Raw genomic sequence first — 143,335 nt, 5'->3', positions numbered from 1 at the left:
TGCTCTAGTCTGTGATATATAATCTCATATATCACAACTTTCCACCTCCTTTTTTTTTTAGGACACTCATGCCATTAGGCTGGGTCGTAAAAAGCCAGAAATAGAATCAAAAGCTATTTTAGCTTTTTGGCGAAATGAAGAGGTCTATGTAGGGAGAAGGTATGTAAAATGACAAGGAAGGAACAAGCTGTCGTATCTACTTCAGAGAGGGTCGTACATCATGGAATGGCGACATGAAAATGTCTTGATGTCACTCCACCGTAATCCGTGCTCCCTGCACTAAGCACGGAGAGAGAGAAGAGAGAGAGAGGTGTAACCGAGATACGCCCAGAGGAGCTGACAGACAGACAGACTCACAGACACACTCACAGACACACTGCTTCATGAGTCTAGCACTACCTGTGAGGGACATAACAAGATCGATGTTGTTTTTTAATTACAGGTAGACTTCACAGGTGTATTTAAAAAAAGTACGAACAGGATTGGTAGAAACATTTCTAGGTTTTTGTGGTTCTGCTAATAAGAAGATCGCTAAAAATTACGGGGAACTTAATAAATATCAATACTATTTTTTAAAAAAGAGGGATGTTGACAAATAAGCGTTGAACAGTTTTATTTTTCACTCGTGGATGTCACTCCATGTGCTGTTCTTCTTGTTGTGACTTGTTGCTGAAGTCGGGAGGAAATGTCAGAAAAGAGGTCGGATAGTAAAGTAACATTAAAGGTGTGATCTGTACAACTCTATATGACAGACACCTGAATAGTTGTGATATACTCAAGGTTCCAAGAGCCCTGTTATATAAACATAAGTCAATCTTTCCCAGTCCTTCATTTCCCTCGTCAGCTCTCACTCACTCAGTGTTTTCTGTCGCTCGCTCTCATTCTGTTTGTGTAAAAAATGAGTGCACAGACTGGGACGAAATGACTGAGGAGTGATGGAGGGAGAAAAAGAGTGAACAAGACATGACACTTCAGCATCCATAAAAAAAACAACCAGAGAGACAGAAAGTGGAGTGCATGGTTTTGAATATTGACCCCGACAAGATCAGGCCATGGGGAATTCTGATACATCCCCGGAATACGACTCCCCAGTTGACAAGCCATAACATCAAAATAACATCTACTGACCTTAATAATTGCCCAGGTCATCACCCGAATGGCAGACGATTGTCCAGATAATCATGTAAACAATAACAAGGTACCTAAGGATATACGGTAAGTTTCCTCAGCTCCCAAGAATCACGGGCGTCTTGTAATTAGTGTAATTAGTCTTATAGATAGTAGTGAGATAGTAGTAGATGTCTAGCTTTTTCTTTTACTGAAGGCAGCGGCTGTGAAACTCACTGAAAAACTCCAAGCGAACACGGTTTATGCTGTTATACTGTTTATATATTTTATACCTTTATACACCCTTCCTACTGGTACAGTTTAGTAGCAACCAGTGTCTACCATCTACTCTCCGCACCACTAGGTGTCGCTGTGACCACCTACAACCATCTGCACTATTTGCACTGAGATGTCGGCAAGCTCTGACGACCTCCGCTACTTTCTTCACATCTCACAGAACCACATTTTTCTGTCTACACGCACCGAGTGCACGCAGGTGCAACATACAAACGGAATGCGCTGCATGGCCGCCGTGTATTTTTGTTTGTCGGCGTTGTGCTGAGTGAATAGACAGGCCGTCCGACGCTCATTCTAGTGTTTGTCGATGGTCGGGTACCTTGTTAATGGCTTGCCGATAGTCGGGTAGCTTGCTGATGGTTTGAACTGTGACTGACTTCTGAACGGTTCCTGCAGCGGTGTGGCCTGACCCAGGGCAAGGTCTCAGAAGAAAGAAGACGATCATCAAACCTGTCATACACATTTGAGTACCCGTGCACTGGTTCTTCACACGATATTATCAAGTTCAGCCCCTAAGCATGACCTTTGATCCCGGTATTGTCAGGTACAAGTAATCAAACTCAGAAACTGTGCACAGGAGGGGAACGCTCTTCTTTATTTATTTTTGCCTGTGTGCATGTGCGTATGTGCTTGCGTTCGAACGTTTGATGGTGAGGTGCCTTTAAAAATAATGCGTGTGTGCGTGTGTGTGTGTGAGTGCATGGGTGCGTGACAGCAGCTTCCCACCTGAGCCCGTATCGTATCGCTTCACGCTTTTTGCGTGTGGAGATGAGTTATTTTTAACACAGTCAGTTCGCCAAGTAAGACTAGACATTGTTCCACACTTCTGTAATAATTATTTTTCATTCTGAACAAAAAATATACTTAAAATGCTGAGGTGAACTCAGAATCTCAGTGCGCGGCGACCTTGTTATTATTTGTTTTACTGCCAGACAGGAATCTGATCTCACAGCTGGTGTCACACATTAAACTCAAACAAATCATATCGCTATTTATAGCCACACACACACACGCACACACACACACACTGTGAGGTTATTTGAATGAATGACAGTGATACTGAGTGACGACGATATCCCCAAAACTGTAATTGCAACTGAGATCATCGTAAGATGAAGACTACAAACTGTATTTGAAACTGAAGACATTTATGTTTAGAATGTATTTACATTTGTTCCTAAGCTATTTTTTTACAATTTTTTCAGTGTCTAAAACATGTAACCAAGGCCTGCAGCACTAGCATCAATAGTAAGTTAGGGTTTGTCTCATTTCTTTTTACATTTCCAAAGTGCTTTGGTTCAGAAACGGTGGTGAAGAGAAAAAGCCCGAATGGCCTAGATAGATAAACATCGATACCCGGTTCTCAGATTTACGATGATGAAAGAGTATATACCAAGGTTTTCAACGGTCCAGAAGATGTGAAAGGTAAAATTTACAGCCCTGAAGATGCGCCTGGAGAAAGGTAAGTTCGCCATTACTTGTCACGCTTTCCAGTTCACGTTCGTTGCCTCTTGTGTCACGTGGAACAGTAGATGACAAGAACTCAGATACCTGAGTGTAAACACACACCTCTACATCTTTCCTGCCTACTCTTGGAGTCTATCCTCGGGCTGTTTCAGCAATACTTACCTGCTTCACACAAGAGATACCTGTACATCACTCTGGCCCGTGAAGAAGACCTCTGCTTAAAAAAACTATTTGCAGCTCCAAAAATCCCATTTTGTCAGCAAAATTAAACTAGTTTTGTTTATAAACACAACTTTTACTATTATTTTGTAACAGAATTTCTTGAGTTACAAAAACCAGCAAAGAACCCAATTCTATTTATGGAATAATTCTAGTTTAGTGCCTTCTGAGGGGACACCAGCATCAGTTCGTCTAGTTCGTTTCCCAACACGCGAGGATCTGTTTTTCTCATGGTGTTTGCCAGGCCGGGGGTCTGAGAAGCAGATGGTCTCTCTTTCTCTCATCTTTCTGCCTCTCTCTCCCTCTGACAAGATTGTTGCTGTGAGCTACAGTGCCGGAGGTCTTATCATCGGGCGAGTGCTCCTAGACGAGGTGCTAGACCTTAACAGCTTGTTTGTGGTGCGACAGGCGGCATGGCCTGCAGGACGATGATCGATATACACACACATGCTCATCGATAACGACCTTATCACGCCGCCTCCAGGCCACCACTGGCACCGGGGTCACGGGGTCATCGTGTGTGGCAGGCAGGACGAGCATCAGTCCTCTCACTGTCAGCTGCTGAGCCTCTTGCTGCGAGACATGCTCGTCACTTCAAGAAAGATCTTGACAGGAATAGAGAGAAACTCCTTCACTCTCTCTCTCTCACTCACTCTGACTATCCATATCCTGATCATGGAGGGAGTCCGACATATCATGTTTTTCTGTCTTTTTATAAAGTAAGCGAACGTAACACTTCTTTCGCATCCCTCATTCCCTCCACCCAACGCTCGCATATATATATATGTTCCTCTCTCACTATCTGCTGACATCATCGAAGTATACTCTATATTTATTATATATATACAACAGGCGTGTCCTCACTTTTTTCCAAGTCAGACGAGGCCTGGAGAACTAATCACACACGCACAAGTTCGTTTAATCGAAGAGTCGGGTACACACCCACTGTGAAGCGCTTCCTGCGACATTTGCATAACAGCTGCATCATGCTGGGCGGACCTACGTGCGCGCGTGTGCATGTTGCCGTCTACGGGAGCTAAAAATTGCTGCAGTTCGATGGCAGATACGGAGGCCGCTCATCGCCATTGATTGTTGTCGTAGGCGACCTCCTTCTCAGAGGTCATCGTCTCACTTTCTGTGTTTGCGTGCGTGCGTACGTGTGTGTGTGTGTTTGTGTGTTTGTGTGTGTGTGTGTGCGCGTCGTGCGTTCATGTAAGTCTGCATCATATCCTGGGGGCCATGTCTATGAACTGCTGTATCTACTTTACCGTATATAAAAATGTCTGTCTATTTGAGAAGACGATAGAGTCGCAGGGTGATTCGATGCCTGGTAGATAATATATATATAAGTTATTTTACAGACGGAAAGACATATAAATCTATAAATAGCACCAGCGGCCTGCCATGGACACTGGATGAAGGTGACGTCAGTTTAGTACTGTAGTCGTATTTCTCCCATCTCCACTGGTCTTCCTGTTACTATATGATATATGCAGTGTGTCTTGGTGCACTCAGTGTGAGTGTCAAGCAAGCGGGGATAATCTTGCCAACACGTCACCACATTTGAGATGATATGTCACATACGTACTTATGTTCGCTTTCACTGTAGTCATAGTTACCAGCAGTGGCACCAAGAATGAAGTCCTGAGAACACTCTGACAGCTGCCTCAACACCGAGATCACACAAGTCTTCGCCACCTGAGGGCAGGTAACTTGAATACAGGACCACACACCTCAACGCTTGTCAAACGGAGCTTTGATTTCTGTCATCTCCTTTCTTTCTTTCCTATATTTCCTTTCTTGTTCTTCATTGAGTCATTTTCTTTTGTTTCTTCTTTTGCCTCATAAGTTAGAATTATGAAAAGACACATTTATAGGCAATCTGAGAATAATTGAGTTAATAACTGTGGCGCAGCTGGTAGCAACACCAGGCTAAGACTAGGGATCAATGAATGACACACAAAAATAATTATTTTCCCAACGTCCGCCGGTTCCAGCAGAGCATCATGTAGACTGAGAGACATGCGTGTCCAGGTGCAATTTGTCAGCACCGCGAGATGTCCATCCTTGGAAAAAAAAATCTCGGCTAACGACGCATTTAGAGAAAACGAAGGATTAGGAAGAGATTGATTGTTTGCTGTTTTATTTAGGTATCCGGGTAGCCTTTCTCGCCCCAGTAGTTCTCAAATTACTTATCTTCCCTTTTATTGCTGGGCAAGGGTAGATAACCGCACACAGGTATCAAATCATCAAGCAGTCGACTTTAATTAGAACAGGTAAATGAACTGTCAGAAACTAGTCTGTGTAGGGGCGGCCTTGGGCACCTGCAAACTGCATCTCCATAGGGGCCGCCACATCTCAGGGGCCGCCACGCCAAGATATTAAATACAAAACAGAACAAGAAAATAACGACACAGCTGACGGCAATGTGTCCGACAAACATTTCTTGTCAATTAATTCACTGTATTTACTAATGTTGCTAGAGTCGGAGCAGTAAGGTGTATGTAATATTATAACATTCTGTCGTAATGAAACTATCACGGGCCGCCACTTGCTTTTATTGACATCGGCGGGCCACCGACCAGGGCCGCCACTGGTCCAAGGTATTTCGTCAAAGCTGTCCTACAACGACTACATCAACCTTCAGCGTCTGTCCAAAGTATGTGACCCCACCTCGACATTTTGTTGCTGACGGCTTGACTAGATTTGTACCCGGGTGTGTGTCCACCCGTTATATGGCGGTGTAGGTAACTGCGATGGTGGGCCACACGTCGACATGATAGTCTGCGTGATAGACAGTCGTCAGACAAGACATGCGATCGTCGGCTTGCCAGAACTTCTCTCAGGTGTCACCTGCACCATTGTAACGAAAGTTTTTTCGCATTCTTGCATGACGATGTATTTCGTTAGACATAAGTGAAAAGATAAGAAAAGAAAAAAGAGAATGTTTCTTCTTCAACGCACTTTTCACTCATGTCAGTCACAGGTCACCTGTACCTTAAAATTGTCATAAATGTTTTGATAGCGATAACATACACATTAGGGCAAAAAAAATATTTTTTTTTGATGTCTTCATAGCTACAGGGCTGTGAACCTGTTCAAGAGTCCAGGACAGAATTAGAAGGTGGAAATCTGTTCTGACCACCTCTTACCTGCCCTGACATAGGTAACCGACTCCAGGGACTTTCAACCTTTTTATTTACATTCAACTCAGTAGACACCTTCGTTAACAGCTGAGAATTTGGTCGGCAATACAAACCTTGTATAACCGTCAATATTCAAATGTTTAAAGTTTAAATCAGGGAGCTGATATGCTTGACGGAATTCAATGAGCAGTCTAGTCATACATGTGGGTTAGTGTTTACCATTTTCAATTCGGAAGCAGAACATTTTGTCTGTTTCACAATTTTTTTAAGAAACAGGCATCAGCACATATAAACCGCCAAAGTGAGAGCAAAAGAAAGTTGGAACTACAGGATCCAAGCCAGCTGCTTGTGTGTTTCCGATGTGCGAACATGTTTCTGTTTACAAATGATGCCAGCATCTCTAACATTCAGATGTAGACTTCCAGACTCTTTTGCGAACCAAAGTGGTTGTCATCTGCACAGCTATGTCTGTAACCTCTGTGACAGACCCCAACCCTCCCCCAGTCGGCACGTGACACGTGAGATAATGAAAGTGCATCGATCTCCACGTCGGGCGGACGCCGGCTCTCGGTGGGGTCACGGGATTGAGGTCATCGCGGAGTACATGTGTGGACGGACGGGCCAGCCAGGCTGGAAGGAAACGTACCAGTCTCAATTCCTCCGTCTCTCGTCGAACTCTTTCTTTTCTAACCACTTTCTCGACACACAGACTCCAACAGAAGCTCACTGGCCAGTATATATATACAGTATTGGGTAAAACTGAGTTAACTATATTAGTCCGGCCCTCTAAAACCTTTCCAATTTCTCATGCGGCCCCTTGGGAAAATTAATTGCCCACCCCTGATGCTTGTTTACACATTTTTGGACTTAAAAGATTTCCTACAAACCTTGTCGGATTGTGTGACATTAATAGAACTGTGTTTAAATTAACAAAGCTGTACTGTGGCCTGTGTCTGTCAGCCGCCATGTGTGTGGCACGTGTGCCTAGCCCCTTCCCTCCTTATTTTCACTTGGAAATTTTAAACTCAGAAACGCAGAAATTGTGGGAACACGATCGCCACGTCAACTGTGTGTGGAGGGAGACCTCCCGTCCGCCGTAACACGAGACTGAAGGAAACCTTGTAGGATCGGCGCGCAGTCATCTGAGCTCGGTAAGTAGGACAATGACACCGCCTCAAAAAAAAAAAAAAAAAGTCCCCCCCCCTCCACCCTGTAATGTGAGTAGGGTCGCTGTCGGCGGGTGGGACTACTTGAAGTACCCGACTACTGGCGCCGTTAGTGCGACCTTCAGCTTTCTGCCGACACAGGCATCGTGTCCTCGTGCGTCGCTGGGTTGCCTAGCAGCCACCCGACAGTCCGGCATGTGGATAGTCACTTCAGCGTTTTGGATGCAAATGCATAAAAAGTCGATTACATACCCCAACAGGACCTGACATGTCTGTATATATTTATAGGTTTTAAAGTTGAGGAGTATTTGGAAGGGTGTCAACTGTACCAACCTTTAGTCTCGCCTACTTTCTCTAAAACCAGGTTTTTCCAAACTTCTTGCTGTAAACAATTTCTGTCAATAAGGATCTGCCATTGATGACACTGTGAACAGAAATAAAACTGGTTTGCAGTTTGAATGTTATTCGTCCCTTGACTCGTACTTTGGGGTAGTGTGGAGGGGGAGAATAGTTCTCTAGGGTCCGGCACTGGGCTTCGATCCAGTTCTCCCCAGCTTCCGTCATCTCTTTCCTGATGGCACCATTCATTTCTTTGTGCTTTGAAGCTGTTTTGTCTTTGCTTTTCCTTCCTCTCTTCAAGGCCCTCCGTTAGTCACAGAGATGTGGGATGGTGGTAGTGACCCAGCAAGTCGTTCCCGATGGCACGAAGGAGAGTGGTAAGCAGTGCCAAAAACAGTTCTGCCTCCATTGACAGCATTTGAAATGTTTGGTGACAATCTTGCACTTGTACTCATCTACTCCACACATCGTACCGGCGTCGCTACTCATTGTCATCAACATTTCCAAGGTTACTACGGGGTGAATTTTAACACGTGAACTAAATTAATTGTAGTTATTTGACACCTCAGTAGACAAACAATCAGGTACATCACAATGACATTTCGTAGAATACAAATCTGTGAAATTTATCCGAGATGTTGTTGCCATCAAGGTACCCGGCATCGTTTAGACTACCGGTGCCCGTCGTCTGGCGAGGATGTTCACGTTTCCATTAGTCACTGTTTGTTTGTTTGTTTGTTTGTTTGTTTGTTTGTTTGTTTGTTTGTTTGTTTGTTTGTTTGTTTGTTTGCGATATTTACAAAATTCACGAGAAGCAAGGTTAGGCATTGAGGATGAATTGTTGCTAACGATGTTCTGACGACCATTTATTTGGTAATAATCACAGACATTGTTCAGGTATTGCACACGTACAGCGATGAACTGACATCATAACCGACAGAAGTCAAGCCGATAAATAAGGGTAAAGGTCACATGCATGCATAATTCTCCAAACTCGTCCACAGTGGAAATAGCAGAAGGAACCACTGACACTGAGTACAAACGGATAGAAACTCGAATGAGCTGTAGATGACTGAACACTGCTCACTCGAAAGAAAGAGTCAGTACTGAATCGTAGACCAGTTCACAAGGATGCAAGAATATAATTATAGATATATATAATACATATATACTATATATGAACACCAGCCACGTCCTGAAGCTCACTTCCTTGGCGGGAGTGTGTGAGAGAGCGACGAGAGGGTCGATAAGAGTTATGCTAAGTCAACAGAGGAAAGGTCAGGCGTGGAATGTCTGGCCCACTGGCTGAGAGTTTACTGTGACCTCGTCTCTTGTCCAACGGACTGATGCTATGACGTCACGTCTGACCTTCACCCCTACACTAGCTTGGGCATAGGCTGGCTGGACGGGTAGGTTCCGCCCTCTCTGCGCTTTCTCCTCTATCTCTCACTCCCCCTTTCTCTCTCGCTCCCTCTCTCTCCCCCCTCTCACACACAGTGTACCTACCTATCGCTATTACAAGTACCTGATAGCGCACTCAGTGACAAAATAATTTGGCTCTCGTCCCGGAGTTCTGTCAGGGTCTCGTACTCACACGAACTAAGACTTGCTGGTACTCGTACTAATTATTTCAACCTCGTGTTCACAGTATTGCACTGACTGTAAACATTATCTGAAATATTTAGTCTTGCAATCAGACACTCAGTTTTTGTTTTGTTCTTCTTGGACTTTCACACGAACATAACAAAATGACTCATTTTAAATTTTAAAAAACCTAACGGTGTGTGTCGGTAGCTCATATTAATGGGTCACTAGTCTCAGCTATGTTAATGTTACTAGTCTCCACCCTGTGAGTCACTAACTAGTCTCGACGATACTACAAACTGTCATTTGTCTCAGAGGTGGTTAGCCCTCAGGTCGCAGTCTGTCTCCTGTTAGTCGTGAGCCGACCATCCATCCATCACTTGGAGAGGCGAATAGTTGAGCGGTTAAAGCACTGGCGCCCGGATCCGAACGCAAAGGGTTCGATACCCGTTTGGCGCAGCGAATTTCCTCTATTCGACTTAGCAGGGTACCTGACTTCATAGAAACCCTGACTACATAAGCTTGGGTAAAAGATAAAGCACCGAGGGTCAACAGAAGTGACCAGAAAAACGTGATCTCGAGAAAAGTGTGGTCTCTAACACCTCCACTCTTCCCCCAAAACCTCAAAAAGGTCATTGACCACATAAAAGCGTGAAGGAGAGGAAATGCAATGGGCGTGGTGTGGACGTTGGCCACCTACCAGCTATGAAGACTGGAGGAGTGCATGAAGGTAACGAGGTGAGGGCCCGCTACGTCATCACCTTCTGACGGGCCGACCCTCGGGACGACGACCTGTGTGACCTGTGTGCGGTGTGAGTAAGGTGCGCCAAGTGCGGCACACACACGAGTCAACGGACGCCATCGTGAGGGACGCGACAACTTTAGACCAACAAGTGACGTACGTGTCACCTGGAACTCGTCACCTGGAGAACAGGTATTTACTAGGTTATGTTTACAGATTAACACAATATTTCAAAGAGTGGCTCACAAATACATCGAGTGATCTATCCAGCGCCAAAGCCGTTTGGTGGGCGTGCCAAGGTCGAGGAGGAAATTTGCATAAATCGTCTTCACCTCTCCACTTCCCCGGGTAGACGGAGTGTCGCCTGCTACAAGGAGACAATCGCTAACGGTCTAACTCTAACCCTTCAGACTTGGTGAACTCTGACCACACTGCCTTTCGATTTCTGTGTTGTCAGAGTTGTTACAGCTCACCTGTATTGTGAGACATGGGACATGGTCAAGTGTTGAAGGATGAGGAAAGAGCAGTATCATCCCTTAAGAGTATATGTGTGCGTCAGCAGGGGTGTAATCCAAAAAAAAAAAAAAAAAAAAGGAGAGAGGAAAAAAAAGAACCAAGCAAAATAAAATTAAGGACGGGACGAAGACAAGGCGCATAAAATCAAACTGTGCACTCACTCACTTATTCTAAAATTGAAACCATTATGATGGACCAGAAGACGAAAGCAATAATTTTTTTTATTCCTCCATTCACATATTCCTTCCTTTATTCATTTGACATAACCTGACCCAGCATTTAGTTTGACAAAGCGTGGTGTGTGGTGTGTGGCTGTGACTGAGATCCCGACAGCCGCAAGTTTAAAGCTTCTCACACCTGCTTAAGACCTCCACGGCGGCCCCACAAAGAGTCCAGTCGGTGCGTCTACCTGATCAAAGAGCACGGCCGCCTCCCTCCTCCCACCTCCCACCTCCCACCTCCCACCACCCACCACCCACACACAAAAGTGCACATACACAACTCATTACTGAAACCATCGCCACCCTGGCCGGGTGTGGGCTGAGACAGTCCGTTGGTTTATTGATGATAATAATAACGCCGATGATAACTGTCATATTATGAAAGAGGCGAGTTTGTTTTTTGTTTCGTTTTTTTTTTTTCATTTTATTTTACCTTCACACAGCTTGTGGAGGAGTTCCTAGCTCCTTGAGAATGAAAGACAGCACTTCAAGTTTGGTGGGCACATGCACACACACACCTTGTAGACCCGCTGGACACACCCTCCGTGTGGAGATTGTGCTGACTCCGAGTACCCCGCCTCCCACCCGTGCCTCCCTCCACCAAACTAGAAACAGTTGCGTCTGGCGCTGCCCCTTCCCATCCCCCCTGGATGCACCTCCTCTCCCCAAGATGCAGAGTGTTGCGCCCTGCACTGCTCCCCCCCGCAGCCCCCGCTTCCGCCCCACGTGGAGAGTTGCGTCTGGCGCTGTGTCGGCCCCCAGCACGGCCAGCCCCACCGGAGGGTGTGATGGTGCTGCCAGCCACCCGCCCGCACCCCCCGTTAAGCAGGTAGATGCAGGTAGACGTACACACGTGCTTTTTCTTGAGCCACCGTTTGTTCAGCTGTTGGCTGGCTGCCCAGGTTCAAACCGTTTCTTATCGGCTGCGAGTGCAGGCAGCAGCCTCATCACAGCACCTCGTGGGGCTGGCGGCGCGGGTGCTTTGTGTACCCGGCACCTGCTCTGGTCCTGATTGCTTGGCATCCTGCACGTGAGCTTCACGACCAACCTTGGCGACAGCGGTCTGCTGGGTCTAACAACATCATGTTGAACTGTTGAAGTCTTCTGTGAGCACTGGGACCAAAGACCTGACAGAAGAGACAATTGTTACCTGTGTGTGGAGGAAGGGAGGAAGGAAAAAGAAGCTAATTTCCTCTCTCAAGCAGAATTTTGAATTGTGAATTGTGGTACTCCAGAAAAATCTGGTCAGAAGCAGATCCCGAAGTGGTGAGCTCGTAACTGTAAATGAAGGCGGGTTCGGACACAAGGGATGACCTATGACCCTTGTAACTGTAAACGCACCTGTAGCCAGACGCTGGGCTCGACAGGTGGGTGGGTGTGGGGGAAGGTGGGTGGGTGTGGGGGAAGGTGGGTGGGTGTGGGGGAGTGTTCAGACCTCGGGACGATCACATGTGAGGTTTAGTAGGAGTCATGTGGAGAGGTCAGCGGTTCGGAAAATCAGATGAGAGGCAAAAGAGTGGGTCGTGATAATGGATTGTGGGACGCGGGGTAGGTACCCTCCTCACAGCTTCCACTCTGTCCTCACCACCATCCCCTCACCTACCCGAGTCTTAATAGCAGTAATGGCGGACAGGGACAAGGAGGTCGGGTCAAACATGCATGTACCGATGCCAACAAACAAGAAATATACAAGGTTGAGGGGTTGCAGGGAGGCTGCGTTTTGTTAGGAGCCCTGATCCGCCCCTCAATACCCAGGGTGGACACGAGATTACCTCGAGATTACAGCAGACATGCCACAGCCAACCCGGCCGACGTCAGCATAGCGTCAGCTGGACGGACAAAGGGCGTCAGTAGTAATGGCCGAGTAACACTGGGGTAGGTCTGTGTGTGTGGTGTTAGTATGTAGAACCTTTTCCAGTGATGTAGATGACAACGGTTTTCAATATTCCTCTCTCATCGATGTCATTCGATCTCTGCCAATGAAAGAGCGACAATGGCAGGGGAGCTAATCACATTAAAAGCTTGGACATTAAAAGCCTCCTGCCTTCGATTTCAGGCCCGCCCCCAGACAGAGGCAATGGGATGGAGAGAAGGATGTAAGGGGAGGCGGAGGACTCAACTTTTCCTTCACTCCACCATCGCTGTGTGATGAGGTCGTTGACGAGCATCCTGACCATGCAGCATCCCGGGACCGGTAACGGTTCGCAGCTGACGTGAGAGCTCTAGTCTACGCCAGTCATTCAGTAGTGTCTAGCTGTTGACAACAGGAATGTAGACAACAGTAAACAACAATTAATAACGCAGTCTCTACACCTGGTCTGGAAAGAGGAATTCTCAGGCCATAAACAACGTCTGCTTTGTGCGCATGCTCTGGAAATCTCAGGTTGTGTGCGACTTCCGATTGCCTGGAAGTAATGTTGCCAAGGTAAATAAAGATGTCCGCCTGCTCGAGACGCTGTAATGACGTCATTAACTTGGCGACAGGGACGTCATGGTAAAGAGACGTCGTACCGTTACGTCACGCATCATTACGTCAGAAACTCGCAGGGCGTCAGCAGTTCTCTTCAACATTCATGTCCTCCTTTTCTCCTCTGTTCTCTCGCTCTCTTCCGCTCTGTGATGAGTACGGCGACGACAGTTTCTTCATCTACTGGCTAATCACAAAGTTTCATCTCAAGAAACAGACTAACGAACAGACAAAACGCGCGCAAATCTTTGCAACAATCGATGCGATAATAAACTTTGAAAATATGTATCAAAGCATCCTGGTTGAGGCCCCCCCCCCTCTGCTTGGATACCCCCTCTCCCTGTCCTCCTTTTCTTCCTCCCTCTTCGACAGGAGAAGCTCCGACATCTGAACTGATTTTAATGTCGCTCGTCCGCTTACCTGCAGAAAGGTGTGAGTGTGAGCAAGTTGTGTGTAGAGACGAGCTACTCACCTGCAGCCACATCTGTGCCCCTCACCTGTCGCTCATTAATGACTGACGACGTTTGGTTTTTTTAAGCTGGCGATAAGCAGGAGTCAGTGAAACCCCATCTCCTTCAGTTTATTCTCAGACGTACGCTCTTCACACACACATACGCACACACGCACGTACACACACACACAGAAGCAGAGTGATGAGTGATGGCATGTGTTGACGTAGAGCAATGCAATAGTCATGAGGTGAGTTTTGTTCACCTTTCATAGATACGTGTGTTGTTATGCACAGTGTGTTTGTGAGTTTGTTGTGGGAGGCGGTAGTTGTCTTCAGGATCGGTTTTATTTCCCCCCTTTGTCATCCATGTGGCAGCGTCGTCAGCCACAACCGACGTCTTTCCCGTCATACCTTGCGTTGTTGATGTCGGATCATCAAAGTGCCTGTCATCGACCAGACGAGGCCGGCGATGTTTTTATTAGCGTAGTGACAATGCAACACACTGGATGACGCCTGCAGGTGTGTGCACGTGACAGTCTGACGCCAACAGAAGGCGTCAAATGAATGTCTAGTGTCTACCTGCACTGGGGGTCTATACTGTATCTTATGTCTATACTGCTGTAACCTGTTGTTTATATTGGTTGTCGTGTCTCTACCGTAGATAACCTTCATTACGACCTCAGACTATATCTCAACTTTGCTGACGCCCCAGTCGCTGGATCTACCCACATCACACCCCAGTCCGCCATTACGGATGACTGATGGGTTTTCATGTCAACAGCCACCCCACTGAGACATCTACCCCTCACTATCACTGCGCGTCACTGTCTCCTGTTGTTGATGTACTTATTAGTCGCCGTCAGTTCACATTCTTCTCTCATTCTTCGAGTGCCAGACATGTTATCAGTTCTCTACCATACCATCTGCCAGTATCTTTCTCCTATCTGGTAAATATCGTTGATAACAACAACAACAAATACCCGTCAATGCAGTTTCTGTGGACGGGTTTAGGTGTAAATACCAGTTGTCTCCATTTCATGCGATTTTTGTCTGACACTGGATGCCTTTGATTAAAATATTGCCAATTAAAGTTACTTTTCTTCATAATTTGATGGATTAAGCTATTTACACAGGCGACGAGTGTGTGGAGACACGCATGAGTGAGGACCTACACATAAAGACATTAGCAGGACCAACACTACTCACCAGCTCCATCAAACGAACCAAGAAGTAGGATGAGAACTGTCATTAGTCACCATGGGCAACGTCAGTGTATCTCCACCGGGAACACCAGCGTATGGCCACCCGGAATGTCTCATCATCATCCTACCTTTTGTTTCCCTCTCTTTTCTTCTTTCCTTTCTTTTCATAACTGAACAAACAGCTGCGTTTTGAAAGGGAGAAAGAAGTAAGAAGATGGTTTATTTTACAGATGAAGTATCTGTTCTCACCTGCCTCTAATGAGGGCTGGGAGAGAGGAGCCGCGGTGTCTGCTACCTGAGCGCCACCTGTCACATTAAAGCGAAAGGAACCGTTAGAGCGGCCATGACACGAAGACCGAGCAAACACCTCACTCCTCGTGTTGACCACACAATCTCTCAGCACGTCACCATGAGGATTAAATCATCACGAGCAGAAGTTGTACACAGGCCACCACAGTCCCCACCATTTACTGTACACAACATCAGTACAGCAGGTATACATCAATGCTATCAGAAGTCAACAAGTTTGCCGTAGAAAGTAAACAAACAAAAAGAGGTAGGCTGGTTATAAATTATAGATTTATTGTCTAATATTGAACTGAACAGGTTAATACAAGCTTCATACTCACCTTCTGTAAAAACCTCCAACAGTTTGAAGACGCGCACATTGTGTATGTAGACAGGGAGTAGACTGTGTGTAGACATCATGTATGTGGACAGTATGTATGTACACAGGGAGTAGACTGAGTAGACAGTGTGTATGCAGACAAGGAGTAGACAGTGTAGACTGTAGACAGTCAGTAGAAGACTCGCACCACACTGAGAAGACAAACGACATGATCAAAGGAGGCCGACTACAAATCAGGATGCATGCTGGGAGACAGCAGCGAGACAAGGTGGAGGCAGGACAGGAAGTGACTGAGACACAAACATCGGAGCAGCAGTGACTGACTGCGCAGGTCCGACAGTGGATGCTCTGCAGTCAGCATCTTATAATGATCATTACAGTATATAAGTGTGTGTGAGCGTGCGTTCGACAATGAATACACCTGTACAGGTAACATTATATAAGTGTGTGTGTGAGCGCGCGTTGAACAATGACTACATGGAATATCTACCTGTACAGGTAACAACTGTCTCGTATAGGGAGATATAGGGAGGGGGGAGGATAACCCGTGGCGTTTATCCAGCGACAGGAACGATAACCTCACCAACACCTGTCTGGGACTGGGGGGTAGGTGTAATACACTGCACGTTACTGATAACGCGACACGTCAGCGCCCCCTAGTAGTGACTAATGACGTCATCTGTTCCAGTTCTCACGCACATTACCGGCTAGTCGTGACCAGTTAGTGGTACGTCACCACAGTGTGTGACGACACGAGGGCAGTGGGGAAAAAGCGACAACCACAACAATGGCGGGGAGGGGGAGATCGTCAAGGTCTTGTTTCGCAATGCGTGCTGGCTGGCTGCCTGCATGGCTGGCCGCCACTCAACGGGGAGGCTGAACTTCACGTACGCTGCAGGAATGTCGGGAGGAGACGAGCCAAGGGTTGCGACACATCGCCGCACGCTAAAAACGCCGTCTGTAGTTTGGCTTTTTGGTGAATTTGCGTCAGCTTCTCGCGCAGCCAGCGAAAAATAAACAAACAAAGGGCAAAACAACTTTAGGGGTCGGGAAGGTAGCCAGCAACTTGTAATCCTCCAGTCTCCTCACAGTCCACTCTGTGTTTTATTTAAAGTGGCCAAGGGTCAGGAAATAAGCAGCTCACCATTCCCTCGTTCTCATTCTCATTCACACTTCCCTTCTGCTGCGCTTCCATCATCATTATCATCATCATAGTCGTCGTCGTCTACCAAGGTTTTTTTCCTAGTTATCAATCACACCCAACCAATTCCTACATGAAACAGGTGAGTCTGTGCGTTGACACCAGCATTGCGGGGACAGTGGCGACTGCACTTTCTGTACTGCTGAGGTTGAGGGCCCCGCTGCTCTCCACACAGCTGTGACTGTGAAGGGACCCTATTTTTTATTTTGTTTTTATGGATGTTGTGTTCGGTAGAGAGGTGACATGAAGAGGCCGCTAAGTGTGATTTGTGAGTGGTTTTGAGAGCTGTGTACAAAAGTCACACAGTCCACCCGTCAAAGAAAGCAACTCTACAGTCACATCCCAAGCAAAAGGAGCTAAGCACGTTCTTTCACTCACGTCGAATAGCGAGTAGGTGAAATCGAAGAAAGAAAGAAAAAGAACGGCTCCTTTGAAAGGAGAACAAGAAACGGTTGAGTAAGATCGAATTCTTCTTCAGAATTATAATATGATTGTTTGGTCGCTGAGCTGATGGATGATATTGTAGACGAATTGTCGGTATCCTCTGTTCTATCTAACATTCCATGCAGCTGCATGACTTCTAGAGCGACTCCATACACAGTCCTGTGGACACGTGCCTCGCCTTTTGTCGCCGCAGCCTCGCTGGTGGAGTCGGAGCTTGTGTCGACACTACACTGACGTCACCGCAGGCTCCACGCACGTCACGGCGTGCAGCAGCATACCTGTGGTCCAGGTTCGATAACTGTCATCCTTGTTGTTCGAGAAAGATAACGCACGACTTGGGACCTGAGCAAAACAAAAATAGAGCGAGCGGGAAAATGAAGTTAGTAACACACGTCAGCGGCCTGTCTCCTGACATCGACCCTCGTCATACCTGTGTACACACCAGGAACAGCCTTCATCACCGTGGACAACGTCGCGGATTTGTAAGGTAGACCTCATGACAACATGTGGTTCACGCGACAATAATAATAAAATTGAAGGTCACAAGAGTGTAGACTGCTGTTGAATCTTGTGGCGCAACACCGACAAGTCAAGTCTGACTCACAAGGTTCAACAGGTAGATGTCCCACAGGAGTGTGACTGTGCATTGTAAGTGGTTCACCTTGCCTAAGATACGGCAGATGGAAAGCTGAGCCTTGCTTTTTCCATCTGATGCCTGTTCGGGTAAATCAGGCCCCAGCATGAGGTACCCACTTGATTGGTGGCCAAGGAAAAGTTATATAGTCACAGGCTCGAGTGGATCTCGAACCGCCTACATCAGGTTTCGAAGTCGAGCATCTACTACTGCCTTCCTGTTTGAGACTGAAACTCGTGGAGGTGTCCACATGACATTTTCTGGTCAAGTATTGACTTTCTCCCCCAATTGCCCAACTCTCTCTTTCTCACTCACGCACTGTGTGTACGTGCGCGCGCGTGCTTTTATTGCTTCACTTTGTTCTCTATTTTCACACATCTCTTGTTTCTAAGTCTTACAACAAACTCAGACAGGACGCTCAAGCCGCTGGACAGGACGTGCAACGACATCATGAGTCGACACCCCGCCTCCCAGCGACCTACGACCTTTGACGTCGACAGGGGTGTTGAGGAGGGAGCGGGTGCCGTACGATACCCCCTGTCGCGCACCCGCCCACTAATTATTCTGTGGTTGAAGATTTCAAAGATCGTGATAGGCCATAGCTTTTGCCTCCAACTCCACCACCACCACCACCTTCACCACCTTCACCACGAACTCCACCACCACCACCTTTACCACCAACTCCACCAGCACCACCACCACGGCTTTATTGCCGCCAGCAGGGGTCAGTCTCCTTCGCTGTCTGAGCCTCTTGCCGGTCCCGTGATTGGGTCACAAATGTGTTGACACGTGCGTTCGCGCACTAAACACCAGCGCGTGGCTACCCCTTCACATCCTCTACACCCCCTACTCTGTCCTCGTCTACTGTTGTCACACAGACACCAAATTAATGGCGGGATTAAGCTGACGCCTGACGAGATTCTGTTCAGCAAACGGATTCGTTTTCAGCGCGGTCCCTCGCTTTAATCAAGTGGCAGGTAATGCGGCGGTAACACAAGAGGAAGAGACATTAGGGGAGCTGTGAAGGTGGGCGGTGCGTACTCACACAATTACACACGCATCAAAATTAAACTTTTCAGTTCCCCAGCTGTTGTTGAGCTTAAAAAAAATCGTCCTTTCAAGTCAACCTGCAGAAAGTTCCGTTTTGCACTAAATATTTCACTGAATCCGACACGCTTCAATCTGTTTGTCTACCCGTCGATCAATCCCTCTAATGAATCATAAATCCGTTCATTCAATTATTTCTTCGATGCAGTGATTTCGTTACGCCATGGACTTAAAACACAGGATGCATTCCATATTAAATTGTTTAGTCTGCGTTCTGGGTGTATGCGTGTGCCTGGGCGTGTGCGTGTGTGTGTGTGCGTGTGCGCGCGCGCGTGTGTGTGTGTGTGTGTATTTGCATATATGTGTGTGTCTTTTCGTTCATCTTTCTCTTGAACGTACGGCGTTGAGCGGAGGCAGAGGGGAGGCGAGCCACTGGAATCACCTGCTGTGGAGGAGACAATACGGAGATGAAGACGTAAAGAGATAGAGGGAGCAAGTGAACCGGGAGGTCGGAACCACCGTCGAAGTGGTCTTAGCCATCCGTCATCTTGGCGAGAGAATCAGTTCGACGATGATCCCATCGTTTTAGCAATAGATCTTACTAAACATTAATGGCCGCTTGACAATATACAATCAGAGAACAAATCACGCAAAGGCACATCACGATCTCTTAAATTATTCAGGCTGGAGACACACATTCAACAGATATAATATACCATCGTGCAGTCCACACGTGGATGAAATTACACAGGTTGGTAACAAAACAAATGCAAGAAATGTGTACACAATGTGCAAAATCTTACCAGGAGGTACAACATATTTAACAGGTTAGTGTCACAGAAATACTACTAATATCAATGTACACACTAAAAGATATATATGTATACAAGTATACAGGGTAATTATTCAAATCAGGGGCAGAATCATCCAAGTCCTACTTCTTAAAACTGCATGGAGAACAGGAAGAATAACTATATAATCTGGGATGATCTACTGTTTCCCCCTTTCACGTTGTTAAGAAAGCATGATTAGTGTGAGCACATTCCTGACTAAAAAAAATGATAGACACAAGCTCCATGGACATCATGTTACAAAGTGGTGTCCCACTATTTAGCAATCAAAGCACAAATCCATTATCAGTATAATATCTTTTCTTTTTCGTTAATCTAAAATGTGGGGGTCGTGGAAAGGATTACTGATCCAGTATGACGGACCATTTGATACAGAAATCAGTGCCCGCGTGAAAGTCCACAGGCAACGTGTTGAGGCAGGGGCACGACTCCATGTCGCAGGCCAGACTCGGGGTCAGCTCAGGCAAGTCTCCACCACCAGAGATTGCCTTTTCCTGAAAATTCCTCTCTCCCTGTCCGAGCCAGTCGCAGTGATGCCTCGATATCCAGTTGTATTGGTCGCAGACGACGAAAAAAGCGAAGGCAAAGGTGATAGAGTGACTGACGTTCAATGGGGAATAACTCTTTTTGTTCTCTTTGTTCGGGGGTTTTGGAGTTACTTCCCTTAGACCGAAGAGAAAAATTTGCAGCATGACGCGACCCAGACAGACGACGGATGGTCATGGTCGTACCTACTTACAGACAACATGGGCGGTGGACGATCGAGCAAACGTACAGACGTAACATGAAAGGGATCGACAGGTGGGAATGTGTTTAGTGCCGCGCGTGCAAGGGATTAGCAACATTAACGCATGTATAATAATTGTTAGGTTTAAGAGTGCAGTAATTGTATGTTGTGTGGCTGTGTGGGATAGATTGCATGTTGTTTAGTTCATTTCCTATGTGGGCTCCAAACAAAGAAAAATTTATATCTTTGTTGCGCAGAAATAGACAATAAAGATTTATTGTATTAGCCTACAGTCATAATGTACCAGAAATTAACAATGGGAGGTCATTCCTGCAAGACTAAACACTAAGAACAGCAAGACCTCACCAGCAGACTGACAAACAGTTCAAATATATATGGAATGGCGACCAGAACTGAAAAGAGCAAAGTTATGATCAATAGCAGTGGCAGAGCAGAGATGTATATGAACGGGTTAGAGCTCGAAGAGGTCAGCAACTTCAAACACTTGGGAGCCGCGCTCTCCAAGGACGGCAGGGCCACACAAGATATCTGCATCAGCATGACTGACTGACCTGTGAGACTGCTGGAAATAGTTTCTTCCTTCTCTCCACTTTCACTGCAGGCAGTTCTTGACAATCCAGTCTAAGGGAAGTAACTCCAAACCCCCCCCCCCCGAACAAAGCTTTACAAAAAGAGTTATTCCCCATTGAACGTCAGCCACTCTATCACATTTGCCTTCACTTTTTTCGTCTTCTGCGACCAGTACAACTAGATATCGTTCTTGATTGTTTTGACAATCAACAGTGTACTGTAGTCCACGATTTTATTTAATTGGAAGTACTAATTTTCTGTGTGATAATCTTGAAAACAGTTTACGGTATAGCGAAAAGAGTACAAGTCAGGGTTAGTTTTCATATGTTAGCATTTAACAGATCTCGCCACAAAAAGTAAAAAATATTTATATACGACTTTTGAAATTTTTTATTCGATTAATGATTTTTTAAATTATTAAAATGTTTGTAGAACATTTCCAGGGATTTTATGTTCTATATATACGTACAAACAAACAGGATGACAGACATGACAGATGGAATGACAGACAGACCGACAGGAACAGATCGCCACACAGACACGAAGAAAGTCAGTGGGACGGACACATGGCAGTCAGGTTTCTGTTTTGAGCAGACGGCCACCCCAAGGTCCTGTGGACTGTTACCGCGGATGAAGTTGTAGATTCCGTGTGAACACAAGTAAATGTTACTAATCATCTGAGGCTGTCATGGCCTCCATATCTCCACCATCTTGATTGATGAAAAGGAAGGAAACTGCATCCATCGTATCATCTGCTGCATTGGTTGCAGACTAACCTTCACCTTGTATGCTCGTCTCGTAGGATGTTCCGCCAGACCTGGACATTCGGATGAAGAACCTGTGCAACAGCCCAAAGACAAAACGATGAACAAGTGATATGGCTGACTAATGGAATTCCTCACACATCAGTTCACCGGCCTCCCTTTCCGACTCCCCTCCTCCTCTCTGCCGCTACAGACGACGCTGCGCTTGTGGGAGACTTACAGTGTGAAGACGATGTTAAGCCCCGTCAACCCCGCCATCAGCAGGAAGACAGCCCCGCGCATGCGCTCTACGGTGGCCTCGTACACTGTGGTGTAGATCGTGGATGAGGCAAGACTGACCAAAGACTCCGTCACCGCGATGCTTGCGAACAAGGCACCTAGAAGAGTTGATGACACAGACAATGAGTACCAGCCTCTGTGTGTGTGTGTCATCGACAGATTTAAAATAAATATCAAGATTTACTGTTGAAGTCTTACATATGCATTTGTCGATCTTTTCATCTTAGAGGAATGAACATCTAGAATCACAGTGAAATGCCATTCTGTATTACTTGGTTTTGGCTTGGTGTTAAGCTAATATTCGGTTTCAGCTTGAATCTTGTCAAGTGCGCCCTCTCAGAGCACCATTACCTTGTTTCTCACTGCCCGCCATTTTGGACATGATAGAGCGATTGATGCCAACCGATGCTTCGGAGAGAAAAGATGCCGCGATCGCTGCAACAAAATGCGATTTTAGTCTAATTTAGTCTGATTTTCTATTTGATTAGCACAGCATACTGTATCTAGAAACTGGTGGGAGACTTCCGTGCGAGAGAAATCCAATGCACGCATCCAGACACATGTGACAAAGAAAATGTCATGTGAACACAAGTGAAGGTGATACATATGAAAACACTTTTTTTTCTCTTGGATACACAGATGTAGCTGCAAAAATGACAAGGAAAATGAAAAAAATCAACCGAAAATAAATATTACATACATCAAAATTAAAACACAAATCAGTTGTGATTTTGACATGAAGAGATGTGACTGCCGGTATCATGACTACTCAGTAAGGCTATATCCAGGGTATGACAGGGTAAAAACCTCTGAGATGCCCCAAGCATGTTCTGTTTTCTTCTACTTCACCTAAGACTTTATAAGTCAAAGTGCCTGCTACAGCAGAAATGCTTACTATTTCAATAAATATATTTGTATACTTACAAGTGTATAGCATATAATCATTCTGTGCCAGCCCGATGATTACGAACTGGCCGACCTTGGAAAGCATGGAGGCGACAAGGATGGTGGTGTCCGAGCAGCACGTCTGCAGCAGCCGCATGAGCAGCACCGAGGAGGTTGCCGGGAGGATGGTGCTTATGGCACCAAACAGTCCCATCTGCTGCGGGTCCCAGCAGAAGGGGGCATTGCGCTGGTACAACACATACACACCCCCCGCGCCAGTCACACACAGAAAGTTGACAAGGAGCAGCAAGAAGGACATACGGAACAACGCACGCTCGTGTGCACTTCCGGAGGAAATGTAGAAGGCGAATGTAGTTCGTAGGTAGGTCACAGGATTAACCTCAGTTCTGTTACTTTGTCGTCTGCTCACGGTCTCTGGCAGATAGTAGAGGGACAGCAGGGCCAAGGCGAAGCCTCCGACAGGCACGAGAGACGCATAAAAGTAGTCCACGTTCTCAATTATGTAGCCAATGGCCAGCTTCCCCAGGGTGCTGGAAATTCTGATTACGAATTCGTTTAAGACAATGCCCAGAGTTCTGGCCTTTCCAGCCAAAGGCGTTAAATCTGCGGTGTACGCGAACTGAGCCAACAGGAAGACGCAGAAGTCTCCGCTGACTCCAGCAAGGGCGTTGGAAGCGAACAGGAAGTGGACGTCGAGGTGGAACCAGACGAGGGCAGCAAAGAAGGACTGGCTGAGGAGACCCGTGACGATAGGCAAGAAGAAGATGAAGCGCCTTCCCATGACATCAGAAGCTGCCCCGAGCAGAGGCGTGACGATGACCATGGGGACGGTCTTGGCCAGGGAGACGTACAGCGAGAACTGCGCCACGTACTCCTGCAGCTTGTCCTGTTGATGCACGCTGGGGTCGCTGCTGTTGGTGTCGCACGTCGTCGCCTGCGAAGACTTGTTGGTGGCGCCCAGCCAACTGTCGTTGGAGAACTGCGGTCTGAACACATCCTGGTAGTATGGCGTGGTCAGCGGGGGCAGGACTAGCACGCTGATCATGTAGAAAAATACCACAAAGAACAAACTCACACGAGCGCGAACAGACGATGGCGAGCCTAGTTTCTTATGTGCGTTAGGAAGAGGTTCTAAACCTTGCTCCCAAGAAGTCTCAGTAGCCCCATAAGCCACTGTCGAGTGCCAAGACTTGGAGTTTACTAAACCTTCTTGTGCCAACAACGAGTCCTTCTCTGCGCAGCCATTTCTGCCAGGCTCCAACAGCTCTGACAACATCTTCGCCATTTCCGCTCCTGCTGCGAGAACGCCTCGTATAATTTTTTTATTGGCAGAAGTGTCGACCCGAATCCTCGCTGCGACCACTCATCAAGAAATCTCTGAGTGTATGATTGACACAAAGGTCACGAGGTCTACTTTTTCCTGCCATTGTTTTTACTCTGGCCTCATTAGGACGAGACGTCTGTTAAAGTGTTCGACCAAACGTGGAAGTTTTTATCACGGGCTAGCAGTAGTGACCACGATAGGTCAGGCCTTATCAACAGGTCAGAGGGGGGTTGTGAGGGCCACACAATGTCACGTGACCCAATTGTTGCTCTCTTACGGAACTTCGTGTGGCCTTGTATCGCCAGTGAGACTACACGCGGTGCGGACTGCTAGCGGCCAGTCGTCTCCAATGACTACCTGGACAATCGCACATGCACAGCCCCAGCGTCCTCCTCACACACACATATACATACACACATAAACACCTATCCACCCCTCTACACACTCACATACACACACAATTTAACAAAACAATGCAAATCACTCAAATCAAATATTGTTGTTAATCAAGAAGTCAACAGTAAAGTTCATAGGATATTCGTTTAAATGAATTAAAAAACATGAAATAGTTTTGTCTTCATATCCAGTTTTATTTTAAACATAAGCAGAAGACCATTTCATTCATGATGTTTTAGGTTCTTATATCTAGTTGTAGTTGCAGCATATCAAACATGAGTCCAAAATATCCAGCTTATATTGTTCTGATGTGATTTTAATTTTTAAACAAATATATTAAATAAATAATAAAGTCAATAGACAACATTCAGTCAGCTGGACCCGATAGCGAGTCAGAAGTAAGAAAAATACAAAGTTATGTGCCAGTAATATATAGTAAAGAAAGCACAACCAGTTACTGAAGGGCATTGTTCAAGATATATCACAAATGTATCAAAAACTACTTATTTAAAAAGAACAAATCTTTTAATAAAGTAGCTTTTAGCAAAATTCAGGTCTTCTGTAGGTCATCTTCCTTATGTATGACTTCTTCATAGACCACAGATCCCACTCTGGACAAATGCATGAAGATGCTGAAGACAAAAAGAAAAGTTTTATTATTTTTTATTTATTTATTTATTTATTTTTGTAACCATCACGTCAGTCTCTGATGGCTACGTAGGGTGGGCTAGTCGTACAAGAACACAACAAAGATTGAAATTGTCGTAGATTTTATTCAGTTTCACGGCGGCTGGCCTGCCGTCTCTCCACTCTCACATCCAAATGAAAAAAAACCTCCCCCGTCAAGCTACACTACTTTAACTATCTCCCGTGGAACGTTCCAGAACCATCCACCCCCCTTTTCCCGCTGTTCATCTCGTCCTTTCTCAGTCCACTGGTCACACCCACCCGCCCTGTCTGCACTGCACTACTCAGGGTCCGGAGTGCACCATAGGGTGCGAGCACAAGGTATACTGGACGATACAGGTGGCTGGGACAAGTCAAAATGTAAACAGACTTAGAAAATATACTTTATGAAGAAAGTACTTACAGAATGAGGAGGACGTTGAAGACTAGCAGGCCGGCCATGCAGATGAAGACGAGGCCGTGCAGGATGTGGAGAGTGGAGCGGTAGATCATGATGTACATGGTGTTGGACGCCAGACTGCAGAACGTCTCCACCACGGCAACGGCAGTGAACAGTGCGCCTGGTGACCGAGGACATCACTGACAACTGGCTGCGTGCCTTCAGAAAGCCATTCTTACTTTTGGTAAAGTTAAACCGAGTCAGACCTCAAGCTCACAGCTGTCAGCAAGTTAGTAGAAAAGGTAACTGTTCTAAGTTTGTCAAATAAAGATTCATAAATATTTCTTTTAAAAAACATTAAGTTGATTGATCTAAATTCTCCCTTTCTGACGTCACTGAAAGACGCAGCCAATGAGAGAGCTTCAAACATAATGAAGCGGAGCCAATCAACGTTCGAGTCAGCAGTCGTAATGTCACAGGAAGTGACGAGATGATGATGATGATGATGATGATGATGATGATGATTGTTGTTGTTGTTGTTGTCTTTTGTTGTTGTTTTTGTTCTGTATTTTACCTTGTTTATCTGCACCAGCCTTGCTGGACAGAATAGACCGGATGACGGGGGAGTTGGTGGCTCCGATGACGCCGGCCGGAATCGCTGTGACATGGACAGAGATACTGCTGACTACATCGCCACATACACAGCACAGAAGCTGCTGACTATATTTGCTACATTTACAACATAGACCTTCACTAACATTGTCACCTACAAGTGCAGTCACTACCAGAAGTTTGCCGTGTTTAAAGAACAAACAACAATCTTTTTCTCCCACTCACGCTTGCACACAAACACACACACAATACACACACGTGCTGATACAAATGCATACACGAAATTTTTGCTAGGACACACGTTCCTCTCTCTCTATCTCACTTTTCCCTTACTGGACACACACTGTCGAATATGTATATGTTTAGCAGTTTGTTTAAAATAATAATCATGAATGTGTTTAATATGATCATCATAAATATTTCCTAAGCTTAGTCCTCTAGCTGACAATGTAAATCCGCTAAGAGATCCCTTTAGTGTTTACCGGTAGTTGCATGCCAAACATTCCTAGACGGATACACGACAATGCAAGCAAAAGTAGACAGGTAAGATAGTGTTGCGAGTAACCTCCCCTACTCACAGGTGAAGAGCATGGCGTTGCTCTGAGCAAGGCCCTGAATGACGTAGGCGCCGGCCGTTGACAGCATGCCCAGGATGAGGATGACGGGATCCGAACACACGTAGTGCAGAAGCTTCAGGGACACGATCTGGGAGGTGCTGCCCACAGCGGCGGAGATGCCGCCAAAGATGCCGACCATCTCCGGGTCCCAACAGAAGGGCACACCCAGTTCGTACATCAGGAAGACGTTGCCGTACCCGTAGACAGCAAGGAAGAAGATGGTGATGATCAGCAAAGCCGTGCACAGCTGTAAGCGCTCCCGCTTGGTGCCGTCCGACAGGAAGAGGCCGACGATGTTCTTGAGGTACTTGACAGGGTTCACGCACAGCGTGTGGCCACCCTTCCTCTTGGGCACGGTCTCTGGGATGTACAGATAAACGAGGAGAAAAGCCAGGAAGTAGATAAAGGTAGGAAAAACGGTGGCGATGAAGTACCCGAAAGTCTGGACCAGGACCCCGGCAAGTATCTGCGCGGCGACGGAGGGAATCCCTCCCGCGAACTCCACGATGGCGATCCCCATGGTGCGCGACTTGGAGGGCGGGGTCAGATCTGCAGTGAGGGCGTACACGCCCAGGCCGATGATGTTGGCGGCGCCGCTCAGGCCGTTGAGGACGGCCGGGATGTACAGCGTGCGCAGGTCCCAGTGGAAGAGGACGATGACGGAGTGAAGGATCTGGTCCAGCACCTGCGCGAAGCTCGGGATCAGCAGCAGCGGCCGGCGACCGATGATGTCAGAGGAGGAGCCGAGGAGGACTGTGACCAGCAGCATGGAGATGTAGTAGGTGTTGGTGAGGTACATCACCAGCTCGCTCATGTCCTCCTGCAGCGCGTTCTCCTTCTCGTCTACGGGGTTACTCGCGTTGTCGTCGCACTTGGCGCTGGCCGCCAGGGAGGTGTTGGTGTCGTCAGTGCCGTTGAAGTAGATCTCGTGGAACCGGAAGTGGATGTACTGGTTGTTAACGGGACCGGCCACGTTGGCGCCCAGTCCCCGCAAGATCTGGAAGAAGAACAGGACCAAGCGAGCCCTGAAGGCGGAGAAGGATGTTCCTCCCTCTACCCCCTCCCGGGCGCGCAGCTGGTACGGAGCACCGTCTCCCTTCTTCCCACTCGCTCCTCGCAAGGTCAAAGGTGAGGTCTGGAAGTCTGCAGAGCCATACACAGCGCTCACCACCCGGGATGGGACACACGCGGTCGTCCTGGGCGAGGACAACAGGTAGTCCACTTCGTCAATGTTTGTTTCCTGTTCGTTGATCAGCAACTCTGCCCGTTGGCTCGCCATGTTGAACTACAACCTCAAACTAGTTAAACGGAGAGCAAACTGTCTCCAAGGTCAGTGCATAGATATTTACTGTTAGTCTCCTCTACGTTTGTCTGAAGAACACAAGAGCTGCTACCGACACTGTTTCATTTCATCGATGAAGAAAAGTGCGAAATTTTTCTGTACAGTACCTGGACTGGGATTCCATATTCACCTTCCAGTACTTTCCACTCAGTGTCTTCGCTGCATTACCTGACCAGTGCAATATGTTCTTTGTAAGTTTAGTCTTTACTGATGTTTGGCAACACCTTGCTGTCGTCTGAGTAGTAATTTCCCCGGTACTTTGCTGCAGGTGCTCCAGTAGTGAACGTTGTGTTATCAACAAAGCGACAGAAAGCAGCACCTGCACCCATCTAATCAAGTTATCTAATAAGTACAAGCTGTGTGATGATTGAATCACAACAATGAGGACATCAGCCTCGTCTTGGCTTCCAAATTCCAAATAGTTTGTCCAAACTTCTTTCATGCTGTGTTCTTCAGATGGATAGTGGCGAGAGAGCGTGTGCACGTTCATGTCTGTGTATGTGTGTGTCTGTAGTGTCTATATTTGTGGATGTGCATGTTTATGTCCTTGTGAGTCTGTCTGTTTGTGTGTCTGTTTGTGTGTGTGTGTGTGTGTGCTGATATACGTTTGTGTGCTTGTCTGCATCCGTGCTCATTTTTTATGCTGTTTTTTGCGTGCATTCATTTATGTGCCACTCTTTATGTGCATTTATGTGGATGAAAGTTTGTTGATGTGTTTGTATGTGTGTTTGTTAAATTTAATGTCTCTACTTCTCCACCATCCCCACCAATATCTCATCGGTGTTTGCGTTGTGTCTTCCTTCCTCTGTCTTGGCCTGTACACACCCAATCGCTTGGACAACGAGGAGTCGGATAGATGAACACAATGAAAGACAAATAGACATTTATAGTGATGTAAGTATTGCACGGTTACAACGACGACAACAGCAGCAACGCACGAGACCAGGGGCGGTGATCACTGTGTCGATGGAGGAGGGACAAAGATCTACGAGACTTGTTTTATTTTTACTGCTGCTGCCGACGACTGCATCATGTGAGCATCAGTCACGTGCTGACTGTGATAGCTGAGTTATCTTCCTGAACTGCCCCCCTCCTGTGTCGCCGCCATGCGCCGGCCTCTGATTGTGAGACTGAGGTGACAGCATTTCAGGACAGAGTGACCCCCACGTGCTCGCCCTCCATCAGGAGGCAGCACCTATCTGAGTATATCTCAGACTCTGTCTTCTATAGCGGACAGTGAGTGGCTCACCTGGTTGTAGAGGTTTGTGTGCATGCGTACATGTGTGCGTGCGTGTATGCGTTCGTGTCTGTGTTTGTGTGTGCGTGTGAGTGTGAAATGGCAACGGTGGAAAGAAGTCAAGCAGAAGGCAGGCATGGACAGAGCTGAATGTAACAACTGTTATTATTTTTCTAACGTACATTTAAGCATGGGTAGTTCTCCCTCGCCTTTATCCTAATTTTCTTTAGTTCAGTGAACAGGTTTACCTGTGTAAAGATTTCTCTCTTTTCCATTTCGACGGCTCACCTCGTTTAGTGAGCTTATCGAGTGCTATAAAGGTATAAATCATGCATTTGTATCGCCTCAGAATCACAACACATTTCCTCAAAAGGCACTTACTACTGAAATGTAAGAATTTTAATCTTTCTTGATTAGTGTCTATCTTATTCTCTATTTTCTTGGCCGCACCAGCCTCCAGCAGAGGATCTGACAGCAGCAGCAGCTGATATGAACGTGTGCGATAGTCCATCCAAGGTGAGATAAGACGAAGTGGATATCTGTGATATCATAAGTTTTTTGAAAGCACTGAATACCACAACCCTTGTGAGGTCAGAGGGTCAAGAGGAGGCGTGTGTGTGTGTCACAAGATGCTGGCGAGCCTGATGTTTGAAGTCGCCTGTTCTGTTCACTGGTGGCTAGCTTGATAAACATCTGCATTCCAGAACTTTCAGAATGATGACAACTAACAACTAACCCAGCAGTCAGCACGAGCCTCGTCACACCGCTAACCGGAAGATGATTCACCCACGTGACCGTGTGATGCACTGTTGGAAGATGTTGCACCGACAGCAAATAAAAAATAACCGATGGGAAAAGTTCGAAGTTGGTAGATAACGAGGTGATATAACTTTCTTCACATGATCTTCTGAGTTACTTGTTTAGTCTCGTGGGTTTTTTTAATAAAAAAAATTTGCTCCTTCTGTTTGTTCAAATTGCTCGCTGTTGTCTCCTTCTGGATAAACACTTTACCTGCGGTGAACACCATACAAAACCTGTGGAAACGATCTTACACACTGATAAACTGGAAAGAGAAAAATAAGTCATCACTTAAGAGACACCTAAGAAACTATTTTAGTTGTATAAACCTTGTTAGTTCTTTAGTCAGCCTCACGACATAAACACACTTGTAAACAAGTTTCCTATTTCCTATTTCCTATTCCTATTTCCTATGGTTTCCTATTGACTGTTTTACAACATTATCTGTTAAATAACATTTATGTTGGTCGTTACTGTGCAAATAACCTTTTCCTTTTCATTCTTGCGAACTTTGTGGCCATTGACCTGAAGAAGTGTGGTCAAAAATAAAAGTCGACCCCAACTTCGGACACATCTTTGTTGGTACAGATATTGTTCTGGTGAGTGGCTTTATCACGAAAATTCCCTGTATAAAAGATCACGTTCGAGTGAATCATACTCATGTTTATCTCCCGGCATGCCTTTGTTTATCATCCGATGCAACGCCTGTGGCTGGCAGTGTGATAACATTGGTTACAAAATGGTGGCCACTCGGACTAACTGAACAAAAGCTCATCGCAATTTGTTGTACTAATTAGTTTTTGCTAGTATTAAATGTGCGCAACTTTTTAAAGACAAATCTTTCACACCTCATTCTAGGATGTCTGATCATGAATGAGATCCTGACATATAACTATAACAAATAATTAAAACAATATTATTACTATTGATTAGTATTAATTACATTAGTATTATTCCAGAATTGCATGAAGAAATCAATTAGTTGGTGAGGATTGCGATTTTCAAGTTTCATTCTCCATCTTCAAAACATCTGAACATCTTTGCACAGTCCAAGCTTCTCGGCATAAACATGTCTCGTTATTTTGTTTGCGATTTTTTTCCTGTAAACTCATTAAGATCCACAAACTGCATGAGTTTACCTATAATAAAATTTAAGTTTACTCTTTAACTTTTAGCACTTTTATGAAAAATAATAATGTTTCCCAAATGAGCACATGGTATCTTAACAGATTTTGCAATTGCTACAAAAAAAAAAGTTATTTTCTTCCGCGCCACTGGTTTGTTTCTCCTGTTCCGATCTGAGAGGAAAGATGCTTCAGTGAGCCTGGGACAGGTAGACAAGGCAAAGGTTAGATGATGGCAGAATGTTTACAAGTGTGTGAAATACAATCAACAGTCACATTTGCACGGCTGGCGACACAACACGCAAAGTAAGCTGTATCATAAAGATAGGTGCACTTGTCATTCCATTCTGAAATGACTGGACGGCTGACCTTATCCGCTACACTGTTCACCAAGTGAATGTTCACTACTTGGCATTGACCCGCCAGTTGGTCTAGCATCATGCTGCCATTCCCTTCATTTACGCTGGAGGGTCGTAGAGAGTCATTAGAAACAAATACGGAAAAAGAATGACATGAAAAAACAAACAACACGTTGTCAACAAAAGGATGTTGTAGATATAAATGACTATTAGAGAAGCATAGTCACTTTCAACAAGTGACGAACACACTGACAAAAGCACGAGTCGTGACTAGGAGGAGCCTGGCTTTTGAGTATCTGAATAGTAAAGTTAAGCGTTGGTCCCACGTGGTCTACTTTTTTTTATTACATGTTCTTGCCTATCATCAAACAGATAACTAAAAATAAACATTGCCCAGTGCGATTACACTGTAGCGGGCCGCTAGACAGAGCAGATCTGAGTTATTTAACGATGGGTGAGGTTTAGCATCGAGGGCTGAATGTTGAGGTTCTGATGATCTTCCAGACGGTAATGGCCATCTCGCATGACTGTGCGCGTGCAGCTCTCATGGGCAGGGAGTGAAAGACTTGCAGTCCGGTGCTAGTCTGGGCGTGTAGTCACCTTGGACTAATCAGATGCCGATTCTCTAACCCTAACTCTCTTTGACACTACTCTAAGGTCAAGGTTTGCTCAAAGAAAGTGTCCTGAAAGTGTTCTGTAGCTGAAAAGGTTAAAGGAAAACCACCATGGCCGACATAAAAAGACTGCTGTCAGATGAGCAAGAAACTCACTTCGGAGAAGACAACCACTTGCTAACTCCACCCGTAGAAGCCTGCAGAGGTCCTCCTCTCCTTGCGCATTCTGCATACGGGCGAGCGGAGATCGCGTCTTTACCTCTGACCCTAAGAGGCGTGGGCAGGCGCTGGGGTCACAACCTGCCGTCCTACCGCCTGCGATCTCGTGAGAGTCTGGAGGGACACACCAGCTCCTACTCCCCGCACCGCGCGCGCCTGGCGCTGCTGATCTTCCTCTTCCTGAGGGACGTGGCCACCAACACCAGCGGCTCCATCGGCTCGCAGTACATGAACTACCGCTTCCAGCGCATGTACGTGGGTGATGGCGACGTCAACTCCACCGTTACCACCACCAACAACGCCTCAGTCTGCAGCTCTACCGTTAGCAATGCCACGAACCAGGAGGAGGACGAGGCCCAGAAGCAGTTGACGGCCTTCAATTTGTACGTCTTCTACACTGGCACGTGCACCATGATCGTGGCCGCCTTCTTCATGGGCGCCCTGTCCGACGTCAAGGGGCGGAGCCTGCTGCTGGTGCTGCCCAGCTTGGCCAGCCTGCTGGACCATGTGTACCACTTGTTGATGATGTGGTTCGACCTGGACGTACGCTTCCTGTACCTGGTTGCGGCGCTGCACGGCATCACGGGGTCCTACTGCGCCCTGTCGATGGGGATCTTCGCCGTCACCGCCGACCTGACACCGCCCAGCAAATCCCGCACCATGGCCATCGCCGTGATGGAGTTCGTCACTGCCATTGCCGCCGTAGTGGGCAAGCTAGTGTCCGGCTACCTTCTGCAAAACTTTGGCTACTTCAACGCCAGCCTCCTGCCCGCCCTCTTCTACCTCGCCTCGTTCCTCGTCTGCGTCGTCGCTGTGCCCGAGACTGTGCCGCTGCAGGACCGTGAGAAGCAGCCGCGCTGCCCCAACCCACTCAAGTCCGTCAAGAACATTTTCATTTTCTACATAGCAGGCCCCAAGTGGAAGCGATTCCAGTTCACTCTTTCCTTGCTTCTCCTTTCTGTTATCACCGTGTGTACCGCCGGCCATGGCGGTGTCTTCACCCTCTACCTGTTGGCGCCGCCCTTCTGCTGGGACCCTGAGCAGTTCGGGGTGTACGGGGCTGCTGGAACGGCCACCCAATCCTTCTCCAGGCTGATCGGCCTCAAGACTATGCACGTGTTTTTCTCCGATTCCGTCATCCTACTCCTCGCAATCATGTCTTTGGCCGGCTCACTGGTTATCGAGGGCTTGTCCTCCACTACCGCCATGATGTACGGCAGTAAGTACACGCGTCCTAGTGCTCACGGCGGGAGTAGTGATTATAACACACAGTATCATGTTATAAAGCTGTGCTTGTGTAAGGGATGGAGATGTGTGTGTGTGTCCAGGAGGCAGAAAAGAACGCAAACAAGCAAGCAGACCGGAAGAACGAAAAAAATCATTTAGTAGGAAAGTGCTTCCACCGTGGGGGTATTTTGCACTATGGGGAAGAGGGATGATGGAATTAGTGGGGTCATGTAGGGTTTGTGGGGATAGATAGATGGTGTTCATTATGATAATGTTCATGATCATGCTTGACAGAGCATGAAGGTGTGAAGTGTTTTACTAATCTTGTGTCTGATACAGCTATACCAGCCGGTCTCATCTCACCCCTCATCTCCCCCATCGTCCGCTCTCTGATGTCCAGTATGGCAGGTCCTCAAAAACAAGGTATTCATCGTCGTCGTCGTTGTAATCGTTTTGTTATCCGCCTTGAATTACTTACAGAGATTGGTCAATGGGGTTCAAAAGATCAGTCAGGTTTCGTAAAGTAGAAGACAGTGAATAAAGAGTACGTGGCATGGACTGAGGTGTTAATGATGTTTGCCTGCCCTTGCTTGCCACCCAGGGGCGCTGTTTACCAGCATCGCGGTGGTGGAGACGGTGTGCAGCATAGCATCGACTACAGCCTACAACACGCTGTACAGCGCCACCCTCTCCTACATGCGCGGAGCTGTCTTCCTGTACATGGCGGCCGGCCTGGCCTTCTGCATCCTCATCATTCTGTAAGTGCAATTCACTCAAGTTTTATGAGACCGGGTAAACTAACCACGTTGAAACGTTTTAATGTCCTTATCTAAACGAACTTTTGTTTACAAAAATAATTAACCTGCATGCAGGTCACGTGTGCAACTACTGTCCCGAATGATGAACTGCGTGCTCATGTGTTGCAGGGGCCTCATGCGGATTGCACAGCTCGGCCCTTCGGTATATGAGGAGGTCCTGCAGGAAGAAGAGGATCAGCTTCAGACCACGTGACTGCCACGTGGCTTATCACCTCGGTTCGACGTAAATGTGGACGTTTAGCGTGTTCTCAGTGTGCAGAGACGACTGATAGTCCGTGTTGTCTCAACAGTGTAACCTTCACTCTACCTCGGTCTCGTGCATTCCACTGAATGCTCCGCGTTCTGTTGATGGACGATAAGAGAAAAGTTTCTAGATCTGATACTTTTCAGGTAATTACAGAAAATTACAGAGAACATCTCAGAAAATGAGGGTATGTCATCAATTATTCAGCGCATGCGCAGTACACGCTCGTTGGTGGTTAAAGCGGAAGTGGGGGTTCAGGTTGTTAGCCACTTCGTTATCTCTTCGTGTCGCGTACAACATAACCACAATATTTGTTCTTCTAGTTTTTAGGTATTTACTGTCTGAAAAGAAGATACTATTAACTTTTCTCCCACCTTTCTTCGTTGACTGTTGCGGCAATGCAGTATACAGGCTTATTCACTCTTTCTCTTCACGCTCATGTCTCAGCAAAAGTAACTGATGGCTGACCCCGGCATCCGTGTAACCACCGATCAGCGAGTAGTGCACAATAAATATGTTTTTTATTACTGGCCACATCCTTACAGAAATAAAAGAATATGAAGTGATGTTTTGCCTTTAAATTTCGCCTTGACATGTTTGCTAAATCATTAATATATATATATCAACAAACACAAAAATAATAGATTAATTTCACTAGTTGCGACCAGACCACACACACGCGAAAGAAAACAAAATAAAGGAAAGGTGGAAGAGTCATACAAAGACAGACCGTGCCGGACTCTTTCAAGCATTAAGCTTTAATCGTTTTCCTTTGTTTCTGCCACCCACTTAATAAAATTATTAATTCGGCAGAAGCAGGCAACTGAGAACAACTTTGTCAGACTCAGAACTTCTCTTTGATTCAAATCGCTCTTTATCCACGTCAATGAAGCTGAAATCGTGAACCTTGTAGGAGTGACAGAATGCTATAGAATAAGCCCCGCACATACGTCCATCCTCTTTTCCGCTAAATGCTGATTGATGTTGCCATGGCCACTGAACTAATAAAAAAAATCCTCATCACAATAGGCGGTGATCGTGTGTGGGACTTCTTTCTCAGCTTTTTTTTTTTAAATTATTAATCTCCATGCAACTTCCTCTGTTACAACCCTCTCACGTGTTCTGTCAGCAGCTTTCCTTAGGAAGAACTTCCGAAGAAGTCTCGATCATAGTCTTTTGTTGGAAGGGATCTTCTTGAATTGCATGGACCAGACGTGTTTCAGTGAGATTGTTTTCTTAAAAGATCACCTTCTATTAGCACTTCACTGTATACAGCAACCCAAGTCATACACTATACCTTATTGCTGGCCAGTGTAATAAATGCTACTACATGTATATATATATTTGCTGTTTTCGAATCTACAGGCTGAGACTAAGAAGGGTTTCACATTGTGCAATGCATCCGTTCCCATGGTCAAACAACCCAAAACGGTCAACCCAACAATATCTCAGGATTAGGATACAATGGAAGCAAAACCGCAAGCAGTATGACGTACAGTGTTATCATACATTGACTAATTGCTCAGTTGAATTTATGTTACTTGAAATATATTACAGCCTATAAATCTACGTGCATGCACACGCACATTGTGCCAGCTGAGAATGGCTATAACCATGTTTATGTGAAGCCTTCACCCACACAATTTTTACAAACAGCAATAGAGAAGCCGAAGGGAACATTACTCAGGAAGTTTATAGTCTCAGCTTATAGTATTCATATAAGAAAGTCCCCACACTACTGCAAGGAAAGTTACAACTGGTGTTTATGACTGAAACTATAAATCCTGCAGAAAATGAATGTACTGTTTTTCTCTTTCTTTTATCCTCTGTCTAGCTTTGTATATATTTGCATGTATCTGTGATAAAAACGCAGTTAAAAAAAAAAAAAATTATTTGCAACCACAGGAAAAGCGCTGTCACGCGTTACAAGGGAAGCAACTCTTGCGCAAACGTACAACTTGGTTTACGACGTTGCCTCCCGTAGCAGCTATGGTCCAAAGTTCATTTCTGGCAATACCCTCCATCTCCTTCAGTATCCTTCCCCCACACCTATCGTATTTGTGCAAACAAATTCTAAACCAACATACACGCCCAAGTCACGGACGTATCCGAGTCATATATATATAAGCAGGATTAAAAGTAGCCAATCTTTACTGCAAAAGAAAATAGCGCGTTTCCAAACCAAACATATTATATCCTCCCCAATCCTGAAATTAAAGGCAAGATTTTCATTTTATAATTAAATCCACGAAATAAGTAAGAAATGTCCCTTCTCTTTGCACGATTCGCTTGAAGCCATGGAGTGTCGGTGTGGTAATGACACCAAGATGGCAGCCTCCTTGAGTAAGACATGACTTTCATGGCGATGACTTTTCTGTCAGTAGTCGTATGCGTCAGTAAGTTTATGCTGCCGAAGGGAAACGTCGTTTATGCGTTACGAAAAGGATGATTTGTTCTTTGTATATTCTATGTATGTTAATACTGCTTATCTTTTGATATGTTTGTAAATATGCTGACCATCGCTGCTAACAAAATTGTTACTCTTGTGAATAATCAGGAGTAACATTAAAAAGAACCCACTCAGTTTGGTTTCTTCGTTCAGCCGAGCAAGCGATCCTCTGATCGATCCATTTTCTTTACTAGTGCGGACAATTTTTTGCTTTCTTTAAAGTGTTGTGCGTTTTTGTGCAATATCATTTTACAACTCTTGTTCTTGTTATTTGGTTCCTCGTTGTTTTCTGTGTCTGATTTTATTCATCTTTTAGTACGGTTGTATATTCTTTTATAATTCTTATGTTATTTGTTTGTTTTCCTGTCCCTCGTATGATATCCATGTTTCGTTCTTGTTCCTAAGCGTTCAGAGCATACTCCTTAGGAGTGTGAGTATTCTCTTTACAAATTTTGCATTTATTATGTGTGAAGGGTGTTTGTGGTAACTATCGAATGATTGGAAGCGATGAGGAAGGGTGTGAGAATCAATCACATCCATATATCACATTATCCATGTACATAAGATTTCTTAAATTGATGCATAAGTAAACATTACTGATCTCAAATCATTTACTACACAGATTACCATGTGCAGTAGACTCTTCCTTCAAGCATGGAGTTTGATGAACAAGCATCAGCTCATTTCCTACCCTAGAATACAATGTGGTTTCCCTCCGTGTTCTCTGAAAAAGCAATGGCCAGCAGTATTGCTTTTAACAGTTCAAGAGCAGAATTTCACATGGTGTCAGAGGCGGCGGCTCCATATATCAAACACATTATTTGTAGCCAAAGCAAGAAATTCCAAGAAAAAGCTGGTAAGAGACAATGTCAACAACAGTTTTAGCAGTCTGGCATCATCTAGCTAAACCCAGATACGGAGGCATCTCTTCTAATCTTACCTTTTCTATTTACACATAATTGTTGTGATTCATTGACGATTGCTTCTGATAGTATTAAATGTTTAAGTGCAGTTTTACTTGTACCCACAAACAAAATGCTTTCTTATGGTAGTGGTACTTGTCTTTTTCTCCTGCACACCATTTGAATACTTTCTCTAGCAAGTACTGTATTACAGTTTATATTAAGGTCATTTTGTAAAACATGATTGGTCTGTAAGTGAGTAAGAGAGTGTATGCATATGTTTACCAGATGCATGATTGCATACACAATCTCTAATATGCCAGAATATCTATGTTTTAATAATATTGCTACTGTCTTGTAATTATTTTAAACATGATCTTCGCAGGTGAAAGCTGTGAATGTGAACAAAAAAGCAATTGAGCTGCCATTGATAAAGGTCCACAACAATATGACAGTAGCAGAGTTAGGAGAAGCATTAGGCAAAGGCACTGGTAAGCGTTACATGGTCTCTGCATTTAGTAGGCTAGAGTATTCATTCACGTTTCGTGTGTTGTACTAGATTGCTCATACATTAAGTGGGCTGCATTAGAGTATTTACATATTGTGTACACTGTACTAGAGTTCTCATATTTAGTGGACTGTACTAGAGTACTCACACACAAAATACATGCGTATTATTGTTTTCTTATTCATTCTTTTTTGCATCAGAGTTTTAAGATAACTTATAACTTAAAAAGTGTCATATATGAACTTACAGGAAAAGGGAACAGAAAATGGCAAGTTGTGTTGAAATTATAGATGATGACCTAAATCATCTCCACTCACTGTTTCATTTCTCAAACCAACTGTTAAGTTATAGTCATATCTAAAATATTAAAATGCAGCTGCATGCCAGTTCTTAGAGGCTGCCAAGATTTATATTCTTTCACAAAGAAAAGCATACTGACTCTGATTTGTGGCATCAGAAGCATTACCATCATGCCAGTCTTCTTGACTGTGCTCAGCTCTTTCTCGCTTGGAATTGTACATCACAATCTCCCGATCCACAGTGCCAGCATTTCAGTGATCACACTTAGTAAATGCTCATGCTAAATGAATTAGTTTTAGTTTATTCCTTGTTACTCCTCGAGGAGCATAGGGCCGCAACAACACCTCACCAGCAGAACCAGTTTTGGGCAGTCCCCCTCAGTTGGACCCATGTGGTACCGACATCCTTTGGCTTGCTCTCTTCTGTTCTTTACCAGAAGGAATCAGATGCTCATTTAACAACTTAACATTCCTTGTACTATCCACTTGTATTTGGATTCCACTCTGGCATGCTTTACTTGCTTTCTTGAGCTGCAGTGTATAAACTGAAATTATGATCATCTGTTTAGTATGCTAACATTTCTTAAGACTTTTCAATATATTTGCAATATTTCTCTGTTGTCTCTAACCTGTGTTTTTTGGAGTGTCACTGTTAAATCTGCAGTGTGATTACCTGTTCTCCTGGAATGCAGTGAGTCTTCACATTGTTCTTTCTACATCTTTGTGACTTTTTCTTGGATCCTGTTCAGCACAATGAGCTAGCCTTTTAGTTGAGATGTTGTGCTCTACAAATTAACTTGTTATTATTACTATCCCAGTTCTATATTTTAGAAGTAATTGTAAGTAAACTATTGTTTTGTGACTAGAGTGGAAATGATACAGGACATCAGTATCTGTCATGTCAGTCCGTCTTTCCCCTGTTGATGTGGTTTTAAAATAAAATTCATTTACCTTTTACAATTATTTTCAGATCATGTGTTTGAGGTGTTGACTTTTGTCAAGGAAGGAGGCAAATATAATCATAAGAAATCAGGCATGTATGAAACTTAATTCAGTTTATTTATTGTCAGTAACAGTGTAAAATGCAGCAATAGATTGTCTATCACATTTGAAAGACTGTTTATTTTATTACTCTTATTCTTTTATAGATATTAAACTGTTTGATAACAGCCATTTGTTTAACTACATTTAAGTCAGGTTGACGAGAGTGTACGGTTAGCTGATTAATGTCAATAAGATACTTTTTAATCATTTGATGCCCAGTTTATTTGGGTCCTGAAATACTAAATGTAAATCCACATATCTAAAGCTACGTTGGAATGCAAAATATGGAGCATAGAACTTGCTAAATGAATTGTCTCCAAGAAAAAAGAAATGGCACGTTTTTATTTTCAGTAATTGATGACATAAAAATAATCCAAGAAATAGTGAAGAAGTCTGGCATGCGCAGCATAACAGTGGCACGTCATAAAACAACTAAAGAGAAAGAACAAGGTGATGTTGAAAGACAGTAAGTGGTTCACACTGAAGTGTTTTTTGCTTACCACTCAGTATATTTTTTGTAGGTAAGATTCTGATGATTTCTGTCCATGCAAAGCATGAGACTAAAACCTAAGAAAAAGATATTTTGCAATGATAAAGAAGATCACAGATGAGCTTTCCCTCATACCTTAATATTCTCAAATTCAAGTTCCATAATATATATATATGTTCACAGTTCATTTTATCCTAGGTCCATGTGTATATTGTCACCAAAATATTTTTTCCTCATTCGTTTACAGGCCTCCACCTGACCCTGCAGTTTTAGTTCGAAGACCTCCCATTGTCACAATCATGGGGCATGTAGACCATGGAAAAACCTCACTACTTGATCAACTGCGCCATTCCAACATTGTGGATCAAGAATTTGGTGGTATCACACAACATATTGGAGCCTTTTCTGGTAAACTTTGTAAACTTCTCTTTAATATTTAACCATCATTTCTTTTTTTTACTATATTTATTTTAAAGTTTCCTAATTTGCATTTTACTTATTCATATTAACAAGTCATACCACAGATGGTGTATATATGCACATCAGCTTATTCATCTGCATATGCGCATTTGGTGAGGATTGTAGTGCAGTTAATAAAAACCAGGGTTGCATGGGTTTAAATGAGGGTTATCTTGCAGTGAGGCTCCCTACAGGAGAGTCCATCTGCTTTCTGGACACACCAGGCCATGCAGCCTTTACAGCCATGCGAGCACGGGGAGCGCAGCTGACAGACATCATTATTCTGGTTGTGGCAGCAGATGATGGCGTCTTGCAACAGACAATAGAATCTATTCACCATGCCCGGGATGCTGGGGGTGAGTGGCTCTGTGTAAACCATTTAGACCAATCACTTTTGTAATGTTGAAGATATTTATACTTGATATGCTAACTCAACACAAAAAATTATCATTTTGATTTATTAAGCATTGATATATTATGTTTTTATTATTATTGAGTAGTAAAGTGATCAGGTATCAGCACATTGACGTTTGTAGAATAGAGATCTCTGAAAGTGAAATACAATGTTGATGCTAATGAAACATCACACGTTGCTGAAATTAGAGGTGCCTATTGTCTGCTGTAAATTTTCATGTTCAAAGTAGTCACAGCATTTGTATTTGCTCTATTTAAAAAAAAATTCATGAGAAACAGGGTTTGGATATTTGAAACTGAGGTTGAATGTAGCTTGCTAACATTGCTTTGAAGACTATTTTGTAGTAAGCTCGTATTTATCAGATACTGCACACACAGGGATGAGATGATAACAAAATTGGAAGAGGTCAAGCCCATAATTGGGGTAGAAGTATATAGTTTTTCTAAAAACCCATTTCACATGATTTATTCTGTTGCAGTTCCAATCATTGTTGCCATAAATAAAATTGACAAACCAGAAGCAGACATTGTGAGTATAAAATGTAATATTGTGAGTATATAATTTGATATTGTCACTGTTACCTGTACTTTGTTAATAAGAGCAACCACAGACCACAAGTGTTTCAGAATATTGAATCTCACATGTCAGTAAGAATTTCTTAAACCCTTCATATATGATTCTATTTATACCTTTTATGCCATATCATGATAAAGTTGATCTCCAGGATTTTGAACTATTATTTTCTATAGGAGCGCACTAAGCACATGCTCCTTGAACAACAGTTAGTGCTAGAAGAGTTTGGTGGAGACGTACAAGCAGTTCCTATCTCAGCCTTGACAGTGAGTTAAAAAGTGTTTTTGTTGGTAATGCTTCCTTGACAATTTTTATATTATTTTTACAAGAATTTTTGTTGTACTTTAAGTAGCACGTTAAATATTTTGTTTGGGGATGAGCAGGGGTGAAGGCTAGTGAGCAATGTGTCAAAGATTTAAGCGACTAATGTGGGATTATTGTACAAAATGTTCCTCCTTCAAAATTATCATCCACATGTCTAGTTCACGGGAGATAATGTTTGTGTTTGATGCAAAATGTGGGAATATTGTATCAGGCCAGATTTTGAAAATGGCATCATACACTTAGCTTGAACTAGTCATTTAAGACCCTCTCCCCTAAAAAAAAGCACCCCACTAGACCTTTAAAGAAATCACAGTAAATTACCGTAACTGTTTATGGCAATAGCAATCACTGCAGTCCAATTCTTGATCTATTTCAATCATTAACCTCAGGGTGCTAATATAGACCTGCTCCAAGAGGCAATCGTTACACAAGCAGAAATAATGCAGCTCAAGGGAGACCCTGTAGGTCTGATTGAAGGCCGCATTGTTGAGGCCAAAGTTGACAGTCGCAGAGGGTGAGTTAAACTAATATTATCAGACATCCTTTTTATTCATCCTTCATTTGTGATGAAATTGTATCTCTAGAAATGCAGATCTTCTGTTCGTTAAAGATTTATGAGAGAAGAAATTCAAAGTAAAGTGATTAAAGTCATCAGTGTTAGTCTTTCCATTACAATTTTAGAAATGTGCATAACTGTGATCACCAGTTCCAGAAGGAAAGTCATTTGTGTTGCTACAAATCCGCTTCATAAAGTAATATTTGCTTTATTAATTTTTAATGGTGATGTTAACCAGCAAGCTGGCCACTGCAGTAATACAGAGAGGAACACTGAAACGTGGAACTTACTTAGTTGCTGGAACTGCTTGGGCCAAGGTATTGAATATTTTATCATTCCTTTTTACCTTGATCAGCAATGTCATCTTACAGTTGATTTGAGATTGGTTTAGAGATAGAGGTTTTATAATGACAACATTTTCAGTTTGACATATTGTCTGATTAGTGTTGTGTGTGTGTTATGGGCAAGGGACATACATATAAAAGTAAACAAACTTACATCAAGGATATTCATGTGCACTTAAACAACATCACACGCCACTGACAATTCATCTGATGTTGACCAGCTGGACTGCAGATGGCACCAACAATTTCTGATGCCTATTTCTTTTAAATGTAGAAATGGGATGCGTGCTACCAACACTTTTTTTTGTGCGTTTGTTCTTTCTCAACTTGATAACTGCAATTCCTTGTTTGTAGGCTGCCCTGTATACCTTCTTCATAAACTGCAGATAGTACACTGCACTCCACTGCACGTCTGGTGCTTAGAGCTAGGAAACAGGATCATATCACTCCTTTATTTTTGTTTTGGCATCCAGTACAAACTGTCCCTTCTATGTTTTAATTTCTTTTCTGACTTTGCCCTATTTCTCTGAACTTCCCTATCCTTATGTCCCAGCCAGATGACTGCAATCTCCTAGCTATTCCTCTCACCAGAACGAAAGTGTATGGTCACAGGCTTTTTAGCTATTGTGCAGCAAAACAGTGGAACTCTCTCCCTTTCCATATCCACCACCTACCCACTATTGAATCCTTTAAATGTGCGCTGAAAATCCACCTCTTCCTTAAGCATTACTCCTAACAACAGTCCACACAATGCCAGTCCTTTTTCACACCCTTTCCCCCTTTTCCACTTATTACTACTTCCTTACTTGTCTTCCATTGCAGAATCACAGTAATCACAGTCCTGTTTACTTGGTTCCTCTTTGGGTTTTCTGTATTTGGCTTGTATTCATAATCAGTACTGCTCTTTATCCTTCTTATCCTTCATGTGTTGCTTCTGTCTCTCACATGTTTTCCGGGCGGTCTGATGGCGCAGTGGTTAGTGCCTGTCACCAACACAGTAAGGGTTGGCTGTCCTAGGTTCAGCTCTTGTCTCGAGCATGCTGTTTTTTCTGTGCATGTGGCATCTGCTTACAGGACTGGCTGCCTTTCCGTGATATAGCTGGCTTGGCATAAAAACACTAATTTCCCCCCTCATATTTTGTTCTTGTCTTGTTTTTAAACGCTACAAGCATGCTTCTTATGAGTGTAAGTATGCACTATAGAAATCTTACTTTTATTATGATTAACGGAAGGTTTATAAAGAAATCAGAATTAGAAATGGGATTTGTCAGCTTCATTTGAACCTTAAAATTACTACTGTAGGTGCGCGGAATGTTTGATGACACTGGAAGACCCTTGCAAGAAGCTCCGCCATCAACCCCAGTAGAAATCCTTGGCTGGAAAGAGTTGCCTTCTGCTGGAGATGAGGTTCTTGAAGTTACTTCAGAGGTAATCCTTTACAAGAAGCTTCACAGTGTCACTTGTTACCTGTGATCATGTATATTCCCATTCATGCAGTCACACACAAATATGCATACACGTAGATGCACTTTCTGATTCAGTATCGTGTTGTCCTTTCATAGTTTTCCTTAGTTTATTCCTTGCTGCTCCTTTGAGGAGCATAAGGCCGCAACAACACCTCGCCAGCGGACCTGGTTTTGGGCAGCCCTCTTCATTTGGGCCCATGTGGTTCCGATGTCCTTTGCCTCGCTCTCTACTGTTCTTTTCCAAGTCTGCTTTGGTATAGTTTTCCTTAGTAAACGCCGACTTCAAGTAAAAAATGGTGATATTTTTCATGTCTACTGTTTTATATTTTTTCTGGTTAGTTAAATCAGTTGCTCAGTTATAAGCTACTTTACAAATTTCATGATCCTGGCATTAATCCATATAGGATGCTTTTACTGTCATGCACAATCCTAACGTTGGTACCAAGATCATATTTATGCTTCTTCAAAATATCATTGTATCTGTACCACTTTATGGTGTTAAACTGTATGCATGTCTATTTCCACTGCTAGACCACCCTAAAACGTGTAATAGACTGGCGGCAGCAACAGACTGAACTAAGAAAATTAGAGCAGGACCAGGTTGTCATCAATGAGCATCGAGAAGAACAGAAGCAGCAGCACCGTGAGGCTATGAGGCAACGACGTGAAGCTGGTTTCAATTGGGCTAGAAAAAATCCTGGCCCCAGGCCAAAAGAGGCTATTATTGCTCATGAAGGACCTCAGTTCTCCCTTGTTCTAAAAGGTATCTTTTACACTGTTCATGATTATTTGGGTTCCCCCCCCCCCCACATCCCTTTTATCTCTTGGGTGTAAAAAAATATGTCAAATGTATATGTGACACGGTTATTATTTTTCCTGTCTTTTCTATTATGTGGCATAGAATGCTTCCAGGACTGTCTAACTCACCAGAATCTAAGAGCAGAGATATGGCCTACTAATTCACCAGTGAAAAAAAGATCTTCAGATCTCTGCGGTGTCTCTGTGCACAGTAGACTTAGTCTTCTGGAGTTCTCTGAACATTTAAAGATGGAAGTTTTTTTTCTCTATAAAGGACTATTTTACTTAAAACTTTTCTTTAAACAGATGGATAAACTTTGTATTTAAACAACATAAAAAGATTTGCTCTTTACAACAGGTGATGTAGATGGATCACTTGAGGCAATTTTAGACACACTTGACACATACAACTCTAAAAAGTGTCGACTAGATCTTATCCATTATGGTGTCGGCAGCATAACGGAATCAGATGTTGAACTAGCAGAAGCCTTTAAAGGTAAGGAATTATTGGTCATTTACAGAATCTTTTGGTTGTATTTTTTTTTTAAGTTGCAATTGCTTTTACCCGATTTTTTTGTGTATGGAAAGCTTTAACTCCATTAGCTTTGAGCACTTTATGAATAAGTTTGCTTACATTTATTATGCATTTTACCATGTATTTTATCTTTTAAATTAATTTTAGAAACTGTTCATGTTAATCTATTGGTTTAACTGCAGGTGAAATATTTGGCTTCAATGTGGAGGTGCCAGCAGCAGTTAGCAAACTTGCATTATCAAAGCAGGTGCCTATAAGAATTCACAAAGTCATCTATCATCTGTTTGATGATCTACGAAAAAGAATTAGTTCACATTTGCCTATTTTGGAAGAGGAAGATGTGATTGGTGAGTCCTCATATATCTGTGGATGTGTCAGTGACTCTTGCTCGCTTGTAAGGTTAAATGTTATATAGGAACATACATATGAATCCATGCAACTGAAACTTTTTGTTATTTGTTATAAATTTCTAGTATGTGTGCTTATTTCACCACCTTTGTGTGCAAACTTTTCTTGAACTCTTTAAGTATTTGTTAATAAGTGCTCTTTAATCCTGGTATTTGTTAATAACTGGACAGGTGAAGCAAAGGTTCTGCAGGTTTTCCATGTAACAGAAGGTCGGAACAAGATAAGTGTGGCTGGGTGCAGATGTACAAAGGGAATATTGAATAAAAAGAAGAACTTTAAAGTGTTGCGTATGGATGAGGTCATTTACCAAGGTGAATCACTGTTTCTAAAATTCTGCTAAAATTTATTTATAGTCTGTTCTCCATTTGACTGTTCATTTAGTATTCAATTTTTGTTTAACTATTTGACTTCGAAGCTGACTTGTCCTGCCCCATAGCAAAAAGCCCCAGCTTTGGAGAATGATTCATTAAACTAGACAAAAGGACATGCATATTTAAAGATAAATAAATGTGGAAAAAATTTACTAAGAATTAAGTAGTAATGTGTTTCAGAAGCAGAACATAAACAGGCAAATATTGATTTGGTGCTTTTATGGCTTAGCTGATCAGTCTGTGATTCTCCCTGTTCAAACTTAATTATTTCATTTGCATTGAATCAAAATAATGATATGTATATCTAGAAAGCAACATCAACATTATGCTTCTTTTAAAGGAAAACTGATTTATTGAATTTTATGAATTACATGCTAGCTGCAATTACAAATACAAATACTATTTCCCCAAATCTGGGTGAACTCTTCTGTTCTTAAGATATACTACTACAAAAATTACCATGTGCAGAATAATGTCAAAATTATGGTGTTACATTATGCCTAATTGACATTTGTTCCCACTCTGCTATTGGCTGAGGCATTCACAGGATAAAGCTATCTTATCATGACCTCTGTGTTTTGACCTCATTCTGTGAATGTTGATGTTTGTTTCCTGAGAATAAAGGAAAGTATTCACCCAGATTTAGGAAAAAAAATAGTATCTTGCCATGAGCTTTATCAAATCTTTAGAAAACACAGTTCGCACCCAATTAGACCTTTAATGACTTCTGTTCATATGTGAATATTTGGTCTAAACCAGATTTAATGCTTGTGCAGGGGAGATTAAGTCACTGAAACACTTCAAGGTGGAAGTAGAATCCATCAAAATGGACAGAGAATGTGGAATAAACGTGGATGATCCAAACCTTGAGTTTCAAGTGGGTGATGTGATAATCTGCTACGATGTGCGCGAAATGGAGCAGGATATAGACTGGCAGCCACACTTCTAACCACAAGAAATAATTAATAAATTTGTGTGGAATCAGTTTTTTCAATTTCAAAGATAGTGACCTGCATTTTTTCACAAAGACCATCATAAAGATTTCAAAAGTAACTTTTTTAAATTTGAAGATTAAATTGTTTATAGTATATCACAATTTAGATCATAAAACTAAAATTGTGATTATTTATAAAATATTTTTGAACTTAAAAATGTGAAATAGTTTCTCATGTTTATATTTATTTTGTCATCTTCATTTTGCCAATTGTGAAATAATATGAACTTGGTGTGATTGTGTGTGTGCACACGCATACATGGGTGTGTGTGTGTGCATGCATGTGTATGCACATGCATTTATGCATGTACACATTTCTAAATGAAGCAGAAAATATTTGTCTTTTTCTAAAAAAGCAATATTCACCAAAACATTGTTTGGATACAATAATATTTTATCATCCTTAGTAATAAAAGCAGTGGGTTTCTTTCAAATTGTTGTCTTCACTTCATTATTCGAAAGTACTCCGTCAGCATACATATTTAAAGGGAAGTCTTGCATCTTGCCATTTCCTGTTCACAGGCTAGGTTGTAGCTTGCAGAAATAGCTGTCGGAATTTTAGAGAAATGACTAATTTATATACACACCTTTCTCACATGTAGAGTGGCTGAAAGTTTAATATCCTTGCTTGTGAAATTTGAAAACTGCTCCAAACTGTTGATTTGAAGCAAGGGAGATCATCTCTTCAGAATTCTGGAAACAAAGCAGCATCAAGTGATTGTTATATTGATAAAAATACAATATATTTGACCTTGTGATGGCATCACTTTCAATTGCCATAAGGTGGTGCATTTGTATGTGTCCAACTGATTTCATTAATCTACTGACATTCCTTATCCAGCTTCCATCTGCCTGCTTTCATGTTACAAAGTGATATTAGTCAAAAACTGGAATTGTCAATGAGTTATCATCAGAGCTTGAGGTTTAGAATATTATAGTCTAAACAGGAGAATATTTTTTGATATTCCTTAAATTTATTTTGAAATGGGCAACTAGAGCAACCCTACCACTCAAAAGAAATTTTCAGATGACACCAGGATTTGCAGGTAGTCAGGTGTCATAATTTAAAGCTGACTATTCATTTTAAGGGATTGACATTGAATGTGTTAAACGTTACTTTGGTCCCATATTTTCTTACATGGACATTAATTTTCTCTTTATTGATATTAATATAAATGTTAATATTTTTCACAGGGGAATTCAGTGATGCATTTTTTGCTTATAATCATTGGTTTGAAAGCTAGGTTTTAATGATGTGGTCTTTTGTTTCACTCACCTCAACAACTCAGATAATTATAGCTCGCTCGAATTCCAGCATCGATCATATCTCTCTTGAGTCTGCACTAGGCTTTATAGTGAGTCAGAAATAATGCTTGCCAAACCTTTGACCCAGACTGATAACATCCTCATGTCAAATTGTGTGACCCATTCTTACTCCTCCCTTCCTCTCCTTGTGTTTGTACGTGCCTTTCCCTCTAAGGAAACAATGCCCATCATGCTACTTGGTTAAGACGCAAAACTAAATTAAAGCTGTCCTTGTGGAACTGATGCTGCTTTCTCCTCTCTCTTTTTTGTCTGTTACTGTACTCCTACGATCTGATCTGTTTTACATAGAAAGGAGCATAACTGTTTTGCGGAAGATATACCCCTAACCATCAGACATAGGACAGCGTTAATTTATTAATCATTTCAGAAAGGCCACCGATCAATACCGGCGGCACAGTGCAACGCGCGTGGAAGCTGCTGGGACTACTGCTGCATGCCGGCTCGTGACGCGTGCATACTAATGTCAGTTTATTCGCCAAAGAGTTACAACTTGACAGCACGAAGACAGAGGCAGTGAGCGCTTCTGATTGAATGTATGTAGGGGAATAGGCTGGAAAACTGGAGCGTGACTAAACACCACTGACCATCTCGCCAAGTAGAAGAAAGTGTAGCGAAGCCGAGCAGACGAGCAAACAGGTGCTGTCGGGTCAAAGGTGACGGTTCAAGGTAAAGGCCATATGCTCAGGCAGTATGAGAGTTCCGAAAATGGCGGAGCTACAGTTCGAAGCTCCTCTGGCATCGTTTGAGAATGAAGAATGGAATGAGTATAATGACTTCCAAAGTGCCACATTAGACAATATGGATTCAAATTCGGATTCTACTGGTGAGCAAAATGCGCAGCCCAACACGAACAATTCTGTGGCTGATTTTCGAGAGACGTGTTCGGGATCGCTGGAGGATCTTGTGAACTCCTTTGACGAGAAGATATCCAACTGTTTCTGTAATTTCGAGGAACAAGTGGAGAAAATCGCACCTGTTCAGATAAGATCCCAAGAGGAAATAATGAGTGACTGTCAGTAAGTATTGATTATTATTTATATGAGAAGTAGGATGACTAATCGTTTGGCTTCATTTCGCTGATCGATCGGCGACAGGTCCCCAGCTTTCAGGCTCAGTCTACAGAGTGGTTTCTGCCAACATTGCTTCGGTGCCAAGCGCAGAACCCGTTGGCCTGCAGCCCACAGTGCTGATATTCGAGAAATCTACAAGTGGCTTGGCCCATTAGTCATAAAGGTCTTGTCCTGCAGTATGCTTGGCTTGTTTAGTGGGAGGAAGACTCGAAGAGATAATTGATAACATTAATTTTATATTAATAAAAATATAGATTTCGGTCGTAGGAGACCAAAGAAATTATATATATTCTCCGCTTACACTATTACAGAACAATATTCTCGAAGAAACTGCCATGGAACAATGTAAGCATATTTGTATTTAGATCAGCCCTACACAATAATTTACTGAAATCTTTCAAGGGCTGAAAAATAATACCGTTGTTACAATCTGGGAGGTTCGACCAGGGAATTTCCCCATTGTTCTCTGTCTAACCATAGATTGTAGCAACAGCGCCCCCAACCTCAGAAAAAAAAAAACACTTCTGTCTCTATTCAGTACATCTGTGCTACAAATTAGACATTCTGCAATCCATAAACCTGAACAGAAAATATGCAATAATTTTAAAAATATTATTAATAGGTAGCATCATTGGATATATTTCTTTTGTACCCCTGGATAGTAAGCTTTTAGTTTTATGGAACAGGAAAAGAGCAGGGAGTCATTTCTTGCCTGTGTTTAAAATGTTATCCTTTAAAATTTGACCAGTGTGCATGACCCTGATTGATGACTACAGATGTATGGCAGTTTTCTTCTCTTTTTCTACCCCATCCCCATTTTCTTTAGTTATTCATACATACTGTTGTTCTCTTAGAAGTTTTTTTTAATGTGGTAATATAAATAATATAGGTGGCAAGGAATATTAGAAACATTTGTTATTTTTGTTTTCTTTTTAACTATTGTTTAGAACATAAACAGAAAAAAATTTCTGCATTTCCCTAAATGTTTGTTTCTAGATCTGTTCAGCCACAATGTCATTGTATCATTCTTCAACACAGTTGTTTAGTTGATAATAATTAGGGAACATTGTTTTTCAAAATCTTAACTAGACTTCAGTTTTTGAAAGAACCCTCATGTATAAATGCTAACATATATACACTGATAAAAATGTATACTTAGATGACAGTATTTAAAAATGCAAATGCTGTGCGTAGTATATGACATTTGATTCTGGATATTAACAGAAGAAGGGAAACTGCGGCATTGTGACAGAGGAATGTAAATTAATAAACATCACTTTGTGCTATGTATTGATTTTCTGTTTTCACCAGCAGTAAATATAAAATCCTTTTCATTTGTAATGTTTTAGAGTGGTATCAATATTTCACACCTGTAGAGTTACTTGCTTCCTAGGAACACCATGAAGGCACAGACGTTCAGAAGCACAAAACATCTTTAAGGCTTTTGGATATGTTTGCATCTTCAAACTGTGAACTGCATGTCTTCTTTCTTTGCATGTACATCGATTCATTCAAGACACAAGGACAGTATCAAGCTAGTAATCCTTGAAAGCATGAAATAACTTCATTTTCCAGACTATTTAAAAATAAAGCTATGAAAAATGGGTGGACTAAACAAACTTATGAAAAAGTGTATTAAAAAGAAATCAACATTTCCCACCTCAGTCTGTCCCAAATTCAAAAGAAATGATGTACATACAGCAGAATTATGGAAAAAAAAGAAAAAGAAAGCTTTTTACACACATGGCTATTCAGACTTTGGTGCACAGGGTTATGCAGACTTTTGTCACCCTTCGATAGCCAATTTCTTGACACAGTAGACTTAAATAGTCACATTTCAAGGAAATGTAAACCTACTATTATTGCATTTATTAGGCAACACTAACAGCCTCTGCAGTTTGGAGTTTCACCTTTTTCCATCCCCATTTTTATGCATAAAGGAGGGAAGTGGAAGGAGATTTCTAAACTTCACATCAGAGTCCTTTTATGGTCCAATGGATATAGTTGTGTTGAAAAATTCTTCAGCTATCATAATTTTTTTTTCCCCTGCACACTTCAGCATTATATTTGTGTAAAAAAATAGTCTGTCACACAAGTGGATTATATTTTTTTTCTAGGGTACCGCCACATAGTGTAGGTCATATATGCATGAAAGCATGAATTGACACTTGTTTCTTTATTTCATGGTGGTCCTTTTACAACCTGGTTGTGAGTTTTTCTCCTGTACAGCTTTTGTTGAAGCATCTGTTAGCTCTTACTGTAACCATATGACTGTTATCTTTCAATATGATTAAACAGCTTTCTTCAGATAACTCTCATCATGACATTGCAAAAGCTGATTTTATTTTTTTTTTTTTTAAACTCTTAATGAATGATATAAATCAAACATTCTTATTAATGGATGGCTTTTGCATTGTTTCTACGTTTATGGTCTTGCTTTTTCTATCTTAAAAACTTCTAAATATAACCATCACTCTTAAAGCTGTAGTATCAGTAAGGAGTCATCTGAAATAGTTTCTTTACTTGTATAGATGTAGTTATAAGAAAAGTCATTGGAGGATGTTTGTGGGTTCCTATCCCTTATTTGTTAGATTGATTAGAGTGAGTGAGAGAGATTGTGTGAGCATGAGATTCATGTTGACAAAAATAAATTATACTTTTAGTTTTACCTCTACTTATGCCAAATAAGAACAACCTGGATAGTCAAAACAACCCAGCATTGATACACCTAGCACAAGGACCCACCTAAACTTTAATATAAAATAAAACTAAAAGCCACTAAATTATGTACTTGTTAGTATATTACCCTTCTTATTGTCATAGTCACCGTTAGTAACACTGTACACTATAAGGGAAACGATCATCAAACCTCAAAGGTGTAACACATTTCTGAAATATAATGCCATGCTTATCTGCTACATGTTGTAATCAAATACAAGAGGACTTCATTTATGGAGAAACTGAAAATGTTTATCTGATACTGGCACTCAGCATTACAGGAAAGATGAATTTGTCACCATTTATTTCTGTGATGGTTTATGATTTATAATCATCATAAGGCAAACTGCGGGGTAATAGATGCTTGCATTTTTTTTAATTGTTTCCTTTATTTTTCTGAGATGGGAAGAATAGCAGAAGTTAGTGAGCAGCACACTCATATAGCAGGAAAGAGCCAAGAAAGGGAAAGAGGCAGTAAATGCTAATTATAGGTTGTCACCTTTTTTGCAGAATGTGGTGGACTATAACTGGAAACTTTGGCAATATACTTCCCATTGACTGGTCCAAGACCTATGCCCGCCAGTTGCAGACCAAAGTACTCCATCTTCAAGAGAGACCGGTAAGCCTGGTCTCACAGTCCTAGAAAAATGGGTTATACATGATACTTTGCAAGCTTAATCACTGAAGGGATATAACAAGCTGTACAGGCAACAACACTAGAAATAATATAACATTTTAGAAAGAGTCAAACTTGGAAGTCCTTCTTTCCGAAAGCATTATTACAACTGCTGTAGCCAAATGAACTAAATATCATGGACCTTGCAGGTTTGTTTTTAAATAAAGAAAAAGTAAAGGTAATCCCCTAATCTTTTTTGGTCACTGGGGATTGATGTGTAAGAGACTACCAACTTTTTGTGAGGACAGTTCCCATCTTTCATTCACTGCCTTATTTTTCCCAACCCTCTATACACCGAGGTACCCATTGGGTCAGCAGGGGGAAGTTCGCTGCACAACACGGGTATCAAAACGGTGCTCCTCTAAAAACTGGGCTCTCTGTTTCCTGCGGAGTGGGAGGGAAAGAATTAAGGTGGGTCTAGATGTATTTCAGATCTACCTTTTTTTTCTGTGATGATGCAGATCTTTTTACAGCACTTCATTCCAGCCATTGTCATGCGCCTTTCTTCTCCGTCCTGCAACACTGTGCATAGCTATTATCTGGAATTGGTTGAATAAGAGTGAGAGAGGGGGATAGTGTAAAGCAAGCAGTCACATTATAGACTTTGTTTGAGATAATGCAATATTGTGCTAAACAGTGTGATGATCTGGCTTCTGCCAACCAATATGCTGTTTGATGTATGTTGATCAGTATTTAGCATAACTCCAAAACACCAGTTTCAGAGTAGTTGATTCTTTAGACAAAGGCATGAGATGATACAATAATAACTGCAGTTCTTCCTGTTAAGTGCTTTGATGAACATTAGTTGGTCTGTTGTTGGTTTAGCTGTCAAGCAACTTCCTTTTGGACCATTTCATTATGTTGCAAGAGATGTGTCGCCTGTTTAAAGGTCCGAATGCAACACTTCAGTTTTGCATGGCACTTCCTAGTCAAGATTCTTCGGTGTAACTCACTAGTTGAACAATCAGTAAGTTTTTTAAGCAACAGCTTGTCATGGTTTTTAACACGCAGAATATTTAATATTGGTTGATAAAACGACTGGACTAAACATACATCACAAATCATATATTTTCGAAATTATAAATCGGGAAGGTCTGCTGAGCTGTTCCACCCACCTGAGAGATTGGTAACAGAGATAAAGAGTGGCTTTGTGGCTTTCCAGACATTTTCCAAAACCTGGACAAAATCCCTTGTTGGCAGACATTCAGGGACAGTTTGGTTTGTGACAAAATGTAATGTTAGCATATATATTGGATTATATAATACAGTACAACTTTATTAATCTGCGGGCAATATATAACTGCATTCATACATAATATACATGTTGAACACAGTGCATAAAGTTCTTATACATTACAGTTTTAAAGCTGGTACTCAGCATTAGGTCATCTCAGGTTCACAAACATCATGGTTGATGGAACTAATTAAGTATATGACATGTGGAATGAATGACTTTCAGTGACAATTTGCTCTGCATACAGATATGGAGTATCTGGGGCCAGACCAAAAGAGTGAGAATGTATACCACCATCTATTCAGTTTACTAAAGTGGGAGGAGGGGAGGAAATTACACCATCTCCTCCTACTTGCAACCATTACACTGCTGTTGCTGCTAGTACCATTTTGTTTGATAGAAATTTAAAATGTTTTATCATACTTGGTCTTTTGTCATTTTATTTGATACCGGTGTACCGACTCAATTGAGCTATAGAATGCAGTTGCATGAAACGATATCTCTATTGTGTGGCTAGGAGTGACAACTGTGCCCGTTCTTGGTCAGTCATATCATTGCAAGAGTGAGTTTCAATACATATATATATATGCTGCTTACACTCACTTTAACACTGCTGATGTGGATCTTAGATCAGTGCATCTCTTCTCTCCTTTGTGCTTTCACTGCTCTCTCACTCAGCGCGTGTGTGCATGCTACGCACAAGAGAGGAGTACAACGACAGCAATTAAACGTTTGTATTTTAGATTTATGAATAGTTTCTATTCAGTCGTTAACAACAGAGTACATCAACGATGGCATCTAATCTGACGTGCCAGTTTGGTTGTTTTTTTAAGCCTATAACACAGCGGTTCTCAACCTTTTACTTGTGACGCCCCCCTGACGAACAAAGGTAGGTCCGCGCGCCCCCCTTAGCCAGCAATGTAAGCTAATTTCACTAATACCGGTATAAGAAACTTTAAAAAAAATGACCACCTTCGCGTCCCCCTTGTAAGCACGGCGCGCCCCACAAGTTGAGAACCGCTGCTATAACAGATCTTGCGACTACTTTTTTTTTTTGACTACTGGAAGGCTACATTTCATTTTGATTGTTGCTTGTCGTTGATACACCGTGGATGTCCGATCTGCGCCTGTTCGGGGTGTGCAGGAAGGAAGTACGAAGTGACTGAAAGCAGAACGACCAGCGAACTGGTGGCGATCGTTACAAATAGTAGTGCCCTTTATCTTTGTCGGGAATGCATGTTTTAGAATAGCTCGAAGAAGGTTCCTAACGTACTTCCACCATTCTGACGTCATCGATCGTGTGTTGCACCGCAAAAAGTAAAGAAGCTCGATTAGCAGCTGAGTAACTTTTATCATTTGCTTATCATAGTTGCCGTGTTTTTGAGTAGCATGATTGCTCCCCCCAGAGAATTGAATATTTGCTAACATATGCGCCGAGCTTATTTAATGAAGCCAAGCATTAGAGTTTGGTTTGCGGTTGCCCGTGTAGAGAAGGAAGATGATAGCTCCACGTGTAAGTGTCGAGCGTTGCAAGCTGATATACGCATGATTGTTTTTCAACTTGAAGGCAGGCTCGTGCTAATAATAAAGTCAATACTGGGGTAGCTATAGTGAGACCCAGACAACAAACAACGCCAGCCGCGCTTGCTGCAGCGTCACACCCCAGCGACATCGATGCCATCACGTGCACCGTCAGGGTTATAGTGCACTGGCAGTGGCAGAAGTCTTGTTGCAGGGTCGCCGATTCTCACATTTCTTTAAGACAAGCGTGTGAATAGCAGACGCATTGCGGAGCAAAGGCAAATGCCAGGGGACAGCTTAGCTGAGCACGGTCACGCGCTCCAGTCTGATGGGTTAAACAAACATGAAAGGTCCGTAAGCGATATAAGCGTTTAAACTAGTGGAGTCGCATCTTCATCAAAGAATCTTGAGAATCGTTCTAAACGATGTTGTTTGGTGGATGGAAAACATTCATTATCTACAGCATTGCTCTAACGTATTTTTAAAATAGTTGTCGTTGTGACAAAGAGCAAAGTATATTTTTCGCGAAAATGTATCTCTCGGGCATGAAATGTAAACCATTATTCAGATATATTGATCAGGTGCGAAGAGCACTGGGAGCAGTTTCATGCTCTCTGGATCGACGTTGGGTATGGACAATAGCCGACGAGTTTAGTTCAGGATCGATGCTTAAGGTCGCAGCAAGGTGTTGTTTCTCAGTTGTTTTTTTTAAAACACGTTCTGTGCCCATATTCAGCCAATTACCTAAATTTGGATGAGCTACCACAAAAAGAGAGGTTCGCGGGTATGACAATATGTAATGCAAAGTTGTCAGTTCCATCTTTAATCCTGCTCATCTACTCCTACTCGTAAGGCCATCTAGTTGCTTGTGATATACTGGCACTGAATGAAGAACATTGACACAGAAAATCAAAATCGATGGTGCAGGTTTGACACCACTACCTAAGCATCTTCCTCCCATGTAATCTAGTATGATATTTTTTTTCTCTCTCACACACAAATAAACTGGACTCTACTGAATACATAGTTCATTGGGAGGATTTGTGCTGTAGAGTTGTTATACAGCAGGTTATTTTGCCTAGTCAAATTAATGATCTGTTTCATTATTTCTTCATCAAATTGATAAAAGTCTATATTTACATATTTATATAAAAGTCTGTATATTTGTGGTATCTCTATTTCACTTCTCCATACCTTACTTGCAAGGCAATCTGGTGTCACAGTGGTTAGCACCTGTCACCAGTCCAGTGAAAATTGGCTGTTCTGGGTTCATATCTTGTCTCAGGCATGCTGCTCTTTCTCAGCATTTGGCACCTGTTTACAGGGCCAACTGCTTTACTATGATAGATCCCTAATTTCCAGCTCTGCATAGAACACCAGTTTCACACATTTCTTCTACCCTACTTGTGCTATATTTTTGTACCAGGAGAATGATGAACCAGGACTTGATCTCTCTGATGATGAGGAGCTGGCACAGGCCTTCGACATGCATTCTCTCATAATCTCCAGTCTGCACCATGAGGATGAGGACCGAGTGAAGACAGCTGAAGAAGTCATCAGCGAGATTGAAGATATGTTAAAAGTGTGTGTCATGCTAGCTTAGTTTAAAACACATAATAAACTGCTTTACATTTTACATTGTTAAGTGTAATAGACATTGTAAGTAAGAATCATCAGAATTGTTAAAATCTGCATATTAAACTAGAAGAAAAATTACATTTTTGAAAAGTAATATCACCATCAAATATGGGTCTTGTTCCTAGCATTCTTCTTTATCTACAGTCAAAGATAAAATCACAGAAATGCTGATCCTGTCAGTGATTCAAAATAGTATGTCATATAGATGGTTTCATTTTCTTTATCTGAAACAACTTCATAATTTCAAGTTCATGCTGATCTGAATGAAGATGAAAATATGCTTGTGGATTGATTTTAAAGTTAGCTTTGGTAGTGATCAGATGTACTTGACTTTGAGTTATCAGAATTTTATTTCAACCAGTTGACTATTCCCAAGGAATATGCTGCAATGAGGGTCCAAAAGATCACAAACTCACCCACCCACTCATCTGTACTTATGCATACACATATTCGTGCACACATACATGTGTAGAAAGAGAGAACAACATCAGCTTCCACACAGACAAGTCGCAATGAATCAAAATGTGTACAGCACAGTGATCTGGCTAAAATTGTTCTTGGATAAAAATGTCTTCCAGCAGACGTTCTAGAGGTTATAGACTACAACAGGCATCAGTTTAAAGAGACAGCTTGTGGTTTTGGGTTTGTCATCATTTGTTCTTGTTGTGATGAGTGTGGATCATGGTTAGAGTGAGTAGGCCACAGTCAATGACCCATACTGATTGGGTTGGCCCTTTTGCTGCTGTATAAAGCTGCTATACCATATAGCAAGGATAATTTCAATCACTGGGTCATCTGGGCCATAAAAGTTTTTGAAAAGAAATTATGTTTGCTGTGAATGTGTTTAAAGGTTTTATAAGGTGTGTATAAAGGGTATTTATTGTTGTCAGGTTTTTATTTTGACAAAATTGACAAATTATTTTTAGGAGCCTGCTCCTGAAGATGATGAAGATGTAGTGGAAGTGACAGAAGATGAGCAGTACAGACAGCTGAAGGCAATGTTGGCCAAACTGCGTTTTTACACAGAATCAGGTCAGTCTTTAACTGTCTTACAGCAGAGAGCATCAGTACAATATGTCTTTGCTATCTGTCCACAGCAGAATATAAATTTTCCTTTGTTGGGAGCTCCCATAAGCAATAAATTAAACAAAATACACATCTCACATATCCACAGTCATGCTCATTCCCATAACAATGATTGTCAGAGACACACCATGATTAGATTTACAGGTTATGGGTAAGAAAACTAGGTTCATTTGCCAGTCCTGTTCAAGAGTGGTATTGCAGTTGGTAAGAAGGATGGCAAAGCTTTCTTTTTGCAACCAATCTCTTTTACCTAGAGGCAGAGTATTTGGAAATATGATCCGTGGTATACAAGTATGTTGGCACTATTTTTGAGAGCATGCTAGCTTTTGATGCTAGCTTCAAGTCTATTGACAAAAAAATGTCAGCCAAGAGTCTGTTGTGATCAAAACCTTCAATCATTTGTACATAAGCTAGTTTTTCAGTTCTGTTTACAGAGGCTTTCATTGAACCTTAGCTAACCTTTGGCTTCTTTTGCTGGCGTAGGGGTCTAGTATGTTGAACAAGTCTGTGCTAAGCAGAGTGGAAAAATGTGTGTGAATGTGTTGTAGGAAAAGGACAAAAGAGGTGTGTGTGTGTACATTGTATGAATGTTATGTGATAATGAAAAGTGGCATGATTCAGGTCAATTGCTCCCATGTCTTAGGTAGGAATTACCAGCCACTTCCATCAGGTGGAAGTCTGAGGTTTCCTTAATTCTCAACTGGTAGGGCAAAGAGGCGTACCTGTTTCCATGACAATGCTAAACAAGATATGACTGAGCTCCTCTGCCTCTGGGTGAATGAAGTAGGGGTGGGGAAGGTGGGCTTGGATTTGATTTACATTGATGTATTTCATTACCACTTATTGCCAATGTTAAATGAATTTAGGATAAATACTGATCATATAATGCCATTTTGGACAAATGTGATTAACATGTTCAGGCAACGGAATACGTTGTGAGTTTCTCTCATGAGATTAAAAAGTTTTAAAATAAATTGTTGTAAAGGTATAATAAATTGCAATCACATAGCATGTCAGTCTCTGAGCCTCTGGATTCATTTTGATTTTCTCTCACTAAGTACTGATGTTGAGGTTAGTAAACATTGCAAGGAAAAAAAGCACACATCACAAAATTTCAACTTTGCAAGAAATTTTGTCTTTTCCTTCTGACCCTCTTGTCGAAATCAGCAAACATCACCTACTTTTCTGATTATAAATAACTAGTGTGTGATTGTTTGCTTTGTGTATTTAATTTGATCTTTGTTCATCACAGAGCTGAAGAATATGTCCTGTGCTCAAATACATGAATTATTGGCTGAGCATGAGCGCACCATCAAGGAGCTCTCCGAACTCTTGATCACAGAATTGGCATTGCGAGATGAACTGGAATATGACAAAGAGCTCAAGAACTCTTTTATCTCTTTGCTTCTGTCCATCCAGAAGAAACGCCGAGAAAGCAATGCTGACCGCAAGAAAAAGCGGTCACGCACCAACCTAAATCAGATTGCATCAGATGCTACTAGTCCAACCAGTGAAACTGCTAGCTCTGTAAGTCACTGCTGTTATTTTGTTGCTATGTCTATCTCTGTCTCTTTCTGTTTGTGTTTGTGTGTGCAAGCTAATCATTTGGTATCTTTAAATTCATTTTGTCATTTATAATTTTGTGCTGATGCATATGACACTTGTTCTGAGCATCATTGTAACCTGTAATAAGTAAATAATTCATCTCTCACCCTTCCAGTCAATGTCATACTACTCAAAAGTTATTGAAGGCATCTTTGTTTTGTATGGAAAGGGGAACATGCCAGCCATGTAAATTTTTATTACATTGTGTAACCAGGTACATAAGCAATTTCATGTGTATTGTATAGCATGCACATAATCCACACAAAAAAGCAGAAAGTCATCTGAAATAATATTACACTCTAGATATGAAACGAAATGAAGAATCTGTTTCAAGAAAAGTAAAACAGAGAGAATAAAGACTAGTAATTGAAAAAAGTTTGAATACAACAGTGTTTGTTTGGTTCAAAATTAATTGCTCATCTTGTTCTTTTTCAGTTCCTCACAACTGTTATACCATACTATCCTAACCAGGGTCCTCCAACCTCAGAACAACTACAGATCTACATTAAAAGTAATGTTCAATAATTACTTGAATCTTAATGAGGTTAATTATGGATCACAGGAGAAAACAGGTTATTAAGAATAATATTCTGAAATATGACTTGAACTTTATTCTGAAGGATATATAGGAGAATGCATGATAAACTAAAGGAGTAGGAGTGCTGTTGCACAACAGAATTACTAGGCTTATATCAGAGTTATAAATATGTTTTGTTGGTGGCATAGTAGCCAAAGTATTTAATTGTCAGCATGACAGCAAAAATCATATGTCAAAGAGTGTATATCTTGTCTGTGACACACCTCTTTGTAGTTGTGATATCTATTTATAGGGCTGACTGTTAGTGGTTTTTTTTTTCTCCTGGGTAGTCTGGTTTCCTCCACTCTCTGTGTGTATTCATGTGTGTTTTGTGTGTGTGTATGGATGCATATGCATGTCTGTATGCATTTGTGTGTGTGTTGCTTGCATATTTGTGTTGCGTGTGTGCATTTTGAAAGTGAATTTGATGTCTACCTGAAAAGGTGTGTTCTTGTGCACTTGAGTGTATGTATTAAAAGAGCCTTGCTAGTGCTGGGAAAAAGGTAATGGTATAAATGTATTATTATTGCATTGTTGTTAAATGACTTTAGGTGCTGCAAGGTTGACCCCTTATTCTGTAGTTTGTGTAATATGTGTAATCTGTAGATAGTAAGTTATTTGTATGGCGTACACGTATGAAGTTTGCTGGAGGTTTTTTGTTTTGGTTTTTTTTTTTTGGGGGGGGAGGGGCACATTATTATTTATTGGGTATTTACTGAGAAAAAAAATTTACAGAAATACACATTCAGTTATCTTTCTATGCTTGTTTTTTTTAAGGGGGTTGGGGTAATGAATAATATAAAGTACCTTTTTATCATCAAATTTATCAAACTTCCACATCAGTAGATTCTAAAATTTCTCTGCCTTGCAAATTAATTTTGTTTTTGGATTTCTTTTTTGTACCTTTAGTTCTTGAAGCTATTAACGAAGATAGCCCCACCGTGCCAGCTTTGCTAACCGACTATATTCTGAAGGGTAAGTAGCATCACTTGCTTTTGCAGCATTTATTTCATTTCTTGACAGCAGGCAGAACCAAACCCCTTGTTCATCTAGTCTCTAGAGCACTTAAAGCATGTGGATCTTACTGTTAGATACTGAACTTCATTTTTAGGATATGAAAATTATAATGCTTGCTGACATGAGTTAAATGAATATCTCATACTCTGAAGTGCATTTGTAATTTCCCAGAATTATGCATACTTATATCTTGCTCTATCAAAAGGCAACAATTTTTTTATGTGTTTCTTATAATAAAAGTGTAATAAGCATTTGATGGTTTTTTTGTTCTTGCAGTTCTTTGCCCTACAACATAGTGATAAAATGAAGAAATGCTTCATGGATATACAGGCATGTGATTGAGGAGAGAACAAATGACGCATGATTGCCCATGCCTGTTATAGTAACATTTGACTTGATCTGTTTGTGAAAAGACTTGCCACCAGTCAACACTATATCACCAGGCACATATTATGTGGGACAAAATACACTGAGCAGAAAATTTGCTAATGACTCTAGATACCATGTACCACCATTTCATGCTTACCACAGCCACTTTCAAGTATCAAATGCTAAAAAAAAAACCCAAACTATCACTGCCATTACAAAGTCATTATCTGTGCTAAGACTTGTAGTGGAATTTTGGCTTACTTTTGATTAAAGATACAAGGATAACATAGATGATGGCTGTGTATACTCTTGTACTGTTTCAATGCAATAGATGGTAGAGAATGAGGAGGTAGGCTATCCACAGTATTTCTACCCATTTATTTATTTTATTTTCTCCATTTACCTTTATTTGCATTTTTTCCAAAGCTGCTTTTTGTAGATGATATAATCCAATCGTTTTGGCTCACATTCCTTGTATCCCATCTGAGCCAAACCTGAAAGTAGCAAATATCTTGATTTGTCACAGGGTCTTACTTCAGGGTTCCCTGAAAAAAAAAAAAAATTCAACTTTATGAATTTTTATAATAATGGTATTAGTAGATCATGGACAATTGCATTTATTCTATAGTTTTTATTAGTGATACTTACTGTGTTGAGTTGCTGTTACATTTGATGATGATGTTAAATTTCTTTCGATATCTGTGATGCTTTACCTGCAAAATGAGATTTTCAATTTAAAAAATTTCTCCCCACTGCTTTATATTTGGCAAACAATCAATCACAGATGTGCATTGTGCATTTGTCCCTTTTTAAGCAGTGCTAATAATCTAAATAACTTACACATTAAAATAATGTAAATATTTGTACATAAATGTATTTTTATTATATTTGCATCTATATAAACAAAAACAGTCTAGAAATTTCGTTTAACGACAGTAAAATGAGTCTGTTTTCTTTTTATATAAATCTGTTAACTTTATGGTATTCTCTTTCTCTTTTGCATTTTTTTAAACCATGAAACTTAAGAGTACAGACATGTACATGGTTTTAGATTCACTGTTGTTCTAATTCTAATTTCTCCTAAACTCATACTTGCTTCTGTGGGTGTATAGATGTCAACGTTTTGTAGCACAAATCTACCTACAGCATGCTAAATGGTGAAGTGTGGGTTTTTTTTCCTATCTTTCATAGTGACCTCATCCAAAAACTGCATTTGATAAACTTTTGTAAATAGGTTGTGTGTATGAAATATTGATAGAAAAACGTTTAATAGTCAGGATAAGAAATATCATCAAATAATTTTATCTGAGAAGATTATAAATGCATGTGACAACTGAGCAAAATATCAAAGGTCTAAAATAGTTGATTGTTGTGCTCAGAAGCCTAGCAGTCATTAAGATAATCGTCAAATAACAAAAGTGAAATCAGACTTGATCGTTGGCTTTCTAGTAACAGCAAGACAAGATTATTACATATTTACCTCACTGTGTAAAGTCCTGCTTTGTAAAGAACATATATAAACCAGTTACAATAGGCTGTACCTTATGAACAACCAGCATCTCCGATGTGTCCATTTAAAAACAATAATTATTAAGTCCGTTTGCTGTCAGTCATTTTATGATGTAATTAATCACTGGTGTTGACACTTTGAGCATTTCATGACCATGTAATAAGTCACTGGTGTCGATGCTTTCAACAGGTGACTGGCTTTTGCAAGATGCTTATTTACTGTTGCCAATAATATGTAGTTTTTCCACTTGCTAATTATTATGTGGTATAGCTTTCATCATATGAATGTACAAAATGTTGATAATATAAATGTCAGAATAGAAATGTCATAAGCGGCTTGAAAAATCACCGCTTGTTTTAACTGCACATAGCGGTAAAGAGGTGTTTCCTCTGTTGTTTGGTTAGTGCACAACTTTCTTAGCAATGAGATAATGAAAAGATAAACTAAAAAAAAACAACAACAAAAACAAATAGGAAAACAATTTGTTGTGGTCAAAAAAGTATGAATGAGGTATAGCTTATTTTTGTGGTTGATCCCAATGTAAATATGGATATACCAGTGCATTTGTGGATGATACGTTTGAGTATGTTGTGGCTGCTACTTTGAATTTCATTCTATGTTTAGATGTTTTCACCATGGCAGATCATTTATGCAGCATTCATTTTGCGGTGTGCTAAACCTTGCGCAACTAAAAAGTGAAAATTTCAAACTTAGTATCTTTGAAGATAACTTGATTATAGTTTGTTTATATTCTTTGCCAAGAAAATCCAATGGACATTGTTCATCATGGTTTGAGGAGGTTGGGGTGGGGGCAACTTAATGATGTTGGGAGGGGAGAAAGAGTGAGAGATACATCAGAAGTCACAAAGAAAGACAAAACTGCATGAAAAATTAAAACTGGATCTACAACTTTGTTAAAAACAAGTGTTTTAATAGCCTGAATATTAGAAACCCATCAAAGTAGAATTAGGTTAAACTGATTGCTCCATTTAAAGGCATTTTTGGAGGTTAAGCTTTTTTTCTGGTGCAGCAATTAGTATTGCACGATGGATGATAGTTGCTATAGTTTTGTTTCATTTACAAGGCAGCAGAAAGACCCATTTGCTTGGGCTAACACAAGTTTTGATCACTTTACTAATTAAAGCACTGTTGTTTGTTTGACTGATTGTGATGCTTTGTGAAGTCCCATTTTTCAAGCCTTTTCTCTGAATTCTTCTTTGATGGTAGGCAGTCACAGTTATACACAACTCAGTCCACAGAAATGGGGTTTTTCCCCTAAAATATTTCACTCTTCACCACCACCATCACTTGCAAGACTAGGGTCCCAGTGCTCAATCCAGTTAGCTGGATGCCAATGCAGCTGTTGATCAAGCCCCAGCTAAACTGCTAATGTTTTATAAAGATTTTATCAGACTCCAAGGCATTAATATTCAGCTGGGGTGATGGTATTCTTAGCACTAGAACACACTGAAGTTAATGGTTTTTGATTGTATGATCATCTCAGCATACACTTTATACAGTACAGATGACCACGATAACAGATTGTTGCAAAGAATTCAGTATTCTTCACTGAAAAAGATTCTAAAAATAACATTTAAAATGACAAACATTGTGATATTTGTTCACAAATTTATCAGAATTGACAAAATGCTTGATTGAAATCATGGTAAAGTTACAAGTTGTCATCAGTTTTAACACTTCTCATCTTTAATGCAACCTATTATTATTTAATCAAGATTTTCTTAGTTTTCAATATAAACTAAGATTATTATTCCGATAACTGTGCAAACTTCTGAGCACAGCGTTAAAGCTTCCTGTAAAGTTGCTTTGAGTGTGGTATGATCTCTTGTTACAAAGTTCACCCCTAAAAGTGTTACAGGAAATTACATTGTGTCCCATGCCATGCTGTTTGTTCACTGATTTTGCTTTTGTTAGATTTTGCATCCATGAAGCTGGATGATAAGCATTAGCAATACAGACATATGAGGAAGATCTTTGTTTTTGCTTCTAATGCTGTACTATTACCTCAGCGACTTCTTTACTGTGTACTCATTTAACTGTGAAATATAGATAGTATGGTATGAATTGATTCACTTTTTTACGTGAAATTGTAAAATATTCGGAACTTTATTGTGTACTTTGGTAAAGGGTCAACAACTATGGAGAGAAGCTTCTGATGAGTCACAGGATAAAACTTTGCTAATGCCAGTAATTCCTTCATTACTACACATACCTTCCTTCTCACGGAAAAGTCGCTTTGAATACACCACTAGTTTTGTGACACCAGTGTAAAATAGTTTTCCCTGCTTGCTTAAGCCATAGTTATTATCATATCTGTGGGCATATGATCCTTGCTGTTATTCAGGCATTTCTTGGTCTGGTAAATTTCCTGACATTATGTAAAGTTACGTTTTCTTTCTTCAGCTGTTAAGAGCTCCAATTTGAAAGATTTAGGTGCTGAAGCGAAGGCCTACTGTTGAAATCAGTTGTGCACTGCTGAATTGCATACTACTTACTGTTGGTACAGAAAACATGTATATCATTTCATTCACTGAAATCTCTGGAACATTATGATTATTCTTTCCCACATTTCATTATGAAAGCTTGTTTGTGGACTTTAGCAGAAAGACAAGTTGTGTTACGTATTTCACACATTATCTCAAGGAGTGGGAACTTCACAGCACAGCTTTAATTGCTTTTTTTTTTAATTTACATTAGTCATCTCTGAAATTTGTACTGTTTGACATCAGCTGAACTTCATTTCTCATATTTTTGTGCTACTACTGGAATTATGCAGCATATCACTACTTAGCTAATACTCTTTTCGCTTGTCCTTGACTTCCTCAGCTTGAATACATTTGTACTTCATGAATGGTGTGATGACAAATGGCAAGTGACAGTCATCTTTTTCCTGATTCACTGATGGTTGGCAACTTGGTCTTCAATCCTTGAGTTATGGACTTCAAGATATAAAATCTGATCAACAGGGTCTCATCTACGAAGCTAGCATCTGTAATTCTATTTTCATCTCTTTTAACTATATACTCATTAACAGAAAAAAGGAAAAGCTAATCTTTAACTGATTTACAATGTAATGCACAATCTTGTTCGCATTTCTGATGATTATTAAAAAAAGAGAACTCTGATTGCTGGCAATTAAAGGTTTTACAGCAGATTTAGTCTAATGAAGTTAACATGACCCTTTGCCATTGCAAGTCTCATGACCTACAATTAACTTTTCAGTTTCGCATGCCTGTATTTATTTATATTATGTATCTGCATTATATACAGAAGAATTAGGTTTGAAGGGAGCGAGCTTATATACATATTTCTGTAGTGGTGACATCAGCGTGCTTTTATGGTTTTCAGACAAATGTTTCCTTCTGCAGTAGCCGACTTCTTTGTGAGCTAGTAGTGACATTACAGCTTTATTCTGCCATGAATGAATAGTACACGTTAACCTTAAAAATGTTCAGATTATGGTAGTTGATGTTGGTACTTTGCAGGCCCAATATGCTAAATATTTACATTGCTCTTCATGTGATTTTAGGCAGAATGGTGGCACATTTTGTTTCTTGCCATTGTAAGCAGGATCACCTTTCATTGGATGCTACCTACAGCCCAGTGATAATTTGAAGAATGTTTATGTTTTCATTCTTCAAATACCCATGATTTGTACAATTTGTTGCATATTTTCATGGTTTTATAAATGTTACAACATACTTGTACATAAGATGTGCTTTCAGTAGTTGTGACAAGTGAACATGAGAAATGTGCAAAATTTTTTTGTTGTACATGGTAGTGTATACAAAGTTGCTGCATTCATGCAAGAGCATAGTCCTAAGCATGTGTGTATTCCTTGGCCTTTTTGATTCAGAACAAAAGAAATGAGTGTCTCAAGCAAATCTTGCAAGTTTACACTTGAAATATTTTTCAGATTTTCACTGTTGTGCTGAGCATATGATGGTGGCTATAGATTATGCTTTGGTGTTGTACAATAAAGTCATTTTTCAAGAAGTGTATGGTTTCATCCCAAGAATGTACTACATAATTATCCTCTGACATAACTTGAGTGAGCAAGAGGATCAGTTCATTAGATGGCCAACAGCTTATACAAGAGATTTGGTGCTTTGACAATTATAGAGCTCACTTTATTGCACTAAGGCAGGCCTGCAGTAGTCATTTACACATGGCTAAATAAATCTACAAATGAAAAGGAACAAGTGCAAATGTTTCTAGTAGTGTTACTTCTTGTAAGGGTGACTCGACTGATGGCACGACTGCATTTAGTGTCACTGATGCAACTGTGCATTTAATTTACTTTACTCTAAACCTGCTGTGCAGCTTTTGTATAGAGCTACATTTCCTTAACCATCTGCACATTTTAATTATCATTTAACTTATTAAACACCTCTACAAAGATTACTTCACAAAACATATTGGGGTGTCAGAATAGTCAAGATGTATTTTTCCAATATATGGCACTAATTTATTTTTAGAAGTGCCAGACACCCGTGATTAAATGAGAAAAATTATCCTTTTCCGAAACCTGATAATCGCAGTAAACTGTTTCCAATGTGGTACGAAACTTCCTTAATCCAGACTAGATTCACTTCAAAGAATATCAAGAAGTCATTCCCGGGCGTGCGAGTTTTGAGCTGCTGCCAAGGAACAAACAATACAAATGTACTGTTGTCGATTACTACCTCCAGGTCTGGTGAATTAGTGTTCTGTCATGCTAAGCCACAAAAGTTTGATCACTAGACCTAAGTTATTAGATCTTGGAATGGGGTGTGTCGCTACTCACCTACCATTCAGGTCTCTGTGTAAATTATAAATATAACCTAAAAGTGGCAGGGTATCAAACCCAAGTAACATTGATTGATCTTTATATAAATGCGCTAAGAAAAACAAAGTCATGACTGTTCTGACAACCCAGTGATGTGGATCTAGCCAAAGTGTGTAGCACATAATTTGAATGATTATGCTTTCATGCCACAAATACAAATGAATTGTACAATTTATGATTTCAACATATTTGTACTCAAAATGTGCTTTCCACCCCATTTAAGCCAAATATTAAAAACCAACTTTTTTTAGGTTGCTTTTAATCTCACAAACATGTATGCTGCACAGTGAAAAACAAATGTACAAGATGCCAAAAAAAAATTAAAACAATGGAATCATGAAGTTATTCATATTTGTGAACGCTGCCATTCCAAGTCCAAAACACATGCAGACAGCATCTGGTAATTTTCCAGTAAAAGGAATCTTACAAGCTATGTCTTTAACCCTACCGCATGTCTTTGTAATCCAATCTGAACTATGCTGGCTGAACAATAAAACCTTTATTCTTAAAATAGTATTTAATCCAGATGCAACGATGTACAATCCAGCTAGCGTATATTTCTGATCGTCCGTAAATTTCATGTGCACGACTTCAATCATCATCATCACGGTCATCATTTTTTTCTTCATGAGCATCTCCTCCATTTTTCATTGGGGCGGCATCTTTACGATCATCAGGGCTTCGTGACCTTGACTGTGACCTGGACCTTGATCGTGATTTTGAACGAGAGGCAGATCTTGATCGTGACCTTGATTGAGACTTTGATTTGGACTTTGACTTTGAACCTGAATTGCCTTTATCTTTTTCTTTTTCCTCAGACTTGCTCTTATGTTCTTTGCTAGCAGACTTTGATCTCGATTTGCTGCGTGATTTAGAGCGAGATTCGCTGCGAGACTTGGAACGGCTGCGGGACTGCGATCTGCTGTGTGATCTCCTTCGGTTACTACGAGATCTTGAACGACTGTGGCTGCGGCTACGACTGAACAAAACATTAAAGTGTTATTTTAATATAATACTTTCCCAACATCTTAGAAAACATTTCCATCATCTTACCTTCAAGGTTCTGTTATCAATCATTGTTTATAAGGATGCTAAACCAGAGGGTCGTACTGGACATGATATAAAATCTTGCAGGCCAAAATCTGGCGGTTTTGCTAGAATCCCAAAGATGAAATTATGTTGAATTTGGTTAAAACAACTAGCTCGGTGTGGTCTGCAAGCTGTAGGTTGTGCACCCCTGCACTTAATCATAATGAAAAATATATTATTCTAAAAAAGGAACATGAAAACACTTGACTACTAAAATCATATACAAAAGCTACATTTAACAAAATGTACCTGCGCCTCCTAGGACGATCTTCAACAAGTCTAATCTTCCGGCCATTGATCTCTGTTCCATCTAGCTTATCCAAAGCATTTTTCATGTCCGAATAGGTGGCAAATTCAATGATCCTGTAAAATCACAAACAAGAAGCATTGAAGCACCTACTTCTCAGTCCGGCACATTTTAGCTTCATGGCACAAAATAAGATACAAGAACACCAAACCAAAATTTAACATATCACTTACCCTTCATTTTTGTGCCGCTTGTGGGCATCTGCATAGGTAACCTCTCCCGCCTGGCGCATGTAATCTTTCAGATCCTTAGCAGAACAAATACAAATCCTTATCAGAAACATTGAAATTTCAATCAACAGTATAGCTTTATAAAAAAGGTCTACCAAGAACACAAAAGGATACTCACATATCTGGATCCAGAGGGCATAAAACTTATGCCTAACCTCAAAACAAAAATGGGTGGTATGAGATTCACAGAATCCACATCCCCGTTCAACCTACAAAACCAACCCAAGACGTCCTAAACGTTCTGCCTCAATGCCTCCTTCCCGAATTTACATTTACCACAATTTAGGGGCCGTTCATTCTTGGTACTTAACCTTTAGCACGCTTAAAGCCCTTTTTTTCACATTACCATACACATCGCATGTATTAGAAAATGCAGAAAAACGAAAAAATTATCAACGACTTTTGCATCTGATGAACCTAACAATTAAGCGTGCTAAAAGCCAAGACCTAGATAACCGTGACAGAACCTGGGAAAGATTACTATTTTTTTGTTCACCGTTATAAAAACAAGACCGTGGGTGATTACCTCCATTAGCACTTTGTGTCTACTAGGCCAAGGGGACCCTATCTAGTAGTGGCTGCTGGTGTAGCCCTGGCCCTCTGATCAGCTGACGTTGAGGACTCGTGGCCATCAAGCTTAGGCCAGGCCTGCATGTACACCCTCAGCCAGCCAGAGCCAAGTGCACCTCATCTCTCGGACCAGTGACCCAGACCCAAATTTTCTTGTCATGGTTTTGCTCTTGCCTGCTTTTGCCAATACAGGCACACAGGCTAAATACTGCAAGGCAAATTTTGAAGAAAAAAAAAAAAAAACAAAACAGCTTTCTTCCTTCCCTCATCACCAGCGGCCAGCCATCCAGGTTGATTGGAGAGAGGGAACGAGGCAAGGGCAAGAGGTAGAAGCAGAATACAGATGGCCCAGCACGTGCGCACACCTCCCCTCAGAACGAAGGCCAACCAAGCAAGATCACGTGGAATCTTCTAGATTTCAGCGTGCCACGCCATGCCACCCAGACACCCAGTACAGCTTTCCTTTCTTGCAAGTGTAGTGCATTCTCAGATCTCAACATCTTTTGACCTCATGAACGAATTGAGCCCAGCACTGACCGTCTCATGAGCTTTCATAAAAGGAAAACAATAGCTGTTAAGGCAGTTTCATACCACCAAACATTAACATATTTTGTCTTTAAGACCTACACTTTATCTGCTTAGACAGGCTCTCAGAAATGAACTGAAAAGTAAGATCAATAAAATTTTGTCATGCCATGCAAATGACGCAGCAAGGTCATGTTCTCTTATCATGTGTACCACTCACCCTCACAGGGTTATTTTGAAGATGTTACTCAATGATTATTGCACATAAAAGTTGTGCACAAAAGTCCCAATGCTGATAAGCAGTGGCAAAATACAGTTGAAATTTGTAGCACACTAACTTAAGGCGACATGGACAAAAGGGAGGACGGATTACTTAATTTCAAGAGGATGTGGGAAGAAGAGATATGGGTGGAGCACCAAACCTATTCATAGAGCATTTAAAATCACTCAACTGTACATGAAGTGCAAAAATCATGCACTACATAGGCATTAAAACTGCAATAGATGCAGCAATCGAAAAAAAAAAAAAAAGACACCAACTGGTCTTTGAACATGTGAAGATAGGGTGGGGTGGGTTGGGGAGAAAAGGCAGTCACTAAGGACATTAACAAAATTAAACAAAACCTCTATTACCAGTATCTAGAAACCTTTTGGCAACCTTGAAGGGGTAACGAAATTAAATCTGCTAAATCTGCTTTTCCAAGCACATGTGCTTTAAAAAGAAGGAAACCCCCCCCCCTCACTGCAAAACATACCAATATACACGCTTCTGACAGTCTGCACATACCTGCCAGCTAACACGAGATGACAAATTCTCCACAATCAGACGATATTCAGTCCGTGTAGGCGGTCCATACCTGAAAAGTAACAGGGTGCCCAGCGACTTGTAAGGTCTTGTTCAATAGCTAAAACACCTAGACTACCTTTGAGGAATACGCCGCCCATCACCTTGATCAATAGCAAAAACACCTAGACTATCTTGGGGGATATGCCCATCACCTTGATCAATAGCAAAAACACCTAGACTATCTTGGGGGATATGCCCATTACCTTGATCAATAGATAAAACACCTAGACTATCTTGGACGACTTTGCTCATTACCTTGAAAAATGTAGCGCACACTGAACAAAACCTGAAGTTTGAAAGCTGAAGGCTTAGGGCTTGCCCTTAAACTTCAGCGTTCAAACTTCAGGGTTTGTTCAGTATTTTGCCTCCAAAACTGTTTTATCCAACCATATGACTAATTTTCAAAAGGTTGTACCAGGTACTTGATTAATTAAAATAAAAAGAATTTACAGGACCTGGGCGCCCTGTGGAAACACAAATCATTAGCTCACTGAAACAAATAAAAGATCAACAGTTCTTCACATCTTACATTTTAAAAATAACAATCAATTGGGATAGTCAAATTTACGTATGATAAACATACCAAAATCAGAAAACCTTTTCCCCAAACCAGATCTATGAACTGTTTAATAAGGAAATTCCACATTATTTAACAGCAATGAAAACAACTGCTCAACGAGGGCGAGGTATCATTCAGTGCCTTAACTCTTGGTTCACTCCTCGAGTTTCCCCTCAATGTTTCTACATCACACTGATAACTCAATGGGCACAATGGCCGTGATTGTTACTTTGGCAGGAAAGGCAATTTTCATTACTTTTATTGCCAAGTTCAAACTATTTACAAAAAATGCATAGGCTTTAGTCTAATGATCACATGAGAGCAATAATAAAAAAACAAGCTGCACCGTCGTCTTCACCAGTCTTTGTAATACTTTAACTTTTATGCAGTGCTCAGAGGGTTAAGGCTTACTTGTCAATCCAGCCAGACCTTCGGGAAGATGATCCGCCATAGTATCCACCACCGCGAGAGGTCCCTCTTGCATGTTCAATGATCACTCTGCAAAGAAATATTTTTTTCAATTTATCATTAAAATCATATCTAGTGTTTTTTTATCAACTAGAATCCAATGTCATAAGGAAAATTGTATTTGTAAAAACTTATCAAGACTTTCTAAAATCCACTTGGATTTTAACTAAGAGAGGAGGTAGTAGGGAGATCAAACATTTCATTTGACAAACCTAGACTTCAAACACCTGAGTAAAATGGACCAGGGCCAGGATGGTTACTTTGTTGCACACTGTGCCAGCAACTAAGCTATATGAACCGAACCTCTGCATACATGACCTTCAGACAAAAAAACAAGGACAAAGGCTTTTCTCAATTCCATCTCCCCCCAAAAACAAAACAGACAACTTAAAAAAAAAAAATATCGTGCAATAGGCGTTCAAGGGTCAGACGAATTGGGGAAGAAGCTGCAAAAGATAAAATTTAGATACCAGAAAGTTGAAAAATCTGGTGTTCAGGTAGCTTTTTTTTCTATCAAGGGTTATCTGTCCCGAAAGATGGTACATCATCACACCATAATATGGTCACTCAATTGCTTACCTACTGTTACCTTGAACTTAAAACCTCCTGCAATAACCTCGAGATGAAAAAAAAAACAAAAAACAAAACAAAAAAACAGTATACTGCCTAAGCCCAACCATGAATGTAAATGTCTCAGCGCAAGATTATCTTTAGATTTTTTCTTGCACCAATCCGAAGATGTTTTACCCAAATATGTGTTATAGCATGAAAAGTGTCTGGTATGTTCATAAGCCACACCAAGAATCCCAGCGCAAACTATATTTTGTTTATCAGAATGGTAGCAAAAATTTCTTATAACCAACTTTCCCCACTATACCCAGTCCAAGATTCTGCAACCGACAATGAATTATCAGGCTCTAGAAAAGAAACAGCAGCCAGAAAGTTAAATATCTGGTGTTCAGGTAGTTTTTTTTCTATCAAGGGTTATCTGTCCCGAAAGATGGTACATCATTACACCAGAATATGATGCAAATGCGCTTTGCCACTTTGTTACCCTGATGTCAATACCATTTACATACCCCACCTCCTCCTGAAAAAATATGCAAAGCCTTCTTTTTCCATGGCACAAATATAACCACACCACAGAGACATGTTTTTATATCTGTCAACAAATGTGATGACCCAAGTACGGTTTATGATAGTGCATTTTAAAGTCAACAAACAAAAGTGGGGTTATTTGTTTTGATATTGGGGGAGAAGTATCCTTGCTCAGTTTATTTAGTTATTAGAGAAAAAGTGAACCATGCTAGGCACTGAAGAAGTATCAAAACCATTTCTTAATAAAACGCAGTCATATACTCGTTAATTAGCACAAATAACAAAGACTGCGGTACACATCCTCAAACTTTTTTAAAAATTAATTAGTAATAAAGTGCTGTACCCAACCAGGATTACAAGCCCAAATTATAGGTTTTAAAAGACTTATTGGCCTGCAGACTTGTGGCGTTCAGTAACAATTGTCAATCAAATTGTGATCTGTCCCGAAAGATGGAACATCATCACACCACAAATATTTTATCATAACCAAGATGTCAAGCGCAAGAACAAAAATTACCTCTCATTGCAAAGCTCTTTTCCATTTAATTCATAAACTGCATCATCAGCATCTCTGTAGTCTTCAAATTCCTGAAATCAGTTTTTACAAAGAGGTGACATTTGCAAACGCAAAAAATTAAACCTACTAACAACACAGATCAATTTATAAACAATTAGCTGGAAAAGGTGCCATCACTAAAAGACAGTTTTCCCTCCCTAAGCCACTTGCTGCATAGACCAAATGAAAAGACTGTACAACAAATCAAGTATAGTGATACAGTTTTTAATAAGGAAAATATATAAACTTACAATAAAGCCATAACCATTTTTCAGCATTATGTCATTAATGCGACCGTAACCGCGGAAGAACCGTTCAACATCTTTTTCCCTGGCATGGTATGGCAGACGCCCAATGTACACACGTGTCCCCATCCTTAAACAGAACCAAGTGTCAAAAATACAGAAAGGTAATGAAAATCACTCTTTACTGAGAGAATGTTAATGTAAGGGAGGGACTGGCAAAAGATACCACGTCACGGTGTTTTTGCTAATTATCTCCCTATTATCATGTAGCACTTTTATTTGTGAACAATGCATTAAAAATGCATTGTCTGTAGGAAGTGCACCAGTATGAAACAGTCCTAGCAACATCTTCGCACCAAATTCCCTTTCCCTCCCCCCCGAACACTTGCGAAAACTAGAGAATGATCACGATGTATATAATTCTTAAAAAATATATATAAATAAAAACTTTAATGAACATCGTAATCCCGTTTCTTTTGTTACCGTCAAGATAGTCGTTTAACGATTCGGCACACGACACGAGGCGTCCTAATATCACGTGATCAAACGTACCCTATTAGGTCACTAACGATTTATCTATATCACAAAAGCAAACAACAGAATTGCGAACATCAAATCAGACATTCATTATAAACAAGCAAATTGGAATCAACAATAAGAACTTAAAGCTGTATCTTTCAGAACTACACGGATGTTAAATCGTACAATTGACGACCTCATGATCTCGTAGTATGATCGGCTATTTTAGCGCCACTAGGGAGGTTAAAGCATCAATTCTACCGCTACTATTAGAATCTGATAATTCTATGCATATTGTAGCACATTACTTGCAAGCTGCGGTGATATTTTTAACTACATTTGGTGGTAAAATCCTGCCAGCACACCTTACCTCCTCAACTACGTTTCAACCTCAAGCAAGATGGCGTTTATGCATGCACACACACATATTTATATGCATGTGGGGGCTTCAGACAAAGAGCAGGGAAATAATATGAATAGAAATGACTACTAACCAAACAGTTAGTTAACTATATTTAAAATTATCATTATAAAAAGCTTTGTATTAAAAAATAATATATATCATTTAAGTTCAATTTTTTTTCTGTAAAGACTAAGCCGTCAACTATAAATAGCATAACTCTCAAACTCAAGGAAACGTATTTATAACACTCCAGGACAGTTTGTGATTAGTTAAAAACAATCTTGCACAGTATTGCTAATAAAATAATTTTTATTTCTTTTCTTTTATCAACTAACTATTCTACAATGTATTTTGGGACAAAAACAATACATTTATTTTTGGTTTTGTATATGAACGAATAATGGCGGGAGACCCCCTGCGACGCAAGAGGAAAGTCATGACTCCCGTTATATTTGAGGCTGCCAGCCATTGCCCGCTTGTGTTGTCGAATCGCCATATTGGTTGCGGTTATGCAGAGGACTTTGTTAAGGGTCGAAATATACAGTATTTTTCTCCATGTTTTATCAAGGTTTGTGAGTGGCTAATGCGATTTTAAGGAAATATATTGTAAAGCATCGTTAGAAACGACTTCGTCTGTTTACTGTAGGGGGTTTACCGCACAAATTTCGGTCTGTTTCGAGATTTTGAAATCGTCATAAATACGTGACTTGAATGATTGGAGAATATATTTTTTTAATAATAAACATTTTCGTCACAATTAAAGCATGGTTGTGTTGATATATACATTTTCTTTCACAACATTCACTTCAACTCAAAATGTTTATGTTTACAAACGGAGAAAGCTAAGAGGAACACGTGGTCCCATGTTACAAACTTAACAGTACAAATACGTTGTGCAGATTTAATAGTTAATTATTCTTCGTCTTTTAATTCGTCGCAGGTCTTTGTGATAGAGCAGGATGGCATGTCGTATACATTGATTGTTAAGAAACAAGTCTTCAGAGCCAAACTGGGCGTCACTCAATATAGGATAACACCACGCAATTACATTTATAACTTTGACGGTAACACACAAAAAGGTTATTTGAATAACTCACAATAATGTTTGATTACAGATAACAATACAACAGTGATTCTCTGGATAAGATTAAACTTTTTGTGCATGAATGATGATGGTTCCGCCTTCATAATGACACAACGGCAGCAGCCTTTGCAAACATGATTGCACGGTTTTGAATCGTGATAGATATGTGCTTTTAAGAAAATAATTAGATAATTCTCACGCTTTTCAGGATAATGTTTACATTTTGCCACTAGCATTAAGCACGATTATTACTTCTAGTTTTTAGAACTACATCTTGCTTCGAAGAATTGTGAAAGAAAGATGTTATGACACATTGAAAAGGATGTATCAGCAAGATGGGAAGCATGTTGAATATTTAATTTGTGTTGACATTGCCTGAGCTTTTTTGTTTGTTTATTCTTGCAAACATTTGAACACCCAGATTTTTCTTTGATTTGATTTAGCATTTTCTAGGAGAGATTAACAGAAAGTTAGACAGTAATTCATCAGTGTTTTAAGATATAGATATTATAGCTTCTGCCTTAAATGTATTAACCAGATAAAGCTAACTGCTAATCACTATTTTTGGCCTGAATAGTTTTTAAAAAATTAAGTACGCATGACTATTTTTACTCATAATTAGTATTGATTATTAATAACTGTTCTATTAGTTTGATGTACATTCTCGATTTTCAGTTCATTCCTTTATTTATCATCAGGATAAGGTGGTGCATATAGGATGTCTGCAGACTCAATCCTGGAGCATAACTATGGAATGCAGCTGGCAAAACCCCTGCATGTTCAGCAGCTGGAATCAGCACTACAGCTTCAGCCTTTCATAAACTTTGTAGAAAAACTTGTGACGGAACCGGTATTTGGCAGGTCAGTACTTCAATTCTTCTAACAGATCGTATTATCAGAGAGATCACTAAGTACACCAGCTGCAAGGGTGCAAATGTGGTCTGCTGGACAAAGAATTGCTGATGTAGTAGCTAAGTGATAGTAAACTATTTCCCAAGGGCAACATAGGGAACTTGAGAACCAGTGTCTAATCTGTGTAATTATAAAGTGGTATCCAAACACTGCAGATGTAGCCCTAGGATAAAGCAATGTTTGTGGGGTCTGCACATGACTGAACAATTTTGGATACAAGATACTTGTCTTGTTGGGTTTTCCTTCTTTACTTTTAGCTTTACAGATTAAGTCCCTGGATGCCATGGTTTTGCTGTTTGTGTGGACACGATGAAGAGAAGAGTTAAAGTTGCTTTTTGGGGCACAAAGTGACTGTGTAAAAATATTTTTATTTATGACAGACATTTCATACAAATATTACAGTTTATCTAAAGACAAAACATTTTTATTTTCAAATCAAGTGCAGGGCTTGCAGAGTTCTTATCTATCCTTACAAGTCCTTACGTAGAAAATTTTGGTCGTATGGCCTTATAAATCCTTATAATTGCCATGTAGTCCTTACAATTCCTCACACGCGTCCTTACATTTTCTCTGTGACCCTTACAAGTCTTTGTATCAATAAAATATTACCACAGATTTATTTTTCATGCCTCTTATAAATCCACAAATTTATTTTCAGAGTCGACTTCTGCGCAAAATACAGACGATTCTTTGCCTCTCCGCTATTTTAATCACACGACTGCCAGTGTCGTTCACAACGAGAACTTCCATTTCCGACAACTTACATTTCACGAGATTTTAGTCTTGACAGATGACCACATTTCTTTGTCTTGTTGACTATTCAAAAAATGGCGGGGAAGTGTTCTTTTCAGGAGAACAGGCTAAAGGAAGAAAAATATAAAGGCTGGTTGATAAAAGACTCTAAAGATAAACATTATGCACAATGTGCTGCCTGCAAAATATCCTTGAATCTTTTATCAATGGACGAAAGTGTTTTGAAGAAGCACATGCTTACTGATAAACACAAAAAGCGCATGAAAGTGTTTCTGGAAGACACACGCTTTTGTGTCATGGATTACTTTTGTAATTTGTCAGATGTACTTAATAAATGTGAAACTCCCCTCCAACTTGTGCAGGTTGATATATGCAGCTGTTCTAACCATGTCAATCTGAGCATGATAGAACTTGGCTTCAGTGTTGATAGATTACTGGCTGTAGCTAAGAAACAGTCATCTTTGATTATTTATTATTAGAATAGTAATTCATGTATTTCAGAACATAGAGAAGACCAAAGATTCATAAATAATACTGTACATGAGAAAAAGTTATGCATAGATGACTGTCACTTAGGTCCTTACAAATGCATGAAAGGTCCTAACAAGGACATTATAAGGTCCTTACTTGGACTTACTAAGGTTCTCTGATCCCTTGGAACCCTGAAGTGGTTTTTTATATTAATTTTTTTTTAGCACATGAAGATTTTTTTTAATGTGGTTTTCTATCTTTTTTCCCTTTGCTTCTTTGACATGTTGATATTAAGTACACTTTCTTTTTATGGATAGTCTGTCCTCCACCACCTTCCAACTGACTTATCCCTAGAACAGTCTTTTTTAATTTAAATTATTAAATTAAATATAATTATTTAAATTAGAATAGTACATGTATTGGGATTTTTCTTTCTTTCATTGATCAGTGGTATTTTTGGTACATATTACAGTGATGACAGCTCTGACAATGATGTTGAGTTGCTGCATCCTGGATACAAGGATGCAGAAGGCAACAAGATGTTCAATGGCATCACAATTTCAAAGACAGGTATTTGATTCATTTTTGGCTTATATATTGTTCAGGCAGGGTTTGCAGTTTCCTTACCTATCCTTACAAGTCCTTAGAGAATTTTTGCCATAAGGCCTTATAAGTCCTTATATTTGCCATGTAGTCCTTACAATTCTCCACACACATCCTTACATTTTCTCTGGTAACCCTGTCAGGGTTAAGAAGACTTTTCAAGCTAGTCATAGCTGCTTAAAGAAATGTTTCATTTGATGATGGGTGCACAATATTCTCCCCAGGTAATTGGTTTCTGTGACATTGGTAAGAATAGGTGCATCTAAATTCCGATTTATTTTCATCCACAAACTCACCTCTTTAAGAACTCACCTAATCATGGATGGTACTTCATTTACTCATCTTCATCATTAATGCACTTTGTTCATGTTTGCCATGTTCTTATGCAATTGCCGACACTTGTGTTTCATGTGTAGTTGACTTGGTTCATTTGTGGTCTTTGGTGCATCACATATTGAGTTCACCTCCACATGATGAACTATATCTACAAATTTATTATTATTACAATTAAACTAGATAGATTTTTGAGTGATCTCTCTTTTTTTTTTTTAAAAAAAGTCTTTTGCTCTTCTCCCACCTTATCCAAACATAAAAAGAAAATAAATTCATAGAAAATGGCCTTGATTTATACTTGTGGTTGAGAAAAAATGCTGTACAAACTGGGATGGTGATTATTTGTGAAAAAATGTTCTTGTCTTTGTACAACTGCTTTGTTATGAGAAGGGTGCATCATAGATAAGCACATTGTGAGATAAGATGTATTCCTACATCTAAACCATATTATGAAGACACAAAGACAAACCAGCCTTCCATTTACTATTCAGCAGCTAGATTGCTAAAGCTAAAAAAAAAAGATTTTGAATGTCTGTTGCTTCTGCATAATGACATAGCACAACTTTTTTGCAAATATGACCCATAAAATTAATAGCTTTGAACTGTTGTTTATTTAAAATAAGTATTTTGTACAATGTGTACCATGCACAAATTGTTCAGAATTAAATTTGTTTAAAAAAAAATTATAGAATGTTTTATTTGGCCCATTTTAATAAGCATAGTATCAGTGTTCTCATGTTTTCAAGGTCTGTTTGACTAGCCATGAACTTGCCAGTGTATAATAAGAACCTTTTTTTTTTTTTTGGAATACCTACAGCTTAGAGATTTGTATTCATGTTAACTTTTGTGTATTTTAGTGGAGATTGTGCACTTTTCTGTTTTAAATTATCCTGTTCTTTATTTTCCAGAGCTGAAAGCAGACAAAACTCGGCTGTACAATTTCACTAAGATAAAAAAAAGCAGACGATGGCTGAGGGTAAGCATACAGTCTTGAATGAAGAACACATTTTGGAGATTTTAATAAAAACTAGTATGCAGAACCATGCTTTTCCTCGTCCAACAGCACAAAGTAGCTGCACGAGCACTTGAGGTTCTTTTGATAAATGTACTTTAAATTTAACTTTTCAAGTTACATTATTATAGCTGTGAACAGCATACAGTATGTTGTTTGCAAAGTGTGCACAGTAAATGATAAGAATTACTGTTTGCAGACAATATTGCTGAGCGACAGTTCATCAGATGATGAAGAAGAGGAACGCCCTGTTACTCATGAGGACTTGCAGTCCATGCTAAAAATACACAAATACCAGAAAAAACATCAGATGCGATTTTACCAGAATCCAGAGGTGTGTTGGTAAAAGTTTATTTTATTTTGTTGTTTTATGTAACTCTCCCCCACCCCTTAAAATTGCGGACATCTGTAACAATTTGTTGTTTTGATTGTTTTACAAATGGCTTTGGTAGTCTATTAAGAATTATAACTCTCTACGTCTTTCTGTTTGCTGAGAGCTTTTATATACATTAACAAAAGCAAAATATTTTAACATTTTTCAGATAAGACTTTGGAAAAGGATTTAATTGCATGTAAGCAGGTCAAAGAACAATATTCTGTAGATAATGGGATTAATGGGCATTAATTTATTTAGACTATGAAGGACATGTTTAGCCCCTTCAGTAGCTATCTTTTGTTTGACTGATAACAGCTTGCTTTTTCTATTTTAACCTCATTGTCAGCTTCGAAAATACCAGTATTACAGCACGGGACTGTTATCAAACTATGACAAATATCCAGAGCATCACAAGTCTGTAGTTGGACCAAAAAAGAAACTTTCCAAAGAACAAAAAAAGATAGAGAAAAAGGTCAAAGGTAAGCCTTAAAAGTAAGCTTAATCTGCTTTTGCTAAAACACATACAGGCACACAAATATACCCATAGCTACGATACGTGCAAATCTGGAAGGGTGCACAACTGTCTGCAGCATCATGCTTCCTTTTTCTTTTGTTGTAATTATAAATTGTTTATACTCAATATTGTTGGTATCACACTGACTACATCCATTCTATGACTAGCATCACGTGATACAGAATGCATTGTTGGAGATGTTTTATATTCAACTTTTCTGCTTCAGGTATACAAAACAGAAATAATATGGTGAAATAGTGCATGCATGAGCATGTACACACTTAAAAACACACACATTCTCTCTCACTCCACCCCGACTTCCCTACTACCCCAAGCAAAGATAATTGGTCTGGAAGATTTAAGAAAAAAAACAGTTATTTAATAAACTATGCTTTGTTCTTGTAAAGCTAAGCTGAAGAAGCTGAAAAAGGAAAAAAGCATAAAAGAAGAGGAGGATGAAGATGATGAGGTTGGTTTGATGTACTTTTTCATGTTGTGATTTTATGTATTCGATAAACTTGTTTTGGGTGGGTTGATCAATGATGTGGTTTGAGGAAATTTTTTTTCTATTCACTAGATGGGTCTATTTTACAGTTGCCATGTTGTTTCATTCTTTAACCTAGGAGTGGAGCAGAGAAGGGCATAAAAGACAAAGCAGTCCATGGAGCTCTTTATTGTGGTCTTTCCTCTGCTAAATGCAGTTAGAATAACTAAGTTCTACTTTGTTTTAAGATCAGTTTTGTCTTGAATGCTGCCCTCAAGAATGTCATGAGGTTTGATAACATGTTTAGCTTGAGTGTATTAATATTTCTGGCACAGGATGAAATAGATCCAGCTTTACTGGCTCTTCTTCAACAACAGCAAGCCCGCAAAGAGCGCAGGCCTAAGAAACTAACACCAGAACAAGCTGATGCAAAACGACGCAAGATATGGACTTCAATTGCAAAGAAGGAAATTCCTAGGGTTTGTGTGTATAGATATATTTGAGGGTGGGGTATAAATTTCTGAAATATTCACCTGTGTGCTTTTTATTTTTGAAAAAAAATTAGTCTGTTTCAGTAAAGAATATGTTCAACTGACTCCGTTCCATTCGCTAAATATAACCATCTGACAAATTTTATTTCTTCGTCACTACAGCTTACCCAAATATTCAGCTAATATTTACTTTATTTTAGCTTTTGCTTTAAGCACGGATGGTACTACCATTTGGTCTTAACCCTCTGAGCACTGCGTAAAAGGAAAAGTATTACAAAGACTGCCTAATAACTGAAGACGGTGAAGACAACAGTGGCAGGGCTTCTGCTAAGGCTAAATTGTTTGGGCTCCTAAGGACTGCCTTTCAGACACACAAAGCACTGTAATGGCTAGTCAGAAACGGCGAGATTTCTGAGCCATGAAGAGTGTGCAAGCATCTGTGATGAGCTTATGCTCACTGTACTTGGGGTGCTCACTTTCTTTCCGTTTCTGAGATGAGGATTCTAACCTCGCTGTCAACGACATCTTGGAAATAGGTTAATGGAACTCTTCCTGGTAAGGGGGGTAAAAAAAAACTCAGTGCAAGGGAAGTTGCTCTCACCTTGTAGCAGACGACAATAGATTGGGCTACAATGTCGGACACTACAGTTACCAATTTTGTATCTGTTCTTCGCCCAAATTTGAAGGGGTCCCCTGGGACCCCATTGACAAAAATTGAAGGGGGCCCTCCGAACTTTTAATGCGTACTATACGCAATTTTTTGCGTAAGCAAAAGCCCTGAGTGGGGAAAGTTTTTTTTTAATTGCTGCTCTCTGGTAAACATTAGACCAAGAAAGCCATACATGTAAAGGAAAAAGTTTGAACCTTGCAATAAAAGTAATGAAAATCACCTTCCCCGTGCTTCCCCAGCAAAGCCAAGATTGTTGCCCATCATGCCCAAAGGGTTAAAATTTATTGACATTAGGCACCTGACACTATGGTTGAAAGTTCTCCACTATCTGCTTATTTTTAATGGCTATTTTATAAAACTGATATCTATGGTATTAATTTATATTCTAAAATTGTATTTGTTTTATGTTAACTTAAGGCACAGAAGCAAAAAGCCTCAGCAAGAAAGGAAATGATGACAGTTCTGAAAAAAGTAAGATTGTTATTTTGTTCTTTGTATTGCCCCTGATCATTGGTAAAAAGTTTGCTGATTAACTCAACAACAGCCATAGAACGGTATCATGTATGTCTGCAAGCAGTATTTTAGCGGAAAGGAATAAATCCATTTAACAATGAAATTTGATTTCCAGTAGAATTGCGTCCTTTAAAATGCAAACAGGAAGATGTTTAATTGAAGCTTCAAGTTTTTTTCCCTTATTCTTTTAAAAGAAAGATGATGGCATGAAGTACAATACAGTGATAAAAATATATGCATGTGTTGATAATTGATCTATGAAAAACTTGTAACATGTTGCAAATTATACAAGTTTTCATAATGATTGTGTAAAGTGTCTTCATATGTGTGTTGTGTTTTATATGCATGTGTGTTCCTGTATGAAGAGTCGTGCTTACAAAACCAAACAGGCAGCTGTTAGATGTTCTACATTGTTTTCATCTAATATTGCATGCAATTTTATGTATATAAAATGTTTTAGGTGTAGCTGGTACTGAGGAAGGCACTTGATAAATATGTTTTATTATTATCATTTTATCCTTTGTTGGGTCTTCTGTGTCTAACCACGTCAAGAACTTATTTTTGCATGTACAAATAAGTCTTCTGTTCAAAACATTGTCAGTTTTTGTTGTTTTGCAGACTTACAAAATGCTTTCCTTAATTCTTTTGATATTAATAAATCAGTTTAGAAGTATTTTCCACAAACCCTGTTTGGACTGATAATTTCTATAACCTTTGCTGTGCTTGTCTCATAACAGTACTTCAGTCATCCAGTACACTGTAGCTCAACACAATGTCTGTTGCTAGGTTTCACAGCAGTGTGTGCGAGAGTGCCGGCGGTCTGCATTACAATCCCAGAAGACAATGAAGGAAACACCATCAAGAGCTCGGCGGCTGACCAGAGAAATGCTGATCTACTGGAAACGCTTCGAAAAAGTTGAAAAGGAGCACCGCAAACGAGCTGAAAAAGAAGCACAAGAGCAGCGAAAACATGACCTTGAACTAATGGAGGTCAGGCAGAAAGCATTGAAGTAGGCAGGAAAGCTTGAGCAATAACACACGCATAGTAACTTGCATACCCTAAAGATAATACCAACTGCAGGGGCATATTGCTTTTTGAAGACTTTTTTTCTTATTGCCAATTAACACCTAAAACTGCAGAGAGAATTTTTTTTTTTTTTTTTTAAACTGCTGTTAAAGTATGAGGACTCAAGTCAATTTGGTAAGCAGACTTACAGTATGACTGAGCAAAGTATGTTTGAGAAATGATACAGAACATGTCAACTGTCACATGTACAAACATACAGAGCTTTGCTGTGCCATTGCAGACCTGTTGGGGAGAGGGGGGTTCCAGCTGATGTGCATATTTCAATGTGTTGCTGAATAGGCAGCTATTGTCCACTTTCCACAACTGTCACTTATCACTAAATTGTTAAGCAAAGAAATGATGTAAAAGAGTATGAATGTTTCTGAGTAGAACATTAACTTTTATTATTCAAGTTTCTTCTTGCCTTAGAACATGACAACATTAATACCACTTGAAACTTCATTATCCATTACTGACATTTTAGGGCTCTGCAGTGATAAGAAAGCTAGGTCACTCTCTGTTTACTCTCAGCCTGTCAGTTTCCATACAGTAATAATCCCAGCCTAATTCCCAGGTTGAAGAAGAGCTTATAAAACGAATGTGAAAATAAGCTTATTCGCCTTTGTAGTTTACTTTTATACATTCAAAGCCTGACAGAAGTATTTATTGATATGCAAATATGGTTGTATATATGTTAACAATATACTTCAATGCTGAAAGGTTGCCAATTTCTCTTTTATAAAGCACAATGAGTTACTTTGGCATGCAGCAGCACAAACGAAAACTACATTTAAATAATATTTCAGTATACTGTAATTGTGTGTATTTGGGGAGGGGAGGGGGATATATATATAGTTATACATAGGACACTGGGATTCTTTGTCACTGCAGACATGACTTGCTAAACAAGTCACAGCTGTATGCCTATTATGAGCTACGCAAGATCAGCGCCATCCATCACATTCTGTCTATGTGCACTACCAACACTCTTGTCAGTGCATTTGTTCTATCCAAGCTTGATTACTGCAACTTCTTGCTTGCTGGCTGTCCTGAATACTTTCTTCACAAACTCCAGAAAGTACAAAACTCTGGTGCTTAGAGCTAGGAAACCAGACCACTCCACCCTGTCTGTTGTTTTCTGGACTGGCTTTCCATCTGTTCTCACATCCAGTACAAACTGTCTGTTCATTGTTTTAATTTCTTTGCCGGCTCTCGCCCTGATTATTTCTCTGAACAGCTCTTCCCTTATGTCCTAGCTAGACAACTCCGCTCCTCCATCTGATGATCATCTTTTTACTCTTATAGTCACCAGAACAACAACAGATGACCACAGGATTTTGAGTTATTGTGCAGCAAAACAACGGAACTCTCTTCCTTCCAATATCCGCCACCTCCTCACTATTGAATCCTTTAAAACTGCACTGAACACACACCTTTTCCGTAAACATTACACCTAACAGTCTTTCCCATAATGCTAGTTCAGTTTTACACCTTTTTGCAATATCATGTTTCTCTGTTCTTGCTCTCTTGTTATTTGATTCCTCTTTGTGTTTTCTCTATTTGATTTTATTCTTCGTTAGTACTGTTGTTTATTCTTTAATAGTTCATATGTTATTTGTTTTCCTGTCGCTCATATGCTGTCCATGTTTTGTTCTTGGGCAGACTGGTAGTGTAACGGTTAGCGCCTGTCACCAATACAGTGAAAATTGGCTGTCCTGGGTTCAACTCTCACCTCAGGCGTGCTGTTATTTCTCTGTGTATGGCATCTGTTTACAGGGCTGGCTGGTTTGCTGTGATATAGCCTTAATAGCTGGCTTAATTCCTCCCTCTCCCCCCCCCCCCCAGTTTTTCCTTCTTGTTCTTAAGCGCTAAGAGCATACTCCTTAGGAGTGAGTATGCAATGTATGAAATTTGCATTATTATTATTATTATTGAACAGATGTTTAATGATTAGATGTGACTTTTTACAGGCTCGAAGGCAACAGAGGAAACTGAACTTCCTCATCACTCAGACAGAGCTGTATGCTCACTTCATGGCACGCAAAATGACTGGAGAGTCTGATGCTAGACGAGAATCCATTCTTAGCCAGCTGAATGATGACCATGGCGGGGGTTCATCTCATCGTCAAGTTGATGGGGGTGTTCTGGTTGATGTTGCTGGTGACACTTACAGTAAGTTGAATGTTAGTGAGTTTTCTTTAGTTGCTAGATTTACTGATTGGGTTTTCTTGTTTGACTTTACCCAATGACCATAGGAGTTACTTTACCACCTGTGGTTTTATTATGAGATCCTTTTTTTTCACATACATTATGTCTGTTATGACTATTTCTCCTACTCAGTTTGTATTCGTGACAACTTTTTTGCAAAAGTTGCATGTTGAAAAAAAAATTAAGTACATTTTCTGGATTCTAGCCTACTGTACAACAGTAAGACATGACCACTGGTATAAATGACACCACAATCTCTACACCTCTCTTCCACAGTGAAAGTTAAAGACAACATGGCGATAGGGAGGCAATATTTGTCAATTTAAGAAAATTTACAGTGGAAAATCTTACATTTCATGATGTGTTTTGTAGAAAAAAATTGTGAAAAAGGATGCTTTTAAATTTTAAAACACATGATTTTGTTCCTTCTCTAGACCCAGAGGAAATGAAAAAGCTGGCTTTGAAAAATGCAGAGACAGCTTACAAAACACACCAGGCAAAGGTAAGGTTATATTGTTGAAGTTTCATATAATATAATAATAAAAAAAAATTGTGACCTTACCTTTCTGGTTGTAACTTTTTCCATTCAAAAAAGAGAGCATTCTGTGTCTTAATTTATAAGGAAATCTGCTTTTTTAATAAAAATTTTTTTTTTTTTTTTTAAGTTCTGACAAAAACAAAAATTGTGTAAAACATGCTAATTTTAGACCAGTAGTTCTTTTGTGCTTACATTTTAAGAAAAATAGAATGCTGAAAATTGTTTGCCCTTGTTTTTTATTTAGTAGCTTATCTTAAAAGTTGCTACTCAAAGCAGTGACAACAAAAACAAAGGTGACTGAAATGTTATTTGCCATGTTTAGGGCTTTGCGTAATACATGGTGCCATTATCTGGCTTTTTGGTTGTATTTCGAAAGAAATATGTCCATTAATTATTTTTTTTTTTTGTGCTTTTATGTTATTGTTTATCCTTTTTTCAGAGGCAGGCTTTTGATAGAGAGTGCTCAGGGCCAGGAACTAAAATAATTGCAGAATCTTGTAAGTGATGTTTTTAAAAATCTTGGTTAGTAATCTCGATCTTCAGGGACTGCGTGAAATAATCAAAAGACCATACTGAATGATTTGTGGATTGTTTCAAAATCAAAACCAAAATCAAAAATCAAAACAGACTTTATTGTCTGCCCAGGAGACCCAGGGCAGAAATTTGTCTTTGCTCACATACCCATACAGACATTTAACACACACACAGAAGTAAAAGTGAGGAGTAAAATAGTGTTGATTGCACCAGTCCATCAAAGCAGTGTATGTTTATCCTAACAACAAACCTTGGGTGACCAAGGGCCTAAAAGCACTGCTGAACAAAAAGAAACATTTGTTCATCACGGGCAGAAGCCCACGACAGAAGATTAGTACATAGAGAGGACCATGATGCTATCCGTTGGGTGGGCAGAGGCTCTACGAGCATACTAGTTAGTCCGCTTTCAGTAGTTTGCCGGTGGACCAACGAGTGTCGACGAGATTGAAACAGAGGTCGAGTTAGCTCTCGCCATAAACCCGATGTGTCAGAATGCGGCTCGTGGTTACATCTTGAGCTCGCTGGAGGGACCTGCCAGACGTCGAGTTATGATGCTTCCGCATGACGCAAGAGATACGCCGAGAAAGATCTTGGGTGTCCTAGTGGAGGCGTACGGCGAACAAAGTCGGCATCAGTGCCACAGCAACGTGATGAGGTGGTCGACGAATACGCCGCGAAGCTCCAGAATTTAAGCAGGCGAGGTAGAAGGCGGCGCAGAGCGTCGAAGTGGCGGCGATTGACACCATCTCGGAGGACTGCAGCCCGACCGGTCAGGGAAAGTGACTGCCCCCGTTTTCCGTAACAGGATGACAGGGAAATAAAGTGTAGCTGGCCTGACTGGAAAGTGTCCGACGGCGGAGGTTGTCATTTATGGCAGTTGAGTGATGGCGTTGCTCGACGCCGGCAGTGAGGTAACGACGGTCACTGACGAGTGGGCACGAGGGCACATACAGGACTTACAGCTAAAACAAACTCAGGAGTGGCGGTGGTGGACATGTTTACGGCCAGCGTCTGAGAACGTTCCTATCCTGGTGGTCAAGGACCTGGTCGATGTGGTCACAAGTGAGCGCAGGAGGCGCGTGTCGCTTCTACTAGGGAAGAACGTCCTTGATCGGATAATGGACTCTACCGCAGATGTGGCGCAGGCAGTACAGGCAGCCGTGCATGAAGCTCATCTTGAGAAGACATTGTCAACAAAAGGACTGGCTAGGGCCGCTGGCAACACGCCCGTTCCAGGATGCCAATGGGTCTGACGTCCACACCAGCCACTTTCCAGAGGTTAATGCAGACCACCATGCCGAACTGTTTAATTTCAGTCCTTCTTGTGTACCTAGACGATCATTTGGTATACTCCAAGATAAAGGACATTCAACTGCGGGAGGCGCCATACCTTCAGGATGACGACAGTGAAGAGGAAACGCCAGGGTGGTATGTTACTCTTCCAAACCATCACCACAGAACTCTTGTGACAATGCCTGTGGTGCCAGAGGTAACAGTGTCTGTGGTTTCAGATGACAGTACCAGAAATGACAGTCCCTATCGTGTCCGAACCGCGCAGATCGCAGTGACTTACCGCGAGACAGGCAACAAACTCGCACAAAGTGTAGGATGAAACAGTTCGTGCGACGCTATGCCATGATACCATGGATATATTTTTTAGTTGCGGTGATCGGTGACACCGTAGATGACACGTACGCATTGATCAGTTGTTTATTTTGCTATTTGTTCATTTTTCTTCAACTTTACCGTTGCTGCGTCCAGAAAATGTCATTGACAAGAATGACACACGAGGTGATGGCTGACAATAGATGTCAGCACTCACTCTTCTTCAGTCTCTGTTTGATTCCTCCTGAGTCCTTGTGCCTTTATTTAGGATGGTGATGGCTGCTGGCACGAAGGACCTCTGGTAGGCAGCTTTCCTTATGCGTGGTACCTTATAGCGCCTGCCTGAGGGCAACAGCTGGAAGCTGGTGTGGAGAGGGTGTTTCAGGTCCGAAATGATGTTATGTGCCATCCTTCTGACTGCATGAAGGTACAAGTCAGAAAGTGGCAGCTGTGCTTGACCAATAATTTTATTTGCCTGGTGGATGATTCTGGCCAGCCTTGCCTTGTCTTTGACTAGTAGGTGACAAATACCAGGCAGCGATGTTGAATGAGAGGATGCTCTCAACAAGAGACCTGTACACAGTCTCCAGCACCCCAGAGCTGACGTCGAAGCTGCGAAGTCTCCTCAGAAGGTACAGCCGTTGCTGGGCCTTTTTGTACACTTGGTTCACGTGAGCGCTAAAGGAGAGCCTCCCGTCGATCACTGTACCAAGGTACCTAAACACAGCAGCCCTCTGCACCTGCTGTCCCTTGATTTGGAGTGGTGGGGAGAGAGGGGTTGTGCCATCTCTTCCTTCGTAGGCTCTTCCAAAGGCCATCTCCTCCGTTTTTTCAACGTTCAGATCCACAGGGTTCCCAGGTCCTTACAAGGTCCTTATAAGTCCTTACATATTGAATTTTCGCCGTAAGGCCTTATAAGTCCTTATATTTGCCATGCGGTCCTTACAAATTCGCACACAGGTCCTTACATTTTCTCTGTGACCCTTACAAGTCCTTATATCGATAAAATATTACCACAAATTTATTTTCGGGGTCGACTTTGGCGCAAAATACGGACGATTTTTTGCCGCATTGCTATTTTAATCACATGACTACCCAGTCTCGCTCACGGCGGGAACTTCCGTTTCGGCCTTTCGCGAGTTCACTCTCGTCGTGTCGACCACATTTCTTTGTCTGCTTAACAATTTGAAAGGTGCCGGGGAAGTGCTCTTTTCAGGAGAACTGGCTAAAGGAAGACAAGTATGGATGACCCTTCTGTAAACCTGAACCTTCTTGAGAAAATTAATAACGACATGATTACCAATCACAATGTTGGTATGTTAAATGTGGGCAGCTGTGGACTCCATGTTATGCACAATGCATTTAGGCGTGGATGCGAGGCTTCTCAATGGGAGCTTGAGTCATTTCTTACATCTGCTTATATCTTGTTCAGAGACAGCCCAGCCAGAAGAGAAGATTATATAAAAGTAACTGGTTCCACATCTTTTCCAGCCAAGTTCTGTGCTCACCGATGGCTTGAAAACAATTCTGTTGCTGAAAAAGCAATTGTTATGCTTCCAGACTTGGAAACATTTGTCAAAGCTGCAATGGAGAAAAAAATAACATTGCCAAAGAACAAATCTTTTGATATTGTAAAAGCTGGAGTCTTATCTACCCCTTTGCTTTCATGTCGTCTGGCTTTCTTTAGTTTAATTGCCAGTATACTTGAACCTTTTTTGAGAAAATACCAAGCTGATCAGCCTCTTCTTCCTTTCCTTTGTTTAGACTTACATGACATTATGAAAAATCTGATGCGCATATTGGTCAAGTCAAATGTACTTAATAAATGTGAAACTGCCCTCCAACTTGTGCAGGTTGATATATGCAACAGTTCTAACCATGTCAATCTGAGCATGATAGATCTTGGCTTCAGGGTTGATAGACTACTGGCTGTAGCTAAGAAACAGTCATCAGTAAACGATGGAACTGTCATGGCCTTCAGAGCTGAATGCAGAGATTTTTTGAAAGCAGTTGTTCTAAAATTGCAGGATAAATCTCCACTGAAGTACACCCTAGTGAGAAACATAACTTTCTTAAACCCAAAGACCATGGGGGAAAAAGACAAATCAATACAAAAAATGAAAAAGGTTTTGTTGTATTGCCAAGGTGTGAAAAGGTTTGATGATGTGACTTGTGACAAGGTATTGTCAGAGTTCCGTAATTTTCTTGACAGTTCTGCAGGTGAATGTGGTAGTAAGGCTTTTGACCCTATGACACAAAGACTGGATAGTTGGTTTTATGATGCCCTTGCTGGAAAAGCAGAGTTTCAGGTGTTGTGGTCTGTTGTCAGACAGTTACTCCTACTCTCTCATGGTCAAGCTACAGTGGAAAGAGGATTTTCATTCAACAAAGAAACAGTAGCTGACAATCTTAGCCAGACTGCACTAAAAGCACGCAGAGTAATTCTTGATCATATTCACAGTGTGGGAGGGGTGGAAAATGTTGAGATCTCCAAACCACTGATGATATCCGCTTCTAGTGCCTATGGCAGGTATGAACGTTACCTCTCTGAGCAGAAGCAGCAGAAGGAAACAGAAGAAAAGCAGGTCCACAGAAAGAGATTAGGAGATGAGCTGGTAATACTCACAAAAAGGCTAAAGACCACCAGTGCTGAAGAACGACACCTGCTGGAACTGGCTGACAGACATAGTTTCCAGGCTGAAGAGCAAAAAAGTTTTTCACTTATTGAAAGATCTAACAACATGCGTTTGTTAGCCAAAGACAAGAAGAAGGAGATTACAAAGATTCAGTCAGACATTGATAGATTACAGGAAGAAATTAAAAGGTGTTGAATTGTGACATTCAGAATTAATGTTTATTTCAGTTTTAAATAAGCCTGCACAATTCTGTACATGTATGCAATGGAATATGTTAAAAAAAAACCAGAACTATTTAGAGGAAATTAGGTTATGTAAAGAAATTGTATTGTTTAGTATTGGTAAAACTGTAGGGGTGACAAAGAATTGAACTTCATCAATGAAACTTTTGCTTATAGTAGATGGATTGCTTTGTCATTTTGTAATCTTAATCTTATGTGTATTAGTATATCATGCTGTTTATGTATAAGTATATGTTTGCATGTGTTACATGTATGTATAATAAGAATGCTTAAATAATATCTCAAGGTTAACAAAAATAAATGGGCTGTAATGCTTGACAGTTTCGACTCATGCCATCTTTGGTTTAGCATTAGGATCACACTCTTTTCATTTCCATCTGATCCTCCAAGCCTTGGCATTCCTTGTAGTCACAAGAAAATGTTTGGTCTACACATCTGTACAACACTAGTTGCCCTTCCGTATTCGCAAAAAACGCTCTTTTTTCAAAAGGTCTTTAGAAACTTACTCTTTCTTGAACCTTGATCTTCTAGTACTACTGTGCATAGCTCTATTTCTCTCTTTCTTCCCGTTAGAGTGTGTGTGCGAGAGAGAGACATGAACTGACTTTTGTATTACACCAAAGAATGGCTTTCAGGTTTTGTAATTATTATTACTTAGATTTCTAGAAAACTTGGAACATTAATGGTGTATGTTATCAGCGCGCTAAGGACACTTTTTAAGTTATCTAATCTAAATATGGCAGACGGGCATCAAAATTAACTCTTTGATTATTTATTACTAGAAATACATGTATTTGAGAACACAGAGAAGACCACAGATTCATAAATAATACATCTTTCCGACCACACAAGAGAAAAACTTTAACATTGATGACTGTCACTTAGGTCCTTACGAATGCATGAAAGGTCCTTATAAAGTCCTTACTTGGCACCATCCCTGATCCCTGGGAACCCTGGATCCAGAAAGCTGCGGTCAAACCACTCCTCCAGCTCCCCCACACAGGCCAGGTACTGTGACAGGGACTGCTCGTCTTTCAGGCAGCCCACAAGGGCCATGTCATCATCATATTTAACAAGTTTGAGAATAGCATTGTTAATAGTAATCCCATTTGTATATACAGAGAACAGGATGGGGGAAAGCACACATCCCTGAGGGGTACCTGTGTTGAGGATCTGCTCATCTGACAGAATCACTCCATCCACTGACAAATAAACTCCGTCAGACGAGCTGCTGGACCCTATAGTACCTGTCGGTGGAACTCTGAGACCCACCCTCTGTGGTCGGTCCTTCAGGAATGATCTGATCCATAGAACTAGGCCAGTGTTGACATCCAGGTCTAGTAGGCGCTGTACAAGAATGTGTGGCTGGACCGTGTTGAAGGCGCTGGAAAAGTTTTTGTTTTTATTTTTTTCTCGTTGTTGCTTTTACATTCAGTGTGGTCTTAAAAACTATTTTTGTATGTCTTACAGCTGGGTTGTGCAGTATTGATGAGTGAGAAGTGTATGAGTGTTGCTCATAGTGTGGGAGTGACATGTATTTGTGTGCATTACAGTAGACTCTGGCCTGTCAGATCCATCAATCACAGATGTAGAACAACCACAGCCTGGCATTTTTGAAGGCAAGCTCAAAGGTTATCAGTTGAAGGTAAGTATAGGACAGAAACCATCTTTATTCAAATTTTACTTCACTATTGCTCTCACCTTCAAAAAAAAAAAATTACCTACAAAAAAAATTTCTTACAAATGTAATCTTTAGGTGGTAAATGAGGAAGAAGCTGTTGATTGTGTAGTCATGTTTTAGATAATTATGTAAGTTTAATTATTTATGCTTAACCTTGTGTTACATATAATTAAGAATAGTAAAGCTACATCCACAAAGGTTTTGTGATCAATCAGGGAATGAATTGGTTGGCCAACTTGTATAACCAAGGCATCAATGGAATCTTGGCAGATGAAATGGGCCTTGGCAAAACCGTCCAAAGCATAGCATTTCTTGCTCATCTGGCTGAGGTTTGTTGACATAAATATTCATAGAACATTATCTTCTTGTATTTGTTTAACTCAAAAGTTATACCCCTCTGCTCCCAAAGAAGTAGTGAACAAACAAAATGTACCATGTTTAAGAGTTCTTATTACCATGTGAGTTGGGTTTTTTCTCTTTCTGTGGTCAAAAATTGTTGAATATTGCCAGATTATGAAATACACTGGCAAAGAAAACAAAGCATACTTATCAAATATCAAAGCCACTGGTGTAATATAACAAGCAAAAGGGGACAAAGTACAGTTGTGCCTCAGTATCTGCTGATTCAATGTCTGTGGTTTACCTTGATCCAAAAAGGGAATTGGAACATAAAAGAAGTAAATTGTGCATAAGTTTCAAAATCCATGCCAAGCAAAAAAGTCATAACATGGTGAAATCCAGCCCCTAAACACACCCAGTCCTTGATTCATCGTTTTTTGTTCTCCTCCCACCAACCACCACCACCAGTTCCCTGACTTCTTAGCAGAACTTGTCTGAATTTTTGTTTTTAGCCTGCTTGCAAGTGTTGTAATATTTATATAGCATTCCAATTATAGGCAGTTACATGTAACGACTGTTGACCTTAAAACATATTACCCACATATCTATATATCTGTTAACTGAATATTTCGCATAATCCAAATTATTGCTTTGTGTGCATGTTGTTATTTGATATTAATTTATACTTGTGTTTCTTCTATTTATTGCCTACCAGGCTCAGGGCATTTGGGGTCCGTTCTTAGTGATTGCTCCAGCCTCAACCCTCCATAACTGGCAGCAAGAGGTCTCCAGGTTTGTTCCAAACTTTAAGGTCAGCATTCCATGTTTCTTCTTTCCTTTATAAGAGACCTTTAAGATGTGGATGTGCCAGCTACATTTGTTTTCAGATCTGTGGGGCAATATGATAACTGAAGCATTTCAGATCGTTCTTAACTGATCTGCTAAAAATCATCTCGAGTAATTTTTACAATAATCTAGGAAACAGGACCAGCTTTTGTTACAGCTTTTGTCACATCCAATCGTTTAACATTTGTTCAATAATAATAATGCAGATTTCATACATTGCATATTCACTCCTAAGGAGTATGCTCTTAGCGCTTAAGAATTTATGAAGAGTATGTTGGCCATTGTTCGAAGGCAAAACCCTGGAATTCTCAATGTTCACATAAATGTCTTATAAAGCTCATACATTTTTGCTTTTATTTTGTAGGTGGTTCCCTATTGGGGTAATGCCCAAGACCGCAAGATTCTGCGCAAGTTTTGGGACTCAAAGTCACTGCACACAGAAAGTGCATCATTTCATGTGGTGATAACATCCTACCAGCTGGTAATTCAAGATGTTAAGTATTTTCAGCGCATTAAGTGGCAGTACATGGTGTTAGATGAGGCCCAAGCCATTAAAAGCACGTCCAGGTATGTCATGGTTGCAAGCATGGTTATATCTTTACATTACTGTAGCTGGCACACTTTTGAACAAATGATGTAAGTACAACTAAAATGAGAAACAAAGTAAAAAAAACCAAGCAAGTAAGACAGTGAGGAAAGTCTAATTTATTTTTTCTAACCAAATAGTGCTCCTCAAACAAGTATAACAATAGAAATATAATAACCATTGGACCTAATGACCTTAGGAAAAGAAAGAGGATTATCCAAAATATATAACTATATATTTGACTCACTGTCTGTCATCAACTAGTTTATTTTAAAATGATTGTTGAGAAATTTTCGTCAGACGTCCATAACAGACTTGAGAACAATGATGTGTAAGCACATGCAGAAGTAAAGTTAAGTCCGCGGGTGAAAAAAATGTTCTTTTTTCAACGAACTTAAAGCGAACATTTTGAATTTTTTTTTTTTTTTTTGATCGGTTCCCTTGAAGCTTTGACTTACAGAAGTTCGACTTAAGTAGAAAAAGGTTTTTAATCGTTTTCTTGTAAACTTTCTGAGTAAATCAGATCAGTCTAGGCAAATAAATAAGAAAACAATACAAAATTCTTTAAATATAGTCAGCAAATGAATAAATATAAATAAATATTTTATTAGAGAAAATTGTTCAGTTTTAAAATGTACTTAATGTAAATCTTGTATTTTGTTCTTTTCTAACTGTTATCAAAAAAAAGTAAACATATTTCAGAGCTCGGAATTGAGCTTGTTTAGCGAGGACAAGACAGTTGACAGTTTACTTTTAAATGTTCTTGGCTGTTCTGGAGACAAAAACGAATGAAGATGGTTATATCAGTAAAGAAAAAAGAATCCTGTGTATCTGATTAGTTTTATCAACATTGATTTTTTTTTTTTTTTTAGATTAATATAGTATTTTGCACTGTATTCCATTATGGATCTACAATAATGATGTATATGCATAAAGAGAGATTGAAAGATTGCTAAAAACTTTTTTCTGATGATTCCTATTTTACTTAAACCTAGTTTTTTCTGATGTGATCTGTAGTGAAATTGTACAATAAACAATGAAACATTGTTATTGTCTCGTTTGATTTTACTAGTGATTAAGAATCTTGTCATTTTTTCGGTTTGAAGTATATTCTGTAATCTATATTATATTTTGTGCTTACTTTAAAATGTACAATGTACCTGATTGGTAAATGTATACATACCTTCACATAATCTTTTTTCTTTTTTTTTTTCTTTTTTTTTTAAAAGTGTGAGATGGAAGATTTTGCTGGGATTTAACTGCCGTAACCGACTGTTGCTGACTGGCACCCCTATACAGAATAGCATGGCAGAGGTATGTAGTGAATCATTATTTTTCTAATAGCCAACCAAGTATAAGAGGGTGTAGGGAAAGCACACTGGAGGGTAAACAATTTTCAGATTCGGAGTACTTTAAATCTTGTATGCATGACTCATGAATTATCTAATGTTTGCATAATTTCAGCACCAGGTAACTTGTTTCTTTCAAGCAGTTCTGTTCCATTTTGTTGGAAAACTTCCCGTATAGTGTCAGTGCTGAAGAAAAGCCCATGCAGTTTTATTAGATTTTATTCAGGACTTGTTAGACCCTCTACAGTTTGCCCATGGAATTTTTATGATGTACCTAAATAAATAGGTTGAACTGATTTTTGTTGTGCAAACATTTACACTAAGAAACATCTCTTTTCAAAAGCTGTGGGCACTTCTCCATTTTATCATGCCAACCTTGTTTGATTCGCATGATGAATTCAACGAGTGGTTCTCCAAGGACATAGAGAGTCATGCAGAAAAACAATCAGGCATTGATGCAGGTAAGTACATAACTATCTCATGTGAATAGTAACAGTGATTGTTTATATAGTGCTATGTCCCAGAAACCAGATTCAAATCACTTTATATATATATAAAAATGCACACACAAAATGTAAAAGACACATATAGGATGGAAGAAACCACTGATGACCTGCTCTGTAAATAGGTTTATCAAAGATGTGGTATGAACTCATGACACTTGGTTTTCGCAGTCATGGTGACAGGTGCTTTGGCCTTTGCACAACCAACCACCTCAAGTAATAGATGAATTAGGGTAAAGACTTAGTGTTAAGTAAAAGAATTTTCAGAGGGAGGAAAACAGAGGACTATTTGTAATACATGTAGTGAAAAAGGTTTTTTATTATTTATTACACTTCTGTATTTTTTATATTTTAGCTGGGAAAGGCAAGTAGGTGCAGTACTTGTGTACCTTGAATATCTGGAGTGCGGCCATGGATTGATGTCTCTATAAAGTGAAGAATTAAACACATAATGTTCTTTTCCAAACAGATCAGTTGTCTCGACTTCACATGATCCTGAAACCCTTTATGTTGAGGCGTGTCAAGAAAGATGTGGAAAACGAGCTTTCAGACAAGGTCAGTTGGCCTTAGATGATCTAAAAAGTACTGTCTCTCCCCAATATGCATAGCAGCCAGTCTGTATCAGGATTAACTGTGGCCTAAAGATTTAGCTTTATTTTGCTCTTTTAATTTAAAAAAACAACCATAGTATTTAGATGTCTGATTGTCTTTTTTAAAGAATGCTTGTTATAGTTTCTGAATAGAGTGTAAATTTGTGACAACCACACAGAATACATTTACATATGGGTAGCTAGGGGCATGAGAATCTGCCATAGGGTATGAGTTAATTAGGTCTATCTGTAAACTTAAGTGACATCACGTCAAAGTGCTTATGGTTTATTTTTGTAAAATGGAAAATTTGCTATCTTATCTGAATATTTGGTTTCTTGTTTTTCAGATTGAGATAATGGTAAATTGTCCTCTTACAAAAAGGCAGAGGCAACTGTATGCAGCAATCAAGCAAAAAATCTCTATTGAGGACCTCTTGCAGTCAACAACATCAGCAAGTTCTCAAGCTCAGTCCACGACATCCAGCCTGATGAATCTTGTCATGCAGTTTAGAAAAGTAATGTCTAGTTCACTTTTTGGTGGAGGGGTATAGACAGAAATATACGAGAAGTTTTGAAAATGGCACAAGTTTTTTATTTATATATTGAATATTTTTTTGTCAGTTTACAGTTCTTATACAGAGAAAGAAACCAACCATTTGCTGCAAATAAAAAATGGGTTAATCGATGAATTTTTTTTTTAATGTGACTAGGTATGCAACCATCCAGAGTTGTTCGAGAGAAAAGAGCCCAGAACCCCATTTTACATGTGTTTGGAAGATTACAATCTTCCTAAATATTTATATAGGGAAGGTATGTATTTTACTTTACCTCAAGAAAGTTGAATTATTTTCTAAGAATTGTTTTCACTGGGTAAGCAGATAGACTTGTGGCAAGAGCAATAATGTTTACACTAGCTGCTGTAATAACTGTGTGATGCAGTATACTTCTCCAACTGTGACCCAGATGTAGAATTAATGCCTGACTGCGTAAAGGGGTTTGGGAGGTAATGCAGCTAGAGAAAAGGGGGCACACAAATCTGCTTCAAAATGTGGGATCTCTAATACCTCACTTCCCAGCAACTTTAAAAACTATAAGATAAGAGATTTCATTTACTTTTCCAATTGTTTTATTGAGAGTACTTTCCAGCTAACTGTGAAAAACTTGCTTTTTTTATGCTACATTTCATTTGTTGTTTCCTAAAATACATGGGGTGGTGCAACAGTTATTGCCTTTCACCAGTACAGTAAGGATTGGCTGTCCTGGGTTCAGCTCTCGTCTTGGCACACAGTTCTTTCTCTGCATGTAGCATCTGTTTACGGGACTGGCTGCCTTGCTGGGATTTAACCTTAGTTGCTGGTTCAGGGTAAAATACCTTTCTCCCATCCCCGCTTTCTAAAATACATGGCAGACAGAAGAGAAAGGGTAGGAGCAATGATAGAGAGAAACATATTTTTGACAAACAGCATGATCATGTGGAGAAAAAATGTGCAAACAGGAAAAATTACCAAGATTACATATTGTGTTCAACATGTAGTCATGCTGTATGAAAATGCCTTCATAACAGCAACAGTGTTGGTCCTTTCAGTGTTAGTGCAACGTTTTATGACAGAGATCTTGTTTTAAATTGTGTTTTGTTTTGTTTGTTTGGTTTTTAAATCAGGTTTGCTTGAGATGAATTTAATGGGGAAGGACCATCTGGCCTTAAATAGGTTTTATATTCACTCACCGCATAATGTGCATGCATCTTTGCAATGCTTTAGAGGTAAGAAACACTTTTTCTTCTTTCTTCTGGATAAATATCATGTTTGCAGAAAGTTGCCGTTACTACAATTTTTTATGATTATATAGTTTGTGTGCAGTTAAAAGATACCTCCTGTTTCTATCATCACTTTAAAGAATATTTTGTGAGAACCTCTTTTTATCGAAGGCATCTCTGTTTTGAAAATTTTTTTATTCCATAGTAATAGAATGTTTTATAGAAAAGGTCAAAATTTAAATATTCCTAGATCAATTGATTAAAAAATCCAATCTTTTAGAATTGTATTTTATGCTGCAGGTTCATATGTAAATAGCTGTTTCTCATTTCTGCGTCTCATCAACATGTCACCTCAGGAATTCCATGCCTACATGTTTAGTGGCCTTCTAGTCAGGTTTGTATATTGTGCCCTAAGAGTCCAGTTTGTAATACATTACCCAAACATATTTTTTTTATCTTGGTTGCAATTAGGAGATGGGGGGTGGGATCTTAGAAAAAATTTACTGTTTCTTATTGATACTTAACATTGTTAGATGCTGCATTAGTGATTAGTGTGCTGTACCCAAATAGCCGTCTCCCTCGTCACTCTACCTGCTCTGTGCATTAATGTTTTGCCTCATCAGTCCTGGAACTATCACTCTAGCTGTGTCCATTTTTTGAAAGCATAGCTATGCATAGTACCATTCTGCGACTTTAGCTATGAAGCTTGCGTAAGTTGTTCCTCTCACACAACATAGGAAACTCAAGAAAAAGTGTCTTGTCTCTGTAGTGTCCAGACACCGCAGATGTTGCAGTATCCCAAAGGCTGTAGTTACAAAGCAGTGGTAAAGACACCCTAGGGTATAGTAACATAAAGCAAGGTCTACACATTGCTTTGCATCTTAATAACAAGAACCATGTTCCCCTACTTTGCTCCAGGGCATCGTTTTACCTCATTTTAAAACAACATACCCTGGTATGTTGAGTTCAGTGAAAATGCTGCTCCTATAATCCTCACTGTTGAAGGCCATTGTTGCATCTGCAAAACCTAGCTTTATGGATGCAGCCAACAAACCTGGACATTGTAGATTCTGTACCATATATTATGTAAATTTTCATTGGTGTTGTGTTCCATAATGGGCACACCTCTACTGTTGTTTTCTTCCACTTAATTCATCAGCCGCCTTTCTATTGTCTTCGGAACATGGTCATAACAATCAAGTACTTGTTTGCATTGAATTTACATTACCAAGCATTTTTATTCACATTTCATTACATATTCTGCAGTATTACATCATTTTCATTGCACATAGGTACCAGTGGCTGTGTCACAACCTGACCACTTGGATTTGCAAGAGTTTTTCCAACTCAACACAGACGATCTGTCTGGATTTTCAATTATTATTCCAGTAGTTAACAAATGAACACTTTTAATGAACTTTCTGTCAAAGATTTTAGTTTTTAAAAATAAAATTATTGTTATAAAGATAATTATGATTATTTTGTTATTACTGACCTACAGATACTCACCGGCAGGCTGGACATAACATGATAATTACTTTATGTGTAAAGTGCAGATAATCTGCTTTAAGTTGATAGCTGACAGGAGCATTCTTTACTTCTGAAACGTTGTCATTGTCTGGCACCATTATTTCACTTTCTGGTAGAACTTGTCAGTTTCATATTATTGACTAATTTAATCAGTGGTTTAAAGTTTTCTTTGTGGAGTGCAGAAAGTTGTTGGGTGGGTCTGATGTTGCTAACATTTTGTTCTCCTCAGGTGGCTCGGATTGTTCCTTGCTTCAAAAGCTGCTTATAGGATACACCATGCTCACGACTGGTTTCCAGGCTTCTTTGCTGCTAAAGAGTGCCTCTTACTGGCCCCACTGAGTGTGACTTCTCCTGAAAACTTATCATCTAGCCCCAACCTCAGTGCCCTAGTGTTCTCAAGTCTTACAGGAACAGTATACACCCATACCACTCACACCATCCACTATATTCCAGAGACCCTTGCACACCGACATTCACGTCTCCGACACCTGCGACAAGCTAAAAAATCTCCACTCAGCCCACCCACGTCTCCTACCAAGGTACAGAGAAAGAAAATAAAATCTTTATTTCTATAGGAAGTTATTGATTTTGAGGAAAAATTTTCCATCAGTTTATCACTGTGTCATGGTGGTCATTAGACACCTTGATTGCATCTCTGCAGAAAATTACATGGTGCCATAAAACAGCAACCTTTTAACATGAAATATTCTTTAGGCTATCTTAAAATTTTAATGCAGAAACATTTGAAAGTAGAATGGAGGCGGTGGTATATGTTGTTACAATTTTGTGTTGTGTCTTAACTGGCCTCTGTTTGTATGATTTATGATGGCTTTTCTGTAGGTACATTCTCCAATTAAAAGTCCCACTCTAGAAGAAATGATTCATGGTGTACATCCTCACAAATGGCGACCTTCTCGTATGGTCAGATGCCAGCCCACTCCTATCCCATTGTTGGTGTATACACTTCTTCCCAGGGTAAGTTATGTTTATTTAGGTGGAAATTACACTGTTGACATTCTGTGCACATGTACAGGGTGCTGTGCTCACCATATAGCGTTTCTGTGTGCATGTCAAATGATCAGGTTGCTAGAATGAAGCATATGTGTGAGAAAGGATCACAGAATAAGGGATCATGTAAATCTTCAGGGTTTTGTGATTGATACCCTACAGACACATACCCCTCTTCCCATTATTTTATCTGGGGTCTAAAATCCTCTTTACATTTTTATAGATGTGAAACACTGAATTTCCTATGAAAGCGTAATTAACTGCCATTATCCAGTCTGATAATTTAGACTACTGATTTCTGCACAAGCTGGTTGCAAGATGTAGATTCTACAGATTGAAGACTGCTCTTCATCTCCCTCATGGAACAAAAAGACCAACAACTTCAAACAGTGTTGTTGCCATCCTTGTGGGCCCTAGAAACCTCCTCACAATAGTGAAGCAGCAGAGGTTGGTTTGGTGTGGATAAAGGAAGAACTGGTTGGCAAACATGGAGTGGACTGGTCATTCCATGCAGGAGCTGCTCACTGCCTCAGAAGACAAGCCTTGTCAGCTGCAATATCTAATATCACAATCATCATCAGAAGCAGCAAACTTGATGATAAAGATGATATCAATACCACGAGGAGCAGGGACCGAAGATTAAAAGATGAACCATAGGCCAGATATTCAAATGGAGACTCTGCAGCATTTGAAAATGCAAATTGAAGCAAGTAAATCAGCTGAACATTGAGAAAATCTGCTATAAATGAGAAAACTTATCCAGAAACAGATCTGTAAGCCCGTACAGAGTTCTCGCTTACAGAAATAAAGGGCACACATGGACTTCTGAGCAGTCAGCACTATCTTGCATTTCCTTTATCAAAAAAATGTGTCTAGAATTCGGGTGAATCTATACATAGATCCCAGAGAATGTTTTATCATTTCTGTACCTATACTGGGAGTGTTGGACTACATGTGACACTGGTTATTCTCGATCTTTCCACTGTGTGCTTTTTTATTGTTATTAACAGATCCTGGTCTGAAAGCCTTTTTTTTTTTTTTTTTTTTTTTTTTTTTTGCAGTATCAGAAGACAAGCATATAGTGGTGTAGCAGTATTCATAGCGTGGCCTGTTGTATTTCAGGTGATGTGCAAAGCTCACAGTATTTACTGTGCAGACCGAAGTGCTGAATGGACCAAGATGCGCATGAGCTTATGTGGCACTTTAGAAGCAAGACAGTCTCTTTTGTTCGGCACACCTGAATTATGGCAAGAACACCGCTGGACTGCTGCCCGATTTCACAACAGTCCTCCAGCAGGAATATCTGCTGTACATCCACACTTTGGCTGGCATGCAGTTCAGATACCTGGTGAGTATCAAGCAGCCTCTCTTCTACATCTCTTTCTTGAGGGAAGCAAATAAATCCACCCTTAACTCCCTTCATTCTTTGCCTTTACATCAGGTTCTAGTAATCTCACAAGATTATTTTGTAACCCAAAGCTATATTGCTTTTGTAAACTATCTGCAGTTTTATTTTTTTAATACATAAGTTTTTTGAAAAAACAGTTGGCGTCAGTTATCAGTATTAGAGTTGAAAAACATGGATAATGCAAAATATGAGCCCCCGAGTATGGAAATTAGATGGTCTCCCTTAGGTCAGTAAAGAGGCTAAAATATGATAGTGAACATGAAGTGAATCCTCTCGTTGCCATAAGGTCAAGAAAGTTGCATAAAAGATTAATCTGGTGAATCTGTAAAAAAAAAAAAAAATGCACTCAAACCCTAAACTGATTAGAACACAAACAGGTAGATTTGACCAAGTCGATTACACCACATATGACTCAATTTGACTATGGGAGTGCAGAAGTTACTGGTCATATAATGACACTTTTGTTGCTCGTTTTATGTAAACAAAACCACAATTCTCAATGCAAATTAGTCATGCGATATAATTAGGCCAGTCACCATTATTATTAACAAAAATGGACAATGTTCAAAGGTGTGTGGCTTATAGATACATATCTGACAAACATTTCTTGCTTGGACGCAGTAGACAGTAGTCGGCGTGCAGCATGGTATGGCTCATCACGACAAAGCGGGCCAGTTTGATGCTACTTTATAAAACAGCATATCTTAAGTTGGCGTGACTGTGTTAAACAGAGGCCTTCATGCAATGTATTGTGCAAGCCTTAACAAAATCCTGGGTATATTGCGCTACACGCAGATGGAAGCTAGGCTTAAATACATTGTTTTATCAAGAAAAAAAAGTACTTCTTTGGAGCAGGGACACCGCCGTGAAAAGAGGTGGTCAAATTTCTCAAAGCTGTGGTCGATTTGAAAGGATTAATGTAGCGAATGGTAACTAGTCATCTCTAGGTTGTTCCGTGAATAGTTTATCATTTGTACACTGACGGTGCCGAGTAGACAAACGAGATAGATGCAACGCGAGAGAGTCAGATCAGCTACCCTTCTAACTGTTCAGGAGGGGTTTTCCCCATTTCTTCCACTTTTTTCTGGTAGGGGAAGGAGTGTCGGAGGAGGAAAAAAGAAAAGAAATGAGCAGTACTTGATCACGGCATATGTTTTGGAACATAGAACTCGTGTCAGATATTGAACGAAATAAGCTTGGTTCAAGTGCTGTGCTCACTGCTGGCAGGCTGGTGTCACGATCTTAGTGAACCAACAGCGACATTATCCCCTCGATGTTGCGCCACACACACACACGAGAGCGACCTCAATCTTTTCATTTTCTCAAATGACTACTTCAAATAGATTAACTGTGACTGGTTTAATTGAAGCTGCTGTCATCTATTTGGTAAGTGGAGTTGTTTTGAATAATTGAGCAAAGAAAACACTCGGTTGAGGTCAAGGTTTGGTAGTTGGCAACTGCGTTGGGTTTGCGCTTGAGTAGAACAGGCCAGTGGAAGAACCTCGTGGGAATAATATAGTTGCTGGACGGCAACAGAACATTTATGTCGTATACTGGGTCAGTATAGCTTAGATATTTTTTTTTTTTCTTTTTTACTGGCGAAGACCTAGTTTAAGTTTTCTCCTGCACCTTCGGGGACGTTTTGGGCAGGAAAGAAATCCACAACCCTCAGTGTCTATGCAAGCTGTTAGCTAAAGTTGCAGGCCTGAGTGGGTCGTGCTCTGTGGAGCCGTGTAATCACTGGGGACAAGCAGTGAGTGTGGGGTTGGAGTTGGGGGAAGCTGCTGACCAGGTGCCTGGCACTCGGGCGTGCTTCCCTTTCTTCCCTCCAGGGTCGATGTTTAATTTGTCCCGCACTCCTGCCGGCGGCACTTTCCATCGTCCAGCCTACCCGCTCGCTCGCTCTGACATGTTGCTTTGCTTCGCCGACTTCTTGAGCCTCCTATCCCGCGCGCGCTTAGCCCTTTGCAGCTACCCTCCGCGCCGCCGCCGCACTTTACCCTCTAAAATACGGCCAGTGCTTGCAACTAGTTTGCAGCAGACAAGGGTTACACTCTGGGTGACCAATTTCTGAGGCCCCAGTTTATGTATTACACGTAATCGGTTTGACTTTCAAGCACAGTATTTCTCATAAGTTGCTTACTTTAAAAGGGAATAGTTTCATTTGTCATTAGCTCACCACTGATGTAATCAAATTTCTAGTCAGTGCTTTTGTGTTCTCAAGGATTGGCTGTTGTAATTCTCTTGTCTTGTAGCTGGCATTTCCAGGTATCCAAGAAAAAAACTGCCTGTCTCATCTGTAGATAATCTCTGAACATATATTTTCACTTACTGATGGTTACAGACCATGGAGCCTTAAACTGTCCGCACTTACTGTTTCTGGCGCTGGCTCTCAGTATCGTTCAGCTCACTGACACTATACTATCGCAGGACTGCTTCATTTTTCTTTTGAAGCCATGCCTCCTTTTTTTAAAATAAGTACATATAAGCTTTTTCTTACCAGGCCACATCAATTTGAAACAAATTACCTATATCAAGGTCACTCAGAAACTTTAACCTTTAAATCATAATTTTCTTAAAAATCGCTGAATTCACCAAAGCATGTCTTGAATATGTGCTTATATGGTAAAGTGTATGTGAGACAGAAACCATATGCAGGTTTAGGTCTCTGATGTTGCTTCCTTATACTTGTGAAGAAATGAAGATATCTTTTATAAGGCTGCAAAGTAAATATATTTAACAGATTGATATCCCCAACCATTGATTTTTTTATACAGTTTCTTTTATCTGTGATTTTTATGTAGCACAAGAAATGGAAATAATAAATTGTACTATATTGAGAATTATGATCTTTGATATTAAGTCATATCTTACCAATATTATATATCTAAGCAGGTTAGTTGGTTTGGGGGATTAGTTGTTGTTGGTTTTTTTTTTTTTTTTTTTTTTGCTTGTAAAGGCCCGGTTAGTATTCCTCCATATCTGAATGCTAACACTTTTTTTACTGATTGTACGTCCCTGCACTGACAACATGTGTACACATAAATGTATGGATGAGAGCCTGGTTGTCTTGAAGACAATAGATGGGTAATTTAGGAGAGGAGCAGAGGTGAGGGTGGATGCAAGGTCGGTGTAACTTTCAAGGTATCTGTGTCAGCACAACCTGGGGCATCATTTCAGCAGCATAGGGGCTAGATAGTTAGAGCCTGCAATTTTAACCTCAAAAAAATAGTTGGGGGGGGGGTTAGGGGATGGGGTGAAGAATGTTTCAAGGAAGTGGGGGCTCTTGAAGAAGCTAGGTGCTTTTTTCCACAGATTTTATGAGCAGATAAAATTACAGGGGAAACTAGCAAAAAAGTGTTATCTCTGCCAAAAATTGGAGGTGAACCTTTCCCACCCATTAATGTCTGATTCTTTCATCTTTGCCAATGTTCATTTCTGTTAAAGAAATTCTTGCCCTTCAGGTTCCTTTGAGTGCTAAGGTCATGTAGACCTGTTTTGCACTAACTTTACATGCCTTTTTTTCTTTTTTGCTTTGTTTTAATGCATTTTTCTCCTAATTATTGGTGACTTGGACATGTACATGACTTTAATTTCTGTTATATAATTTGTGCATGTACAGTCGCATGTAAATACAGAGAAGGGAGAAAATCATTGTAGGTAACTGACCTTTTATATATGTTAGAGAAAGAAAGGATGGTCACTAACATTACTTTCATTCTCTCTTAAATAGATATTTCTTGGTACAGCAATTTTAATGTGCCATTTGGGTTTCTTTATGTTCTTATGTATCTGCATTGTGGAATTTTCAGGATTTTTATTAGCATTTTTCTTAAATATTAATTCACAAAATAGAAGGGGGCAAAATGTTTTGTTTTTTTTAAATGTAACGCTTTTTCTTTTTTTGTAAGGTTTAATACAGATGACAAAAGATTGTGTTCAAGTTTCAAGAATTAATGAAAACCTGCAAAAAAATAATACAGCCAGAGTAAAACAAAACAGCTGATATAGTATTAATCATCATTAAGTGTCAACACAGTCATAAAAATGCCACGTATCACAAATGTAGATGCAGAGTGGGAATTAGTATTTTACTTTTATTATCGTTTTCTCTATCTCACTTAAACTAACCAGTGAAAGTTTCTAGTTAGGAGCATTTTTGATACATGAGATAGTTCTGCTGTTGAGATTTTGTCTTTTTGTGTGTGTGCACATTAACAGACAAGGAGTCCCTGGTAAGCGATGCCGGCAAACTTTACATCTTGGACTCCCTTTTGCAAAGGCTTAAAGATGAGGGTCATCGGGTTCTTATCTACTCACAAATGACACGCATGATAGACTTGCTGGAGGTAAGGAGAATAACTTACTATTTTGTATGTATAGATACAAGGCATCTTTTTGAAACACGATATATAGTTAGAATAGCTTTGGTATTCAGCATCTTTTGAGATCAAAGATCTAAGATTGTGTGTGCAGAGACTGCAGCGGCAGAAACTTCATGTACTCAAATTCTTTCTGCCATTTTTAATTCAAATATCTCCCTCCCAGCCCCACCCTGAAGACTTGTAGGTCAAGTTCATTAAAGACTTTTGTAGTTTGTTCTTTCTTTGGCTTGTTAGGAGTACATGGTCTGTCGAAAGCACACGTATATGAGGCTTGATGGCAGTTCGAAGATTTCAGATCGTCGGGATATGGTGGCAGACTTCCAGAACCGCTCAGACATCTTTGTCTTCTTGCTAAGCACACGTGCAGGAGGCCTGGGCATTAATCTAACAGCCGCAGACACAGTAAGGCTTCTTTTCATTTCTGAATGCTTTGGACTATAGTGACAGACATGAAACTGATATGGTAATAATTATAATATTAAAGAAAATGTAGGGTTAAGCACAAATGTGAAGCTCTTTTTCGTAATAAAAATGTGGGCTTGCTGTTTACAGCAGTTTTAAGTATATTTTTGAAGAAATTGATTTGGGTTCAAGTTTTCAATATTTCTAAAATACTTTACAAAATTTACTTTGCAGAACTTTGAAACAAAGAGTGTAGCTTAATAAAGCACTGATTAGTTTTTTAATACTACAGGTCATATTCTACGACAGCGACTGGAATCCTACAGTTGACCAACAGGCCATGGACAGAGCCCACAGACTTGGTCAGACAAAACAGGTCACAGTCTATCGCCTCATTTGCCAGGGAACTATTGAAGAGAGAATCTTGCAGCGTGCTAAGGAGAAAAGTGAGGTAATGTAATCTTTTCAGTTTCTAAAAGTTTATGGAAGAGTACTGCTTTAACCAGAGAGCGTAGATATAGAGAGGCTGCACTCTGGTAGCATCACGTTTCAAAGGGATGCAACTGCATCACTACTTTTCTTAACAAGGACAAAGAAGGAGTGCAGCCTCTCTGTATCTACCCTCACTGCTTTAACATCATAATACAATGCGCTGTTTTATGCAAGTGTACTGCCATTCTTTGTGATTGAGTCATAAGTTCTTTTGGATTAAAAATATGCTTGAATATTATATATTTTTTCTTTGTAGATCCAGAAAATGGTTATTTCTGGAGGCAGTTACAGACCAGACACCCTTAAACCAACAGAGGTTGTGTCCCTTCTTATTGATGATGATGAAATGGAAAAGAAATGTAAGTCAGATTCTTTAGAAGCTTAAGGATCAGGTATAATCTAGGGACAAGAGATTAATACTTGTTAAAATTATAATAGCATTATATCCATAATACACTTTCATTGAGTTATGCTGTTAACTTTGTTAAGAAATGTGCCCCAATTGGTTTATTCTCCTTCAGCATTATTGTAGTAGGAACACTTCAAGGGCATTTGCTTTTATCAGTTTTCTATGTTCTTTAATTTTCATGTTATTTCTTAGTTGGATCTGGAGTTTATATCACTTGCCATTTGTTGGCAGTTCATTTACAGATGTAAAGCTAAAAAGTGCACATGCAAAATGCCTCAGATTTCGAGGGCATGTGAATGATTGTGTCCTCAAAAGTTAGTTTCATATCATAAAAATATTTTTTGTTAACAATGCAGAAGTGAGTGCAAATTAGATATGAAGCTAACTGTTGACTTAACTAAATTATTTCCTTCAGAGTTTTTTTTTTTTTTAACAATGCAAAAGGAAACAACTTGTGTGTACTGATTTACTTTTGTATGTACTTATTTTTGTGTTATGTTTTAGTGCCTTGACTTCACTACAGTATTATCATGTCTTTGACATTGTTTTAATTGTATTATAATTTGTGCTGGTCAAAATTGCCTTTGTTACCTTTGTTCACCACAGTGCGCCAGAGGCAGGCAGAGAAAAAAGAAGATGGCAGAAGGCGCAAACGAAAGGAATACAAGGTATTTTTTAAATCAGAGGGTTACCCCTACCCTCATGATGGCACGATGCAAATAACTAAATATTGCATAGATATTTTAACATTGCAGTTATCAAGTTAACAGAAGTAATATATGAACTTATGTTTTAATGAATTCTCTTTACAAGTGTTTGGTAGTAATAAGGCACTTAATTTTGCACTCCCTGTATTCATTTCCCATAAAAGATACCAGAATGTTACCATCCCTCCCTTTTGCTTTTGTAACATTTGAACCATTTTTAATAACAGAAACGAGAAAGCAAACGTAGCAAAATGGAAACTCCTGAAGTCAATGTGACTATCCCTGCACCAGACACAGAGTCCCTGGCCAGCCATGACTCCTTTTCTATGCCAACCAGCCCACAGTCTGTGGTCAGTAGTGTACATTTGTGCCGTCAGTCTTTTTGTGGGAGCAGTGATACTTGTGATCAGAGATACTTGTGTTTAAGAGAGAATGGTCACGTTTGAAAACATGTATGAAAGCATTATGCATATATTATGCATGGTAACATTACTTTAGTTCCAAGTTAAGATCTGTTGATTTGGTTTTTTTTAATTTTGCATTTGCTTGATGGTGATTATACAGTTTCAAAGTTACTTTCAGATGTCTGTAGGAAGTGAATGGCAGTCTTCATCTTTAGTAGGAGGAGCACAGGAAGACAGCAGCAATGATGGTGGGCTTGTCATTGTTGATGATGCTCACACTCTTTTCCCTCCAGGTACTTTAGCAAGTTTTCATGGTATTGCATTGTGTGTGCACTTACTGCATGGGAAAATGCTATTTATCAACACACTCTGCTTTGCAAAAATGACACACCACATACATGATTAATAAGGTGCCAGGTGCACATAGTCATCAGTTCTGGCATCTAGGAAGTATTTACTAAAAAGTAGTTGAAAAAAATTTGAACAAAAGGCAGGCTAAACATTCTTCTTTGGGAGTGCAGTCAGTGTCATGTATATGCATGCAACAGAAATCTTAGCAATGAAAAGTTTGGTAACAAATCACATGGCCTATAGAAGGAAAAATAGGGAGATTGCATGGTCCATAGACAATAAACAAAAGATAATAGAGAAACAGAAAAGCAGTCTCACCACACACAAAAATAATCAAATGGTGATCAAAACAAAAGGTAGTCTGCAGAGACCGTTAGTGAAAGAAGAGGTCTGTATGTCATAACAGTAGCACAGGCATAAAACAATCCATAACACAAGTACAGGCAGTCCTCGGGTTACGTCGGCTCTGAGTTACAATGTTTCGGGGTTACGACACATCTCCCATTTACTGTATAAGCCTTGTTTCAACTTAAATGGTTTTGCGTCGTAAACATCAAACTGCATGTTTGGTGTGCATTTTATTTCATTATTTAACATATTTTATATGTGTTTTTTGATAATTACTATGTTGGGATAGGTGTTAGGTTAGGATAGGTGCTTACACTATGTTTTTTATGTACAGTATGTACGTATGATCCGACTTACAGCGAAAATCAGTTTATGACGCGAAGTAGGAATGGAACGTCGTAAGTCGAGGACTGCCTGTATACAGTACAAGAGAAAGCTTAAAGCAATAGATAAGATCTAGGGAGACAGCAGAGGCAAGTAGGGAAGGGACATAACTCATTTGTACAAAAAAAGATTATGGATTTGGGAATACGTCGAAACTAGTTTGGCCTAAGACTTTTGGGATCATTTTTTAACTTGTTTAGGTTTTCTGACATATATGTTTTCAGTTTCCTTATTTTTTAATGGAAGTGCTTTTCTGATATCAGTGACTAGCACACCTACAAAACCTCCCAAGAAAGGGCGGGGACGTCCAAGAGGATCGGGTGTTGGACGCCGGCCAAGAGGGAGAGGAAGTGCCAAAAAGACAATGACAGCAGCAGAAATTGCTGGTGCCCAGGCTGGCATGACAGCTGCATATGCAGCATATGGCTATAATTTTACAGGAATTGGTAAGATGGAGCGACTGTGTCAGGAGTGGGGTAGCTAAGATTTCGCAGCAGCCCATTAGTCTATTGTTGACTAAAATGCATGGGAATAAATTTTGGGCACCCCAAAAGTAGTTTGATACAACTTTCCACAGACGATGCTTACTCTTTTTATCTCCCTTAACTTTTGACTGTTAATGTTTATGTTAATTTTCCTTCATATACATCACTTCTTGATGTGTGCAGGTGCAAGTGGGTCACCCTGCCCTCCAGGTTCCTCTGGTCGAAATACCCCTACTGTTTGATGGTTTTATTGAAGCCTGAAGACATCTTATCCAAAGTGGTAGATGTCTGAACTTTGTGCCAGTAGAGCAGTACAAATTCAAGAAGGGTGAAAAATCCTGTGTCAACTTGTGAAACTGAGTGGTCAGTCTGAACAAAATACTCTGGCTGCAGCGAAAAAGGATTAATCAGAGCATTTGTTTAGGTATTATAAAATTTGGGTTTTTAGTTAAACTTTTTAAGTCGAGCCTTACTGTTTGTTTTTATATTTTGCAAGTATGTTGGACCTGTTTGATTGCAAACCCCTTTGTGGTTCAGATTTTGTTTTCTGAAAGAAAGAGAAAGAAGACTGCAAGAATAGAAATAGCTTAAGTGTTTGACACAGAGTGAAGCTGCTGTCCATTATGCAAGTACTCTAGCTGTCGAGCGTAAATACTTTCAGGAGGAATGATCTTGAAAAGCAGCTCTCAAGGCTGTGGGGAAATCTAAGTATGACTTTGACATTTTGTTGCCCTCGTTTCGCGGATTTGATAGACAATCTAGGTGAATAGTTTACAAACAGAATTTTCACTGGGCAAAATGTAGGATAACACTTAGAGCTAAGAAACAAAAGTGTTCAGCTGTTTGGAAAACTGAATAAGCTCTATCATACTTGACAAATCTGTTACTTGCAGATCATTTACCACTAATATTTAGTGTTGAATCATCTGCACAACGATTTACGTGACCTTGTATGCACCTGAAAATGTTTGGTCAAGAAAGCCTTAAAAATATGTGGCACTACTAGTCTTCAATTTAGTCAATTTATTTAGTATCACTTTGAAATGTTAATGTCCTAAAAACCACCCAGACTCTGTTTTATCATTATTCGTTTAATTTTGAATGGATTTACCCGTGGGATATGTATTGACTTTTGCCTTAGATATTGCTCCTGCTTATGCTTTGTTGATTATGAACACAAGTGCCCAGAAGTTTGATTTTTTGTTTGTTTGTTTATAAAGAAAATACAGTTATGTGTAGATTATTGTTGTTATTGTGGTTAGGAAAGAATAGGAAATAGGCTTATTTCCTTTATGAAACTTTCAGCACTGTTGTCCTGTGCTTTTGACCTTCATGCTTTTTCTTGCTTTTGTGATGTTTGTGACAAGGAAAATAATATATTTGGGATATTGTCACCTATAACTTGTCAACTTAGTAATTTTTGTCTTAAGTTGTTTTGAAGAAACTGTTGACCTTGTGAAGGATGCAGAATTCTAGTTTTAACTGATCAAGTGTGATATTGAATGTGATTGCACGGAAGGCCTGTTGCACGGGGCAACAGATTTGAATAAACTGGAGTTAGTCTACTTTAAGATCACTATTTTTGTAATAAAAAAAAATCACTGGTTTTAAAGTAAACAGCTTCATAAATAATTTAAAATCCCTTTATCCTGTACTGCTATATTCCATTATATGCACATAATTGTAAATTTGTACATGTTGTTTTACAATATGTTAGCAGATACAAATTCTTTGGCTCTGTAAATAAGTCTTAAATGTTGCTTTCTTCCCTAAAGTCCTATATTAAGCTGCTATTTTTTTCTCACAGTTCTTTACACCAGTCCTAACTGATAAAAACCTTTTCTGTGTCACGGTAACACTGAGAACAAGATAAGCGGCTATGAAATCATTCCTTAACATCTGCACGAGGAAATGTGCTGGTGTTATGCAGGATGTTTGGCAAACTTGAACAAAGTGCCTATGACTGAAAGAAAACTTACCTGAAGACAGATTTGTGAAATCATTGAAGGCTGAATTATTTTAAACAATTTTGACAGCCCTCACCCCCAATAGCCCTTGGTGCTTGCTCATTGACCTGATTTTACAACAGTTTTCATATAAGCTTGATAAGGTGGCACTTTTTTCCAAAGGGTGTGTGGTGGAGCAACTAGCCCAGCAAGTCCTAATCAAAGATGTACATCGTCACAAATGGACATCAGAGCTTTCAGTATTGTCTTATCTAGATAAGTGTGCTTTATTTTATAATTCGACAAAGACTTGGCTGTTGATATTTTTCTATGCCATGTTGAAAATCTTTTGTTGGTTGATAAAACAGTTTCTATGCATCCAGTCTTGAGTGGAATGACAGTGCATGCAATTTTATTAGTGAAATAGATTCTTCACACAAGATTCTTTGTAGAAAACATTACCTGCACAAGGAAGCTGGATGTAATATTATATGTAATTATATGAAGATTTACATATACGGAATGGTAACTGATGCATATGTAAAGAAAGCCAAATTTCAGCAAACGGGATCTTTGCTGGTGGCGGGGCAAAGTTTCCCAAATGAACTCGCCTGCCTTACCGTGTAGCACACGAGTGTATCTCAGAGGATAGTTGCTTAGAAGTCTTTCTTAACCGGACCAGTACGTTGCCAGTACAGTGGGACTAAGTATGTTTAACTCTGGCAAAAGCGAGTTTCACTTCCCCTTCAGTTTGCGTGCGCGCACGTGTGAAAGAGGTGTAGTGTCTATACCTATAATGCAGACAGTAGGGGTCCCTCACTTGGCAGCACTCCGCCCTTTTATTTGCCGGCTTGTCCCGTCTTAAGCATTCTATTTAGTGGGGAATGTCACGTTCATGTTGAGTAACGAACGGGGAATCTTTGTCTCGTCGTTAGTATGGCGGGGCAGGCAGGCAGCGCCATGTTCTTCCACACTTGAAAGTAAAGTGGTCCTCGTGCATACACAAACCACCATTTTTCTCCACCCCTCACCTCCACGAATAGTACTAATTGCTGGCGCCGAGTGCTAGTGCAGTCTGCCACATACGACAGAATTCCGGGTGTAGGGCGAGGGGAGTACGCGTAAAGTAGGGTATGTTACCTCGTGGTCGTGATTGCCGAGCAAATACAAGATGGTAGGGCAGCGTCTGCTAGTAACTACTTGCCGACCGTGTGAAGGCTGATAAATGATGAGCAGACCCTGAAGTATATTCACGTGCATGCTAAGTGTGTGGCACGGTCCGTGTAGCAGCACAGCGCAGCTGTGGTCTGCAGCATTGACGCTTGGACGCTCAGTGAACCGCATTTGATGTACACCTCGACCCTCCTTTCTCCCTCTCTTCCTTTCCCGTTCGTTGTCTCTGATTTACCTCCCCCAGTGGGCAGGAAAAGAGAGAGTGGGGAAAAAGTCGCTGGCGGGGAGGTGTGCAAGAGGCACGAGCGCACTGTTTATCATCACTATGACAACAGAATATGTGCGGCGTGTGCGTAGCTGTCAATCAACGCATCAAAAAGAAACACGAGGTCAGAGTGGCGGAGCGTGGGAAAGTCTGGCATCAGTACCTGAGCGTACACTTAACCACTTCCAGCCTGGCGTGTGTGTGCGGGAGTTCACAGAAGTCGTATGTTCTGAAGCGCTACACTCACTTTTGGTATACAATCCTACAAGGGAGAGTGGGGAGTCGGAGTTCTTTTGAGGATAGAATCTTGTTAGGTCGTCATGTATATTCTTTTGGTGTGTTAAGTTGCAGCACGAGAGGACAGATTGGTTCATGGTGACGCCAGGGTTGTATTTAATGATCAGCATCCTTAGTTCCTATGTAGCATCCTGCCTTGCTATTGCTACGCTCTGGTTTGCATTACGAGAACACAATCGTGTTGGTACGGGATGCGGGGTAATTGATGCTCGAATTGGACAGAGTTGATGATACCCATTAGTGTATTATAATATAATGTACACCATATACAGTGATGGTTGGCCATGGTGTGAAAATAGATGTTTGTCACTCATCCCCAGCTCCCATGAAATCCTAGCTTGTCTGATTTGCGAGAAACTTGGGCGCAAGCTTGGTCACATCATCACTGGAATTCTTTCGATGAAACCAGCAACAGATACCCTTTCATTGTCCTGTCCGTGAAAAGTTTCGTTGTAATGGCTGTATACCAAGTTGCCTCCTCAAAGCTTTGGAGTCAGAGATTGTATTGCGTGGACGCAAGTTTTCATAATGAAAATAAACCTGATGAGTCTATTCCACAAGACCGCATTTACTTGCATGTTTATTTTATGAACTCACATAACTGCAGCAAAATGGTTGACATGGATTAACTCACCAATTTCTGTCTTTGGTGAACGACATTACTTCATTTGGGATACAATTATTCACACGTTAGAGCTGCATTAGAAATAACCCGACTGAGTGATGAGGGTCTTGGCTGTCAGCCTTTCTTTTAGATGACAAAGAGTTCAAGCACTAAGATTATCTTTCGCCTTCTTTAAGTGTTAAGTGCCGTCCAGTCTGACCCTAGTGTTCATACATTCCGAGACAACAGCAAAAAGTCGCGGATAAAGAAATTCCAGCCCAGAAAGTGAAAAAAATGCGCTACCAACTACATGGTAACCATCGAAGGTTGTTAAATATTTTAGTAACGAAAGGTACTGTGGACGTGGAGAGGGTCGGGCTGTCCAAGTGTTTCAGGATTTCCTCTCGCTGCTTGTATCTACACATTTGTTCACCTTCATGCAAATAACTCTTGGACTTGTACGTGTTGGGGCCAGGGCAGGATTCAAACAGCTTGTTCTGTTTTTTAACTCGTACACACCGAGTCTGAGATAAAGAACAGCAGATGCACCGCCACCAAGCAGCTCACCTTCCAGCCATCAGCACCAAACACCACTTCCGGTGTTCATGTTCCCCCACCCAGCCCCTACGTCGTCAGCGTCACTTCCGTACACCTGGACCACTGGGTTAGCTCCTGCTGCTGTCGCTTGGCCTTTTCGTAACCCGGGGTAAATTACTTCCGGGGCTTGTAAGCCATGTGTCAGGCGAAGACAGACAACTCGCCATTCCATGGCTGTGTGATTCCCTGATCTCTTCACGAAGCTGAACTAGTGCAAAGCAAAAAACAAAAAAAAACAAAAGTATAAACATCATATCCAATGGTTCAGCATTACAAAAACATCAGATTTAGTGATCATGTATTGCAACAACATAACATCCAGGGGCTTACTGCGAAAACACTGAGGGTTGGATGGAAGGAGATGGACGAAGTGCAAGTCCTATCACTGGCTCAGTCGATCCAACTTCTCGGTTAACTCCATTATTTCACGAGGAAGAAAAGACAACATGTAGAGAAATGCCACACAAGACAGCAGTGGAACCAAACATCTTATTGGTTCCGTAAAGAGCTAAAGAATGTATGAAGGTATCAGGTACTCAGAGCTGAAAATTGCAGACTGCGGGGTGCATGTTGCAAGGGAATAAACCCGAGTCAAAGGTCATGTGGCGAGTGAGGATGCTTCGCATCTGGACGCTTGCTAAATTTCGAGAAGGGAGAAACTTCTCTGTAAAGCTTGGTTCTCGATATGAGGCAGCCAGATTTTCTTTTCTAGATACGTGTGCTGTTGTATGATCTGCTTAGGTATTTGTGTTCATTGTCTTTAAGGATGTTTTTAACTGTAGTATATCTTAAATGAGTACGATGTTTAAGTTTTTTTGATGATCAAAACATAGGTAGAATCAAATTTATTAACAATGATATAGTCCATAATATTGTAAAAAGCTATGTACGCTGTTCGTAAATTAAGAAATTGTAAATAGTTATCGTTAATGAGGGTGATAATGCTTTGAACCATTTGCACAAATAAACAGTTGTATGGATCGATGACACTTTACTGCGCTGCAATGTATACCTGGACATCTTGGACATTGTGAGACTTTGATCCTGTCATCGGAATCTCAAAAGTAAAAAAAAAAAAGCATGCCATGGAAATGGAATGGTGTAAACAGATCATGCGTGTCTTTCACAAAAACCACAACAACGATGAAGTGTTGGCAGACGTCAACAAATGACTGGGGCTTACATCGAAAAAAAAAAACTACAAACTAAAATGAAGGACATCGAGGCGGGAAAAGGCAATGCTGGAGTACAGTACAAGGATGCGACAGAAAAGAAGGGCAGGAGGTTGGCAAGAGCTTACAAAGTGTTGTTCAACAGATCCCCGAGAACCGAGAGTTGGATCGTCAGAATGTCCTCGTATATCGGGCTAAAAGTAATGATAATTTTTAAAAATCTCATAGGAACGAATAAATTAAACTGGTGACTGTTAAATCGCACAGAGAGAGGGAGTGAGGGAGAGTTCCGTTCAACCTTGTACAACCTTGTTAGATTATCTTCAAATCAGTTGTGGAAGGTTTTGGGGCGAGGGTACTGTGATTCGACTCCATGTTGTCAACGGTTATTTTAACTGACAAAACGAGCTAAGTCCAAAGTCCACGTGGCTGTGAGGCTGTGAAAGTGAGTAATGGGAGGAGGCATGACACCAGAGTCCCACCTTCGCCCTCCGCGGCTGGTCTGGCACACAACAAAAAATAGTTTTACTTCTTGCTTTGACATGTCAAACATAGGCCGTCTGCTCCTTGTGAAAAGGTCTAACCTTTTTTTTTTCCAATCCCTTTGCCCTTCTGTGTGCAGTCAGCGTCACGGTTTATCTTGCAGGGTGTGTACGCGTGCGTGCGTGCGTGCGTAAAATACGCTTGTGGGAGTGTGCAGGACGGGAGGGGTGCATGACAGCTGATTCTGGCTCCTGGAATCTGCCATTCCCCCTCACCACGACCCCTTCTTGCCAGGATTGAAAGGATGTTGACTGAACGCTTTTCTCTCGATACACCGTATAGGCTGCAGACAAGCTTGCAAAGAAGTTTGAGAGAGCAGCCCCCTGATTATTGATAGAAATTAGTTTCTGAATAGATAATGATCACGTGAACATATTAGTTACTTATCAGAGTTAAATTGCTGCTTATTATCACGTGGGACCCTGTGTGACTATAGTCCTATGCGACCGTTGGTCAGAATTATGCAATAAATTGCCAATGTCCAGTGAGTTGGGCTTTTTTAATTATTCGAGTTAACCGTTAACTCAAATTACAGGTACTAACCAAATCGTGCTCCCCCTTCCTTACTTTCTTCTTTTTCTTTATTAATTAATTTTGTCTTCTCAGGGTGTGGAAGCTCATCTTGATATCGTGTGTAGCTCTGATAAATTTAGAATAATATAGTTCCACATGCATTCATTTTAATGTTTATTTTGTAATAAGGTAGAGGATATTTTGCGCCTTCTCACCTTTTCATGCTTCGTTAAACATTTGAAGCATGCAACGAACACAAGCGCACATCAGCAACTGCTAGACACGATGGTGACATCACCGACAGTCTCGTCTGTTGCGTCACTACTGGGAAAACATCGAAGGAGGGCGAGAACAATAGCTGCACGACTGTTGTATCGTTGCACCGCTGCAGGCCCGACCCACAGCAGCACGTGCGGCACGCGTGCGGAGGCAACTTTCCCACGGTCCCGAGGCCCGCAAAACCATATGGCACGCGACATAAGTACGCCAGGGGCGCTTGCCCATTAACGCCCGCAGTTATCAGGTCTGGTGTCGCCAATATGCATCGTCTGTGTGGATGGGAGGAGAGTCGGGGGGGGGGGGGAGATGGGAGGGTAGAACAGTTTAAAGGATCGCCTCTGCGCATCATCAGACAGAGGAGGGGGAGGGTGGGGGAGGTCAAAGAAGGAGAGAGATGAGATTTCGCGGATGCCAGAAGAAGCCAAGTTTTGGGGAATGGGGAGGTGGAGGGTTGGGGTGGGGGGATGAGGGCAAGGGCCTCCTGGGAGGGGGAGATAAATCCAGGGCGGAGTGCGACCGCGGAAAGATGCTGTACCGTGGCACGGTCTTTGAATCTCTGTCTCGCAGTCTTTCTGTTCATGGCAGACCCTCTGTCTCGCACTACCAGTGGAGGAGATACATGCGCGCGCACGCACACACGCACGCACCTCTACAGCAGTTCTCCAAGCGCCCTGCCCTTCTTGTCAGGTCACATTGCGAGGCTTGGCTGAAGTATGGGGGAGGTCAGGACCACGGCAAGGCTGAGGTCCTCCCTCATTTGCAGGCATGCTGTGGGCTCGCTCCCTTTCCTCTTCGTGGCAAGTGTTGTGACCTCTTGGAGCGAGGCTCTTCAGGCTTGTTTGTATGTGCACCTGCGTGTGTGTAGGGGGACAGACAAAAAGAATAATCATCTGAGAAAAGAAGGTTGAAGGGGAGGGAGCGATGACAGTGAAATGATGACAAGAGAGAAAAGGCGGCAGGAGAAGTGACGAATGGGGGGATGTAGTCAGTGTTGTATTGAAAGTATTGTACTGACAAATACAACAGTATAACAAAAGGTTTGTAAATTAGATATAAAAATAATTACAGGTGAGAGTTCACGCCGTGACAACGTCTTCGGTTGTATTTACTCATCCAGCATATTTAGCTGTCAGGGTGGATCTTGCCGCGCAGGATAAAACTGAAGATATATAACGCAGGACATATCCACGAAGCTTGCCACCATTTGTTAGGGTATAAAACATTGGAGGAGTAGGGAGGGGAGGGACAAGGTCCTAAGACATGAAGATCATGGCAAAACAATATTAGACAAAGACACACGGCAACATTACCGTGGTTCGTGTGAAGGAGGAAAATGAGATTTGACCTCGTCTTTACTGTCTCGTCCTGTTACAGTTTATCACTTAATTTGTACATAAACGTACGCACACACACACGTACACAAACACACAAATGTCATAGGTACTTAAAGAAAACTGATCCACATTTTAAAGGATGCTGTATATCACATGTGATGCTCGCTGGATACAAATTGACCCTAACTCAACATTTCTTCCATCGACACACACACACATTGTGGAAATGATAATTGTGTCAACAATACGGAAACATCAATTGTAAATAGTCAGTCGCCAAAGTCCAGCGCAAAGAACGCCTTCAGATCCACCAAGGAGCTTCCCGCACGTCTTCATCTTAAGAAGTCCACAGGCATGACATCCTCGGCATTTGACATTTTCTGTCCCTCGACCACAATGGACTGTCGGCAGTCGTATGTCATGTTACACTTGTCATCTTCCAGGTAAGGCTGGTCAACGGCTGACTGCGCTGACTGGTGATGTGCTGAACTACAACGTCAAACTGATTAACTGCTTTTGTTTGAAATTCGCAACCCCATTTCTCTCAGTGCAGACTTTCCGCATTTTGTTTGTTTGTCTGTTTTGTTTTTTGTTTTTTGTTTTTTTGTTGTTTTTTTTTGGAGAGGGACAGGTGATCTTTTTTGTCATAGAAGTAGTTGGACTAATGTCTCCAACTCCAGACTTTTATACATACATGAATATGCAAATCCTTTAAACAAAAGACATACAGATCCCTTTCTCATACAAACTCATATTAACCACACATTAACCAATCATTTGCATCCTTTATTTTGTGGTTTGAAATGCCCCTAAGGCATACAACTACATAAAGTAATGATACCGACAATACATTGTCTAGACTGCCATATCATCTACTTACAAGCGTTATTCCCGAGAAAGTAAAAATCTGATCAAGTGATAGTCTTAACAGAAACAGACCCTGACCGGGATACGAACACCGGAAAAATCGGTGTGAATGGAGACAAAGAATCAACATATTTCTTTTGTGTTGAATAACGATACCTTCGTGTGTTAACTGTGATGAGTGTGAGGTCAGGATTAGACCTGGTCAGTGGTAGGTGCCTCTTCAGCTCATAATGTCTCCTCTACCTCCTGACAGATTGTCTCGGAATATACATAATTTGTGTGTGTATGTGTGTGTGCTTGCGTGCCTGCGTGTGTAAAACATAACATCACGGTCTACAGACTGCCCACCATAAAGGGTGAAACATTTTGTAATAAAAATGAACTACATGTCAATTAATGAAGAGACACTGATGTTGAATGTCGATGTTTAAGCTCTGTCCCTGGCAATGTGATTGACATAGACAACAGTAAATAAGTTAAACACTTCTTGACTAACGTGAACATCATTCACCGGTGTTGGGAACAAGAGAATAACAGACAAGAGACATGAAATGGTCATTGCATCGCTCTCTCTTCCAACCCGCTCACTCTCACAAACGCACGCACTACACCCCAACACACACACACGCACACAAACAGGTTCAACATCACATACATAACTCCTTCTCCCCTATTTAGCCGCGTCCTGTACAATGATTGTCCCTGAACATACACAAACCCACGAGGGAGGAGGAGACTGTAAGTTTTTGGAATGATATACAATTTGTTTGACCCCTTTGCCAAGTCAGAAAAACATTTCTTTAGCGTGTTCTGTCAGGTCATGAGATCTAGTTTCACACACCGAATACTTTTGTAAACAACAAACTCCATCGATGTTCGAGACAAGCCCATCAAGCTCTGTGGTTGTGTTTCAGTGTCAATAAAAACTGACGAGAGTACGTGTGCAAACGGCAAGAAGTTCCAGCATGAAAATCTTAATACCTTCATTAAAAAAGCCCCAAATATACCAAGAAAATAAATGTTCATGGACGTTTGACGACGAGCGGCTGGCACCAGCACAGCATGGCTCTTACTTGCTTTCATCACTGGAGATGTCTACAGACCTGCTGTTGACACCTTGCTGCCACCAGGTGGCTTCTAGTCATGGAGGTGGAGACCGTTACGTGCCGTCCAGATGTATGGTGATCATCAGTCAACACACACACACACAATCACCTCCAACACACACACACACTCACAAAAGTAAGCTCAAACAGCATCACAGCTTGCTTGGCACGTTGCGCCATGGCGTTCATTGGTTGCACGCCTACCACGTGACATTTGCTGACGTCACATCGATGCTAGACGACAGCAGCTACCTGGCCTAAGGTCAGTGCATGCTCCGGCAGTAGATGTAGAGTCAGCAGGCACTGCCTGATGGCCAGCTCCAGCTCCAGCAGGTGCTGGTCCTTGTCCTCGGGAATATGGTGGTGGACGTACTCCGCCGTCCGCAGGACGTACTCGGTGTTGGGTCCGGCCGTGCCGCGCGCTGCCACCACCTCCAGCGCCATGGTAGTGACGTCAGCGGCGCCCATGTACAGGTGGGAGGAGGGCGTGGCAGTGAAGCACAGCACGTCGAAGGCTGGGCAGTCGTCGCTGGTGTTGCTGGGGCGCGGATGGAAGGTGACTTGCATGCCCTCGTAGCCGCCGCAGGTGTTTTCACGCACGTACAGGTTCTGCAGCGCATGCTCCACGTGCAGCCTGCCGCGGATCTCGTAGGCCACGCCCCACGTCACTTCCTGCGAACACATCATTATCACCGTTGTCATTCTTCATGCAAGAGACGGACAATGCTCTCTAAGGACTAAGTCTGTTAAAGTGGGATGCTTTTATCATGGCTGGGTAGCATGATGCTATCTTTGGATGAATACTCTCACAACCCCAACCTTTTTGTTCTCGATATACAGACCTACAAACATTACCAACATCCCGTTACAAATTTGACCTCCTCTTGTGCATCATGCACGCACGTGCACAAAGGTTCAAAAACTCTGGGATCCTTAAAGTCCAGTCTGAATGCACACAAGGATGTACCATTTTCTTAAAACTAGATCATGGGGTTTGTTGCCCATTGTTCTTATCATTATGCTGCACTCGAGAGTGCTAATAAACCCTGATGACATCCCAGTTTGTGGGTAGTGGCCAAGTGGTGCAGGCTACCGGTTTGGAGGCCGTCCAGCCAGAACCGTGCACACCCTGATCACGCGCGGATCACGACACAAACCAGGCGGAGGAGCATGCTGCAGTCTGCGCTTTCCCTCACCCTCCTCTACTGAGAATGTCCTACTTTCCCTTAACATATCATTGCAATACTTAAGTGCACAGCCTGAAAACCAGCTTATTGGAACAGTCGCCAACTCACAGGTCATTCACCCCCAAAGCCCAAATTTGCATCCTGATAAACTGCAGCAAACAGAAACCACCTGACTTCTTGTAGTCGTCCCTGCAGCTCTGTTTCCTTCCAAGCACGTGTTTCGTATGTCTGCTGGCGGCCAAGTTGGCAAACACACCACGAGTTAGTGGGCCACTAGAGCCAGAAATAGTGAGAAGGCTGTCTGCATTTCAGGACATTCTTGGTCTTCTTGTCGGCAAGAGAACAGTTTCGCTTTGGGTCTTTGTGAATGTATCCTTAGCTCCATCGACATTAACAGATTTCTGTTGTTATGACTCTCACTGCACAACACCATCTTAGAGATGTGTACAGTTGATATTTATTTGTACATTTGATATTTATTTTATTACCTGCTCAAGTCCCCCTCCCCTACAGTTTCCCTCCCCCAGCACTGTTTGAGCATCTTCCTAACCGATTCCAGGACTAGAAAATAGCTTGTTGTAACGTTTGCTTCACTCACCTGTGGGTCTGGGACCAGTATAGCCACACGACCAGGCTGAAACAAAAGAAACATCAGTTAGAGTGTTAGACGCAATGTAGGTCACTATTTCAAGGCTAAATACCTTCTAAAGAAAACCAGCGGAGCAGTCAACCGTGAGATAAGCTGTAAAGGTCATCTCCACTAAACAGTCCGTCGGCTTCATCTGCTCTGAACTGGAATGTCGTCTGCTCAAGAACGCTGCCGCGCGCTCTTCGATCGGCAACGCCCACGTCTCCGACTATAAACAACATCTGGCCAGCGCCAGTCCCGACCACTTGCCGGTGACGTAGGCTGCCGGGCTTTGGGTCCCCCTCCCTGTTGACTACAAGCCCTCCATGCCCTCCTCTCGGCCTGTGTGTCCCCCTCCCTGTTGACTACAAGCCCTCCATGCCCTCCTCTCGGCCTGTGTGTCCCCCTCCCTGTTGACTACAAGCCCTCCATGCCCTCCTCTCGGTCTGTGTGTCGTTCTACTTCAGAACCGGGTCACGGGGGCGCTAACCTCACACTTGCAGAAAACGACTGTGGTGTGGGGAGGTGTTTTTGTAGTCGTGTCAGTGACTGACGAAAGTAGGGTATGCAATATTAAATGTAAAAATTAATATTAAATATGAAGTCTAAAATAATACCGTTGGCTTTTATTATGATCGCGTTCAAGTAAAGATTACTGAAGTTACTCCGTAATCAATCAAACTCCGATTGCATGGTTAAAATACACACATCGCCATTATCTTTTCTTTAAGGTGTTTGCGCGTCAGCAACCGCTGAATGTTCATATATTACACTGGATATAAATAATAAATGTCGAGCTTGCACGGATTGTAAACTTGGGTGACCGCCAGCTTCATAAAGACATTCGATACAGGTGTGGTTAGTGAATACGTAGCAAAGCGGGTAGTGTACTCTGTAAATATGATTTACAAGAAATGGATGACACAGTTTGTGGTCACTCTACAACTCTGAGGGAAATCCTCCGTGGCCATACGCATGAAGAAATTTAGCATCTGCCGTTACAAACAGCTAAACATAAGAGGAGGGAGCAACAACTGATGTCCAAGACATATAAACAACATTTCAGTATTTCACATAGTGTATTGGCCTGGATCGCTGACAACACACGAGGTTGTTATCCTCATGATCTTGTTTTGAAATGAGAGTGGAAACTGTCAGGGATTATTGCCCTTACCATGCACCGATTAACCTCAACAAAACACCGAGGATTTCAGTATACGTTGCCATGATGCACAATAACAAAAACAGGACGGGTGGTGTTGACAAGCTCGGTGCCTGCACCACTGTATGCTTTGAAGCTGAATGTTTTAATTTGCTTTAAACTCTACTTCTTGTAAGCATCACCAGTCGTTCTGTAAGTTTGTCATTGTCCACGGTTTCAAGCTAGTTCGTTCGTCTGCCTGTCCTGAACTGCTTCGTGTAAGGTTCCCCAAGGAAAATAACAATGATGTAATTCAGTAAACCAAGGTGTGGGAGGAGGCTGTACTTCGCCTCCCATCCCTCTATCATCGAGCCGATGTCACGTGCATCCAGGTGGAATATGAAAATCTAACGCGTTCCACATCATCTAGCACATTATCTAGTTGTGATGACATTATTACAAAACACGCAATCATCATTTGTCATCTCCTCATTTCCCCATCTCTCCACTAAAAACTTTATTTTGCTATGCACATCAGAAATGAGTTTGAATCACTCACCTTAGCTGGTGTCCCCCGTAAATTCGTGTTCCCCTGATAAAACCGTCGCTTGAATCCCTTGATGTGACCAACGACCTGCCGGCTGTACTTAAAGCATGGTTTCCATAGCAACGACCCATAAGCAAATACCCACAAGGAGTCGTGGGCAATGAGAGATTTCAGAAGTTCTATCTCCATAGTTGTCAGATACAAGGTTGCAGCTTGCGAGAATCTCCCGACTTTAGTGGAGTTGGTGACCAGAGATGCCTGGGGTCGATGCTGCGGTGGATCGATCTGTCAAAGAGAGCGAGCTGACGTCACAAAGAATGGTGATGAAACTCCTCCCGGTGATCATCTACCTCCGCGCTGTTGTCTGTGGGTAGGGAGTGTCCAGCGAGTAGCTCACCCTCCGAGCATGCGACAGCAAGTAGTCGCGTATCCCTGATTTCCACCTTTTGTATCGCCGCAGTCTACCACCACAAGCCCGTGCCGTTTCCGTCTACACCACGCTTTTGAACTTTCGTGACCTTTCCCTCCAGCCAATCGGAACGCTCGCTTGCGGAGATGGCGGCCTACGATTGGCTAGCGGGGTGCGGGGGTCACAGGGCAGTCAATGGCATTGCGTCAGCTGAGCGTGTCGTGGCGGTGCAGAGTGGTTGTGGCGAGGACGACTGGCGGAGGAAGGGAGGCGGTGGTTGTTGTTGTTGCATCAGCAAAACCTGTGCCTGCGTCAGTTGAGGCATGCCAGTATTTCAAGTCGGAGGGAGGTGAGACTTGTTCTTCACTGCGCGAACTGGTTTTGACAAAGGGGATGGGGAGTGTGGGGGTAGAACACACCCTCCCCTGTGTCAGCGCCGTCTCCTCTGTCTGCTTTTCTTCTTCTCTGACAACAAATGACAACATTCTCACCGAGAGGCCCACTTCTTGAATTATATTGCACTTACACCACAAAACAAAAATAATCAAGGATAGATAATAAATTACAAAGATCAACTGCAGGTCTGCTGGGTGTGGCGGGAATGCACGAGCAGTGGGCGGTGGAGGAAGCAGGCTGATGCAACATGCTTACACATGGTGTGGATCCTCATCAAGGAAATGAAGACATGTTTGGCCGGTCGAGTCACGAACTTGTTTGAATAGCGATAAGGTCGATTGACAATTAAGTTTGCATCAAGTCTAGTGGTGTTGGAGTGTTTGATTACATGCTTGTGTGTACAAGGCGAACCTATTTCCGCACTACTTTTAACGTATAATTTGTTAAATGCTGCAACTATTAATCAATAAGACCCTCTCTCTCTAGGCTCCCCCTTCCCCATTCTGTCATTCTGTGGCAGGCTCCCCCTCCTCTCTCTCTGCGTGTGATATTAGCGTTTTTGATGTTACATTGTAAATTTTAATAGTAATCAACATCTATATCTATACCGATGTCCATCCAACTGTTGAGCTACGGTTCATTGATTTCTAGTGTACGTGCGATGGACTGGCAGAGTTTACTTTTCTTCGTCCTTCACGCTGTCCTTCATTCAGTCCAGCTGTAGGTCAGCATTATTGCCTGTGTCAGCAGGGTACCTCCGCCTTTCGTCAGCTAACGCGCGATGCTGGGTGGATCCGCCACAATCGATCCCCGGTACGTGCCAAAGCTCTCGCGCGCCTTCAAAACAAGTTGTTGTCTGTAGCATTTCTGTCAAAACAATCTGTGTACGCATGCTCCACAGGGAATAGAGCGCGAGACATACCCGGCACCCGTATACTAATTGCAGTAACAGTAGTCCGACATCTTGTGTCAGAACTGAGACCAAGGTGCAGTGCCAGTGCCACGGACCATCTCTCCACCCTTCACACACCCAGACAGCTAATGACAATCGATTGCCACAGAACTGTCTTGTTACCATGGTTGGTGTTGGGTGATAACAACAGCAGCCTGACTCCACTAAGCATCCACACGACACGGTGACTGTCGCACGATTGTTTGCGCAAAAATTAGTTTCAATTATCAACCGTCAGCGGGAAGGATTGGCGGGACTGATAATTCGGGGAGTTGACACCTCGTTACTCTAACTCCATCATCTTGTGCTCAGTATAAACTACAATGTCTCTTTTCTGGTTCACTTATATACTGGTAGGTCGCTTTAATGTACCGTAAATGTCGGACTATAAGTCGCTACTTCCCCACTCCCACCCCCCTGTAGCCTTTCACTCTCAGGGTAACTGCCTGTTGCACAGACACACACAGAGTACAGACACACAGCGAACCCTGCGACTGATAAGAACGCCGCCTGTGGAATGATGCAACCTTACCTGGGTGAGATCATTCACCTGGACACCACACGTATTGACATATCTTGATGGGTCAGACACAAGGCCGTGTGGAGGGACGTGTGTGTGTGTGTCCAGTGCAGTATTGTAGTTGGTGGTCTGTAATAATAATGTTTGTTAATACGTACATAGCTACACATAAACACCATTCTCACACCTGCCATTAACGGGCATTTTACAAATTATTATTATTTAGTCGCTGGCATAACTTTTCGCTCGTCGATACAAGATCATCGGAAGCAAGAATCGGTGGACTTGTCTGTCCTCTACATAAAGCTGTTGGATGGCAAGGAATATTTCACAGACTAACGAGTCGCGGCACGTGCTAAGGATGCCAGATGTCGCTGTTCATAGAACTACCCTCATGCACTTCACCCCCATCCCGCCCTTGCTTAAACAACACGCACACCCAATAACGTTCATATAACAGGAACAGCCATTCATAAGTTAAACATTTATGTTTGCAGAAATCTGTTTATGCTTTTTCAAGTAATAATATTACGTACTACGTGCATTTGTTCGTCCTTCTTTTCATACTTGTGTTTGGAGAATAAGATACTCTTAAAAATAGCTTTGATCAAGAGCTAAACATTGGTAGGTCTAAAATAAGTTGTATAACAATTCCAGTAACAGGAAGAACACATAGAAAAAAAAATTGTAAAAGAAATTCCGAGCCTGCCAGGATTCGAACCTGGAATCTTCTGATCCGTAGTCAGACGCGTTATCCATTGCGCCACAGGCCCCATTGACAGTGAGGCGGTAATCTATTGTATATATAGAAACGTAGGTGTTTAGCACCTTTCTGCAGCAAATAGGTAATATTATGCATTGGCTTCGGTATTTGTTATCGAAAGCTTGATTATGATATAAATAAAATCCTAGCCACAACTTTTTTACAGGTAACACGCTTCGTCACAGGCCAGTCGATGTTATTTTCACAGAGGGGGAGCAGGTAGGATCGATGTTTAGAAGGGGAGTGAGGTTGGGCGTGGTGTGGAGCCGTTAATGACCACGTGATAGTTTTTTTTTTTTTTTTTTTTTTTTTTTGGCATCGGTTTGTGTTGGTGTCGGTGTGCAGCATACCACGGCGGCGACTGCAGCGAGCAGACGACGTAGGTCGAGTGACATCTTTTTATTTTAATTTAATTTTTGAGCGGTCCGCCTGTAGGAGAGGTTACGGTCGCCGCGGATTACACAATTAGAAAGTTGTGCCAAATCCTGTTTGTGAAGGAGATATTACCTCCAATTAGCAAATAAATATGAAACGATTTCAGTAACCCTGACTAGATGTCGCACTCGAAGCTTTAATAGTCATCAACAAATAATTTACTTTTTATTTAATTCCTGATTACCTAGAAGGAAAAAAAAGACAATATAAAGTGTGAATAGAACACGTACAAGAACACGTTATAAGCAAAAGAAAAACAAAAAATTAATCTGTTGTCAAGTCGTCAAACAAGGTCCACACACTGTCATCGCAAACTTAGAAACAAACGATCTAGTCAGATATCTGTGGTTCTCTCTCTCTCGATCCTCCCCTCCCCCAACAACAATATCAACATACACCTATCTAATAAGTCACTGTCTAATTTAGAATAGTGAATGTTAGATGGAAGGAGATTTATGAGGGAAAGACTTGCAGCAAGCTTCACACCAATCTGTATTGCTGCATTGCCTGTTCTCACAGAGCCGCACAGCAGCAAGGAGCAGCCACCTGTTTCCGACTGGCTAGTAGAACAGGTTGCAGGAGTTTCCTCCCGTTCACAGGTGTTTCGGCCAGACCTCTGTAACGTACGGGTTCACTAAGATGACGGAGCACTGAAGAATAATGTTTGTTGAAATAGAAATGCTGTAACCTATAACACCTAAGAACTAGTACTTTAAATAATTAATGTGTGTACATGATTATTCAGAGACCTTATCCATGGCAATTTGTCTTTAAAAAAATTAATATGCAGTGGTATTAGCACACTTTGATGTGAGTTTTCTTGCACCGCCGCTACACCAGCAGCAGTTGAGGATACTCATCCATTTCCATTGATTTTAAAGTAACACAAACTGGACTGTAATTGTCCGCTGTCTATATAAGCAAGATATTTTGGTTTTGTGTTATAATTGATGTTATAGTTATAATTAACATCTGGGTTTCGTAACAAATTTCCCACTTCCTGCTGCTATTTATTAGACTGTCATTAAGAACCTCTTGCTGTGAGTGAGGAAGGTGGCAAGGCGAATCAAGTGCTCTAATCAAACTAATATTACAGCTTGAGTATACTGAAACCTTAGTTTCCGTTTGTAGGGTTTTTTTTTTTTTTTACCCATCGTCTAATGTCTTGTTTATATGTCACAGGTGAGCATCCTCGTGTGCGTAGATGTGCACCTAAAATAGGGTCCACGGGTCAATAGGTCACATCAATGCATCTTTGTAAGTCAAGTCTTGTCTTTCATGTCGACGAGATTTCATCGGCGCTTAATGTTGTTGTGTTTTGTTGCTGAAATGCAAAGCTGCAAACTTGATCAGATACCGCTTTACTCTCCTGTTTTTACAGCGAGTTGAGAAGCAGCGAAGTATTCAATGAAAGGAGCAAGCTGACTTGTTGGTCTGCGTGTTGACAACAACATCGTGTGATAAAACTGCTACAGCGGTTGTTGTCTTCCACATCCATTCTACTCAGTCTACAAACCTCACATCAACAAAGCCGCCGCACACAGAGCTTTTGAAGGCTCAGAAACAAATAGAATGTTTATAGGTAAAGAACATGGCTAACTCATGAGCAGGTAACATCGCTTGTGACAGCAGAGCTCTTGGCGCCCTTCACATGCAATAAAAGCTTTGTCTGCGAGACGACACCCAGCCCACAAAATCTACCCGACAAACCACCCGACAAGTTGGCGAGGTCACAACGAATTATCAAAACTCTTACTCGACAGCGATTTTATGAACCTGCTGAGCCCCGGCATTAAGATGTGAACCATGGAGACTGCTTACTTGTCATGCAACATGTCATCGAGAACTAAACCAACAGCATGCTATTGGAGGAAAGAAAAAAAAATCCTCAAGCTGATGCGCTGGTTGAAAGGGATTCAATGAAGACAGAACAAAGAAACAGCAATCAACGTCCATGCTCATAACCAAAGACTACATTAGATTAAAAAAAAAAAACCCTGAGTGTTGCACTAATAATAAGGCTTTTAGCTATTAGTCCATATCAGAAAGATCACAGGAGTGAGTGTCCCAGCGATGTATTCAGCTCTTGTCTCCAGTTTGTAAAAGGCATGTCGCAACATTGGACCATGAAGGTGAGGACATGCACTAACTTCCGTCTTCCCCGAGAAATAACAAGACCTGCCACACTGGAATAAACATTGCCCAGTGGACAGACTCTTCATGTTTCTCTCTGACCGTGTCATCACATGGCTGCTTTATTGTTTATTTATTCTAGTGTAAAAGGCCTCGCACTATTACTATCCCGAGCACATTACCCATCATCACGACTGTTATTGTAAAAGCACAAACCTACATTTCTGCTGGACACATTTCTGACAATAAACACTGATGGCAGTATCTTATTGATATTGTGCGATCTACAGTTGCACATTAAGAACGTATTTTGTTTCTGATCTTTTTGTTCACTGCTTGTACCTACACAGTATGAGACTGGGTTGAGGATATTCTTGAACACTGCTTGTACCCGTATCACATGTAGGTAACACAGTTCTACTCACTGTCTTTGTGTGTATCATGTTCACATTGATCTACTTTCTCATACCGTGCTCTCTCCAAGTGTGGTCTGGTCTTTGATAATTTTGCTTCTGTAAGGTTGGTGTTCAGGGTCATTATTAATTTAATGCATTGTTTTATGACCATCTTTACAGAGGAAGGAGGGATACCATGCTTCTTGAGTCTAACAGTCTAGTGATAGTGACTAGCTTACAAACTGCTTGAAAAACAGAGGAATCTGATTCTGTTTGACAAGCAGACCGAAACAGTTAGTTGCTTACTATCTAACCGACTGACTGAGTGACAATTTGACAACATGAATGACTGGTTAACTAACAGACTAACACTTAATTATATTTGTAAACAGACTGATCGGTTTCAATGTTCAGGTTATGCAAATAAAGCTTAAATAAAATCATATTTATAAAATCATCTTCCTTGTTATAATCGGCTGCTATTTCCACCTCTTATGTTATGCCTTGGATTTCATAGTACGTTCACGATTATTTTATTACAAATTTGTCGATTCTTTGAGTTGACTGTAATGCTGTTCTCTGTCACTCTTCCCACTGAACTTACAAAAGTCGTCTCGAGCTGAAACAGTGTTTGTGAGATTTCTCTGTTCACTCAGTCGTGCGTCCGCGTGCGATAATAAATGGCAGGACGGGTAGTGGAGGTAGTGGAGGCAGTGGAGGCAAGGAGGTAAGGAAGGGAGGTAAATAAGGAAGTCGCCTTGAGATTGTCTGCCTTGAACTAATCGTCTGCTTGCGTGTCCGCTGCTGGTGGTAAGTGAAAGCAGCTGTTGAAGTACTTCCGCTGTGTTTCAAATTAACACTTCTGTGAATGAGCAACACTAAGCTTGGTGACTTTATGGACAGTAACATCCTTCTGTAGAAAGTAGCTCCGTCTGTACCTCACTCCATAGCCAGTCTCACTCAATACATAACACACACTACTTACTCCACTTGGCGGAGTTGACTTTCATCAGAGGCTTTCCTTTTTTTCTTTTTTTTTATCTCCTTCTCTTTTCTTCATCTTCATGAAAGGCGTGCTGCAATATCTGCTGTATGTCTAGGTCTGTGGTGTCGGCGAGAAACTTCCAGATTCCTGATTCCGCTTTTCTGAACACGACCAACACCACAGGCAAATAAAAGCTGTATTTACACATTAAACATTATTCCCAGGAAGGCACGATGTCATCTGTCATTATCTTTCAAGAAAAGCTGAAAGATATCGACAGATATATTGTTTTCATTATTTCCAATAATGTTTTGATTTCTAGGACTTGCTATCGGATGGAAAGAAGTGGATGAGAAGGGAGGGTTTTTTTAAAAAAAGTTTTTAAAGTATCATTAACAAAAAAAAGGGAAAAAATCAAGCAAAGAGAAGTATGCCAAGATTAGTAGAAGCATGCTGTAGAGGTCTTCACAAAAATGTGTAAGTGAAGAGCAATGTTTTTAAAGTAAGAATATATTGAAACCTATTTTTATTACTGGCCGACTCTATTTTTATTTCTTCTCATCTCTCTCTCTCTCTGCACATAATCAAGTAGCTGTACAGTTGACGCCTCAGAAGCACACAGCTCACATTAATAACTTCACGTGCATCATCAAGTCTGATCACGTGTGGGAAGTTTTTTTCGACATTGCGTAAAATTGATAACTTGTTTTTATTCAAGTTACATCCTTCCGAGTAATGTGAGAAATTTTTTAAAGCAAATCTTTAAAAAATGTTGAGAGAAATTCCATGACCATGACACCGACTGGCAGGTGTTTCATGAAGTATTGTCTTTACTGTGGCCAAGGGTTGAGAGTCGAGTCCTGGCAAGTTGTGTTCTCTACTCCCCTTCCTCCCACACCTCCACCAACCCTTCAACAGAAGCTGAGCTCGTGACCACAACATGTTACTGGTTATCACCTATTGTGTCCAGCATCCCAGTCACAGACAGACACGTGACTCGTGAAGCAGCATCAAGTAATGGAGATGAATGGCTGAGACAGAAAGGGAAAGAGAGCAAATATTGATATCTCCTCAATCTCTCTTTCTCTCTGGCTCGCTGTGAAGTTCTTCTCTGTCGTGTGTGTTTAACTGGCGGCTTGAATTATCAATTGATTTCTGTTAACAGGGGATTGCGGCGGTTACCATGACCTCCAATGTTTTGTCACCCTCCTGCAAGCTATTGAATCTTGCTCTTGTGGTGCTTTTTGCTGCAGAGTAAAGAACAACACGTGCACTTTTTATAAAATAATCTCAACAATAAAGCAAAAATTTAAAGTTTACTTGTACAAAGTCCTCGTAAGGACCGAAGAAACTGGTTCGCGAAATTGCTTGAAAGATAAACAATAAATAAAAGTCATCATCATCATATCCCCATCATCCTTCACTCCCACAGCCTTGTGATTGTTAAAACCTTAAAATAAAAATGTTCGATGGCAGTTGGTGTTGTATATCTCTAAAAGCGCCGACCTTCATTCTAAAATCTTATGCACCCCTCAGCACCAGAAGCCCTTTGTCTCATTCTTCTCCTGCGAGTACATCACAGGTATTGAGCCCCAGACATGTCCACCGTGGCGACACCGGCTGTGGTCATCAAATCTGCAGAAAACTTTCTCCGTCCCCCTTCCCCTCATCCCCCACCACACACACAATTGTTGACGGTCACAACATATTCCAAAGCTGGAATGGCCTTCTGGGGCCAGAGCCACACCACGGGACTAGGCGCTGTCTGGAGCGGTGCTAGGTGCTACAGGGGCCAGGTGCACACCAAAGCCCTGTCTGAGGTCAAGTCCCCATCACCGCCACCCTGTACTGAAGGATTATTTTTTATAAGTATTCGTTCCGACTCCTCCGCACTCGCCATCCCGTTAGGGCCTAGCACATGCCGTGTACCCGGCCCCTGGTGACTCGTGCGAGTATGAGGCAAGTCAATCATCATACATTTCTTTCTTTCTTCAACACACGCACGCACGCGTACACACGATGAGCGGGGGGTAGGGGAACGAAGGATAGATAAGAGGCGCTGCAGACCGGAGGATGGGAAGGAGGGAGGGATGTAGACAGAAAAGGGAGACCAGGCGTGTAAGTGAATGCTTTCAAATCCAAAAACGCATTTGGTTCTCTCAAGGTGTTCTTTGTTTGCTGTGGGAAATTGGTCTTGAAGTTCAATTAGTCGTCCAAGCGGACGGGTTTATTTTCGCTGCTGGATCACCGTGACCGCACCACTCCCTCCCATGCTCCCCCACCTCCTCCTACCCCCCACTGTCAGCGCCAGCGCGTGCGCACGCACAATGTTCGACCCGACACTCAGCTCCCAGCTCTAGACCACCCCACTCTCCCCACCCTACACCCCCCCCCACCCTGCCGAGCCTCCCTGCATCGGGTAGGGAGGTTAATCGACGTAGTTGCAGGGGTCGCAGAGACGAGAAAGGTGGAAGGTCAATAACATTTTTAAAAATTGGCGGGAGAAACGTGTTCAGTGGAATTAATGTGTACCACGATGGTCTATGACAAGGTATTGCATCAGTAGTCATCTTGTACACATAGCTGTTGAGCACAGCACTGCTATCCTCTAAACATTGTTTTCATCATCGTTTCCTTGCACTGACTGTCCACGTTGTGGCTGCATGGCAACACTTCACACAGCACGCGCTGAACCGTGTCAAGGCAAGCCAGCAGACTGCGCCTCTCCCTCCTTCTCCTCCTCCTCCTCCTAGTACCTGTGGCAGGGGCACAGCCTGGAGTCTAGACGCACAGGAACTTGTGCACGTGCTGTTCGTTCCCTGCACGAGCGGTCAGAATGACGTGTGCCTCCTCATTGGGTCACCTTGCTCCTTTCACCTCGATCACCTGGTCGTGATATGACATCCATCGTCATCGTCGTCTGTTCACTCAAGCCCTTTCATGACAGTATGAGGTTGGCTAGGGGTCCTCACTACCTTCTCTCTCTCTCCATCGAGCACTTGTTACGGCTGAGTGACTTACAAAGCTAGCTCCACAAGAAGCACATATGAGAGTAGGTCAGGCAGGTGCATAACAACAAGGCGTGTGGGTGGATTAAGTAAACAAAGTAAGGGACACAACTCCAAACGCGTTGAGCAAGGTGAGGGACATCGCACAAAACATAAAAACTGAGTTCAAGCACTCATTCATCTACTCACACATATCGTCGGGAAAACTTTGCTTTCATTTAAAGGCCGAAGTCGAAATGGGCGTGTTTTCAAATGGTTTCGCCCGTGCGAGGGAAGGTAGGAGTACACGGGGTCAGTACCGGCGGTCAGTCTTCCCTAATTGCTACCCTGGCCCCGAGGCAAAGTGGAGATCGCAAGCGATAAACCGTCTTTCTCAGCTGAGTACTTGGTGTTGGCGGTGAGAAAGCTGAAGTGAAACGGTTTGCAACTGAACATACTGTCAGGGTTAGGGTTGTCCTACCAGACAAAGTGAGGCGAAACGGCTTCTATCTGAACATACTGTCTTTCCTTACATCTTTCTTTACTCATAAGAGGGGATAATAATATTTAATACTTTCAAGTAGCTGCGGGATCAAATTCATGGTGACTCGCCGGCTGTCGCATGGCCTCATAGTCATCATGCCCGGGCTTCCGGCGACTTCCGTCAGCCACCGAGATAGACAGATAGTATCAGCCAGGGGTGGGAAAGGTCAAAGAGCAGAGCATGTACACCAGCTTCGTGCGAGAAAGAGACAGGTGGCGCGTGGCACCTGGACGCAGTGCGCGTGTATGTGCTGGATCCAAAGTACCCTCACACCCTGTCTACAGGTTTGAAGAGCGGCTACAGTTTCCTGATGGGCCACTTGACTGCAATCAGCATCATCTGAGTGGAACCTGTTCACCTGGCCATTAACAGGTAGAATGTCCAGTGACTGCGTGGGCCCGGATGTAGGCTGCTCGGATGACAAGGGCTTTCCAGTTGACCACCCAGCATTGCTGCCCAGGTATCTGAGTGCTCAGTCATCTGGAAGAAATCGCTGTACCCTCGAAGATGCTTTGGACATGTTGCGATGGGCAATTTACTTGATATGGATACCAACCCTCTTAGAAACAATTTAATTTACATATCTGAATCCTAAGCAATGCAGGATCGACAGTCGAGCTTTAAAAAACTGAAATGATGCTCTCGGTTTTTACATCCAACGAAAACCTCCTAAAAGAACTTGGCTCAACCCCCGCACCACCACCCAAAAAAAGACGGATACATCTACTTTTTTTTCACTTGAAGTAAGGCTTTTGCGTCATGTGACTTTTATTAACGGTAGTAAAATTTGAATTTTAGACCAGAAGAAAACATGAAATGAAAACGAGCTTAAGGCCAATGATGCTATATTCATATTTTGAAAGAATCCTTCAAACTTTTTGTTGTTCCAGTTTAGTTTTTTATTACTGGCAATGGTCTTCGCCATCTTTTGAACTATGCACGCACTTAACTCCACTTCATGGACGAAGATTTAACTCATGTTTCTGCTTTTTCTTTTCCACGTCTCCTCAAAAAAAAAAAAAAAAAAAAAAAGAAAGAAAGAAAGAAAGAAAAAACCCTTGCTTCGGTTATATCTCATTGTTTCCAGACGCCTTAGACACGTCAGCTCTCATTGCCGAACTATATCTGTCTCTATTTAGTCCTTCAATGCCTGTGTTTTCGCTACCTTCCCAGGATTCTGTGCTTTCCATTGAATCTTTGCTGTTGGCCAAGACGAGGAGACTGAGGAAGGTTGACAATGCGGGTTAATCTTTCAAACAGCAGGCTTTGGCATTCCATCCTTCCATCTGCAGCTTACTTTTTATCTGCCCCGGAAGTTCATCAGCTCTTAACATCAGTTTGACATGTCTTACACATGTTGTAAGAAAGCTGCTCTTTGCCTGTGAATGACAATGACTCTGACATGTTTAACCGTCCAGTAAATGCCGCTGACAAAACTCCTTTCTGTCAGTGAATGACAAATGCCGCGGACATGTTTTAGCCGCTCCTGTCACTCGTGCGGCGTGATGCCAGCGGAATTTTGGGTTTAAACAAAAAACAAAAAACAAAAAATGCTGGGGAACTTGGAATCTACCCCCTGCTGCTCAGAAAAAATAAAAATTCTTTATTCTTCAGCATGCTTCTGGTTTCTTATAACAAAGCCACATCCTTATTCCTCGCCGTTCTCATCGCTGCTCCTGACAAAGTTGTTTTCTTCAGACCTCCTACCCCTCCCCCACCTCGCTCTTTGTGCATTGACTATCCAGTGAAGCGAAGACTGCACCTTAATGTCGGTCCTGGGTGGCAGGTGGAGCAGAAAGGTGCACCCTGTTAACGTATTCTGGTCGTCAAACCGTTTGTGCTCCTCATGGCCGAGACAGGGTGTGACAAAGGCGGGTCAGTCTCCAGACATTCACCTCCCCCTGCCCCTCCTTCATATTTCCTATGGGTGCTTCTCATGAATCCCTTAGCCGCTACTTTACAACTTTATGATCTTCATAAAAGATCTGCCCTCGCTGTGTTTAATACCTCCTATTCAGTTTCCTTTTCCTCGTTTTTACTCCTTCTTCGGGTCTAACTCTGGAATTGCTGATGGACATTGGTGGTAACATGTGGTAGGTTCAAGCGGGACATAAAATCGCTCATAATTCAGGTCTGATCTGGAATTGTCGACACGTCCACACCCCAGAGACCACTTACATAATTACAGGGACTTGTGTGCGGGCTTTCCGAGAAGTATTATGGGAGGTGGATGGCCCTCAGGATGGTGGGCACATGGTTCGCCCAATGGCATCCCTTTTGCATGTAATGTGTGTGAATGTACAAAGGAAGGGATAGAGAACGTGGCTGAACACTTCTCGGCACGACATTAGTGCGAACCGAGCACTATGTAACATGTGTGAACACATTAATTTTGTTCTCGCTGAATCACACCAGGAACTGATATCCCGTATATACTAGATAGGTCCATGATCACAGGTAAAGTCTTTGTTCGGGGGAGAGCAGGGGTTGGGGGCTCACGGGCCTTGTGGTGAGATTGTGGCAGACGTGTGATAACTGTAGTCACATTTACCTGCAGGATTAACGTGGGTGGTAAGAACCACCATAATTCATAAATGTCTCACGTGCCCAGCTCTCCGGGGTCAACGTTCGCGCTTTGACGAAGAAAGAACATTGTAACAAACATGGCGACGGAGCAACCACGAACAGGATGTGATGGATTGTCATCGCTTGAGCAAATCTGACAAATCTGCTTTTACAGACAAAGATTCAAAACCCAAGACCACAGAAATAGATTCCTTGTGCCCGCTTTATGTCGGTCGTGAATGCTGGAAGGCCTCCCACAAAGCCTGTCAAACCGCCGAGCCTGGTGCCAGTCTGACTTGTGGAGGCACATAACACATGGACCGCGTGGTCATAGTGTCTAGCTGCTGGAATCCGAGCTCATTCCTAACCTCCTTTTATTTATTTATTGATATTTTTAGCTCCATCGTAAATGACTGAGTGACGTGACTTTAAATCACAACGTCTGAAGTGACGTGCATTGCAGATGTGATTATCTCCCTTGAGGTACACTAACCCATGATCAGCGCGAGTTGGTTCTCTCCCCCTGCACATCCACCCCCATCCCCATCCCCGGGGGAACTCGTTCGGCGGTTGTGATATGCCAAGTTTGTTGGCGGGAGAACGATGATAAGAAGATAGTCACGACGGAGAAAGTCAACAGGTGACGAAGATACATGGTGATACAAAGGACGGCGACGACGATGATAATGATCATAGCGATGATGACCTCGCGGTCTCATGTGTGTAGTAGCCTAACTTTGCTTTCATCTAATCATCTAATCCATGTTGGGAAGTCTTCGTCAATCATTTCGCAATCGCTTGTTGCAGAGCCGTGTGACGCCGTGTTTGTAGGTCAGCAGGTCAGTCGCAACATGCTGCCATCAGCTGAGCTATCGCGGCACCCGCAGGTAGAGCCCGCCATCTGTGATGTCGTCTGCATCCTTCGGGGCTGTTGGACTTAACATACTTACCACCCACTCGTTAGAATGTGTTGGTTCAAGTCTTGTTAGTATGAACTGTACACCGCGCACGACAGTCCCTCGTGTCGTCTACGTCGCCACATTTTCCGGAAGGTTCAGCGACCGTTTCTCTCACTCATGTCGGATTAAAAAAAAAAAAAAGTGGTCGAAGGTCAGGACTGGGAAGGGGTTGGAGCACAAGCTGACGCCTTGCCACGAAACAAATGTGAACACGTAATTAATGAACAGGTAGTCGGGCGGCCTCCTTGTCTCTAGTCATCATGGTGGTGATCCTAATAGGTCGTGTCTGCTGGTGGTGGTGGTGGTGGTGATTGTCTGCTCTGTTTCCATATCACAGGCTTTGTTGGTGCCGGGTAGGATGTAGAAACTCGCTGACTTCTCAGAAAGCACTGTATGAAAAAATGTGTGGTTCGTCAGCAGGTGTTGTCATGTGTTGCTGCTCAGACTTTGAGGCAAATCATTCCAACAGCGGCAACAGACAACAAAACAATTAAAGCTTTAACATCTTTAAGATTCATTAACATCTTCGCTCATAAATGTGTTGAATGCATATCTTACTGCATGGGCGCAGTAATTATGTATTTTTAAACAATCATGAGTGACTTGCGGGAAGTTCGGGTGACAGCCCCTCCCTGTGACATTACGGACTCAATGTGCGTGCACCGTGTAATATCCGGGTGTCGACACGCGCAGGCTATGACAACCGGTTTATTTACCCGTGCGTTCGTTTAAATGTGGTAACAGCAGTTTATTAATATTCGCAATCACTTGTGTGATGACCGATATCAACAACAGCAGTAGTCACACAGTGCAGAATCACACTTTATGTGTTTGCTCTACATTTTATCTGAAACGAAAAAAAAAAAAAAAAAAAAAAATCGAAGACTGCGGGGGATAAAATGGATGTTGACATTCATAAAAAATTTGCATAAGATAATTCGGGCAAATAGAACAATATGCGCAAATAGGAATAATTAAATTGTTACAGAACAATATTTACAATTATTAAATAAAGAAAGTGGTGTTTACAGGTGTCAACGAGGGTCACGCATGCGCTGCTGACAATTGATGGAGGTGTGCAGACAGACTGAGAAACCGTCTGTAGAGCTGGTCAACAGCCCGGAACGTTATTACTCAGCGAGCACGCGGATTACCTGCCTCACCTGTAATCACGGGGAGGGGGGACCTGCTGGTGTCACGTGTCATAACAGTGGTGCATGGCATTGTGGGTCACGTGGTGTTGGTGACTGTACGGGGACTGGGATGAGAGCCACAGCCCGACATTCACTACACACATACAGCTCTTTCTCTCACACACACAGGTCTGTCTCTGTCTCTCTCTCACACACACAGGCCTGTCTCTGTCTCTCTCTCTCTCACACATACAGGTCTGTCTCTCTCACACACACACACAGCTCTGTCTCTCTCACACACACAGCTCTCTAATTACGAATGTCAAGTCGTTAGTCGCTGACGAAGTTCATTATGCAAATTAAGACTCTGACCCTTTACTCGCCAATGTATGATGAAGTATGACCGGCTGGA

General features: G+C 41.1%; 7 protein-coding genes, 1 long non-coding RNA gene and 3 other non-coding genes across 14 annotated transcripts; 4 read left to right on the top strand and 7 right to left on the bottom strand.

The window, feature by feature from the left end:
* Nucleotides 1–20,070: 20,070 nt before the first annotated feature.
* Nucleotides 20,071–28,635, bottom strand: LOC112570357. The gene is made up of 10 exons (XM_025248757.1): nt 26,973–28,635; nt 26,357–26,440; nt 25,807–25,963; nt 24,678–24,709; nt 23,015–24,358; nt 22,442–22,525; nt 22,032–22,188; nt 21,824–21,885; nt 20,818–20,869; nt 20,071–20,392 (listed from the first exon to the last, which is right to left on the bottom strand). Exons 1-10 carry the CDS (start codon nt 28,288–28,290, stop codon nt 20,071–20,073), a joined length of 3,612 nt encoding a protein of 1,203 aa, XP_025104542.1. The 5' UTR covers nt 28,291–28,635.
* A 3,686-nt stretch (nt 28,636–32,321) lies between these two features.
* LOC112570591 (solute carrier family 46 member 3-like) lies at nt 32,322–35,605 on the top strand. Its single transcript, XM_025249110.1, has 4 exons — nt 32,322–33,923; nt 34,271–34,354; nt 34,533–34,689; nt 34,858–35,605. Exons 1-4 carry the CDS (start codon nt 32,597–32,599, stop codon nt 34,940–34,942), a joined length of 1,653 nt encoding a protein of 550 aa, XP_025104895.1. The 5' UTR covers nt 32,322–32,596; the 3' UTR covers nt 34,943–35,605.
* A 1,674-nt stretch (nt 35,606–37,279) lies between these two features.
* On the top strand, nt 37,280–48,362 carry LOC112570752 (translation initiation factor IF-2, mitochondrial-like). 4 transcript variants are annotated; one of them, XM_025249350.1, is made up of 17 exons: nt 37,280–37,389; nt 38,065–38,298; nt 38,730–38,835; nt 40,122–40,184; nt 40,547–40,661; nt 40,933–41,093; nt 41,324–41,500; nt 42,038–42,087; nt 42,309–42,398; nt 42,846–42,970; nt 43,251–43,329; nt 44,659–44,784; nt 45,354–45,585; nt 45,979–46,116; nt 46,338–46,502; nt 46,734–46,874; nt 47,711–48,362. In XM_025249350.1, the coding sequence occupies exons 2-17, from the start codon at nt 38,071–38,073 to the stop codon at nt 47,881–47,883; spliced, it is 2,169 nt and encodes a 722-aa protein (XP_025105135.1). In that variant the 5' UTR covers nt 37,280–37,389; nt 38,065–38,070; the 3' UTR covers nt 47,884–48,362. The 4 variants fall into 4 exon arrangements, with proteins under 4 accessions (XP_025105135.1, XP_025105137.1, XP_025105136.1 ...); XM_025249352.1 differs by having other exon boundaries at nt 37,294–37,336; XM_025249351.1 differs by having other exon boundaries at nt 37,325–37,463.
* Nucleotides 48,305–49,518, bottom strand: LOC112570756. Its single transcript, XR_003100692.1, has 2 exons — nt 49,205–49,518; nt 48,305–48,621 (listed from the first exon to the last, which is right to left on the bottom strand). It is a non-coding gene; the product is annotated as an uncharacterized LOC112570756 (long non-coding RNA).
* A 269-nt stretch (nt 49,519–49,787) lies between these two features.
* LOC112570753 (fasciculation and elongation protein zeta-2-like) lies at nt 49,788–68,292 on the top strand. Its single transcript, XM_025249355.1, has 8 exons — nt 49,788–50,270; nt 53,553–53,661; nt 57,900–58,055; nt 59,038–59,143; nt 60,450–60,724; nt 61,238–61,313; nt 62,289–62,354; nt 62,673–68,292. Exons 1-8 carry the CDS (start codon nt 49,945–49,947, stop codon nt 62,690–62,692), a joined length of 1,134 nt encoding a protein of 377 aa, XP_025105140.1. The 5' UTR covers nt 49,788–49,944; the 3' UTR covers nt 62,693–68,292.
* Nucleotides 68,293–69,366: 1,074 nt separating this feature from the next.
* LOC112570754 (serine/arginine-rich splicing factor 6-like) lies at nt 69,367–76,583 on the bottom strand. The gene is made up of 9 exons (XM_025249356.1): nt 76,508–76,583; nt 75,625–75,748; nt 75,335–75,405; nt 73,663–73,749; nt 73,148–73,156; nt 72,633–72,702; nt 70,694–70,767; nt 70,463–70,576; nt 69,367–70,103 (listed from the first exon to the last, which is right to left on the bottom strand). Exons 2-9 carry the CDS (start codon nt 75,745–75,747, stop codon nt 69,716–69,718), a joined length of 936 nt encoding a protein of 311 aa, XP_025105141.1. The 5' UTR covers nt 75,748; nt 76,508–76,583; the 3' UTR covers nt 69,367–69,715.
* On the bottom strand, nt 74,207–74,274 carry LOC112571386. The gene has a single exon (XR_003100814.1). It is a non-coding gene; the product is annotated as a small nucleolar RNA SNORD2 (small nucleolar RNA).
* On the bottom strand, nt 74,672–74,738 carry LOC112571384. The gene has a single exon (XR_003100813.1). It is a non-coding gene; the product is annotated as a small nucleolar RNA SNORD2 (small nucleolar RNA).
* A 327-nt stretch (nt 76,584–76,910) lies between the features above and the next one.
* Nucleotides 76,911–115,872, top strand: LOC112570751 (DNA helicase INO80-like). Its single transcript, XM_025249349.1, has 36 exons — nt 76,911–77,108; nt 78,323–78,485; nt 80,233–80,330; nt 81,605–81,672; nt 81,908–82,042; nt 82,431–82,563; nt 83,006–83,067; nt 83,418–83,561; nt 84,661–84,714; nt 85,543–85,746; nt 87,793–87,994; nt 88,465–88,532; nt 89,008–89,065; nt 95,139–95,230; nt 95,482–95,595; nt 96,321–96,416; nt 96,816–97,018; nt 98,267–98,351; nt 98,730–98,847; nt 99,359–99,444; nt 99,827–99,994; nt 100,190–100,289; nt 101,140–101,241; nt 101,536–101,629; nt 102,995–103,304; nt 103,606–103,740; nt 104,896–105,121; nt 109,403–109,530; nt 109,801–109,968; nt 110,261–110,419; nt 110,717–110,819; nt 111,476–111,537; nt 111,804–111,926; nt 112,159–112,273; nt 113,327–113,509; nt 113,732–115,872. Exons 2-36 carry the CDS (start codon nt 78,343–78,345, stop codon nt 113,788–113,790), a joined length of 4,398 nt encoding a protein of 1,465 aa, XP_025105134.1. The 5' UTR covers nt 76,911–77,108; nt 78,323–78,342; the 3' UTR covers nt 113,791–115,872.
* A 7,170-nt stretch (nt 115,873–123,042) lies between these two features.
* On the bottom strand, nt 123,043–128,248 carry LOC112570755 (glutathione-specific gamma-glutamylcyclotransferase 1-like). The gene is made up of 3 exons (XM_025249357.1): nt 127,760–128,248; nt 126,030–126,065; nt 123,043–124,916 (listed from the first exon to the last, which is right to left on the bottom strand). The coding sequence occupies exons 1-3, from the start codon at nt 127,934–127,936 to the stop codon at nt 124,479–124,481; spliced, it is 651 nt and encodes a 216-aa protein (XP_025105142.1). The 5' UTR covers nt 127,937–128,248; the 3' UTR covers nt 123,043–124,478.
* Nucleotides 128,249–130,724: 2,476 nt separating this feature from the next.
* Trnar-acg lies at nt 130,725–130,797 on the bottom strand. The gene has a single exon. It is a non-coding gene; the product is annotated as a tRNA-Arg (tRNA).
* Nucleotides 130,798–143,335: the final 12,538 nt, after the last annotated feature.

The sequence above is a fragment of the Pomacea canaliculata genome, linkage group LG8, assembly GCF_003073045.1.
Source record: "Pomacea canaliculata isolate SZHN2017 linkage group LG8, ASM307304v1, whole genome shotgun sequence".
NCBI classification, from domain to species: Eukaryota; Metazoa; Mollusca; class Gastropoda; order Architaenioglossa; family Ampullariidae; genus Pomacea; species Pomacea canaliculata.
This window is presented reverse-complemented; position numbering and strand designations above follow the sequence as displayed.

What these genes read in the sequence shown, in the direction of transcription:
- LOC112570357 (XM_025248757.1), bottom strand. Translation starts at nt 28,290, where the DNA reads ATGGCGAGCCAACGGGCAGAGTTGCTGATCAACGAACAGGAAACAAAC. An exon ending in GTGCATGTGCGATTGTCCAG is followed by an intron (nt 24,359 to 24,677) that starts GTAGTCATTGGA and finishes TTTCTTGATGAG; the next exon opens with TGGTCGCAGCGAGGATTCGG. An exon ending in TGATTATATGCTATACACTT is followed by an intron (nt 22,526 to 23,014) that starts GTAAGTATACAA and finishes ATTTTGTTGCAG; the next exon opens with CGATCGCGGCATCTTTTCTC.
- LOC112570591 (XM_025249110.1), top strand. Translation starts at nt 32,597, where the DNA reads ATGGCCGACATAAAAAGACTGCTGTCAGATGAGCAAGAAACTCACTTC. An exon ending in TACCGCCATGATGTACGGCA is followed by an intron (nt 33,924 to 34,270) that starts GTAAGTACACGC and finishes TGTCTGATACAG; the next exon opens with CTATACCAGCCGGTCTCATC. An exon ending in TTCTGCATCCTCATCATTCT is followed by an intron (nt 34,690 to 34,857) that starts GTAAGTGCAATT and finishes CATGTGTTGCAG; the next exon opens with GGGCCTCATGCGGATTGCAC.
- LOC112570752 (XM_025249350.1), top strand. Translation starts at nt 38,071, where the DNA reads ATGTGCAGTAGACTCTTCCTTCAAGCATGGAGTTTGATGAACAAGCAT. An exon ending in CAAGGTGATGTTGAAAGACA is followed by an intron (nt 40,662 to 40,932) that starts GTAAGTGGTTCA and finishes ATTCGTTTACAG; the next exon opens with GCCTCCACCTGACCCTGCAG. An exon ending in ACATATTGGAGCCTTTTCTG is followed by an intron (nt 41,094 to 41,323) that starts GTAAACTTTGTA and finishes GTTATCTTGCAG; the next exon opens with TGAGGCTCCCTACAGGAGAG.
- LOC112570753 (XM_025249355.1), top strand. Translation starts at nt 49,945, where the DNA reads ATGAGAGTTCCGAAAATGGCGGAGCTACAGTTCGAAGCTCCTCTGGCA. An exon ending in GAAATAATGAGTGACTGTCA is followed by an intron (nt 50,271 to 53,552) that starts GTAAGTATTGAT and finishes CCTTTTTTGCAG; the next exon opens with AATGTGGTGGACTATAACTG. An exon ending in AGATTGAAGATATGTTAAAA is followed by an intron (nt 58,056 to 59,037) that starts GTGTGTGTCATG and finishes AATTATTTTTAG; the next exon opens with GAGCCTGCTCCTGAAGATGA.
- LOC112570754 (XM_025249356.1), bottom strand. Translation starts at nt 75,747, where the DNA reads ATGGGGACACGTGTGTACATTGGGCGTCTGCCATACCATGCCAGGGAA. An exon ending in CATCTCGTGTTAGCTGGCAG is followed by an intron (nt 70,768 to 72,632) that starts GTATGTGCAGAC and finishes TGTTCTGCTAAG; the next exon opens with GATCTGAAAGATTACATGCG. An exon ending in GATCGTCCTAGGAGGCGCAG is followed by an intron (nt 70,104 to 70,462) that starts GTACATTTTGTT and finishes TGTTTTGTTCAG; the next exon opens with TCGTAGCCGCAGCCACAGTC.
- LOC112570751 (XM_025249349.1), top strand. Translation starts at nt 78,343, where the DNA reads ATGTCTGCAGACTCAATCCTGGAGCATAACTATGGAATGCAGCTGGCA. An exon ending in GCCATTAAAAGCACGTCCAG is followed by an intron (nt 97,019 to 98,266) that starts GTATGTCATGGT and finishes TTTTTTTAAAAG; the next exon opens with TGTGAGATGGAAGATTTTGC. An exon ending in GCAAACGAAAGGAATACAAG is followed by an intron (nt 111,538 to 111,803) that starts GTATTTTTTAAA and finishes TTTTAATAACAG; the next exon opens with AAACGAGAAAGCAAACGTAG.
- LOC112570755 (XM_025249357.1), bottom strand. Translation starts at nt 127,936, where the DNA reads ATGGAGATAGAACTTCTGAAATCTCTCATTGCCCACGACTCCTTGTGG. An exon ending in TACGGGGGACACCAGCTAAG is followed by an intron (nt 126,066 to 127,759) that starts GTGAGTGATTCA and finishes CTTTTGTTTCAG; the next exon opens with CCTGGTCGTGTGGCTATACT. An exon ending in TACTGGTCCCAGACCCACAG is followed by an intron (nt 124,917 to 126,029) that starts GTGAGTGAAGCA and finishes ATGTGTTCGCAG; the next exon opens with GAAGTGACGTGGGGCGTGGC.